The sequence below is a fragment of the Struthio camelus genome, chromosome 5 (genome assembly GCF_040807025.1).
Source record: "Struthio camelus isolate bStrCam1 chromosome 5, bStrCam1.hap1, whole genome shotgun sequence".
In the NCBI taxonomy this organism is placed as follows: Eukaryota; Metazoa; Chordata; class Aves; order Struthioniformes; family Struthionidae; genus Struthio; species Struthio camelus.
In genome coordinates this window covers 4,472,814-4,615,866 of record NC_090946.1, presented here as the reverse complement: position 1 = coordinate 4,615,866, position 143,053 = coordinate 4,472,814, and the positions used below count along the sequence as shown (strand labels likewise).

At 45.1% G+C, this 143,053-nt stretch overlaps 4 protein-coding genes and 1 pseudogene across 16 annotated transcripts; 3 read left to right on the top strand and 2 right to left on the bottom strand.

Annotated features, from left to right (window-relative positions):
* The first annotated feature begins 34,633 nt into the window (after positions 1–34,633).
* Positions 34,634–36,526, top strand: LOC104148731 (cytochrome P450 1B1 pseudogene; annotated as a pseudogene).
* Positions 36,527–43,884: 7,358 nt separating this feature from the next.
* RMDN3 (regulator of microtubule dynamics 3) lies at positions 43,885–101,009 on the bottom strand. 4 transcript variants are annotated; one of them, XR_011141226.1, is made up of 13 exons: positions 87,510–87,729; positions 85,204–85,399; positions 84,391–84,537; positions 79,555–79,822; positions 77,857–77,959; positions 76,764–76,824; positions 57,504–57,579; positions 56,597–56,674; positions 54,224–54,322; positions 52,264–52,317; positions 50,946–51,026; positions 48,853–48,982; positions 46,318–47,112 (listed from the first exon to the last, which is right to left on the bottom strand). XR_011141226.1 is itself a non-coding variant. In XM_068944277.1 (12 exons), the coding sequence occupies exons 1-12, from the start codon at positions 100,985–100,987 to the stop codon at positions 47,059–47,061; spliced, it is 1,314 nt and encodes a 437-aa protein (XP_068800378.1). In that variant the 5' UTR covers positions 100,988–101,009; the 3' UTR covers positions 43,885–47,058. The 4 variants fall into 4 exon arrangements, 3 of the variants coding, with proteins under 3 accessions (XP_068800378.1, XP_068800377.1, XP_068800379.1); XM_068944277.1 differs by lacking the exons at positions 48,853–48,982; positions 87,510–87,729 and adding an exon at positions 100,891–101,009 and having other exon boundaries at positions 43,885–47,112; XM_068944276.1 differs by lacking the exon at positions 48,853–48,982 and having other exon boundaries at positions 43,885–47,112.
* Positions 96,729–107,264, top strand: GCHFR (GTP cyclohydrolase I feedback regulator). The gene is made up of 3 exons (XM_068944286.1): positions 96,729–96,883; positions 100,971–101,065; positions 106,334–107,264. The coding sequence occupies exons 1-3, from the start codon at positions 96,848–96,850 to the stop codon at positions 106,455–106,457; spliced, it is 255 nt and encodes an 84-aa protein (XP_068800387.1). The 5' UTR covers positions 96,729–96,847; the 3' UTR covers positions 106,458–107,264.
* On the bottom strand, positions 102,784–125,574 carry DNAJC17 (DnaJ heat shock protein family (Hsp40) member C17). 10 transcript variants are annotated; one of them, XM_068944279.1, is made up of 12 exons: positions 125,268–125,511; positions 123,018–123,087; positions 121,780–121,838; positions 120,029–120,116; positions 119,572–119,654; positions 118,986–119,082; positions 117,285–117,334; positions 116,670–116,747; positions 115,897–115,977; positions 114,980–115,108; positions 107,606–107,737; positions 102,784–102,997 (listed from the first exon to the last, which is right to left on the bottom strand). In XM_068944279.1, exons 1-11 carry the CDS (start codon positions 125,343–125,345, stop codon positions 107,615–107,617), a joined length of 936 nt encoding a protein of 311 aa, XP_068800380.1. In that variant the 5' UTR covers positions 125,346–125,511; the 3' UTR covers positions 102,784–102,997; positions 107,606–107,614. The 10 variants fall into 10 exon arrangements, 9 of the variants coding, with proteins under 9 accessions (XP_068800380.1, XP_009680329.1, XP_068800381.1 ...); XR_695185.2 differs by lacking the exon at positions 102,784–102,997 and adding an exon at positions 108,449–108,531 and having other exon boundaries at positions 107,522–107,737; XM_009682034.2 differs by lacking the exon at positions 102,784–102,997 and adding an exon at positions 123,235–123,302 and having other exon boundaries at positions 107,522–107,737; positions 125,268–125,406.
* On the top strand, positions 109,994–110,788 carry C5H15orf62 (chromosome 5 C15orf62 homolog). The gene has a single exon (XM_009682038.2). The coding sequence runs from the start codon at positions 110,121–110,123 to the stop codon at positions 110,649–110,651; it is 531 nt and encodes a 176-aa protein (XP_009680333.1). The 5' UTR covers positions 109,994–110,120; the 3' UTR covers positions 110,652–110,788.
* Positions 125,575–143,053: the final 17,479 nt, after the last annotated feature.

The following is a 143,053-nucleotide window of genomic DNA, read 5'->3' as shown; positions in this document are numbered from 1 at the left end:
AGTTGATTAAGTGATAGAGGGGCAAATTAATTCTCTTGCAACTTTCTGGTTGCTGCAGGAAAGATGACTTCCACTCAGTCTTGTGGGAGACATGCAGACCCCCTCAGGACTGGACTGTAATCGAGGGCTGCTTCAACACAGTTCCCAGAGTCTGAACTCAGATGTTGTAAAGGTCTGGATCTAAAAGATGAGCAATCTCCAGCCTTGCACAGTTGCCCTTGTAACACAGCCTTTCCAGGGCCAAGCCCAAGCTTCGAGAGCTTCTGAAGAACTCTTTCTCATCCCAGACAAGGCCTTCGTTTCAGCACAGCCAGATAAACTTGAATTCCTGCTAGAGTCAAGTAAGACTGAGGCTTAACCTTCCTGATTATAAATCCAGCATTTAAGAGGTGTTACCATTTAGATAACTGCTGTATAAACCTGAAAGAGTTGAAAAGTTGCTGCCTTCAGTCTCTCTTTCTACCTTTGGTGAGCATGTACAGAGCCATGTGCACCTTGATAAGAAGACTTAGCACTTGTGTCATGCCTAAATTACAGCTCCATGAAACATTTAGATGTTTAGGCTCTACCTATATGATGTATTGAGCATGGGCAGGCCTACAGAATTATCACCTAGGAGACTGGGCCCTCTGAATTCAGCAGTCCCACTGTTTACCAGGGCTGTGAGGGACCCATGTTAAATCCAGAGAAGAAAGTGGAGAGATTTGATCATGATATTCAGTAGACACTCCATTGGACAGGGTAATATCTTGTCCACTAAAGTGGCCTCTTTCTTTCTCAGAGGCACAGAATGCCTTTTTCTCCACTGCCTCAAACGACCATGTGATATACCCAGCCCCACAGTGCCAGCTGACAGCTGAGCAACAGGTTGCATCAGAAAGTTGTTCAAGGGCTCTGTTCTGGAGTGAGTCCCCCCTGCTGCATGACCAATTGCTCTCCTCCGACATGATTGAAACCTTGGTCCTGTGAGTAGCTCTGCAAGTGACAACATGCACACAAGGGCATGTTCTTGCTCCCAGGGATGCTCTCATTCGCATTTAGTGCTAATCAAGTCCAGGAGCCCTCACCCTTTCTTAGGTCGCCTTTTAAGCTGTTGCATGCTACCAACTCAGAGAAAATGTCCCTTAAAACAAATAGTATGGAGAGTTATCTTGGATCCCTGGCCTAGAGATGTTAGTCCATAAGATGTCTTCAGCGTTGCTTTACAAAGCCCCTGTTGTGTGTCCCTCTCAGATTGTTTCTGGCTGACTGAATGGAATCAGAAATCAATAGCAAGAATTCCTAGAATGAGAAACACCTCTACATTTTCTCCACAAACTCTTGAGAAGGATCAGATCTCACAGATCTCACATGAGGCCCACAGTCCATGACAAGTCACCTGGAGGAACTATTCCTACTCAAAAGTCCCCCTATATAAGAAAGATATGGACATACTGGAACCAGTGCAGGGCTGTGAAGATGATTAAGGGACTGGAGCATCTCTCATATGAAGAGAGGCTGACAGAGATGGGATTGTTTAGCCTGGAGAAGAGCAGGCCTGAGGGAGATGTTATTAGTGTACATAAAGTATTAGTGTACATAGCCTCCCTTATCTGAAGGGAGAGTGCAGAGAGGATGGGGCCAGACGGCTCAGTGGTGCCCAGAGAGAGGACAAGGGGCAATGGGCATAAACTGAAACACCAAAAATTCTGTTTGAACATCAGAAAATACTTTTTCCATAGTGAGAGTGATTGAATGCTGGAACAGATTGCCCAGAGAGGTTGTAGAGTCTCCATACTTGGAAATATTCAAAACCCAACTGGACATGGTCCTGGGCAACCTGCTCTATCTCACCCCTGCTTGAGAGCAGCAGGGGGGTTGGACTGGATGATCTCCAGAGGTCCTGTCCAACCTCAACCTAACTATCCGTAATTCTGTAAAACAGGCTAAAAGCAAACCTGCCACAATGTTTCCTTGACAGAGGACAAAGCCACAGCTTGCAGTGGCAAAGTTTAGCACTGCCAACATCCACCGTTTCTTGCTGCATGGCGTCTGGGCATTAGCTCAGCAACCCAAACATGATATTACCCAGAGGAACTACTGTAAAGGCACTCACATGCTGGAGCCTCAACTCTACTCTTGGCTCTGGGCTCTTTTCTGCAGGGGTAGGTTTCGTGGAGCCTGGCCATGAAGCACTAATGTAGCTGCTAATTTATAGCTAAACCACAGACAGATTAAACAACTTAGATTAAACAGCTTATGTGTGTGGGATCATTTACCCACAGTCTACTCAATTTTAAGTTTAGTCAAGTCCCATTTCTAGGGAGCTCTTAACCAAATTCCAGAAACCAGTTTTCTACCATTTCTTTCTCCAAGTCAGATACATGGTCATTTATGGAAGTGGCCTTCCTCTCCAGTCTAGATCACTGTCTCCATACACATCCCCCAGTGTCATTTCAAGAGACCGTGGGGGCCAAGTCAATCACCAAGGAGCTTTCAAATGTTCACAGTTCCCCAGATCAGCATCATGCTTTTGCACTCAGTCTCCCTGCTGCTCTTCTGTTTTATTGCCTGCTCCACCAAAGTCCCGTTCACCTTGCTTCATTTTCTTTGGCTACATTTGATTAACTGACATGATCACTTCTTGCAGAACACCACAGTGCCTAGGGGGAACAGTGCCCACAGTGTCATGAATCCAGTTACACTATAGCAGTCACTGTGGCTGGACGGCTGTAGACAACAGGAAGTATGATACACATGGGATCAACTGTATGCTCCACTGCCCTAAAACCCTACAAAAGCCAAAGCCAGTTCTGAATGCGGCTGCAATCAATGTTGTAGCATTTGGCAAGGTTACAATACATTTCTCATTAAGTATGTTTACCCAGCTACAGCTCTTCAGATTGAGTTTAAATAGATTTTCCAAGTTATGAGTTCCATGGAATAATTATCTGCGGTGTGAAATATCCCTTCCTTTTCCTCATTTCATACCCACTGTCTGATGACTTCACTGTCTGTCCTTCTGCAAGTGTGACCATCACGAGCTGTTCATGCACCTGGTCTCAACAAATCTAAGCACACCAATCTCACTAGCAGCAGCCTACTAAGCCTCACATGAACTGAATTCATGAGGCCCCTGAAAAAAACTCAAAGATGCCCAAAAGAAAACTCCAAGAAAACTAAATAAATCTTGATTTCCTTAGCACAATTTTATTACAGATTTCACAGAATGGTTGAGGTTGGAAGGGCCCTCTGCAGCTCATCTAGTCCAATCCCCCTGCTCAAGCAGGGTCCTCTACAGGCTATTTCCCAGGATCGCCTCCAGGTGGGTTTTGAATAGCTCCAGCGAAGGAGACTCCACTACCTCTCTGGGCAACCTGGTCCAGTGCTCAGTCACCCTCTCCGGAAAGAAGTTTGTCCTCAGGTCCAGATGGAACTTCCTGGCTTCCAGTTTCTGCCCGTTGCCTCTTGTCCTGTCACTGGCCACCACGGAGACGAGCCTGGCCCCCCATCCTCGCGACAGCCTCCCTCCAGATACTTGGACACGCTGATGAGATCGCCGCTCAGTCATCTCTTCTCCAGGCTCATCAGGCCCAGCTCTCGCAGCCTTTCTGCAGAGGAGAGATGCTCCAGTCCCCCCCTCCCCCCATCCTCTTTGTAGCCCTCCACTGAACTCGCTCCAGTAGTGTCATGTCTCTCTCTCTCTCTCTCTCTCGTACTGGGGAGCCCAGAATTGGAGCCATTACTCCACATGTGGCCACACCAGGGCTGAGGAGATGGGGAGGAGCACCGCCCTCCACCTGCTGGCAACACTCTTCCTCAGGCACCCCAGGATCCCCTTGGCCTTCTCGGCCACAAGGCCACATTGCTGCCTCATGCTTCACTTGTTGTCCTCCAGCACTCCCAGCTCCTTCTCTGCAGAGCTGTTTTCCAGCAGGTCAGCCCCCCACTCTCCCTCCCTCCCTCCCTCAAGCCTGTCCTGCTGCTTGTGGGGGGGGGGGTGTCTTCCTCCCTAGGTGCAGCACCTTACCCTTGCCTTTGTTGAACTGCAGCAGGTTCCTCTCCGCCCAGCTCGCCAGCCTGCCCAGGTGCCTCGGCATGGCAGCGCAGCCTCCTGGTGTGTCAGCCACTCTGCTCACCTTTGGAGCATCAGCAAACTTGCTGAGGGGGCACTCTGTGCCTTCCTCCAGCTCCTCGAGGAAGACATTGAACAAGACTGGAGCCAGCACTGACCCCTGCGGCACACCGCCAGCTACAGGCCTCCAACTAGACTCTGCGCCACTCACCACCACCCTCCGAGCTCTGCCAGCCAGCCAGTTCTCCATCCACCTCACTGCACACTCATCTCAGCCACACTTCCTCAGTTCACCTGGGAGGATGTGATGGCAGGCAGCGTCCAAAGCCTCGCTGAAGTCCAGGGAGACAACAGCCACTGCTCTGCCCTCACCTACCCAGCCAGTCCTTCCAGCACAGAAGGCTAGCACATTGCTCAAGCATCACTTCCCTTTGCTGAAGCCATGCTCACTACTCCTGCTCACCTTCTTGTCCTCCTCATGCTTGGCGAGGACCTCCAGCAGGAGTTGTTCCATCACCTTTCCAGCGATGCAGGTGAGGCTGACAGGCCTGGCGGTTCCTGCCTCCTCCTTCTTGCCCTTTGGGAAGACTGGCGTGACGCTGGCTTTCTTCCAGGCCTCAGGCACCGCTCCTGTTCTCCAGGACCTTGCCACGATGATGGAGAGCGGCCTAGCAATAACATCCGCCAGCTCCCGCAGCACTCGGGGGTGTGTGTGTTGGGGGGGGGGGCGGGGTGCATCCCAGTGGGGCCCATGGATTTGTGGCTGTCAGGTTTGCACAAGCGAGCTCTAACCCCATCCTCCTGCACCAAGGGAGAGTCTTCCTTTCTCCAGACGTTCTCTCTTGTCCCCAGGCTCTGGAATTCCCCAGGGCTGGCCTTAGCAGCAAAGACCCAGGCAAAGGCGGCATTCAGCAACTCTGCCTTCTCTAGCGCCTTCGTTACCAGGGCACCCGCCCCATTCAGCGGCGGGCCCACTTTTTCCCTAGGCTTCCTTTTGCCAGCGAGGTAGTTGAAGAACCCCTTCTTCGTCTCCTTGACATCCCTTGCCAGATTTAATTCCAAAGGGGCCTTAGCCTTCCTTGTCGCATCCCTGCACATGCTGACAACGCCCCTAAGTTCCTCCCAAGTGGCCTGTCCCCTTTGCCACATTCTCTAGACTTCCTTCTTTCTGTGTGACTTTTGCCCGCAGTTCCTTGCTCAGCCACGCAGCTCTCCGGCCCACTTTGCTCGACTTCTTACTCAGCGGGATGCACCCGTCTTGAGCCTGCTGGAAGTGATACTTGAATGTTAACCAGCTCTCCTGGACTCACCCCCCCACCACCACCACGCCCCCCCGGCCCCCGCCCCTTCCTTCTAGGGCCCTACCCCATGACAGTCCCCTAGGTAGGTCCCTGAAGAGGCCAACGTTAGCTCTCCTCAAGTCCAGCGTTGCCGTCCTACTTATTGCCCTGCTTCCTCCTCCTAGGATACTGAACGCTACCATCGCACGGTCACTGCAGCCAAGGCTGCCCCCAACCTGCACATCTCCAACCAGACCTTCTTGGTTTGTTAGAACCAGGTGCAGCAGCACACCTCTCCTTGTTGGCGTCGCCACCCCCTGGGTCAAGAAGTTCTCCTCAATGCTCTGCAGGAACCTCCTCGACTCTTTGTGTCTAGCTGGGCTCTCTTCCCAGCAGATGTCAGGGTGCTTGAAGTCCCCCATGAGAACCAGGGCCTGTGAGCGTGAGGCTACTTCCAGCTGTCTGTAGAAGGCCTCCTCGACTGCCTCTTCCTGATCGGGTGGCCTGCAGTAAACCCCCCACCACCACCGTGTCACCCACGTTAGCCTGCCCTTTAAGCCTTACCCATAGGCTCGCAACTTGCTCTTCATCCACCCCACCCCACCCCACCCCACCCCAGGCAGAGCGCCATACATTCTAGTTGCTCCCTCACATAAAGGGCAACTCCACCACCTCACCTTCCTGGCCTGTCTTGCCTAAAAAGCACAGAGCCAGCCACGACAGCATTCCAGTCGTGTGAGCTAGCCCACCGCGTCTCTGGCACTGCAACGAGATCATGGCCCTGCAACTGCACACAGCCCTCTAAGCCTTCCTGCTTGTTCCCTATGCTGCGTGCATTGGTGTACAGGCGGTTCAGAGAGCCAATCGAGCACGTAAGCTTCTCAGGAGAGGTGCAAGAGGAGCCTCCATAGCCACGTGCCATGCCGTCTCCCCTGGCTGCATGCACCCGCTAGAGGCGTCCTGACTTGAGTGCTGTTTTACTGACTACCATGTCACTCTACCGTTCCCCTCCCGCCGTCTTTCCTACTTTAAAGGCCTCCTTACCAGGCTGGCCAACCTTGCGTCTTGGCAAAGACACGTGTGCCCCGCTTCGTGAGGTGGATCCCAGCTCTTGCCATCAGCGGTCGAGCTTCACACGGGGTTCCATGCTCATCGAAACCAAAAGCCTGCTGCCAACAGCAGTGGCGCAGCCAGCTGTTAAAACTCGTCTGCTCCTCCTGCCGTCCTTCCCCCTCAGAGGCAGCATGCAGGAGAAAACGACCTGGCCTCCCAGACCCTTGACCACCACTCGCAGCGCTCTGAAGCCCCGTTGGATGGTCTGCGGGGTGCCTTTTGTGCCATTACCGCCCACATGGCAGAGCGGCAGAGGCCAGTAGTCTGCTGCATGGACAAGCCTTGGCACTCTTTCCACGACCTCACTTCTTCGAGCCCCTGGCAGGCAGCAAACCTCTCTGGACAGCAGGTCAGGGCGGCAGAGAGGTGCCTCTGTCCCCTGCCGCAGGCAGGCACGCACAGCAATCACTCGCTGCTTCTTCCGGCTCTTCCTGCATGGTACAGGGTCTGTCAGGACAGTTGCCTCCCTTGGAGCCGTGCCCAGCTCCTCCTCAGCTTGGAGGGCGTGAAACATGTTCTTCACAGGCACATCTTGAGCAGGAGCAAGAGCCTTTCTCCTTCTACGAGAGGTGACCCGTTTCCAGCCTTCTTCAACGCTGTTAGGCTCTACCTGTGTTACACACGCTGCAGAGCCCTCCAGCAACTGTGCTGCAGTGGCGCTGGGGACTCCTGGAGCTGCACAGGCTCTGAGAATACCCTGCCAGTCTCCTGCTCATCTTCGCGGATGCTACGCAGCCCACTGACTTCCGCCCAGAACTCCTTCACCTGGCGACACAACTGAGCAACCACAGCACAGCAGAGCTGACTTTCAGCTGATCAGCCCAGGCCCCACAGAGAGGCCCCAGGCACTCCCTGCAGCCTGACACCTGTAGAGCTGCAGCTGCTGTCAGAGGGCCTCTCGGGCTTGAAGCCTCAAGCCCAGCTGATGCAGCAACTCCGAGAGCCACTGGGCCCTGTGCTCTGCAGCATGTCATGACCGTGTCTGGGGAAGGACACGCCACTGTGGAAAAGGAAGGTGCCTCCTGGCGTCCTGCTGCACCAACTGCTGCATGTGTTCGCTGCGCTCAAGGCCTGGCTCTTATGTAGGCCTCTACCTAGCAGTGACTCACAGGGTGCTTGACCCACCCCATCAAGAGCCACCTGAAGCCAAAGCCCCAGCTCCCTCGGACCAGGGCAACCCACAGAGCTCATCAGCAGCAGCCACACCTAGCTAGAACTCCCCAGCGCAAGTTAAGTTCAGGCCTCCTGCAGTTGTCCTTGCCTAGCTCGCCTTTCCTGCTGGCAGCAAGCACCGTCTAGGTCTTCGGCGGGCAGGCCGCCCTCCCCACCCAACCCCTGGAAAGCCTCCACAGCTTTCACAGAATCACAGAATCGTTTAGGTTCAAAGGGACCTCTGGAGATCATCTAGTCCAACCTCCCTGCTCAAGCAGGGTCACCTAGAGCATGTTGCCCAGGATCACATCCAGACGGGTTTTGAATATCTCCAGGGAAGGAGACTCCACTACCTCTCTGGGCAACCTGGTCCAATGCTCTGTCACCCTCACAGTGAAGAAGTTTTTTCTCAGGTTCAGATGGAACTTCCTGTGGTTCAGTTTCTGCCCGTTGCCCGTTGTCCTGTTGCTGGGCACCACGGAGAAGAGGCTGGCCTCATCCTCTTGACACTCCCCCTTCAGATACTGGTACACGTTGATGAGATCGCCTCTCAATCTTCTCTTCTCCAGGCTGAACAGGCCCAGCTCTTGCAGCCTTTCTTCAGAGGAGAGGTGCTCCAGCCCTCTAATCATCTTGGTAGCCCTCCGCTGGACTCTCTCCAGGAGTGCCATGTCTCTCTTGTACTGGGGAGCCCAGAACTGGACACAGTACTCCAGGTGAGGCCTCCCCAGGGCTGAGGAGAGGGGCAGGATCACTTCCCTCGACCTGCTGGCAACACTCTGCCTAAAGCACCCCAGGATCCCCTTGGCCTTTTTGGCGACAAGGGCACACTGCTGGCTCATGTTTAACGTGTTGTCCACCAGGACTCCCAGGTCCTTCTCGGCAGAGCTACTTTCCAACAGGTCAGTCCCCAGCCTGTACTGGTGCATGGGATTATTCCTGCCTAGGTGCAGGACCTTGCACTTGCCTTTGTTGAACTTCAGGAGGTTCCTCTCCACCCACCTCTCCAGCCTGTCCAGGTTCCTCTGAATGGCAGCACAGTCTTCTGGTGTGTTAGCCTCTCCCCCCAGTTTAGTATCATCAGCAAACTTGCTGAGGGTGCACTCTGTCCCTTCCTCCAGGTCATTGATGAATATATTGAACAAGACTGGACCCAGGACTGAGCCCTGGGGGACACCACTAGCCACAGGCCTCCAACTTGACTCTGCGCCATTCACCACAACCCTCTGAGCTCGGCCATCCAGCCAGTTCTCAATCCACCTCACTGTCCACTCGTCTAGCCCACACTTCCTGAGCTTACCTAGGAGGATGTGATGGGAGACAGTGTCAAAAGCCTTGCTGAAGTCCAGGTAGACAACATCCACTGCTCTGCCCTCATCTACCCAGCCAGTCATTCCGTCATAGAAGGCTATCATCAGATTGGTCAAGCATGATTTCCCTTTGGTGAATCCATGCTGACTACTCCTGATCACCTTCTTGTCCTCCAGATGCTTAGTGATGACCTCCAGGAGGAGGACTTGTGGAATAGGAGTTACCCATTTACACAGTTCAGTTACGATGCTGGCTGGGTAATGGAGGGCTGGAAGCAGTAGGAGAGGAGGTGAGAGGGAAGAGGAGAACATCTACAGGAAAAGAAAAATTAAAAAAGGTCAAAGTGAGAGACTTTAGGCACTGCGGGAATAGGACTGTGCTACAGTGGCTCCTCTGGGGCTCTGGAGGAGCTGGACAAAGCTCTCAGAGGCCAAGGACCTTTTCTCCTGACCAGGACAGAAGTATTTCATGAGCTTTTTGGGATATAACTGTTATATAAACAATGGAGCTTTCAGTACCTCCTCAGGGAGATTTCACTTGGGATATGTAAATCTCCTGCAGGTCCCTTGTTCCCAGCCTCTTTCATGTGCAGTCTATTCCCAGGGACTGGTTTTAAAGGAGCTACATAAATGGAGCCACAACATCTGTCCATGGACCATGAAATAAGGTCACCTCGCTACTATGCCATGCTGCTCAGAAAAAGTTTAATCTACTGCTGATCGGCCCAGCAGTTGATGTGACAAGTAGAATTTCTTCCAACCTGGGGAAGAGCACAACTGGGTTAAGGGTGTCCTCAGTGGGACAAGATTGCCAGTGCAGCTTTAAAAGGCTTGCAGAATATACCTCTTAAAAGAACTGTTTTAAACTGTTCCATTTACAATTTGAACTGGAAACTTGGACCATGATCAAAGATTTCACTTATTGCATTTCCTACTGGACAGCCAATCTGAATCTAATTTCACCAACCTTTTCCTGGATTGCTGTTTACAAGCTGTCAACAGCCCTGGAATGCTGCTAAAGTATAACCTTCATTTTATGCACTTCATCCCAATAAAACTACTTTTTTTTTCATCAAACCCATCTCCCAGCCTTCAGCAACTTCTTCCTACAGTTCTTTGCCTGATCTTGTCAGTCATGCTGTTTCCTGAAGAAGAAATAGAGGCAACATTGCCTAACCTACTCATCCGGCTCATTCTCATCGTCCCAGCCAGGTGAGCATCCCCGCTACCCAGTGCCTGGGCAGAAGCCATGTGCCCACAGACACTCCTCCACTGGATCAGGTGTCTAGAGTAAGCATTGTATTTTTGTCAGATGGCATCTTCAATGCAGCAGATGCCAACCCATCTTCAGCAGCAGCTGAAGTGACAATGGCCTCAGATGGGGCTGTATCATTTTTTGCTATTCTTTGGAGCAGGTCATGCTCCTAAGGTGATGCCTTGAGGCAGAGCCTCTACTGCGGCAAACCAAGCTGCAGTTCCGCCAGCCCAGCCACTGCCCTTCTACTCATCTGATGCCATCTGCTCCGTTGACAGTTTTTGCTCAAAATATTATGAGGTTTAATACATTATGTACAATAAACAACATCTGAGATGCCCCCTCAAAGCAAATATTTATAAATATGCAATGACTTATTATTTGCTAGCCATGTGATTTTTAACAATTTAAATGCATCTAAAAGCCAAGACCAAGGCTGTTAGAGACCAGTGCTTGGCTTTGCTGTCCAGGGATGAATTGGAGGAATACATGTTCAGGCTGAGTTATAACCACATTTTTTCACTCTTGATAGCACAAGCTACCCAAGCAGAGTTCATCAGGGTGTGCGCTGTATGTCCTTTTAGCCATTCAAGTGCCATGCTTAGAGTATACCTTGAAATGTTAGAGCGTGCACAGACTACTACAAGTATTTCTACTGTACAAACTAACTCTTCAGCTTTCCTTTTTATTGTCTAAAGTTAGGTTTGCACAGATTGGTGATTTGTATACAAGATGATACATCAAAGTAGTGTTAACATTACAGGAGTCTCTCAGAAGTCAGGAGGCACTAAGCCTGCCGTGGCTCCCTCGTCCATTAACTGAAAGATCACCTCATGTATTGCACAGGTGTCCGTGCTATGTCCAAAAGAGATGGTAGTCCCCAAACAGGTACCTGGACCTTCTGCATTTTATCCTTGGCATTTGTTCACCAGACCCATGTGGCATGCACCATAAGGGACTAATCTTGTGCTGACTGAGGAGTCATTAACTCTCAGTGGCCTTTGCTATAACGTTTATTTGAAGTCCTTCTCTGATTTCACTACTACCTGGTGGTGATGAACAGTTCTGCAGATCAGAAGGGTCAGTTTCAACTCTCAAAAAATGGGGAGTGCAGTGAGTGACTGCAAAAAAGTGACAGCAGGGACTCTCTGGCAAAGGTAGGGACATATTTCTGCTGTTCAGGGCAGTGTTTAAATGTCTTAGTCACAGAATTGTCAATTCTCCTTCTCAATTACTGTATAGAAAATGTGCAAAATAGCAGGCAGAAATACAGGGACTATTCTTTATCCAGATGACTCTCAACCATTCCATAGTGTATCTATCTACCCTGTGTATTGAGCAAGGCAGGATTTGGTGAAGAAAAGACAGTGCGTGGTCTTTTGTTTCATGACAATTTCAATGAAATCAAGGAGATGAATCAGTTCCAAAATTTCCTACATTTTTAGTGATTCACCTCACAACCTTCACATTCTTTTAACTTTGAGAGGGAGCACTGGGGATGGAGAGGAGCACACAATATTGCATAATTCCTAAGCAAAGGCATAGACAAAGTTATTCAAAAAAACATTCTCCCCCAAAGAAATCTCATACTGAAAGTAAGATCAGCAGGACCGGACTTTTGGATCCTTGCTATAGACCTCTGACACTTCAGCGAATAAAATAGCTGCTATCAGTAATCAGCTCTTACTCTCCTTGTCAACCAGCCACAAGAGGAAGGTAAGGCACATTTTGCTGGTGTGTTTTGTAGCTATTTGTTGACTGAAGAAGGGAATAATATCCTTTAATGGTTATATCCTACATATATCCCTTTGCCACCCTCCCATCAAGCCTAATCCTTTTTGTTCACCTTTGGCTTCGTCTTTGTTCATCTTTGTTCATCTTTGGCATGAGAGCGCAGCCAACAGAGGCAGCGAACAGACGCAGCAGTTTGCGCAGCAGTGTCTGGGCTCTGCCTGGGCCTTTTGTGGGCCTTGTTGGAAGTTTTGGAGACTTTCTGGGGACCCCCGAGGAACTAGACGGTGCTTGCTGCTAGCAGGAAGGGAGAGCTGGGCAAGGACTCCTGCAGGGGACCTTGACTGAACTTCTCCTGGGAAGTTCTAGCTAGGTGGGGCTGCTGCTAACGAGCTCTCTGGGCTGCCCTGGTCAGAGGGAGTTGGGGCTTTTGTTTCAGGTGGCTCCTGATTGGGTGGGTCAAGCACCCTTGTGAGTCACTGCTAGGCAGAGGCCTATATAAGAGCCAGGCCTAGAGCACAGCCAACAGAGGCAGCAGTTTGTGCAGAAGGCATCTCTCCATTTTGCACATTTTGCACAGTGGTGTGTCCTTCCCCGGGGCATGGTCATGACACGCTGCAGAGCACGTTCCCCAGTGGCTGCGGGAGGTGCTGCATTGGCTGTGTCTGAGGCCTCAACCCAGACAGACCCTCAGACAGCAGATGCAGCTCTGCAGGTGTCAGGCTGCAGGGAGTGCCTGGGGCCTCTCCGTGAGGCCTGGGCTGACAGACGGCTCTCCTGTGTGAGGTGTGCTGTGGTTGACCAGTTGCGTCACCAGATAAAGGAGTTACAGGAGGAGGTTAGTAGGCTGCGTAGCATCCGAGAGGATGAGCGGGAGATTGACAGGGTGTTCTCGGAGACTGTTCAGCTCTGGGAGTCCCCTGCCCCCACTGCAGCGGAGGTGTCAGAGGGCTCAGCACCGTGTGTAAAGGTGCATCATAACGCTGTTGAAGAGGGCTGGAAGCTGGTGACCTCTCGTAGAAGGAGAAAGGCTCTTGCTCCTCCTCAAGACTTACCCTTGAAGAACAAGTTGAGCACCCTCCAAGCTGAGGAGGAGCTGGGCATGGCTCCAAGAGAGGCAACTGGCCTGGCAGACCCTGTGCCGTGCAGGAACCCCCGGAAGAAGTGGCGAGTGATTGTTGTGGGTGACTGCCTGCTGCAGGGGACAGAGGCACCTATCTGCCGACCTGATCTCTTGTCCAGAGAGGTTTGCTGCCTGCCAGGGGCTCGAATAAGAGATGTCGTGGAAAGACTGTCAAGGCTTGTCCACACGTCGGACTACTACCCTCTGCTGCTCTGCCATGTGGGTGCTAATGACACGAAAGGCAAACTGGAAACCATCAAACGGGACTTCAGAGCTCTGGGAATGGTGTTCAAGGGTCTGGGAGCCCAGGTGGTTTTCTCCTCAATCTTGCCTGTGAGGGGAAAGGACAGGAGGAGGAGTAGATGAGTTTTCCAAGTTAACAGCTGGCTGCGCCGCTGGTGTTGGCAACAGGGCTTTGGTTTCTATGACCATGGGACCCTGTTTGAAGATCAACAGCTGATGGGGAGTGATGGGATCCACCTTACCAAGCGGGGCACGCGTGTCTTTGCCAACAGATTGGCCAGCCTGGTAAGGAGGGCTTTAAACTAGGTGAGATGGGGGAAGGGGAGTGGTATAGTGGCAGGGGAGTCAGTAAAACACCGCTCGAGTCAGGATGCCTCCAGCGGGTGCATACAACCAGGGGAGACAGCATGGGACATGGCTATGGAGGATCCTCTTGCACCTCTTCTGGGAAGCCTGCGTGCTTGACTGGCTCTCTGAAATGCCTGTATACCAATGCACGCAGCATGGGGAATAAGCAGGAAGAGTTAGAGATCTGTGTGCGGTCGCAGGGCCATGATCTCATTGCAGTGACAGAGACATGGTGGGATAGTTCACATGACTGGGATGCTGTCATGGATGGCTATGTGCTTTTTAGGAAAGACAGGCCAGGAAGGCGAGGTGGTGGAGTTGCTCTTTATGTGAGGGAGCAACTAGAATGTATGGAGCTCTGCCTCAGGGTGGATGAAGAGCAAGTTGAGAGCCTATGGGTAAGGATTAAAGGGCAGGGTAACATGGGTGACACTGTTGTGGGGGTCTACTACAGGCCACCTGATCAGGAGGAAGTCATCGATGAGGCCTTCTACAGACAGCTGGAAGAAGCCTCACGATCACAGGCCCTGGTTCTCATGGGAGACTTCAAGCACCCTGACATCTGTTGGCAAGACAGCACAGCTAGGCACAAACAGTCAAAGAGGTTCCTGCAGAGCATTGAGGAGAACTTCTTGACCCAGGTGGTGGAGACGCCAACGAGGAGAGGTGCAATGCTAGACCTTGTACTAACGAACAAAGAAGGTCTAGTTGGAGATATGAAGGTTGGGGGAAGCCTTGGCTGCAGTGACCATGAGATGGTGGAGTTCAGGATCCTGCGAGGAGGGAGCAGGGCAATGAGTAGGATTGCAACGCTGGACTTGAGGAGAGCTAACTTTGGCCTCTTCAGGGACCTACTTAGGGGAATCTCCTGGGGTAGGGCCCTAGAAGGAAGAGGGGTCCAAGAAAGCTGGTTAATATTCAAGCATCACTTCCTCCAGGCTCAAGATCAGTGCATCCCTCTGAGGAAGAAGTCCAGCAAAGCGGGCAGGAGACCTGCATGGATGAGCAAGGAACTCCTGGCAAAACTCCAGCAGAAGAAGGAAGTGTACAGAATGTGGCAAAGGGGACAGGCCACTTGGGAGGACTATAGGGACGTTGTCAGAGTGTGCAGGGATGCGAGAAGGAAGGCTAAGGCCCAGTTGGAATTAAATCTGGCAAGAGATGTCAAGGACAACAAGAAGGCCTTCTTCAAATACATCAATAGCAAAAGGAAGCCTAGGGAAAACGTGGGCCCGCTGCTGAATGGGGCAGGTGCCCTGGTGACAAAGGATACAGAGAAGGCAGAGTTATTGAATGCCTTCTTTGCTTCCGTCTTCACTGCTAAGGCCAGTCCTGAGGAATTCCAGACCTTGGAGACAAGAGAAGAAGGCTGGAGAAAGGAAGACTCTCCCTTGGTGGAGGAGGATCGGGTTAGAGATCTTTTGTCCAAACTTGACATCCACAAATCCATGGGCCCCGATGGGATGCACCCACGAGTGCTGAGGGAGCTGGCGGATGTTATCGCTAAGCCACTCTCCATCATCTTGGCAAAGTGCTGGAGATCAGGAGAGGTGCCTGAGGCCTGGAAGAAAGCCAGCGTCACGCCAGTCTTCCCAAAGGGCAAGAAGGAGGAGGCAGGAACCGCCAGGCCTGTCAGCCTCACCTGCATCGCTGGAAAGGTGATGGAACAGCTCCTCCTGGAGGTCATCACTAAGCATCTGGAGGACAAGAAGGTGATCAGGAGTAGTCAGCATGGATTCACCAAAGGGAAATCATGCTTGACCAATCTGATGATAGCCTTCTATGACGGAATGACTGGCTGGGTAGATGAGGGCAGAGCAGTGGATGTTGTCTACCTGGACTTCAGCAAGGCTTTTGACACTGTCTCCCATCACATCCTCCTAGGTAAGCTCAGGAAGTGTGGGCTAGACGAGTGGACAGTGAGGTGGATTGAGAACTGGCTGGATGGCCGAGCTCAGAGGGTTGTGGTGAATGGCGCAGAGTCAAGTTGGAGGCCTGTGGCTAGTGGTGTCCCCCAGGGCTCAGTCCTGGGTCCAGTCTTGTTCAATATATTCATCAATGACCTGGAGGAAGGGACAGAGTGCACCCTCAGCAAGTTTGCTGATGATACTAAACTGGGGGGAGAGGCTAACACACCAGAAGACTGTGCTGCCATTCAGAGGAACCTGGACAGGCTGGAGAGGTGGGCGGAGAGGAACCTCCTGAAGTTCAACAAAGGCAAGTGCAAGGTCCTGCACCTAGGCAGGAATAATCCCATGCACCAGTACAGGCTGGGGACTGACCTGTTGGAAAGTAGCTCTGCCGAGAAGGACCTGGGAGTCCTGGTGGACAACACGTTAAACATGAGCCAGCAGTGTGCCCTTGTCGCCAAGAAGGCCAAGGGGATCCTGGGGTGCATTAGGCAGAGTGTTGCCAGCAGGTCGAGGGAAGTGATCCTGCCCCTCTCCTCAGCCCTGGGGAGGCCTCACCTGGAGTACTGTGTCCAGTTCTGGGCTCCCCAGTACAAGAGAGACATGGCACTCCTGGAGAGAGTCCAGCGGAGGGCTACCAAGATGATTAGAGGGCTGGAGCACCTCTCCTATGAAGAAAGGCTGCAAGAGCTGGGCCTGTTCAGCCTGGAGAAGAGAAGATTGAGAGGCGATCTCATCAACGTGTACAAGTATCTGAAGGGGGAGTGTCAAGAGGATGAGGCCAGCCTCTTCTCCGTGGTGCCCAGCCACAGGACAAGAGGCAACGGGCAGAAACTGAACCACAGGAAGTTCCATCTGAACCTGAGAAAAAAATTCTTCACTGTGAGGGTGACAGAGCATTGGACCAGGTTGCCCAGAGAAGTGGTGGAGTCTCCTTCGCTAGAGATATTCAAAACCCGTCTGGATGTGATCCTGGGCAATATGCTCTAGGTGACCCTGCTTGAACAGGGAGGTTGGACGAGATGATCTCCAGAGGTCCCTTCCAACCTAAATGATTCTGTGATTCTGTGATTCCATTTAAGGTAGTCAGGAGACAGGTTCAAAACAAGCCAAAAGAGATGCTTCATTACACAGTGCATAAACTGGGGAATGTGCTGTCACAGGTTGGCAAAGCTCTAGCCCAAAATAGCAAGGTTTCTTGGTGCCCAATTTAGTTTATATGCAAGTCTGAGGCACATGCAGCCTTTGGGATTGGGGATGCAGTTCCTCACTGCGAGGACTGTGTGTCCAAGGCACTGACTTGTGCTTGGACACGTATCTGGGTGCGATCATCAGCTCCTCTCCTCAGAGAGAAAGAAATCCTCATACATGTAACAGCATGGCTGAGAGCAGGGGAAGAAGAGGTCTTGAGCTCCCCTTCATACCTGGGGGAAGATATCCAAAAGCTTGAGAGGGACAGGCAGCGGGAGAGACACATATCTTGGCTGAAAAATCTGTAGAACTGTTGACCTTTTCCTCCTACTCTTCATTTTTAAGAAAATCCTATCCAAATAAGCTGACCAGGCTCCAACTATGTGGAGACATTGCTAGGGACTTTTGGCAGCTAATAAATGATCCAAAATTTCCTTGGATATATAGTTTCTTTTGAGATTGATTTATGGGCAGCAGCAACCAGCCAAATAACAATTACATTCAGGTTCCTTAATTCAGGTTCCTGTAGGAAGCAGACACTGGTTTAAAAATTCAAACCAGCTATTAAACATCCCAGAACATGGAACATCTCAGAAAAGACCATATTTCCCTCTTGACGGATGCCAGCCTGGGACCCAAGGGTGAAACAAGCACACATGCTGTGGGAGCCAGGATGAAACAAGCTCCATGTCCAAGATTTTCCTGTTCTACTCCTCAGCCCCATCCGATATTGCAGGCATTGGTGCTGATCTTCAGCTAAATGACCTGGAGGGAAGTGACGGTGATAGCTGCAATTCTGCTGTGACTCCGCACTCACATATGTCCTAGGAGACAGTGTCTTCCACACTCCAGTCTTTAACTTCCCTTGGAAAGCATATGGTCAAGAGAAATACCATATGTTCAAACACAGGTATTAATCTGTACCACTAGCAGGAAGAGATTCAATTATTTAAATCAAAGCCACTCACCACCTATGCAATTGGTTCAAACATCCCTTCTCTTGGGCAGTGTGAGCTGCCCCAGAAGACTGGATTGGCTTCAGCTTCCAGAAATGGCTTGTTTCACACCTGGCTTCATAAGCCACTTTTTCATCTCTCCTCTGTTTAGGTTTTCAGTGCTGCACAGGACTATTTCTTAAATGATTGCTTTCATTAAGATTTGCACTAAGGTGAACAACATTTCTATCCTCACTGGGTTAGTAAACTCCAAGTCCAATTTGTTACTGAGAATTATGCTGGTGAAACACAAGCATGAATTGCGCCTAAGGCTTGCATTTTGGGGGTAAACAATTAGAAAAAAGTGGCTTCTAATCTGTTTTACAGCGAGGCTGAGAAAAAAACTCCTTAAACAAGATGACTACTAGTGAGCAATGTGTCACATAGATTGAAATATGTATCTTAAATTTGATACTTTCATTTTCTGTGTATAGGCTAAATCAAATCCCACAGTTTTTGAGAGAGGTATGTTAAATCTCCTCCGGGGAGTGAAGGCTGAGCCAAAATTATGCTTTGTTATGTATAGTTCAGCAGCGTGGGCCTGGCACGCAGCTGGGGTTTGCACAGGGTACACTAGATCATCACCAGCATTATTCCCAACCAAATTAAGGCCATCTGGACAACCCTGGAAAGATGTGATGTTGACAGGCTAATTTCTGGACATGGCCTAGCACTGTCCCATCACTCAGCACACCTCCTTCATGAAGACCAGCCAGCTCAGCCTCAGGGTCCCCACCACCCTCCCTCACAAACTCTGCTTCACCAGGGGCTGAACAGGGTCCAGCAGCTCACACCCATCACAGGAACAAGCACCAACCTTCGGCGATTTCTGTCCCCTGCCACATTTAAGCCAAGGTTTCTTAGAGACCCAGCTCCCAGAGGCTTGTGGTTATAAGATCTCAGCTTCTACCTGTTGCAAGTCCTCATAGCTACAAAGTTTGGATAATTGCAAACCTTTAGTGTTTGTCTTTAAATTCAAAACTCCCAACTTTCTAAATCTACATTTCTCTTCTTCGCAGGGAATGACCACTACTGCAGTATGACTGTTCCTGAGAAGAATGAGACCTGCCATGTCCAGATAGATCTGACAGATAAAACCAACCACTCGCCTTCCCCTGCCTCCCTACGGTTTGAGAAGAAAAAGAGACAGAACTTTTAGCACCATTTAACAACCCACACCTTGCCTATGCCTGTCAATAATCCCTGTATCAACAAACAGCTAAGCATGTTTTGGAAGGGTCAACCCATGAAAAAATGCAGGTATTGAAAGGTAAGAGGTAGTTCAATTAGATGTGGGCAAAAAAGGGGTTGACTAGAAAAGAAGCAGTAGGAGCTAGGTCCTTTGTGTTGGGATCCCTTGTTGAGAAAGGCGATCCAGGTAGCTGACTTCCCTGTAATTATTAACTGCGCAAATCACTCCATCCACAGGCAGTTGAAGACCTTCCTCCACACACTTACAGCCTCTCCGCAGCTCCCTGCTTCACCTTTCCCCTGTGGTGGCCTCTCCATCCAAGCTCTTGCTGTGGAGACAAGCGTTGCCATGCTACATGCACACAGTCCCATGGGTGCATGCACATGTCCCGACACCCACGCTTGGCTCCTGTGCAGCATCGGTTGGTGATACCTAGTTGCCTCCCGAGGGCAATGAGAAAAACATGCAACAAGGCTCCCTTTGCTCTCCAAAATCCTCACCATGCCTCTCACTCCCTCACCCCCACCCCCAGCTCTGCCACCCCAGGAGTGCGTGACAGAAGCTGAGAAGAAAGGGAAATGAAAGCAGTAAACAGCAATCAGATCCAGCATTTACTGCCCAGCCCGCGTGACTGAGGCCCCCAGCTCCTCGACGGCCAAGTTTTTCCACACGCAAACTCCAGCTGGAGGTGCCCCTGGGTCAAGTCCCCTTTTCACAGCCAACTCGGCGGGTAACGGCCGTGCAGGGAGGGGGGGAACTCCCTGACCACCGCTGCTGAACCCGCAGCTGCAGGAGGCCATGCTCCAGCACACATCCTCGCTCCCAGGCGCCTGCCCCTCTGCACACGAGCGGAGCTGGGAATAATTATGAGCAACACCGCTTTGTGGCCTGGGAGGGCTTGAATTACACATGCAGACAGACAGACTCCCGTGGCCCAGCCAAGCTGCTGACTCACGAGTGAAACCTCGCAGCCTCATCCGACTTCCCGCTTGTGCCACAGGCTGGGAGCATCCCCAGCAAGCAGGTCACGCAGAGAGGCTAAGTCAGAGCCACAGGCAGTTTCCCACTGTCCCAAAGGAACTTTCTCTCCCAAGAGTCCTAGGCTTAGACGGACAGAGAAGTTTTGGACTCAAAATCTTCTCGTTTGAAAAGAGGGCTATGCAGAGAAAAAAAGCGGTCACATGCATCAGTGTTCCTGAAGCTTTTGCCAGGAAGTTTCAAGGTCCAGGAGAGAGCTTTTGGTTAACAGCTGTGGGAAGGCATGGAGAAAAATGTATTCACTGGAGAGGCAGTATTTTAATAGTTAGAACGCTTACCTGCAGTGCAGCTAATTCGGACCTTCAGACTATACTTTTTTGTGGGGGGGAAAAAAATGCCTACACATTGATAAGATCCTCCCCACTCCAGCCTTCTCCAGGCTGAATAGGCCCTGCCCTCTCAGCCTTTCCTCATATGAGAGATGCTCCTGTCCCTTCATCATCTTAGTAGCCTCCATGTTTCTCCTCTACTGGACAGCCCAGAACTGGACACTGGACTCCAGAGGTGGCCTCCCCGAGGCTGAGTAGAAGGGAATGATCACCTCCCTCGACCTGCTGGCAGCACTCTGCCTAATGCACCCCAGGATACCATTGGCCTTCTATGCCACAAGGGCACATTGCTGGCTCATAATCAACTTCTTGTCCCTCACAACACCCACATCCTAAAGGAGAGAAGACCTAAAGGAGCTCCCAAGAGAGGTTGGCACTTGAACCAAGCCAGCGCCTCATGGGTGTGCCAAAATTGCTGGGCCTAAAGCAAAAGAGACTACATACCTTGTTGCTCCAGGACCCCCAGCAGGACCAGTGAGCCAGCAAATCTGGCCGAGTGAGGACACCATACCCAGCACCAGTGCTACTTGCCGTAGGCCCGTTCCCAAAATAGGTTGAGGGGACAGCTGCCCAAGGAGTATGGATGAAAACAGGCTGCAATGCCCTGCTCACCCAGGGGTACTGGGGTGATCCCTTTGGGGCCACATGCACTGCAGCCTCGTCTGGCTGGCTAACAGCTAATTCTGATCTATGCTGTAGCTCAGGGGAAGGCAAAAACCAATTAGACATTCAGCTAGCCTTGCAGCAACCCCTCCTTCTTCAAGGAGGAAGAAGCCCTAGGAGCACTTGGGGTATCCTACTAAATTCAGTCATGCTATCAACCAGCATCAGAAAGATCACAGCATGCCTGCTCTGGGGAGATGATATGTTCTCCCAAGCATGAGTACAGAAGTAGAGGAGAGGTATGCATCCCGTGGGGGCTTTAACAACATTTACTATGAATCACTGCAGGAAAAAAAGGAAAAAAATAATTAAAAAAAAGATTTAGCATTGCTATAATGAAAGAAAGACGAGAATCAGACCAGCCTATAATAAGAGCTTGGTGAGAAGGGAAGAGAAGAGACTCTCAGGGAGACGGACGGGAGACGGACGGATGGGAAACATCCCATTTGGTTGTGGCATGGACTAGACTCGCACAGAAAGAAACAAATGCCCTTTTGGCAGTCAGCTCTGGGAAGAACATGTCAGCCTGGAAATAACCTTTTAGCACCATGCCACACTGCGGAGAGCTGCTCTGACATGACAGTTTGAATAGGAAGCCTGCTGCTGCTGAAAAGATTTGGACTCAAGGCTTTGGCTTTGATCAGCTTTCCTGAAGTTGGCCAAAGCCAGCTTGCTCAGGTAGCTCTGGACAGCAGACCCCAGAGCCTTTCTGTCCACAGGCAGCGATTTAGTTAGCTTCTCCATAACCCCAGCTTTCCTCCCATCCCCTCCATTGTACCGTCTTAGCTCTTAACAAGTGTTTAAAGCCAATACTTCTGTTTTCACCCTAAGGCTCATAGAGTAACAGTCTTTCTTACACTTCCCTACCCTTGCTTATTTTCTCTCACTTTCCTCTGGATGATTGTACAGAGCAAAAGCTAAACACAAAACCTGAGAATCAGAATCCAATGTACAAGCTTTGGTAGCAGGGAACACCTTTTAGCAAATGTGGGTGTCCCCCTTTTGCTTGGACTTTCAAATGTTTCCAGGAGTTCAGGATTTAAAGGACCGCTTAGTGCTTCCAAGACAAAGAAATATTCCCGGTGCGGCGGTTTGCACTTATCTGCTTGTGTTTCTCAGTGACCCTTGCAATCTGGCTCTCAAAGGGCCTGGGATAGCTGCGCTGCTGGGAATGATAGCACCATGCAGGAATATCCACCTGTGTATGTAGATACAGGCCAATCAAGGAGAGGAAATGATATGTTGTAAAACATTGATTTTTTCCAAATGTGTTTTCAATTAAAAATAAAAATGCTCACCTTCCATCTGCTATTTGTTTCTTTTTTTTTAAGGCATTTAACTCATGTGCATTTGCTTTTTTGATAACATTTTGTAGGTAGCCATTAACTCGAGAGGTTCAGTTTGGTTTGATATGTGGGGATTTTTTTGTTTGCTTGATTGATTTCCTAATCTTCTTCCATATTCCTTTTTCTATTTGTATTGCACTTGATCCAAAGCTCACTGCCGGCAGTGGGAATCCACAACATCTAACCTCAACTGGCTTTGACTCAAGCTTTTCCTACATCAGACATAGCCTTTCTCTGTTATGTCGAACTGTTTCAAACTAACTTTGAAAAAGCTCTCATAAAACAACATTAAATAACTCTCTGTCCTGTAGATTTACATCTCAAAATACAAGTATGTGCAATTAAGTTTTTATTTTATTTATATTAATCATTTTACAATCTCCAAATCCGTATGATCTTTGAAAACAATCACTCTATAACTTGTGTAATAATTCTTAGTTTAAGGCATGTACAAATAACTATGCCTTCCTTTGTAGGCTGGGCACTGTAGGAAGGACCACTGGAAAAGAGAAAGAGGGACAGCTTGCTGTGTGTGTGTTTTTTTTAATATATTAAAGAAATGCTTATGTTAACTCCATAACCTCCAATGGGATGGCACCAAAAAGGCAGCAATCAGGTTATTGCATCCATAAACTTGTGGGCAAACCAGGCTTGTACTTGTGGTGGAAAATACAAACTTTTCAAAAGTGTAATATAGATACATGTTGCTTAAGTAAACAGTAATGGTTCAATTACAACAGCACCTCTAAACTCCCATATGGCATCTCATTACACCAGGCACTGATTGTGCTGAGCAAATGCAAAACAAGCAACTATGCCAGCGTGGGAACCATGAAGAGCTTCAGGAACTCTTCTCTGGCCCCAGAAGACCTCTGCAACCAATCCAAGTGCAGACTCCCCATCTCCTGAATCGCAGTCCAGCGCGCTATCTGTTCAGCCATCCTGCCACCACAGAACTGCCACCCACTGCTCTGCCATCTGCTCTTAGAAAGTCTTTTTGCTTACGGACAAACACTAAAGTTCTCCAACCATGTAAAGGGTGGGTGGTTCTTCACCACCAGAAGCTAACGAACAGTATGCCTGGTATTTCAGACTGTTGGGACTGGCATGCTGTGAAAGCTGTCGGGTGTCTGGGGAATAGAGGTCTGCCACAGTCACTGAAAAGGTGTCCACATTAACAGTGGATTTTGGCTCCAGCTCTGGATGCAGCAGTCAGAGGCGCCTGCTGAATGTCACTTAATATTTATTTAAAATAAATAGCGTCCTTGTATATAGCTTATGCCACAGCTGTGCCAAGCTAATGTTTTCAGCACATAAGTTAGTGCCCCCGGATCTCTCAGCAGTCCTTCAGCTAGTACCTCCAAGGCCTTGTTTGTAGCTGAACTATTTTACAGTGCTTTAGGGGACCATTTGACAGGCACTTTCCCACATGGGGTTACTAGCATTAACCAATATTATTCTTGGACAACAGAAGAGAAAGGGAATGGGGACTCTAGGGCTTGTTCCCAGCCCTGTCACCAATTTTTGGAGACCTCTGTCCCACTGGTAAGTAAATATAGACTTTTTTTTTTTTGCAGTCGGTGTTAGAAAAGCAATGGGGCAGGGTCCTAGGGGCAACAGCTAATGAAACATCAAAAGTAGATATCACGCTCATCTGTGTCTGCTGTAGTTAAACTACTCAAGAAATAGCCCCATCCCTGACTTGGCATGCACTGAGTTAACATGTTTTCCCAGCTATTGTCTTTCTGCATTGTCTTACAGCTCTTATGCAGACAAATGCCTTTTAATTTGGAGGGAGGGAGGGTGCCTGGGTTAAAGGCTGAAAGATTTGCCCTCTGCCGCTACATTCCAGGAAAGGACTTAAAGCCTGCATTTGGCAAGGGGCTGGAGGCCGCAGCATAGCTGGCAAACATTCCCACCAGCCAAGCTCCAGATGTTTGTGTTGGTCGGGAATCTTCATTTTTCTTGACATAGTCGATGAGCACATAGCAAGACTTCTGACATGAATATCTTCAGCAAAAGGGAAAAGGCGATTGCATAGCAACTGCTCAACAAATCTCACTTCAAAACAGAGACTACAAATACCCCTTACAAAATTGCTACTGACACCGCTCTGGGTTCATATATTAGGTATTGTCAAGTGTACAAGGAAGGTTCACTGGATGTCTGACATCAGAGAAAGATTTGTTGTGCCTCTCAATTGCTCACCTCAACACATTCGATTCAAAGCTCACCAAGGCTAATGCAAATCTTTCTGCTGATTTCCATGGCTTTTTGATTATGCCTTCACAGACAAAAAGTAGGAAGGAATACGGGAGATGTGTGATGCCTATGTATTACAAACAATATGCTTTTTGGACAAATGCTTTTTCAGGAACTTTTCCGGGGAAATTTAGAGAAGAAGGGGGAAAAATACTCTTACCTTGGAGAAAAAGCTCCAGGACATCCTCAGAAATCTAATTTGATGGACTGCCATAACAAGAAACTAGAGTAATGTTCCTGTGATTTCAGATTTAAACAATACCTCACAGCAAGATTTGCACTTTGCTTTTGCTGTCGTACAAAAAAAACTGGCTGGGTTAGACCTCAGACTTAAGATGCAATTAATTGCAGTACTTCATTTTTAAGAACTGGGTCAGATCCAAGCATACCAAACACTAAAAGAGGTGGTCAAAACCTAATCTGACATTCAAAATCTGCATCTGTCTGAAGCACCACAGCTGATGCCTTTCAGCACAGAGCTCACTTCCAAATGTCCCATCTAGCAGACCCTTTTCTTTTAGTTGAAATTATCTCAGAGGTCTGTTCCAAAATACTCGAGTGACCTGCTACCATATTCACCCATTTCCTGTCATCGCAACCTGAAAAAATCCCACCTCGTTTCCATATATACACAAACAGCCAAATGTCTGGCTAAACATGTAAATACCGTGCTCTGAAGGCGGCCAAGATTCAGCGAACTATCAACAGCAACAAAGTCGCTAGAAAAGGGCCCCGGTTGAGCAAGCTGGGCCTTCAGTCCCTGAATGCTCTTCTGATATTTCTAGTAATCACCAGATGGGGCTCGGCCAACTTGTCTTTACATCCCAAAGCAGCCATCGCTAAGCCCACTATCGGACTGCTGCTTCCAGAGTGTGACTAATCCCTTTTTTGAACCCGTTTGACACTCTTGGCCTCCACAATATCCTGCCTGAAGATTTGGAAACGGCTGGTTAAAGTAAGACAGTAACACAATCCAGCCCAGACAGGACACAGGCAACAACTCTGACTTCCTCAGGATCTTGAATGCTTTCTTTCTCCAAGTAAGATTTTCAAGTAGTAGGAGCCCAAATTTAGTCTCCTTAAAACCATTTAAAACACTTATGCAGGCCTGGGCTAGCTTTCAGAATTCACAGTACCCTGAAGCTTTTAACATCGGTGATCGATCCTTCTGAAAAAAGTCTGATGAGTTAACGTTTTCATTTAAATTTCATGTTTTAGTTTTCTTAAAAAAAACTCTGAACATGCAGGAATGAAAATTTCTAATATTTCCAGAGTGACATTAGACTCTTTGTAATTTCAGAGAAATTTGTGATTTGGAGTCACTTCTAAAAAAGATATCTATCGAGACTGTTGAAAATTTTAACCGTGACATTGAAATTATTAAAAGGACAGACAAAAACAATCCTTATTCTCTTGCTTATAACCCCACAGCTCATTCAAAGTGAAAAAATGGTTTTGATTCAATTTCTGCCTTTTTGGTTCCTTGTTTTCCTTTTCAATTTCCTCCCAGCTGTGATAGAACTGAGACTAGTTTCTTTTCATTCTCACTCCCTATAGATTTAGTACAATTTCTTTGTGTTTGACTTTGTTTCAATGAAAATACTGCACTTCCACAGCTTGCTTTGAGTTTCAGAGCAACAGGCATGTGCTGCCATGCTGAACCCCCAGGCTCCCCTCTGCCACTCTGGTTTTAATTTTGCATTACCCAAAGTTTAGCCTTTTGACTACTTTTTACAAACCACAGCTAACTGGTGTGGAACAAAAGAAAAACTTAGGCTCACCTAGACATTACACAAAAGATAAATATTTTTTTCAGCAAACACACACTGCACAACAGACCTTTTCCAATGGAGCAGCAGCCCTACTTATCAATATTTTTGGCTCCTCCCTATCAAAGTACCTCCAGATTGCTTTTTAATCACAAACCCCCCTGTGGTCACTGAAAAAAATAATGCCACAAGACCATCCCTGAAAATAAAAGACTATCTGATGTGGATAGGTTGAAAACTGCATTTACAGGAGGCTTGGAGAAGAGGATTTGCATGGTGTTCAGAGCACGAGCTCAGCTGGTAAAAAGACACTAAAGACCCAGAGGACAGTTTTTCTCCCTCTTCCTCAGAACAGCTGTTTAGTTCAAACCTGATAGGGCCACTGTGGGTTCCTTCACTTTAATGGCTTCAAGAGAGGAAGAGCAGGAGAAGAAAGTATTGATATAAATGAGCCTCTCTCTGTCCTTTAAGATCTCTGTCATTTGTCTCACTTTGACAGCAAGGCTACAAATGGTGCAAAAATCACTCTGGATGTGATCCTGGGCAATATGCTCTAGGTGACCCTGCTTGAACAGGGAGGTTGGACTAGATGATCTCCAGAGGTCCCATCCAACCTAAACGATTCTGTGATTCTGTGATTCTGTGAAAAATGAAATGCATTTATTTTTGATAGTGGCGCGACATTTCTGCCTGGCTAGTGGCTCACGTAGCCCTGACTCACCAAGGCTGCCTTGACGTGTCCAGCTCCTTTCTACCGCCTGGGTTTCACAGGGGGCTAGTGGTTTTTGGCTGTTCCTGGGAAGACTGCAAAGGCTGCAGGAGGGTTCGTGGGTGCTTGGTGCTTCTCTCCCAGATGTGTGGGCTCATGTCCTGCAGTGCCAACCCACACCCGCAAACTGGATGATAAACAGCAATCCAGGGTACCCCAGCCCCCAATCTGCTTGGCTAGGAGGAGATTATGCCCTTGCAAAACCCTCTCTTACCTCCTATCTCAAAAAAGATCTACCTTTCTCCCCTATTTCTCACTTAAGTTTTCCCTGTTTGTCCCTCTTGCTTGTTTGTCTTCCAGCACTTGCATTTAACTCTCTTTCACAGGCTTTGGTGACTCTCTCCTCCTCCCCAGAAAGCAAGCAACAAAGAGGCACTGGGAGACAGAGCAGCACATGCCTCCATCTGTCCACATGCCTGTCCATCCACCCTCTGTGCATCCAGCTAGCCAGTCAGCCTCAGGGCTGAGCCCGCCTGGTGCCTGTTCCCCAGCACTAGCCCCTGCCCTGCCAGCACAGCCTGCCCCAGCCTGAACAGACCTGCTGAGTGATGTTTCTCAGTGGGATCACAAGATAGGTTTCACCTGCTGGGCATAGTCTTGACTAAAAGCCAAATGGGAAAAATAACTTATCTCAAAAGGAGGAGGAGCACTCTGCTTTTCTGGTTGGGTACAGTGCAAATCCTGCAGGGCCTTTCCAGCATGGCCTGGGTGCCGAGGCTTCCTCCTACACTGATGCCAGGTGGTGGTCACGACTGTCATTTACTAACATGCTTTGAGATCCCCAAAGCCCCAGTCTCCATCCCCAACCTTCCCCAAAACCCACTTTCCGCAACCTTTCATCATACTGTGTTCAGCACAGGTTCAGTCCTCAGGTTCAGTCTTTCTAAGTCTATTATTTTCCATGTTATGTTGGATGTCTGTGTGCATTTTCTTCTTCAAACTACATCTAGGAAAACCTACTGAATGGCATAGATTTCAAGGAGCATGGAAAAGCATACAGGTTCAGTCTGGATCTATCCACCCCAAATCTTGATTCGGCAGCATGGATGCTTACTTTAAATGTACCTTACCTGAGATGTGTGGACTTAATAAAATACTATCTAGAATTTTTTGTCTTTTCATAACAGCTCAATTATATATTTAATTTCTAAAGATTAGATGCTTATCAAAATCCGAAGTTTGGAAACTTGAACTTACCTCAACCTCTAGACAATCTTAAAAAAGTCTGGAAATCCTGTTGGGAAAGGTTTTCTTATGCTGTTTCTAGCCCTTCATACTTGCATTGAATTGGAAATTCCCAACTCCTTCCCCTCCCTTCTGTGCTCCTAAAACAAAAACAAGAAGAAGTGAAGAACATACCAGTTGCATTAAGAGGAGGAGCAATTTATCCATATTTTTAGGATGCACACTTCCATACAAACTTTGTTACTGTTTTTTGTTCCTGAAATTTTCACCATTCTCTTCTACATGTCCACTCAGGGCTACCCTACTGTTGAACTTTCTGATTCCAGAAAACAGGTGAAGATTCATAAAGTGAATACGGGATCCGAGGAACATCTCCGCTTTAAAAAAATTAATTCTGGAACCAATGATTGATCCTAGCCAAACTTTACAGTACCTAAATACAAACTTCCACTTAACTCACTGAGAAATTATCTTCACTAAGGATTAGACGTGTTGGGTTACTGCTACGAAATATAAGATTTCTTATCAACAATCATATGTAACTATTTTAGAATTCAGCCTTCACTCAAGTCCTGAAATTCAGGGCAATTCTGCATGGGGCTCCTACCAGCTCCCACAACAGCCAGGTCTTTGAAAGCTAAAAGCAGGGTGGAAGCTGAGACCAAAGAGCCATGAGGACTGGAGAGAGCAAGAAGGGTACTTAGGCTCGTGTTAATGTCAGAGGGCTAACTGCAAAAGCTGCAGTGGTGAGGCTGATTCCCTGGAAAACCACCAGCAAAGCTGGTAGTCAGCATCCCTGGCAGCAAGCCCGAAAAAGGATACGAATACGCAGGGAACAAGACGAAAAGCCTTCATCCTCCACCTTCGTGCTGGTGAGAGTGCAGCTGTTTGAGTTGGTTCCTTTAACGGCAGGGCACAGCATGTGTTTCGCAGTGTTCATTCAAACAACATCTTAGCCATGAAGGTTGCGGTTTCCGAATGGTGGTGTGGCTTCACCTTGCTGGCTGCAGGGTGGTTACTGCTGCTGGTGCCTGGACTCACTGCAAGTCCTAGTGCAGAGATGTCCCTGAGGATCCCAGGGGATCCCTGGGACAGAGATGGCCCTGAGGATCCCAGCCTTTAAAGGCTGAAAACTCCCACAGTCAAAGGAAAGGCCTCACAACTCCATTTGAGAAGGTCTCCAGAATCCTGTTTCAGAAAGGCAGCAAGAGCAAGCTCAGCTTGCCAACACTGTGCAACAGGGCTACATGGCAATCATTCAGGAATTAGCCACCCTCCCTCTTCATATGGCGCAGAGGGACAGTAGGGTACAGAGGGAACCAAGAACCCACTGTCGGATGTACTGAGTGGATAAGCATTTCATCCATGTTTCTCCGAACCTTAAAAATCTCCTCTCTGATCATTAAGAGAGAATGTAGCAGTCATATTAATACTGTTCTTGTGCAATGGTGCTGGCAGATGCATGCTGCTATGTCTGCTTTCTCAAAGGATGAATGATGTGGATTTCCCCAGTTTTGGGTGCCCCTTTGAGGCGGAACGTCAGTTTGAATCTCCAGACATAAACATCTCAAATAGTCTTGCTCTAAACGCTTTGCAGTCTTTCCAGTTTCTTTGTTTACGTAATAAACACATTGCATCAATCTTTTAACATGCTTTAACTTACTAAAGCTCCTCCATGGCAAAACAGGTAACTAATAAACTTGCCTGATACCTTGGCATCACACTCTTCAGTCTCCTTGAAACCCTAAAATAACGAACACACGTCCTCTTTCAGCAAAACTTTCTCTGAAGTTTGCAAGTGTCCTGCCAAGCATCACCCAGAATTTGGGCCACCGTGACTACTTTTCTCAAAAACTCTTAGAAAAATAAAGAATCAAAGAAACTGCTGAATTCTCCTGAACAAGGTTGTCTGTGGAAATGTAACATGGACGAGAATCATCACTGATGTTATTCTGAAAAGGATTATGGTGTAACTCTATAAACCCCATAAGCAGCAGTGAATACATAATAAAAAGCCTCAGTCCTTCTGCCTTCATCTTCATATTTCGCCCAGCACTGCTTATTGATTTGAAAACCTGTCCAAAAAGGGTACTTGGCAAATACTATATAAACAGTGAAACTCCAGAGTAGCTCAGCGCATGTTCCCTCCCCAGAATATCCTCGCTCGTACCAAAGGTTTGCTATTACGGCTTCGTTTCCCTGCTTTGAGGCAATGGAAGAATTCAGGACTGTCTAGTCCACTATAAACAGAGTATCACTGTTTATATGCAGAATCTGCTTTATTAAATTGTTCACTGAAGACAGGTAACAGACTATGAAACCAGCCCCAAAAGAGCCATATGGGAGCAATTCCCTGCCTAGACCATCTCCCTTCCCAAACATACCCACACCCCATGCCTGGCTTTAGAAACAAGAGCTCTCCTTTTTAAGGATATGTTTATACTAAAGCTTACATACATAGATAGCCCCCAACACGCTCTATGTCCTGACAATGGCCTCCCGAAGACCTGAGAGCAAGCAGTGGCTGGTGCCTGGCAAAGCACAAGGTAGCACAAGCATCCAAGTAAGGCAGCAGAATGCGCCATCTAGTATGAGGATAGGAAGGTATGGGATTTCCACTTAAACTTATCTGTCAACCCCAAATTACTTAAAGTTTCATACTAATTTTGGATCAGGCACTGCTTTTCACTCTACTGCCCTGCTAACCTTGGCTGCAGTGAGCCAGGCTCAATCACCCCCAAGCTGGGGTGAGTTGGAGATGTGCGGGGTGCTGCTCCCCAGGGGCAAGCAGGGCATGGGGATGCTCCTTCTCCACTTACACCCCGCACCTGACTCTCCGAGCCGGTCGTGGCTACGCTCTGCACCTGAGGATAGGTGAAGAAAATACAGCACTTATTGGATCTTTCCAGGCACAGCTGGGATGAACACAGCCTCAGGGCCTACTGATTGGGGAAAGAGGAGGTTTCAGCGACAGCTTGGTTTCTCTGCTGTCCTTGTGTGGTTACAAACTATCTATCTATTTGAAGCAACGTGGTGCACATTAATATGGAAGCACACTTTGCTGCCCAAAAGGTTGAGCCAAATTTTTTAGTAAGAAGAGGGACTTAAATGCTCCACGGCAAAGAATAGAACATACCCCATTTCATCCTACAGCACTTGTTCAGAATTAATTTTCTATAGCCCCGGCAAATAGCAGTTGCTACACCACTTTAACCAACATAACTTTAAACTGGACCCTTTGCAACACCAACACCCAGCAGCCTTACTTAAGACAAAACAATGGAAAAAGCATTGAGCTAGAGCTACTAAGAAACAACTCAAAAGTTACCACACATGTGCAACAGGCAGTTCTCAAAAATTAGTAACTTCAGTGTTTTTAATTAAAATAAATGCCAACAGGAATTACAGACTAAATTCATGCAACATTGTATGCTGGAGAACAAAACTAGCTTTATATTATAGGAGCCTAAAAATGCAGCTTAATCTAATAAAGCATTATTGTTTTGCACTCATATAAATATGAGGAAATAAATGATGTTTTTCCTTGAGAAGGTTTTTCCTAAGCATGTGTACAAACTGGCACTGGGCTCTGTTAGCCCAGCAGAAACCTTATGTGAAATGAAGTTTAATTCCTGAAAAATTAGGATTGATAATACAAGTACCATCAGTTGTAACATTATAACGTGTAAAACTGCACATGATTTCCAAGGCAGAGCCATAAATCTCGGGGCTGTGTAAAGGCTGCCAGAGCTAAGAACAGTGCATAGGTCTTTCACTCTGCTTGCCTCCAACCTGCTGTTTGGAGCAGTCCACTCATCAGCTCTATTAAATGCAGGGATCACATTTGGTAAAAGATATGCCTCAACCAAGCACCTACACATTTCCATGTCTTCGCGTGGGGGAGCTGAGCACTAGAGAGAGCTACACAGCAAGAACCACCGACCACCAGCTTCAAGCTGCGGCTAGCACTGATGTTTGAAATGCACACGTACATGATTTTTTTTGGCTGTGAACACAGTCTCGCCTCAAATAATTTGTTGCTCACAGTAAGAGGCATATTGAAGCAAACATTTGACATACATAGATCATCCCGGCCACCTGCGAAATGCATTAATTCCCAGCCTTTCTTCTGCGGTGGGGAAGACCTGCCCCAAGAGCTCTGACAAATGTCAGGTTTTCCTAGAGCTGCTGTAAGAGTCATTTATTTCTAAGTCCTATCTTCAGCAATTTGAACAGCCACTGAGCATATCCATTGCCTGTGATGATATGATACCGTTTCTTCAGCTGTCAAAGTCATTAGCAGAAATGACTGCCCGTTCTTCCCTCGCCATCATTATGTTACCAATCAGTTCATAGCACTGTGACCTGTGATTTTCTGTCAATACATTCTCTGGCCTCTCCAGTATATGAGACTGTCAGCGCACAAGAATGTTTAACTTGCACACATGTGAGATTTGATTTTGCATTAGCACATCCCTGGGATCTGCCAGGGAAAAACACCTCCTTTATGCAATGCGCACAGTGCCCTATTCCCCAGCACAGCGAAGTTCTCACGCAACTTACTGAATATCTCAGTTTTCCCAGGGTAACCTGGCTTGTGAGCTAATTACAAAATGCCCATTGGGAACTGTAAGTGTGCTACTACATAATGTTGCAACAATAAATCATTACTCTGTAGGAAGGATACAATCACAAGAAGACCCAAGCATCATGAGTTGGGTTTGCTTGGCACGGGTGGGCATTCGTTCTTTATTCTCTGCACATCCCTGAACACAACAAGGTCCTGGTTTATGGTTTCACAGGTGCCCTGGTAAAATAATCACATAATGATAAGGCTTACACCACCACAGTCACACTCCAAATTAATGTATGATCACCGAGACCGAAAAAAGCATACCCATCTATGACGCTGACCTACTGCTGCAGCAGGACTTCCTTTTTTCTTCACCAGCTTGTATAATTCAGTACCAAAGTCCTTGCGGTGTCTCTTTTTTTTTAGAGGAAATCCTCTTTTTCTTTTGGGGGTATCATTAACACTCAGTTTCACATCATCCTATGCAGCTGAGCAGGTCGGAGCAGAGGCAGCAGGACATTGTGCCCGGAATTGCTCTTCCCGGACAGTAAATAACTCAGTAGGAGCCAGAACAACTTCTGGAGGTGGGAGGCAAGAAACAGATATTTTGCAGGAAAAAGAAGGCAATTTGTCCCTGGTTTAATAGCCATCAAGCACAGAAATCCCAGTGCTACCCTGTTTATTCCCCTATTTGGCTATTGCACCCTAGGCACCCTCTTATTTAGCACCCTGGGTGAATCACTTAGTAGACCACACGAACCATGATGCCCTAGAAAAAAAAAATCCCAGTCACTCTTTATAAATAAATAACTGTATTTAACACTTCTCAGGCATTTATATCGAAGCGTTTTAACGCAGCAAGCTGGTCTGACTGTTTCACAGCTGGGTGACAGGAGCCAAGGGGGCAGAGAATGGTGCCGGGGCAGGAGACAAGCCCGTGAGCTGTTGTCTTTTGGACTGCCCTGCACCCCAGCAAACCTGAGGCACAGCCACGCGACCTTTCCCACCCACGCGCAGCGTCACGCTGCCTCCCATCCCGCGCTGCATGCACAGCCTCACCTGCAGCTCCCTGAAAGCGCCTGGAGACCCGGTTCCTCCGAAAATCCCCAGCCAAGCTCCCAAAACTGCAAGTGGCGTGGGGCCCCCTGCATTCCTTTAGGGAAAAAAAAAAGAAAGGACAGAGCTCGTTGCAGGGAGAGGAAAGCTTGGAAGCAGCTCCCCCCCCCCACCCTGCTGGCTCCTTTTTGTGGAGACGACCACAGGTGGCCCAGGCGTGCGGAGCAGGTAGCTCTTGGGGCACCCGCAGCCCACGGGGGCTGCACCAGTTCATGCTAACCGCGCTCCCCCCAGGCTCCGGCAATTTCAGCTCTATTAACGCTTCACGTTTCACACAGGTTTCCTGAGCAGAGTGGAAAGCCCAGGACTCCTCTGGCACCCTACCTCTTTTAAAGGCCATCTGCGGGGCTTCCTGGCGGTGGGGCTGGCACAGAGCCCCCCCCCCCACCCAGCCCCGCGGCCGCAGCCCGTCGAGGCTTGGGCGGGGGGGGACAGCGAGCTGCCGGCCCTGCGGCCGCCCAGCTCCACGCGCTCCCTCAGCGGGGTCCGACGGCTGGCGCCCCCGGGCCAGGCGGGCTCGTGGCCGCGCGGCCTCCCTCCCTCCATCCCTGCCTTGCCAGGGTGAGTGTGCGTAGCGGCTCAGCGCGGGGCTGTCGGGGGACTGCGGTCCACCACGGGGGAGGAGAGAGGCTCAGCCCCTTCCGAGGCGGCTATAAAGCCAGCGTACGCGCTTTCCCCCTGCGGCAGAGCAGTGCGCAGCGCAAGCCATGAGCACCTCGGGGGCCCCCGATGGCCCTGGGGTGGCGGCGGCGCTGCGGGCAGCCGTTCAGCCAGTGCTGCTGGCGTCATGCGCCGTGCTGCTGTGTGTCGAGGCCTGCCGCCGGGCCCGGGCTGCCCGAGGGGCCTCGGCGGGCAGCCGCAGCCCCCCGGGCCCCTTCGCCTGGCCCCTGGTGGGCAACGTGCTGCAGCTGGGCCGCCTGCCCCACCTGGCCTTTTGCCGCATGGCTCACCGCTACGGCAACATCTTCCAGCTCCGCCTGGGCCGCCGACGCGTGGTGGTGCTCAACGGCGAGGGGGCGATCCGCCGGGCGCTGGTGGGGCAGGGTGCTCGCTTCGCCGGCAGGCCGGACTTCCCCTCCTTCGAGCTGGTGTCAGGCGGGCGCAGCGTGGCCTTTGGGCAGCTCACGGCCCGCTGGCGGGCCCGCCGGCGCCTGGCCCATGCCGCCCTGCGGGCGTGCTCCACGGCAGACGCCCAGGGCCGGCGGGCCGTGGAGCAGCACGTGGCCAGCGAGGCACAGGACCTCGTCCAGCTCTTCCTGCGGCTCAGCCGGGGTGGCGCCTACTTTGAGCCCTGCCCCCTCTTCGTGGTGGCCAATGCCAATGTGATCTGTGCGCTGTGCTTTGGCCGCCGCTACAGCCACGACGACGGCGAGTTCCTGGCACTGCTGGGCCGCAACGACCGCTTTGGGCAGACAGTGGGTGCAGGCAGCCTGGTGGACGTGTTGCCCTGGCTCCAGCACTTCCCCAACCCCGTGCGCAGCGTCTTCCGCGACTTCCAGGCCCTCAACCAGGAACTGCACAGCTTCGTGTGCAAAAAGGTGGTGCAGCACCGCCACACCTTCAAGCCCGGCGTCATCCGTGACATCAGCGATGCCATGATTGCTGCAGTGGAGCATGGAGATGGGCCCCCCAACAGGCTCAGCCCTGACGATGTGGACGGTGCCATGACCGACATCTTCGGTGCGGGGCAGGACACCACATCCACAGCACTCTCCTGGGTCCTCCTGCTCCTGCTGAAGCACCCGCAGCTCCAGCGTGACCTCCAGGATGAGCTGGACCATGTGGTGGGGCGCACCCGGCTGCCCATGGCTGAGGATCGGCCCAGCCTGCCCCACCTGGAGGCCTTCATCTATGAGACACTGCGCTACAGCAGCTTCGTGCCCATCACCATCCCGCACGCCACCACAGCTGATGTGGAGCTGGATGGCTTCCACATCCCCAAGGACACCGTGGTCTTTGTCAACCAGTGGTCAGTCAACCATGACTGTCACAAGTGGCACGACCCCCAGCGCTTCGACCCCTCACGCTTCCTGGATGCGCAGCAGCACCTGGACCATGACCGCGCCCGCAGTGTTATGATCTTCTCAGCTGGCCAACGGCGCTGCATCGGTGACCAGCTCTCCAAGCTCCAGATCTTCCTCTTCACTGCCATCCTCCTCCACCAGTGCTCCTTCCATGCCAACCCGGCCGAGCACCTCACGATGGACTGCATCCATGGGCTCGCACTGAAACCGCTGCCCTTCACCATCACCGTGACGCAGAGACACCCCTCGCTGACCAACCCATGAACTGCCCATGCCTGCTGCCTGCAGAGCTCAGCCAAGCGGTCACTCTGCCTGCTGCAAGCAGGGTGCCCCTGCTGTAGGGTGCCCTGGGGAAGGTGAGGGCAGGGGGTGGTGGGTGCCTACTCCCTTGGCTCTGAGAGGGCGTCCCCTCAGCAGTGGGCAGCCCCGGAGGTCTGTGCTGGAGCCTGCTTTGCACGCAGGTGCGTTTTTCCATGATGCTTCCCCACACCTATTTGTAAGGCAAGTGGCAACGGCAGCGACTCCCCATAGTCCTTCAGCAATAAAAGCCTTTGACACAGCAACTGGCTCTGCTCCTTTTCTTTGGGGGGAGGCTGGAAGCATCATTCACACAGGGCCCAGGGCTTCCCTCCTTCCACGGGGGCAAGTGCAGCTCTCCTGGTACTCCCCAGTGCTGCGGCAGCCCTGGAGATCAGTAGTGATCACGCTGTGCTGCCACTATCTCTGCTGGAACAAGTGCCAGTTCCAGCGGGCCAGGACTTCCAGCTGAATCAGTATCATGGTGCAAAACTAAACCACATCCCACTCAGGGCGCACTAACAGGAGCGCTGCCTGCAGAGCAGAGGAGGGGGGTTTTTGGCTCAGGACTGAGCCCTGCTTTGACCAGGGCACCCAGGGAGACAGGCCAGCCAATCTCAGGAGAGCAGGGGGTTGGGAAACGGGAGCTCTGGGGAAAGGACCTGGCTGGGGATGGGGAACATGACAGGAGCACTCCCAGGACACACGGGAAGGTTATTAAATGGCTTTTCCTGTTGCCCCAGGCTGGAGCAAGGGGTAATTTGCTTCATCTGTTGCTGCAGAAGGCTGGAGTAAGAGATGCAGAGGAAATGCATTTGCCAACATCCAGAGAAGTCAAGCAAAAGCTAAGGGAGGCTGGGGGCGGGGGGAAGGGAGGAGTTGTCTTCTCACTGGAGTTTAAGAGTTTAAAGAACAGCTACCAGGGACAGTCTAGATAGACTTAATCCCACCTCAGGGTGGGGAGGCAGCCCCCTGGCCTCTCAAAATCCCTTCCAGACCTGCAGTTCTGCCCCAGTAATTTTAACCCATGAGCAGGCAGTGCCCAGATCTCCCTTTTCTGGTTTAGGTGCCCCAGGAGGCTCAGGTGGGTATTCAGGGTCCTTGCACAGCGTCGCATCCCTTCTCTGGGATAGAGAAACGGCTACATCTGCAGTCAGGAAAGCTCATCTCACCTGCCTAAAAGCCACATGCTGCAGAAGAATGAGTCTGTGTCATTTTCCATCTAAAGACATCCCTTGACAATCTGGCACTGGTTTTATCACTGTGCTCATGTACACCTGCCTTGGCCTGTCCTGGCAAATGTAAGGCACATAAAGATGGGCCCTATCCAGACTCTACAACTAATGCCTTCAGCATCTGTTCCCCAAACCCCTGGCTGGGGTGCAGCTGCCCTTTGAGGGCCCTCTTTTCCATGTCCAATACCATTTCCCCCAGGGCAATGCAGGGGACAACCAACAGACAAAGGTACTTCTCATTCTATAAGCCTCAGCCCAAAGTGAGAAAAGGTTTTGGAAAGCCAAAAGCTTACATAGGACTGCTTTCCTGAAATGGGACACGATACGTCTCCAAAGTCATGTTATTGCCCCAAAATTTAATTCTTGAATTACATCTGGCAGCACAACCTGCAATTGTAAAGAAATCCTCCTTTATTTGGCACAAAGAACTGAAGTCCCTCGTGTATCCACGAAGTAAATAATCACTCCTAGGTAACTATTACTACCTTGTATGCAGCTGACTTTATCGCACTTTCTTACCACGACTTTAAAATGCATCACTGAATTGCTAGTGCAGATAAACACATCCAACCTAAGTTAATAGAGGTGGCTTTACCTCAGGTTATCTTCATATTTATATGGTTTCCAAAAGGGAGGACAGAAACAGCCACAGAAAGCTACAACCGGGGAGATCTCAGCGCACCCAGCAGAAGTTTCAGAGGATGGTACAAATAACTTCCTAATGGCAGTAATTTACCAATAGTGAAAACTTCCTGCAGAGACCTTCACAATCAGTAAAGCTAGGCTTTCTTTTTATTTTATTTTATTTTATTTTATTTTATTTTATTTTAATTTATTTTATTTTATTTTTTTTTTTGTGGGAAGGGGAAGGAAACAATTTTCTTTCTGTTAAAATTATGCACAGAGGTAGGTGGGAAGGGACGTCTGGAGGTCTCTAGCTCATCCTCCGGCTGAAAGTAGGGCCAGCTAAAGCAGGTTGCCCAGCTTTGACTGTCTCTGAAGATGGAGACTCCACGACCTCTCTTGCCTTTCTCACAGCAATCTCCATGGGCTGCTAAAACCTGTGAGCACAAACAAGACAGTGTTCAACAAGAGTTTCATAAGACTAAGTTTTAAAAGGAAATGCAAGCTTTTGACTCCTCTCCATCTAGGTTTTGATACATATCTGCGTCCTGGTAGATAAAACCATTACTTGAGATGTCATAAAACAAACAAAAAAATTCCATCTTTCAGCATTATTTACTGCCCCATCAGAGTTTTGCCTATAATTTTCCACAGCACCATGGACAGTCATCTACAGCTTTTATAGTCCAGCTAGGGGCTCTTTGCATGAAACCTAACTCTGTCCTCCGGAGATGCTATTACAGACTTCTGTGCTCCTTTACTGGTAGCCAGTCTTTCCAATGAGGACAGCAGGCTAGTTATTTATTCAAGCTTATTTTACAGTTAAACTAAACTGGAGGAATGAATTTCAGAAGAGTTGCAAGGTCTTAGCCCACCTCTTTGAGTCATCTCAGAGAACGAGGATGCTTTCAAGTCCATCTTGCACTGCAATGCTTCCAGTGCCCCTATGGTTAACAGAGCCAACATGGCTACCATAACCTAATGGGAACTGTTATAAAGTAAAGGCATCAGCAGTAATTTGAGTCCAGCCCACCACATGAGATTCATGTCATGACACTGTGTAAACCCACAGTTCATCTGCATGTTGAACACCGTGTGCAGTTTTACTCCCCCTTTTTCTCCCCTGCAAAAAAGTGAAGATGACCCAAGGTGTGGAATTGCTCCTTTACAAGCAATGCCTACATAGACTAGTGCTCAGCAGGCTGGAAGAGAGAGTGCTAAAGAGATCCTGCTCTGTAAAATCCTGAGTGGCATGGAAAACACAAATAGGCAATTGTCTCTTCCAGTACAAGAATTAGGGGCACCAAAAACCCCGAGCACTTTGAAAGGTCAACGCAAAGGAGATGATGCTTCCTCACACAGCGTATGATGCGGATGGTGAAACTTCTTGCCACAGGATGCTCTGGTTGCCAAAAAAATGTGTTTAAACTAATTCTTGGAAGAAAATCCATATAGGGCTATTAAACACAAAGACACCACCACTCATCGAGAATACTAAAACCATAAGAAACTGGAGACTGTGAGAAGACGCTGAAGTATCGCTCTATGTGCCTCGTATTATACTTTTCCTTACACATGTGCAGCTGGCTGACACAGTAAGGCCACTCTTACATTCAGCCCCTTGTGCAGGCCCTCCCATTATTAAAATTAAACATTCTCGTGCTCTTTACATAACGAATACCAACAAGGAGGAAAAGGCTCTCGGCTGAAGTTGAGCGCGCTATTATTCACTTTCATGCTTCACCCTGAACTACTGCAGAGACCGCCGTGCCATCTATGGACGTAGCAAATGTAAATCGAGGCCACATGCACAGCGCAGTTCAACGGCCATGGGGTTATCCCTCCCTTGCTTGCAAAGCTGTGTTTCGGCATCTGGGTTTCCTTTTTAGCTCAAGAGTCTAGCCTGAATGAGGAGTGAAGAAAATCACTCAGCACCCGCCCTATGTATAAGCCATTTAAAGTTGGGGCTCTCCAAATCTTTATCTTGAAGATTTAGATGTACACATTTTATATGGAACAGAAATTGTTCCACTGCGCTAGCTTACAGCAATGCCTTGCAAAGGGTAGGACTGTAGCTCTTATTTCCGCAGGGGGAAATCTGCTTACGGTAACTACTCGGACGATTTTGCAATGCTTTGACCACCTCATTTTTCAAGTTTAGGGAAAGAGACGCTGCCAGGAAATATGATTTTTTTTTCTCTCTCTCCAATAGAAGCACAATGCTGGGAAATACGTTGTGTATTTACAGTCCCCTGTGTCCAAACCTCATTCCCGCTCCTCATCTAAGATTACAGCCGTCTTTGCAAATAGGCAGGTATTGCACAGCTTCCACTGTAGTTTAGCTACTGAAACTCTGGAGCATGCTCTCTGTTGCTCAGCAAAAGGCACACAAGCGAAATAACTGGCTGTAAAGCTAGACTTTTACTAAAAAGAAAAGCAACTAATCTAATCTTTTCCTCTGAAAAATTCACTGTAGATATGCAGACAAGCCAAGCAGGAATTCTGCAGAAATCTAGGAGCCTTTTGCTTCCCGTAAGCAATTCAATTATTAAAGCTTCATCCAAAAGGCATGCAGCTTTTACACAGGCAAGTTGACATGAGCCCAGTAAAGAAGAAACTGACTTTTGTTGTGGTATACATTTTAATGATGAGAACTCTCCCTAAATAGAGAAGGATCCTATATTATTTCATCCTCCTTCAGGGTCTTGAGCCACTCCAATTTTCACTTTTGGGAAGCAAAAAATTAAATACATCTTGTTAAGAGAACTAAATTTCTAGCTACATAAGCTGTTAAGGTCATGTTTTCATGTGTAACTGATGCTGCAATGTCTGCCTATGTGTGCAAAATCTGAAATTAATTCATATGTCAGGACCAACTCAGGTCTATAGCAAACTGATTTTGTCACAACTTGTTCCTTCATCTCTTTCTTCTCCCAATTTTGGCATCAATTTCCCCCCGTGATGAAAGTGTTTCCCTTAAGGTCAGCTTTATCTCTGATTTTAAAATGTGCTTTGCATACAGGACAATAGAAACAAAGTCAGATTATGTACATTTTATTTCTAGCGGTGTTTCAGTTGGAAAAAAACAGTTTATTGTAATATTCAGGAGATTTTGAAGTAGGCTTATGCTAAAGTAACTCAGAATAAAACAGTGACTGTTCACTCACATCAGCATAAAAGAAAAGTTAGTCAAAAATTACCGTAAAAACATGAGAGTATGCATATTGCATGCAAGCCTCCTACTTCAGGTTCTCTCTCCAACCAAGCAGGATCTGATCAGGTCAGTTTTTGCTAGGGAATTTCCAAGGCACATCAGGAAACTGCAAGTGTCATTGAACCAAAGAAATCTTGATTTAGAAGAAACCTCAAAGCCCGGGTGGGAGTGAGAATGATGACTGTCCCATTTCTTAGTAGAAAGTGATGTTGACGTTTCTATTCCAATACTGAGTAAGAACTTTCCCAGCACATCAGATGCATGGTCACAGCTCTGGCATGCTCTTTTTATTGGAAACCAACTACTTTACTGAACTTGTCTGCTTTTAAATCCCTTTCTCTGAATAGGCTATACTGTCCTAAGCCACAGGGCCAATACTCCTGTCCTCTCTTTTCTCTAAGACGTCCAAGTTGCTTAAGAACACTTTCTCAAACTTACTATCTTGTGCATGCTCTAAGCTGTTATTCACTTGATCATTAAGTTCTTAACACTCAAGCATTACAAAATTACATCTGAAAGTCCTTCACCAGTCAAAAACTTCTGATGGTCCAAGAGACAAACGAATCTATGCTAAACAATAGGACAGGATGAGGATAGGTACCTCATGTCCTTTCCTGACTCAGTTGCCTCAGTAGGTCACACCTTCCTTGGGGCTAAACCACACTGCCTGTGCCATAAGGCTCATCTCATAGAGCCCTGTTTTCTGCTTCCAGGGTCCTCTTTCTCTCTCCAAAGTAGGTGAGAAGAAGCCCTCCCTTATAAGTTACAGGTCCTGTTGTTAGGCTAATTACAATTCTCTATAGGGTGATCCAGTACAACTGGCACCCAGGCTGGCCAGCCTCTTCCCTCTGAGATAGCTGTCATGGTTTAACCATGCTCAACAGCTAGCCCTACATCTGCTTACTAGAATTTCACCTCAACAAGGAAATAAAAGGAAAGAGATTGCAAACAAGCTGACCACTACATATAGCCCTATTTCTACACCATAGAAAGTTGAAGCTGTCAAAGGGGTACTTACTAATGCTCAGAGGGCCATCTTCTGAGTGAGAACTTCCCCTGTTGTGTCTTCTGTGTGGGGGAGAAAGGCCAAATATGGCCTTTTGGATAATGAAGGCAGAACACACTACTCACACCTGGTCACAACTGATTATACACATTTATTTAAAAATAACTTCCCTTGGAGTACATCATTTACCACCATGTGTGGCTAGATTACTTTGGTGCCTTTAAAAAAAATGTAAGTACCAGTCAATATATTTACATACAAAATCTGCTACAGGTGTAACCCACATTATTTTATATAAAACATTGATACATAAACAATAATGTTATATGTTATTTCCCCATACTTTCCTATTGTATTTGTCATACTGTACATGCATATAAATACAATGACATTGTATAGACAAATTTTCTCCTGGTGGTTGGATTTCTTCACCTACAAATGTATTGACATAAAGAGCAAGATATCAACACAAACAGACCTTAAAACTTAACCAGTAACTTAAAACAGACCCACTTTCTCCCTGGATTATGAATACTTTATTTCAAACAGAACAGCACTGTGAGGATAAATTGGTTAGGCAGCTTCAATTATTCTTTAATATAGTAACTTAACCACAGGTAGGTATGCTTTAAAAATAAGACAAGACTAGCTCCAGATAACTATCATCTCTCACCCTGTGATAATACTTGAAGAACGGCTTCTAAAGTAAGCAGGGCAAAGAGCCTTTTTACCAAAGTTGTACTATACAAATCTGTAACTTCTTGTGGTCCTGGAATGTACACAGTGCAGGCATCTTCAGGAAATTCACATTATACGCTAGGAGCGGTCAGTAAAGTATGTGCAAATTTAAAAAAAAAGTATTGATTTCTGTGTTGTCTCAAAGCTATTCAAGTGCATTCCCCTTGTGAACAGGAGTGGCTTCCCTCGTTGCCATCCTTCCTAACATGCATTAAAAGAGCCTAAGGAAAGGAGGCTTCATATTTTATTGCTTACAAAAAAAAAATTAACATTAAAAAAAAATTCCAAGCATTGTTGATCAGGAAGTGTTGAATTACACAGCCTTGCCTTACCTCCACATCAACTGGAAAACTATACTATCAGAATTATGTTCACTAATCACATTCTTATTCATAGCAAGCAAGAAAAAAGAAAACTAAAAAGGTTCATTTGATCATTATGTCATAACTTCCTGGAGATCAGAACGGAAACAGCAAAATATAGCTTTATCTGTACTTGAAAGGGTCTGCAGGTTCTGGCACCTCCTTTCATCAGGTTTCTAGAGATGCATTAAATAGGTTCCTGCAGATACATCAGACTAGAAAAATATCTGTTAAATGCAAATCTCCACCCTAGCCATTTAAGCAGATGCTGTGCCTCCACAGGAAGTCTTTCCGGTATGAACACCAGAATAACAGACCTCGAAACTTCAGATTCCCTAAGGAAGGGACAAGACCACACACATAAAGGACAAATGGAAGTGGAATGCCAGACCTTATTCTTCTAACCCAAAATTGAAGTCTTTTTTTTTTTTTTTTTTAAATACAAAGTGAAGTAGGCAATCAAATGGCATAGACCTTTAAGTATTCACAGAAGTTTGTGCCCTTGCAAAATAATCTAAGAAGTAACATCAACTGAAAAGAATTAACACAATTTAATTATCACCCTATCCTCTATGGAAGCACATACTTTTACTCAAAGATAGAAAGGATTCTGGTCACAGTCCCATATGCCTTACATAAATCTTTTGAGGTGTTTCATCAAACACTTTCTCTCCCCATGAAGAAACTTACTTAATTGTCTGTCAGCAAGAAAAACAAAATTTGGGTCTAATTCCAGAATATGCTTTGTTTAGCTGGTAACTCAAAGCATTTTTCTTGTGTGAACTTTTACCAAAGGCTCCTTGTTTGGAGAGGTGCTTCAGACTGATAAGTCACCTTGGCAAGAGATCAATTAATAACATTGTTTCCTCATTCACACCCCTTCTAAAGTTAACGGGAGTAGTGCCTTCATCCTAAACAACATAAGCGGGATGCACCCACATGAAAAATTCTAACCTAACCCAATACAAAATCCAAAGCAGTAAGTAAAAGGAAGAACAAATCAGCAACTCTTCTCAAACCTACTTCGTCTACGCTGACTGGCAGTCTCTAATTTTAATTAGAGACATTAAAAAAATAAATAGACATTAAAAAAAAAACCTGAAAGTCAAACTAAAATATAAGTTGTTGGAAACAGAGAGAGAAAACTACTACCAGAAAATACATAACTGAAAGACTCCTCAGAACAGTTTAATGTTTTGACAAGTTAAAGAACGGCTGAAGGCTTGCACTTGTTTGCAAATAAGTAAAGCTACTATCCCTTGGTATTGTAAATATTTCTTTTCCCACTCCGCCTATTACATATGCTGAAACCTTTTACTTTTAGAAGAAGGCAATGTTTAAACAACACATAGTAGCAAACATGATTTATTAATATCACCCTAGAAGTTGCTGGTAGGGAAGGGTACCTGAGTACCCTGCTACTTTTAAGCGTATCACAAGAACCCCTCATTCAGCAACTGTTTTGTTTTGTGAGCTGTTATCAGTTCTCTCCAGGTAAACACCTGCAAACCTTCTGTGAAAGGATCAAGTAGCTGATCGTCCTCTTTTGGAAATCAGTGCTGAGAATGTGGATTTCACATCTGGATTTTTTTTGGTTTAAGCAACCAAAAAGAAAAATTAAAATCTTGTGCAAATATTTAAAGACCAGGTGTTCAGAAAACCCATATGGCCATCCACTGGGAAATACTCAAAACAAGAGATTCATATAATGTTCTCATATCAAGCAAGACAGACAGCCTGATCATTCCATTGAATGAACTAAAAAGAGCAGCATACATTAAGTATTGAAGAGTTCTGCAGTTAAGATCTAGTGTCCACTGATCAGGAAGGGAGCTTTGCCCCCCAAAATTGTGATCATTAAGCCTGTTGGAATTCAGCACTCCATTTAAGGCATCAATTTTTAATAGTTTCAGACAAATAAAGCTAATTCTGCATTTGCTTGGATCTCACAAGACAGTTCAGCCTCAAAATTTTCAAGGGGTTATTTTGGACAAAAACCTAACTAAAAAGTGCCAATTCTAGAAAATGAGAAGTTTCTGAGCTTGACTTTGGTGCGCATTTGCCCTTCAATTTTATTTGCATGAAGTAGAAGAGCTATAATCCTAATACATACATATAACCAACTTAAAAGGCAATTGAGAAATGTTTTACTCTCACGCTTTACTCTTTTACTTCATAGCAAAATTAAACATGATACAATATTACAAAATGCAACAAATCATAAAAAATAAGCATCAAGTTGCCTGCTCGCTGCAGCTTAGGGAAATTACTGAATGCAGTTTTTGTTTCAACATATTTTTCAGTGGACAGCACAGCTGACCTTTGTTTTGATACCTAGAACCTGTCAGAACAAACATCAATTGTCAGCTTTATTTTTTCCAGTGTCATCGTGTTAGTCAGCAAGAACATTACATTGAACTGTCAGTTCTACCACAAAATATTTCTTTTCCTGTAACAAACATGTCATTGATAAATAACTGCTTTTCAAACTAAGCTAGTACATCTAAACCATAGCAGCATAGTTCAGAGGAACACACAGAGCTTCCACGCTCATTTGAGTGAAAAGAGTAACATCACTGGGAGGAAGTCCTCAAGTTTAAAATCTTATTACTTATTTCTCCAATGAAAGTAATGTTTCTCTTAAAAATAGATTTCATATTGTGAAGGAACTCTCATTGTTGCCTTGACAGTAACTCATTACAGCGAGCAGCACTGGTTTCTGCTCAATGGAAAACCAGCAGGCAATTAGGTATGCTTGGAAATGAACAACAGGAGCGCGTTTTCAATACCATCATCAATATTGTCATAGTAAGGAAGAAAGGGCTGACAACTCACTTTTCTAAGGCATTGTAGTCTTTTTTTTTTTTTTTGGTAGTTATCTTTATCAGAGTGTCCCTACTCATTCGAGTCAATATGCTGAGGGAGGTAAGAACATCCCACTGCCTTCAGTGCATCAGGCTGATTTAAAAAAAAAAAACAACAAAAAAACAAAAAAATCCCACAATGGTAGACAGACCACTGATCACAATGGCTCTAAACTTTATCTCGCTGAAACATTCTATGCAAATGACATGTAATCAGTTATTTCAATTGATTACATTAATATAGTATATTAAGGAAAAGACAAAATAGTTAATCAGAAAAAATCTTCGCTGAAGACTCCCTCAGGAATCAGATAAGAGAGCTCACCATCAAGTTCAGGTTGGCATGTAAAAAGCAATTGCATTTCCCAAATGGCATCCTTGTGACAGCTTGTTACGTGTGCAGAATTTGTGCAATAAATTTTTTTCAAAGTTTACATTAAATGAATGTGAAAAACAGAATCATGTAGAAGATAATCAGAAGCTAATGAATACAATTAGCTAATCTAATTCTTAAATCAAAAATATCCAGTGCTGTAAGAAGGGAATCAGACAATCAAAAATTTTATCTGATTAAATTCTATCAAGATCTTTTCCTGGAACTGCTGATGAGACTGCCATGCATTTTTCCCTCTTGTAAACTCTTGTGGCTTATCCATGAAGTGCAATCAAATTGGTCAGGATCGTGAAATCCCTTTAACTGGAATTTTACTGTCTGTGTAGTATCAAATGTAATGAGCTCTTAAATACTTATTCTTCCCAGATTAACTGCATCTCCTCAAGTTCTCTCTTGCTTTCGGCATCCTGGAAATGCAATAAAATAACTGATAAATATGCAGCCTAACTTAAAGAATTAGAAAAGACAGCTGAATTTCCTTTTTCTTCTCCAACCCCATAACAGGCTTTAAATACCTCTTCCACCCCTCCATCTCTTCTGAACGGTTCTTTTTATGTACATTACTGAACACTATTGTACATTCTGAATATGACCGTCTTTGATGTCTATTTATGTTTTCCCCAAGAATTAAAGAGAGTTTTCCTTATGTTTCCTTTTAAGAAAAGAAATGAGAATTAGAGTAGCAAAATTCTATCCTTTGCTCTGTCACTGACTTTCTTATGCTGGTGAAGTTCCTTATTTCTTGCTTCTCTATATGATGGAAGTTATTAGACTCCCTCTTTGAGATGAAGAGAACTAATGTTTGCAAATACTTAAGCTGTTAAAGTCACTTAAATATTGGCTTCCTTACTAGACTCCCATTTTTTGAAAAAAAGAGAATGGAGTGTTCATGCCTTTCTGCCCCTAGCTTTCTCCCAGTCTTTCCTGAAAATCTCAGTGCTTTTCTGATTAAGTTCTTATGCTTCTAGGTATAGGTGTATCTATAGGTATATATAGGCATTTCTTGCTCTTTTGGAAAAAGGTTCTGTTTCTATTTATCAAATATACCATTCTAACTCTGTTTAGAGAGATTTCCAATCAGTCTACGGTGAGGAAGCTACTTATTTGGCAGAGCTAGGATATTTCCTTCTGGAAGAAGGAAATTCTGCTTGATACCTTGGCTTCCCTAGATTTGCCAGGATACAGTAGCCAAGTAATTTATGTAGTACTGGGTAGTGCCCTGCAGGTGGTAGCACAGGCAAATCAGCATGCCACCAGATGGTTGGCTGAGACTCGCATACTTGTGAGGCTCAACAGAAAACTTTCAGTGTAGCAACACAAAGACTAATTATGGCCTTAAAAACTGAGTATCATGAAAATGCTGCACATGTTTATAATGCAGCTTTACATCCAAAATGTTTATTCTGTCTGACTAAGGATGAAGGAGTAAATTCTGGAGGACCGGTTTACATTACTTCACTTGCATTTTTCATGATAATGCAAAGAGCATCTGATTAAAACCAAAAGCTGCGGTGTTTTTAATCAGTTTCTAACTGGCAGTGATTTGCTGGCACCTTCTGTACAGTTTTGGCTTAACAGGAAATAAAAAGTGCAAAAAAGAACTCCCAGTTGGGAAATACTGTCACACAGCGCTTTCTAAAACACAATACAGTCTATTTTTCATAACCTTGGGAAAGTAATGGAACAGCTGGAATATCCTAGGTAAAAAACAAACAAACAATAAACCCACAGATGCTGGGCAGCACACAGCAGAAACATCCAATCAGTTCCAGCCTACAGGAGCCTAGAAGCTGATTTGGCACCAGTGCAGTCAAATCTAGGCTGCTCCTCCAAAGCCACACAGGTAATCAGAGCAAGTAACACAGCACTGCAGCCCGAAGACAACCACTTAGCTTAAGTACGCCCGACTGAATTAAGCGGGCTACATACAACAGTGCCTAAACTAAAAAACCTTCCTCAAAAATGGCACACTGGGCAGCATGCTGCAGGTGCTCAGCAGTTTTGCAGAAATGCCATTTTGTGTGTTGCAGTTAAGACCTGCTGATTTTGTGCAGGGCATTCAGATGCATCTATAACCTGACCCTAGAAGCAGCACCAGAGTATTTGCATGGTGTTGTGCTGGACTTCTAAGCCCTGTTAGAGTCTACCTGGTTTGAAGGAAGTCAGTCTGGGTCTGTCTACGTGTCTGGAATGGTTGATAGGAAGTCCAGATAAACCACTCCACTCATCAACCCTCTGCCATCAGTTAAGTATGTTTCTTGGAAATTCCAGGAGCTGCTGAGTGAAAGCAATATGATTCTTTACACATTTTAATCACTGTCCATTTGGAACAGCAACAGTGAACTGGCTTCACTGTTGCCATTCAATCAGAAACAGTGACATAGTTTAGAATCACATCAAATTTAACTGCCAGCTGTGAGGACAGACAACATTGGTGCCTCCTTTTAAGGGAATCCTAAAGACTACTGCAGCCTCAGTTAACTTGCATTTGCAGCCACGTCACTCACAGGACGACTGATTTATGAATCCAGAAGCCCAGGGAACCCTGTGCCAGGACAGACTAACAGCAGGCTATCTGTGAGCTCTGTAAAATTAGGAATTTAGATTTTGAGTCTCAGCGCAAGTCAGCACTTCCAAATTCACAGCAGTGCCCCATTTCTACTTCAAGGCTTTCAAGTTTCCTGTTGTAATATCAGGATCCGATATAGGTGTGACAGCAAGGAACCTGGGATTCTAAAGTAGAGCAGATCACATCTTGGAGTGCTCTAGGCTCAAGGACTTGAAAAGCAGAGCTTTCCAACAGCTTATATTGACAAGGATACCAGGGGAGTTTCAACATAACAGAAGTTCAAACTCCCCATATTTCCATATAGCTATTTTTGCTTGGAAAAGTTCTGACCGGCTATAACGTTAATACAAGACAAAGAGTTCGTGACTTGCCTTTGGATTCCAAGCTGAATTTGAAATACTGGCAAAATCATGTAGAGGACAGATGAGGTCATTTAAGCCTACTAAGTAAACTAAGTAAAGTCACGAAAAATGGTGAAACTTCTACCTTTTACCTTCTACTTCTACCTTTTAAGCATTCATACTACATATAGTTTCAAGGCTTCTGGCATTTCCTGCAGTATCTTTCATTCACAAAGAATTAGAAACACTATCATATGATGGAATAGTAGATTTTCCTTTTTTCTTTTCGCTGGTTTTCTTTGGGGTGAGGGGGTTGCTTTTTTGATGGGAGATTTTAAGGTCTCCCTCTGATTTTCACCATGCCATTCTTGCATAGCTACTTTTTAGAGTGTTGCGACACTTTAAACAGGAGAGCGAGAAATAACCATACAGAAAGGGAAAAATATGTCTTTCTAAGTTTGAGAGAAAACGTTTTCTAAATTTCATAATGCTAGTAAATAACATGTTACATAGAATGACTACACTGTATTTTAGTATTTTTTTGGCCAACTTTCTGCCTTTTTGTTTGCAATAGCTGCTACATTATCCACAGTGGATATATTCTCAATTACTTAATATTTTTCATTATTTTGCTGACTGGCTTTAGGCACTCTGATAGTAGGTCCAAAGGAAAGGGAAGTCCATGCTAAGGAACAAATTCCAATAAAGCTTGGGCTTGCAACCTGGAACTTCTTTTAGAAGACTACTTTATCTCTGAAACCAAAAGTAGCTCACCATCAACCTGTGGTTACTGCACTTTTTTCAAAAGAAGTATCTTAAATTTCTGGACCTGTTCTACTTTTGGTGAAATAGACTCGTAACACTCATCAATATAATTTGGCTTTTAAACTTGTAAGGGAATTGTCTTTCCATTTTCTAAGAGCAGAGTGGAAGTATACACAGAGGAAATTTTAGCTTCAGCTCAAAGTGACAGATATGAACCACTGAAAGACTGGAGTATGGAGAAGTCTACATCTTTAATTGTTTACACCTAATTCAGAGTATCTAAAGTAGCCTGATAAGGTTTTAAAGTGACTATCATTCAACTTAATTTTATTAATTAACACATTATTTTAATGCAAATTGACCCTCAACCTTAAATTATCCGACTGGGATTTCCAAATTTTCTCCATGATCATTTTTGCCACTTTAGCACATATATGGAAGATTTTACATAATCTCATTTGATGCGATGGGTCAAAAGTATACAACATAAAATTAATTTTGGCTTATTTTCTTGGAAAATAATCATATTCCACTGTCAGTAAAACAAAACAGCAGTGATTGCTACCTCCTTAGTATTAACTGGCAGCTCTGAAGCAAGATTCATCCAGAGAAGAGCTGCAGAGTTATTCCCCAGGTCCCTGTAACACTGTAAAGAAAAAAATGACAACATGAGAGGAGTTAAAGAAGAGATAGCAGACAGGAAAAAGTAACTGAGCAATTACAGAAGGCACCTAGCAACTGACAAAAAGCACTACTACTACCTTTTAAGCATTCATACCACATAGTTTCAAGGCTTCTGGCATTTCCTGCAGTATCTTTCATTCACAAAGAATTATAAACACTATCACATGATGGAACAGTAGATTTTCCTTTTTTCTTTTCGTTGGTTTTCTTTGGGGCAAGGGGGTTGCTTTTTTGATGGGAGATTTTAAGGTCTCCCTCTGATTTTCACCATTTCCCCTGGTCCATTTTTATTCCACTTACACGGTCATTATTCCTTGTATCATTTTCATCACGAAACCTCAATACAGTCAGCACATCATTTAATGAAGCTCTTTGCTTCCCTAGGCCTTTGAAAACGAGGTCCAATTGCAAGCACTGTATAATATATCATTTACAGGTCTCTGAGGTTTCACAATAGGCATGAAACATTCTTTTTTGGCTTGAAGTCTTCTCCAACACGACAGATACAGTTATCCCTCTAGCACAGGAAAGCCTCATGGTTTTTTGATGCCTAGCGAGTCATGGAAGCATTTTGGAACTGTGAAATAAGCATGTTAACAGGAAATTGCTGCTAAAAAAGATCAGCAGAAAAGGTTAAGCACGCTTGTAATTACCATAAAAATATTATATATTCCTTCAACGCAAACAAAAAGATCTTCAGAGCTCCAGCTTCAGACCAGTACATTCACTGTTAATTTAATCACCTCTTAAGGCTGCCATCTGTGCTGGCAAAACAGAAACATACAGTATACTTTACTTTTTCCCCCCATGATCCTCTTCCTGCACATAGCTTAGAAATTCAAGATGGTGGTGAGATTAAACCTCTAGCCTGTTGCTTACAAGTCACCATTGCCACTTTATATAAAATTTTATCTGTTAAAAACAAAGGACACTCCACAGGACTACTTAAAGGCAAAATCCTGCCAAAAAGTGATTTTTTAATACATCTGCACTAGATAATTTGCCCTTTCTTAAAAAAGGCATGTTGTTAACTTATAAAATGTTGCTTCTGGATGGAGTAATTTAAGATAGTTGGATGAGTGCTATGTACATGTAAAATGTTATGTATATAAAAATTTTAATAGAAATATTTCTTATCCTAGAAGCATATGACTGAAGTAAATAAAGCAACAACTCTAGTGAGAGAGGTGAGTGGTTACCTTGGCAATGTATACTCTTCCTGCTTTGGAAAATCCCGGGCTCAGCTCCTCAACCTACAAAGAACAGAGAGGAGGGTGGGTCAGGGCAGAGGAAAGCAGACATGAGGCTATACAAAGGACACAGTTTAAACATTTAATGCCTATATCAAGTTTGTTACATCTCTTTAGAAAAAATTACTTAAATTAGACCAGTAAACCCCACTCTAAGTATACAAATCTGTTTAAGAATTTTACATAGGTGAGCTTGACTTGGTTAGTAAAGTCCTCAGATTCTCATAAAGTGCCTGTGATTCACTGAACAACATTCATAACAGAAAGTCAAGGTTATGAAGCCAAGCATTCAGAAGCTAAGAGAAACTCAGAACCATGATCGCCTGTGCAACTACTCTATTTTTCATCTCCTTGCCAAATCGGTCTCATCCATTTTGCCTTCTCCTGAACATATGGTGCCAAAGCTCAGGAATCTTTCCCAAATTTTCTATTTTCCACTTCCTACTTACTATTTCCCAGTTTCTAATGACTAATGCCCTTCTGCTTTCTCCCCTTCATCTCAGTTCTAGTCATCACTCTCCAAGCACCTTTGTTCAGCATGTTAACTACTATCACCCTTTGGTTTGACCTTATCCCATCTGCATTCAAATTAAATGTCCTCTACCGAGACGCCTGAGCCCATTAAGGGAAGCACTGAGAACATATGAGAGATAATGTCCCTGTCTTGAGGGCTGTTTTCTGGACTTAGACCTAGTTCAGCCTGTGACCACCCCAGAGCTGCAATTTTCAGGAAGACCTCCATTCCTCTGAAGCACACTAACTGTGGCTGAAAGCTGAGATGAACTCTGCTGAGCACATGCGAACTGCACTTTTCAAGGGTATAACTAGCTTCCAGAGGGATGCTTTTGTATCCTTTTAAAATTCTCTCCATATTTGACCAAAGCTAAATGGCAGAAAAGTTCAAGTTCCTGTTTCAAATCACAGGGCCACTACAATTTATCAACAAAAATTACGATTTTTTTTTATTCCTATGGACAGAAACAGAACACTTTGCCTCAAACCTACTCTGAAATGATTTAATGCTTTTTGGCTGAAATTTTCAAAAGGATATAGCCTCAGGCAGACACCTATCACAAGCTTTCATCTCAATTACATTTTGGCAAATTATATGCAACTGAGAATAGTGTGATATTCTCTGACACTTAGAAAAACTGCTGGCCCAATCAACAATTTCTGAAGTGACAGGGTAATTTATTTCTGTAACACTTCATCAGCAGCATTCAAGAGTAGTTCTCACAAACACAGCCAAAACCCATCTGTTCACATCGTGTAGACTCTAGCAACGAGCAAGAGCTATATGCTCCCAAATGTGTTTCAGGTCATGTCTTAAATACTTTTTCATCAACGGGAAGGAAAAGAAAAAAGGATATCTAGAGGGTAGGATTCCTACATCTTAGCAAGTACTGCATAGAAGTACATAAGCAATGCGTCTCTGAAAGCTTAAAGAAGTCAGGTTTAAAAGTTCCAGTTGAGAACCTTGACCTAATAAGACAGCCTTCTTATAACAAAAACCTCCGAGAGAAATAAAAAAGGGAGAATGTTAGGCATATCTATGCAAGTTTTGCCACGGATGAGTTCAAACAGCTCTCGCAGACCACAGAAGGAGTACAGACCATAGGCATTTAAATATCAAGCACTGTATCATTCCTTTTGGCAGTTTATAAATGGAAAGACAAAATCCTCAGAACATTTCAGATCTAGTTCTGAGGTCTTCAGAATGCTTTTTTATGTCAGTTTATTCTGAAATTTTTGCTTTCACCAGCTTTTCCTCCTCAGATTCTAGTCAATGGAGATATATCATAGGGTATTTGGAGACCGTTGAGTTTAAGTAGAACATAGGTACTCAAATTCCACACTTGTGATCATATTCGTCAGTTGAGTGATTCCCTTGCTTATCAGATTTCAGTACCCTTAAAAAGTTTTGCAGTGCATCTTGTACAGTGGCTGTAGGAGGGGCTTCAAACAAAGCAGCAGCAGTCTTTTTTTCAAGCCATCCCAGATGGGAAACCTGCCAAAAAAAAAAAAAGATGAAGCTATCAAACCTACCATACACAGAAAGCATATGCAAAAGCATACAAAGACAATGAACTATCCAGTTTTATGTAGCTATCTCACAGAACTGAGAGAAAGCCAAAAGTCATGATAGTGTCAGCAGATTCTGATCAAGTATACAAGTCCAGCTATAGAATTAAACCTGATTTGCTTGTTCTTGTCCCTAGCTCATACTACAAGTCACATTTTGCATACATCAGCAGCCACATGCAGAACACTGCAAATAAGATTTGTCTTTACAATTGGATATTGCCACAGTGCAACAGTGTGGGTGGTCTAAAATCCAAAACTACCTTATTGCAATCCTACCAGTTCCTGGCAGTTCTCACCTATGCATCAGAGCAAACTCACACACATAGCCATCCTGTCTCCCAGATTAAATCTTTCACAAGAACATGTCCTCACCATACAAAGACCCCTTAAAAGAGACAGGCTAAAGCCTTCCCCCTAACACATATTCATACTTTGAGTAGGTACCTATTATAACCATTCCATGAAATCTTACTGTCCTGCTCCCAGCTCCTCTCTAATAAAAAGCTCTGAGATTCCAGCAAAGGAAAGAAAGCATACAACTGTAACTTCTGATAATACCTTCTTCACTTAGCACTGTATAACTCACAATATGCAGAATACCAGGAGTACTAACATATTTCTACGTATATCTGCCTTTGTCTTGTAGCTTCTGCAGCTATAAGAGTAGTAAGGCTGAGCAGGAAGTAAACAACAGAATAAGGAGCTAAGAGCTTCCACTAGATTAACTAGTAATTACTTATGTCAATTATCTCAGCCACAATCTCTGCAATGTGATTTCATTTTTGACAGCAGCAAAGAACTTTCAAATTGTATAAACTGAAAAGTAGATAGTTACTGCAAACTCTTATTTCTTTTTATAGGCACTAAATCTGACTTATGGTATTTGACTCCAAGCCTTTCCTTGACAAGAATGCCAAGAATTAGAAGGCAGCTGGCACGATTCTTCCAATACCTCCGATTCCTCTGCTCTTGCTGCAGAAAGTAACGCATGCAAAGGATTAGACAGATACACTTTATTATGCAGAAGCTCTCACCAGCCCTGATATATGCTTGATCACATCCATATGTGCTTAAAGGATTGAAGGTAGTTTGTTTTTACTGAGTAAAGCATGGGAAACAGTAAAAAGCATGAGCTAGTTTGCAGCTAGTGCTTTTCCTGTACCATTCTTTGCCATTCCACCTCTCTTGCTCCCTGCAATGAATAAGAAGCTAAGTCTGGAGTTCTAGAGGGTTTGGGTCTCCTCTTTTTGGCAGTTCAGAAATAATACTTTTAGCAAACCGCTGCCATCTGGTAAAGAGACAAAAAAAGGAGAAGATGGAGGAGCAGAATGGTGGAAATAAATAAATGAAACAGCAAAAAAGTCAGTAACTCTTAATCTGTTCAACTGAGGTACAGGAAATACTTTAAAAGACTTTTGTTGATTCAAGGACAAAAGTACTATAACAGCAATGACCTTGCCAATATGAAGCAGCACTCTTCGTGCCAGAGCTTTAAAAAGCTTCAGCAGGGTTTCAGTACCACAGACCTTTCTTTACCTTCTAAGCTTTTGATCATTAGTACAGAGCAACACATGGAAAACGCACTCAGCAAGCATTTGTCCTGATTACCAACTAAGCATTTCAATAGTATTCTCTCTCACTAATGTGGAACCTGAGCTCACATAAACGGTCATTAAAATCCTCTACCAGTCTAGGACTTCAAGTGGTAACACAGTATGAAGGTAATAATTTTAGGTTTAGCAGGAGGAAGATAAGAAGGAGATGGACTGCCTAAAACTTCTCAATTACAATTAAGAAAAAAAACTTAGATGGAAAGATGAGACAAATTCTGAATGAGACACTGTCCTGGCATACGTTTCATAGTACTTTTAAAACAGTGAACATTAGCCTTTACAGTATTAGAGGTTTCTGAATGCAGTATACTTACAGTATTCCTATCATCAATGGGCTGTTCTTGGCATTGTTTCAGGACTGAAATGAAGAATTTCTAGACCCCACACAAGTATAACTTTTAAGCTATTTCTTTAAGTTATCAAGACATTTCCATACAATTCTACCCATTCTTTCTTGCTGAATTCAGCAATTGCACAGAACGTTCTCAAGGCTTGTGGCTGGTGGTTTGAATCCACATATCTTTTACCCAAACGTCAAATTCCAAGAAAGAAAACAGTAAGAAAACAGTAATAAGCTATTTTACCTGGTAACACCACCTGCCCAAAAGATAGTAAGACTTTGGATCATCCGGTTTCAATGAAATTGCCTTATCAATGTGTTCCTATGGAAAATCATCACCAACATACATCACATACTTGTTATAAGCAAGCACAAAGTCCACAAGAGCAGATAAACTTATGTGAAAGGAGGAAAGGAAGGAGAAAGCCCACAATTTAAGTGCCAGTGATCAATAAAGTTACAGCTATAAAGAGATTACAAATTTCTTAAAGTGGTTTCAGTAATCATAGAAAAACCAGCATTATCAGCCTTAGAAACAAGAATTACTACGCAAAAAAAAAGAACCTGCCCTTCATTTTACTCTACTACCTTTTCAGAGCTTTGATACAATCAGATTACTGGTTATGTGAATAGCTGAGCAGGTAATAATTATACATGGCCTGTTCTGTAGTAACTGCTTCAGGTGAAACCCTTCATCCTGTAATATCCTTGCTGAGGATGAAAGGTAAATAAAGGAATCTGACACAGCTAAGCACTCCAAGAAAGATTAACTACTTTGCATTTACTGAAGGCTACAAACACACTCACAGGCAATTATTGAGGAAAAGTTGGTGCAGTATCTAATTACCACATGGTAACTTCATGTTTAAAGGTCTCAGTTTTCCTATGGGTATACATATATTTTATTTGCAAGAATTTTATTCCTCCTCTTTTTCCAAGATTATAGTGTGCACAGGGCACACAGTCAGATCCAGTTACCCCCAACACAGTTGCTGACTACATCATTGGCATCACCTTCCCCAGCCCGCATTACCCACCAAGCATTCTCTGAGACCTATCGCTTCTCTAATAAGAGCTTGAGCCAATTTTCCTAGCTTACCATAAGCACTGTTAAACACTCGCACAAGAACAGCATGTCCTTTTTTACTCACCTTAAAAACATACCCAACTTGAATGCGCTTCTGAATGCTCTCATGTTCTGATAACTGTCCACAAAGAATGGCATACCTAACATAAGACACATTTGTAAGAAATCACATGGTGTCAACTGTTTCAAAAAAAAAAAAAAAAAAAAAAAAAACACGTTTTACATTCTGTAGGTATCTTCCTTCTGAAGATATCAAAGTGCATATAAGTTTCATAACTTCCTGGGGAAAAGAGGGAATACCATACATCTTTTATGGGGAAAGAGACATACACAGGAAGAATTCAGTGCACAAAAAGGTATCAGCTCAAAGGAGGTGAGCAAGTCAAAAAGCAGTGGTTTGACGTGACACGAAAGCCCAGTGCATTAATCACTAGAAAGCCTTCTTTCTATATAAAACAGTAACAGCACAGCATACTTCTACACTGATTTTTTTTTTTACTCAACAATGAAACTGTCAAAATACAGAGCACTGAAGAGTAAATTCTACTACAGTAACTGCCATAACTACTAAGAGCTCTAATCAACTATAAGGCACACAACAATCATCCACTCCCAATACCAAATCTATAGCACACTGGATGTCTACTTTGAGGGAAAATATCAGTAAAACCTACCTATATCCTGCAGCCCAAAACTGCAACCACACTTGGGAAACAAAATAATACGTTTTTTCAGTGCTGCAAGTCAAACCAATTTAGTTTTTTCTAGTAAGAGGCCACAAGAGAAGCACAGTACCTAGTAAAACTAGTTATTTCATGAGCAGCAAAAATAATGAAGCTTAGTTACCGGTGGATTTACACTCATCTCACCTCCCTGCACCACATCCATTCCAACCCGCTCTGACCCTGCAGCGCGGCTGCATTGCTTCCCAATAAAAAAATGAAACTGTAGAGCTGTGCAAATGGACAGCTGCCAAATGGAATATGTAAAGTGACATTTTGGCTGCACTAATTCAGTTTTGGCACTCCACCCAGCCCACTAACGTGAGAGCGGAAGGAAAGCAAGAGGCTTTTACCACTCTTACCTAATATCTTTTTGCACTACTGACCAATTTCAGATAAAGCTCATGGATGGACAAACGAACAGCAGAAGTACAGAAGCCTCGTTATTTCACAAATTAAAGGCAAAAAGGAAAAAGATCCAAGTAAAACCTCCTTGACATTTCCTTTACAACATTCATAGCTCTAATGTCCAGCTGTGTTGATGGATACCCTGGCTCATCTTGTCATGTGATATGCCAACGCTTCCTTGAGATGGTTAACTACAACAGATGTTCAGCAAGGCATTTCATAAAAATTATTCAGAAATTCTGCTTGCTGGCATGAAAAAAAAAACAAACAAAAAAAACCACAAAGCATTTCACACCTTATTATTCCTGCCTTTCAAAATGCCTGAATTAACTTTTCAAGGTGTAAGTTACAGTACAAAAAGTTTTCTTTCTCAAACTCTCTCCTGCAACAGTAAACCCAGAACATAGCAGTGATGTTGCTACTAGGTTAGTAAAGCACACTATTGCAGGGACACCAGCAGAACGAGCAGAGAGGAAGACTGCACATTTCGCATTACCTTCTACCTCCTACAGCAGGTAATGTACTACACAAAGGTTCCTTTACAAGCTCCAGTTTTATTTCCTGAATATTACTGTTATCTCATTCTTTTTTTTTCTAAAAGATGTTGATTTTTTTTTAAACTTTGGTTCAATTCTAGAAGTCTTATTTTCACAACAATGGAAAAATATGAACAGATCAATGCCTTAATTGCAGAGATCCCTTTCCCCAAACTGAAAAAAATTCATATCTGCACAGCCACTTCCAGATGATACATAATTGTTTTTATGCTCTCCCCAAGTTCATTTCACAACAAACATCAGCCTATGCTAAATATACTTAAATAGAACGTGACTGAGATTTATAAATACAAGACAAATATAAAGGGCCTGTTTTCTAAAGCCACAAGATTTATTTATTTATTTTTATAAAATAAACACATAGTCTGCAGCCCTGGCTTTTGCATAGTAAATTGTCAGAATATGGCTCTTCTAATCATACTGTTTAGACTCCTGAATATGTGGGCAGGGATTAAATGCATTTAGATCAGGTTTAAGGTCCGACTACAAAATGTAAAACCTGGAAACAACATTCCTTTTTTTAAAACGGAAGCTAAAATTGTGGCTAGCCTCCCTTTATATTACCTGTCCTCCTTCAAGGAAAGTCTCACAAACCCCTTCAAACAAATGACTGATCCCATGGCACACCGAGCTAGCTCAGTCTGATCCCTCCATTTCACAGAATCACAGAAAGGTTGAGGTTGGCCGGGACCTCTGGAGATCATCTAGTCCAATCCTCCTGCTCAAGCAGAGTCATCTAGAGCATATTTCCCAGGATCACATGCAGACGGGTTTTGAATATCTCCAGGGAAGGAGACTCCACAACCTCCCCGGGTAACCTGTTCCAGTTCTCTGTCACCCTCAAATGACCTGCCTACGGCTACAGCAGCCATACAAATATCAAATGGGGTAACATTCAGCTGTTAAGATTATTATCATATCTTATGTGTTACATACTTTGTTTTTAAAAACATCCCCGTAAAATGTTTAGTAGTAAATAGTGGCCCTATGATATTTTCGTGACATAATTTAAAAATAAACAAAAGAACAGTATGAGATTCCCGAACAGTTTTTTCACTGTAGTCCCAGAGTAAAAGACAGTAACTCAAATCAGATCTGCTGGTCTCAGCCCTTTGCAGGAACCTTCTTTTTCAACGTGTGCCTTGTGGCCCCGAGCCCCTGGCCTGTCGGTTGTTCTTACAGGCAAGACCCTGCAGCTCGGAGCTTTCTGGCTGTTGAGGTCTTCAGACCCTGGATTCCCTTCCTCACTCTACTTGCAATGCCACCATGGTGTCTGCTTTTATCTCTCCTACTTGTTTAACTTGGCTTGTTCTTCAATATTTGAGCTATTAATCCCCATTCATTTTGTGAAACGCCTTGGGATGAATTTCATGAGAGGCACTATTGAGTTGCTGGAAGATTAACTAATAATAATAAGATGGACTAAAAATAATGAAAAGGGGGACTTTCTTCTTCTGCAAAGATTATAACCTCTGAAACACTGTTCAGATCGATATCTAAGCAATTACCAAAACTTTATATTATGCTATTTGCTGGATTAATTATTAACCAGAACTATTCATTAAGCTGCTGCCCTTGAGCAAACCACAAGTTCCCATTGGAATCTCAGCTCAGTAAAGATTTCCCTGTTTATTAGAAAATGAACTCTGCAGAACAGGAGTACAGATACTAGCAGATGAGAGACTGTTTGTTCTTTCTGCTTAAACCCCAGAGCTCAGTATACGCAGCGCTGAAGAAGCTTCATTTTCAAGACTGCCCTCTGGCTGACGCCCATTTGAGCAAAACATTTGGCCTCCAAACACAAAATAAACAACTCTCCCTGGTCCAGCACCTCCAATTTCACGATTAGGGTGGCTTCACAACCCAAATACACTACTCATCTCTTTCAGTTAGTGAGTCTTTGAAACAGTAAGTCTGCTGATGTTCCTTTCTGCATAGGATAAACGTTAAATTAAAAAGAAATGATCAGGTAAATGGGGGGGAAGAGAAGGGGAAAGAAATGGTTAGAATTAGCTATTTTCCAGCACATTGGTAAAGCGAAAGTGTGTGTTTTATATTGCCAAAGACAAATCAAATATTAATGTCAGACCACTGACAACAGCATGAAGACATGAAAGTCCTTTCATTTTACTGGGATAAAAATTTGCTTCACACATATTAAAATTAGCTGATTTTAATGTCACACAAGTTAATCAGCTAGATCATATTTGTATTCAATCACCATGATCTGTAAACTGAAAATATCAATGTTAGCCTGTAAAATTGTTGAATGCTATTCAGGCAGCATTGGTAGTGAGAGTGGTGTAAATCAAGAGAGAAGTTTTATCATATACAGGTAAAGAAAAAAAAATTCTAGTCTTAACTCAATTTTCAGTCACCAGAGTCAGAGGAAAGCTAGAAAGGAAAAATACCTTTCAAATCAAGTAACTAATTCCAAGAAGCAATACCTTGGGAGAGACAACAAAAGTCCCAATGGCTTAACATGAAATTAATGAGCAGTTGGTCATAAAGAGCTTGGAAAAAAGTGGTCAAGCCTTAACTTTTCTATGCTTGAAAGAAGGGGAGACAAGATCCAAGGAAAAAAATTAATCTGAATAATTGCCATGTATTGCCATAAACTTGTCTGTACAGAGAAGTCAGTGAGGACATCAGGGCATAAATTCACAAATCACCAGCTGCTCTATATTAATTCCCCATTTGGCTATACTTAACAGCAGTGCACTCCAAGTGGAAGTTAAAGACCATTAAAGACCAAAAACATCAATATGGGATAGCTTCTGTATTCCAGTTTTACAACCTAGTATTTTATACTAACTTCCTGGCATAGATGAGCTGCAAGTCAAGGTTTAGTTTTGCCATACTAGTGTAAGAAGTCTATGGGCTACAGGCCAGTTGAATAATAAATGTTAGTTTACTTTGAATAACACCATCTCACTTTGCTGTATTCACCGCTGCTCATACCACTTCTCACATAAGGGTAAGATTTCATCAAGAGCCGTGCTAGTATGATATGGGAAATAAAAAGCCCAGTTTCAGGCCTGAAAGAGCAAGCATTTATGCCCATTTAGTGAATCTACATGTATGGCCTAGTTTAAAATGGGACTTGGAAGATGATGGCATACATGCTAGAAATTTAAGTAGTACAAATCATATTCTGGAATAGAAAAACACTGTAATTTACCATTACTGTGGCAACTTTCCATGGAGATTAAAATTTCTGCATTTATCTTCACACTAACAGATTGCATCGAAAACTGAATTGCTAAACAATGGCTTCATCCTTGCTCTCACTTACAAAAACACCTAAATCTGCTCTTAAACTGTAAGAAAATCAAGTTTGTGGATAGGAACATTTTTCAGGATTCTTCCCACCACTCCTAAAAACATTTCATTTACTAAATTCTGAAAACTGGCTACTGCCCAAAGTCACAAACTTATTTCCATAGGAAGTAGGTATTTAAATGCTGCAGTCTGCCTTAAGGGATACTTGCAAAACACTTCATAAATACTTTAAGTTATGAAATTATGTGTAAGATTCACTTGATACCATCTCCGCAAGTTAATATAACAAAAGCTTGTAACTGCTTTTTTAAGAGAATGCACTAGGTAAACAAAATATATCTACCTGGATCATTTATAAATTCATGATAGCAGTCCTGTTTCTGATGCCTTTGAAATATTCTAGTAGTGATTTTAATTTCTTTAACAAGCTCTCAGAATTCCCTTTCAATTTAAGTGAGTAGCATATATTTACTCTGAACCTCTAAAATACAGCCTTTACACAAACTTTGAATAATTTGCAGGCACTTTATTCCTATGGCGCTTCCTTTATTCAAGCTTCCTCATTGTTATTTAATTTTTTTTGAAGTTATCATTACTTACTGAAATTTTTTCCATACTCTGATAAGGATGTTCAATATCAGCACATTTTGATAAAAATTATAAAGTGATTCTGCCGTCATAATACGTTGGACCACACCCTATTCATTGCTCCATATCAAATCAAGACTTATTTCTCTTATAACGCTCTAGGACATTATCATTTATGACGCTTTAAAAAAAGACATCGGTTTCTGCATTACATTCTAACATGCCACATATTGAGTCTTGAGAGAGAGCAGGAGGAGAAATGGTCTCTTAACATCATTGTGGATTCTGCTCTTCTAAGCTCCGCAATTTTCTTTAGTATATGTGTTACTATCCTAGCCAACTAATATTATGTACATTTTATTTCAGCATGGAATTTAAATTCATGGGGATTTTCTGTTAATCCGTTGATATGGTTAACTTATTTACCTTATTTAGTGTCAGCTTTCTTTATCACACAACACTCCTCCACTGGAGCAACAGTTCTGTCATATCAATAGAATTTCTATTCTGGTATTGAAATGAATGCAGCAATCTGGGTTTTACTGCCTTAATGCGACTATTTCTTAGCACTGTTCTGCACTGTTTACTACCTCAACTTTTTTTAGTTCTGTCCTTTTAGTCTAAAAATAATAATAATAATAAAAAACACAAAAGTAGTTATGATTTCCTCCCTAGGAAACGCACCTTCCTGAGTTCTGTGCTTTTCCACATCTCTCAGCTCCTTCCTATTTTCAGTATACAAGCTCCTCCATAATCTTTTAAAGTTTCTAGTGTCAAGTGTTTCATCCTATGTTGGTTAGTGTCCATCATTCCTTATAAGCTTAATTAATTCCCAAGATTTCCCCGAACAGACTTAAGCCCTTCTCTCCTACACCCTCTTCTCCAACACTATTGGTTGCCCTCCCTGTCTGCTCCCATAGAAAGCCAAGAATATTGCAGAGAAAGTTGGCATGGCTCTCTTATCCCTTAAGCCCATATGTAGGAGCTTCCTGCCTACTGCTGCTCCCTCTGTTGCTGCTACACATCTGCAATACAACCACTGGCCCTTCCCAAGTACTCCAAAAGCTGCAGTATGAGCCATATATTTGATTTTGGAGGATGCCAGAATAGCCACCGATATATCACACAATCCCAAATCCCACAGATTTTTGCTGCACAGTCTGCTCTTGGGAAAAACAAAAAGATCCATCCAGCTATTATGAAGTGGTTCAAGTCCGAATCGTTTTTATTCTTAAGAAATTCTTTTTCTTTGTTATAACAGTAGAGCATTATTACTACTTGTTACCCACATTCATGCTTGCTGTCGACAGTCCATCCCGCTTTGCTCCCACCTGAGTCTTGGCCAAGTTTTCAACCTTCACACTAGACAGCTGCTCTTAGTTCCACGGCTGAAAATTCTCCTGGATATTTACTATACTACTGTATCACCATCAAATAGAAATTTTTTCCCCAAGTTTTCAACTGAATGTATGTTAATATCTAAAACTGTCAAATAACAGTACTGTAAACTGTTAGAGCTCTTGCATTTCATGTCAGATGATTATTTATCAGTAACCAGTTCAAGGAGACCTATCTATTTTTCAATTTAATTCAAGGGAACAGGACCTCTGAGACTTAACCAGAATACACAGTTATTTGGAAATGCAAGTTTTATTTCTTTGTGATGATTTCTCTCCTCACCCCTGACATTTCCCAGGCAGATTAGTTCAAGAATACTGAGGAGGCAAGACTTCTAGTCTTAGATAAGGAAAATAAAGGAAATATACACTTTGCACATCTTGGGTTTGAGCCATAAGAATTACCTCAGGGGAAAAAAAAAAGCCCTTCAAAAAATAAAGCACAAACCCCCCCACCCCCCGAAAACTAAACCCCCAAACTACCCAGCAACACTAATAGGATAGGTGAATACAAAATTCAGAAGGGAAGCCCAAGGTCTATAAGAGAACTCATCATATTCAGAACGTGGTCAGCCAAGCCTAATTATATAAAACTGAAAAATCATCACCTAGTATGGAACTATAACACTGGTAGTAACAGACTATCTTACAAATCCTCCTTGAAATCCAATGGACCTTTAAATAAAAGGGCTTTCAGCTATTCATATTTGTCCTGAAGCCAGCCATTAGAAAGGAAAGAAACCCTAAAAGAACGTTCTGTTACTCAGCATGACCAAATGTAAATCCTAAAACACTTGAGACAGCACTTCCCGTTCTTGGGACTGGTTAAACAAAAAATTTAAATAGCTAGTAATTAGTGGTGACATTTGCTGTTGGCTCCAGTTAAGAGAATATCCTTTCTTTCCTTCTCTAGCTGCTGCACTGGCCAGGTAAAACAAGGCTTAGAATAGGAACAGTGCCAACTTAGTGGGAGTTCACACGCTCCTCTAGGCACAGCGAGGATTGTTAAAGGCAGGAAAATGAATTGGCCAAGTGAGGGGTGAGAAATGGAATACAGAAAAATCTATCCCCTCAGGTCAACGGGTCTTCCCTCTTGCAAACTAGACATGTTAGAGATGGTATCTATTCACTCTGACTGCTTCCTGCTGCCAGAACAGATTATACAGCTGTGTTACAAGATGAAGGCTGTAGAGAATGACAGCTCAAATCCCATAGCAAGGGTGCTGCTTTGAAATAAAGGATTATACTCAGCCTTGACCTGCGAAGATGTCAATGAATTTCAGATTTGTTGCCAGTTTACAGAAATTGCATCCAGAAACAATATAGTTGAAATCTCTTCCTTATATTGGACTTTTACTGAACATTGACATTCAGAGCTTTCCTGTTCACTTCTCCAGAAAAGGAGGCATAAAGGGTTACCAAGAATCTTCCTGCATAGAATTATCTCATAGAGTTAAAAAGAACCATGAAAAAACTTCATATGAAACGGAAAAATTTAAAACAACACTGTAGCAATTCTGTAATTCTTAATTTAAAGAAAATAACTGTTTCTTCTATTCTAACCAAAAGGTACTCAACGTTTTTCTTTACAAGTAAATTCAGGGTGTCTGGCAGAAGTTGCACAGTGTAAGACCTTGGCTTCCAGGCTGACAGTCATCAACACAGTTTGATCTAGTCACGCAACTTTCCTCAAACTACTCTATTAATCTACCTCAATCATAACTGGTTATCCCAGGTAAGGTATGCACACAGGCAGAAAGGCGTTTGGAGAAGTGGAAGCAATCGGAAACACAGCATAAGTTTTGGCTCATAGCTAAATCCCTTAAGGGCCAGACAGTTAAAAGAATCTACATTTCACCAAAACAATCTACTAGTGCTCATCCTATCTGAAAGGTTTTTTCTGGAGCCAGCTTCATAACTGTCAGTTACGTACTTCATCCTCAATGGTAGGAATTTCACTAGTGGCAATTAAGCTTGTTCTAATCCTTGAGATTTAAAAAAAAAAAAAAAAAAAAAAAAAGAACCCCCCCCCCACACACACACACACAAACCCACAATCTTCTGCTCATCCACCAAAATGGATTAGTACTTTTACCAAGACATCAGCAGAAAAGCAGAAAAGCAAGAAAAAGCATCACTGAAGCAACACAGCTGCACCTGGGTAGTTAGATCAGAGATGCAAACACAGTAATAGGAACAGTTGTCTGTAGGCCCAAGCAAATTCCACGGTCCAGCAACAATCTAGTTGGAAGTATAAAATATGGGAAGTCTTTTTAGGTTTGCCATACTAATTTCCTCATAACAAGCATACCAAAGAACTACTACCACAAAACCACTAGAACTACTACCAAAACCACCACTAGTGCTTTTCGTATTTCTGAAGGTGGCACACTGCAAATGAAAGGAACATGGCTTTCTCTCCCTGGCCACCATCCTCCAAAAACAGTGTTAACACAAGGAAACGTGTCTCCTTTAGTCTTGACCTGTAGTTCCTTAAGTCTACTCAAGCAATGTAGTTATATCAGGTCAAAATAACTTAAAAAAAAATTTATGATGACAATTCTTACTCACTGCAGTTATATGCTGCAAGATTAATTTAGGATGATGAGTGTCAGAAGATGATAGATTTTGAACAAGATATTGCATATCCTATCTTGGTTTGAGCATGATGCCTAACAGCTTTATTTGATGCTGTCTAATTCTTGCTTTGGAAGACAGCACTCCCACTTTGCCTTCCCCATGCTACTCAATGCATAGATAATGTTATATTCCTCTCAATCATCTTTCTTCCCATCTGACAAGTCTTAATCTATTCAGTACTTCCAAGAACTGTTCTCAACTTTTGATCTTCCTTGTCACACATCTCTGAATATGCTGCAGTTTTACTTTTTAGAGAAGGTGAAAATAGATCTACATACAGTTTTCAAGAGAGAAGTACTTCATATTCCCCTTTCACATGAGTATTAACTCTCTTCTGTTTTCAAATGAAAAAAAAAATGTTCATCCCATTCTACCCTAAGCTTTAGATGCAAAGGCTAAACAGCCCACCAACGCTTACCTAAATAAGTTTTTAACCACTTGGCCATGATGCTGAGACTATTTAAACACTAATTTTAGTTGTTGGCCATTAGCTTTTGTGAGTAACTAATTTCACAGCTGTTTTGTGCATGTTAATTCTTCTTATCAAGTTTTAAAACTGCACAACATTAAATAAGTTAACTAATATATTACTTTAAAAAAAGACATATGCACATACACTTTCCTAAGCAACAAACCTGTTTGTACAATGTTTTTACTAATAAGATTATTTCATTTGGATGGGTGTATTTTTCTCCTCAAGATACCATAATTAAACTGTATATTCATACTAGAGACTAGCATATTTATTTTAACTACATAAGAGGCATTGCCACACCCAAGTATATACCTGTATAACCTAAGTGTATGTACACACAAACATATAACTGAACATTTACTTTAACATAAAATGTACTCACACTAGAGGGCACAGCAGGCTATTCTGTGTTATACCATTAAAGCAGAACAACTTGGTGATTTAAGTACTACAGTAGCATTTTGTTAATAGGAAAAGCATGTATGTAGGTATGTATGTATGCGTGTGTGTTGGAGAAGTGGAAAAGAAATCTCATTTCTCAACTTCCCATAGACCACCTCCGAATCTTTTATCTTCAGGTTTCCTCTATCATACAGTTCCACAACTTGGTGGAAAAAGTAACAGAATATGTTATTTTGGCTGAAGTGATATAGCAACTGGGAGCAAAGCTCTGCCAACAGCTCTCTGTAGGATTATGACTGTTCTGGATGATAGCTTGGGAACTAATTTGGTATTTACACAACTGCAGGAGACCTCATGGTAGTTTGACTCATTAGTACTGTCATGGTAGTACTGTCATATCACAGTTGTTGTAGTTAGAGCAATACTAACTTTACACCATTGCCAAATCATAAAATTCCTAAATGCCTAGACTTTTGTATGAAGGTCTTCGCTATTTTGTATGAAAACAACTTTGATTTTTTTTTTTTTTAATCAAAAGATAATACTTTTTTTTCTTATTGTACATTCAAGGCAGATTATGTTTCTTCTCTGCTAAATAACAAGCTTTTTAGCTTTGTTCTAATGAACCAGCAAGAACTCAACTAAAGCAGTTCAAAATGCCTTGAAAGCAACTCTTGTCCCTGCTCACAAGCAGCAAAAGCCAGCTGTATAAGCAAAGCCTCATCCTTTCCAAAGGCTACGATCTGCACAAAGAATATCTCATCAAGATCTACTAAAATTAAAGCAACAACCCAACCCACACAAATGAATGACTCTTATACCACATTAAAGGCTTACGGCAGGAGATCACTTAAAATAATAACTATCTCAAGCTGGCAGACAAAAGTGCAATGCTAAGAATCTCAGGATGAATTCAGACGATCACTCAAAACAACTTCCACTCACAGATATCAAATCTGCTTGAAAGATTGTGGTGGTCTTTAATTTTATGCTTCACAGCAGTCACTATCAGAGAATTGCTCATGGTTAATCCAGTTTCAATGTCTTTGCAATAAGCTCTCAGAAAATAGCTTCATTACAGATGAAATGAATGCAGAAGTGTTGAGCAACTTGAACTCCCAGTCTTGCCAGTAACAGACCCAAGAACCAAATATTGAACTAATCTAAATGTCCTGCTTTGAGAAGAGTGAATGAGGAAGCAGAGATAGATTGATATAGATTAAATTTTAGGATTTTAGCACACTTTTCATGGTATTTTTAAAAGTAAACTAAGGAAACATAGTATAGCTGCAACTGGTATAAAGCTGATATGCAATTCATAGAGGGGTGAATGTGGGAGCTCTGTCACCGGGGGTCTGCGTCACCTGTTTTGAAAAATATCCACCAGAAAGAATACAACTTTGTTTTGGGGTAAATAAATCACCCGAGTCTTTTACCCAAATTTTCCATGATTGACTGTTGTTTGAGAGTGACTGTGAATGAACCATTGAAGGCACATTGAATGGAGAGACAAAAAATTCCTTTAAAAAGGCTGTGAACTATCCGATGCTGGAAGATTCAAGTAGTTGGAGGGCAGCAGGGGAGAATCAGATTTTAAATTCAATCTAGAGGTTACAGTAAGTCATAAGGAGCATAAGGCAACAATATGATGCTATTGCCATAAAGAAAAAAAGGAAGTCTTGTTAACTTGTGTCATATGTACTCTTGTTAAGACACTAAGTTAACTATCTGCAAAGTTAGGCAAGCCTCAGCTAAGGTACTGTATTTTTGAATAATAAATTTAAAAAAAGATCAATTAAAGACTAAAATAACATGTTCTTGAGTACTACTGGTAGCTGAATTTTGCATGGGAAACACATACAGCATAAAACTTCATAAATATTATTCCCACACTGAAGGCTTCCCTCCACGCCATTTTCTTCCCCTAAGAAATGAATGAAAACGGACCATGTTGGGGCCAATTAGTAGCTAGTAGCCTGCCTTTCAGAGATTACAATTTTATAAGACACCTCTTTTCTTTGTGTCTAACAAATAGAAGGCAACTAACAGACTGCAAGCATCACCGTACTTCACTGTTCTTGAAGAAAGGAATTACAGGGAGAGAAGGAACAGAAATACTTAAGGGAAGGAGAAAGGAAAGCAAGGCAGGGAAAGGCTGGAGCAACTGGTTAATGGTCAGGGCAGAGAAAGTCCAATCTCACAGCCTGTAAAAACATTCTAAGCATTGGCACACACTGATCCCTGCTGAGATGTCTTTTGTGCCACTGCATACTTGACAATAGTTTCTCTCACTTAGCCCTTTTCCGGCATTCCCATTCCCAGAGCCTCCACGGCTCAAGATATGGACGCCCTGCAGGGTCCTAGCATCCCTGAGGAAGCGACGGACCCCCTGCACTATTCCAAGCGTGCTGGGTCCTATCAGGTGGCTCCAGCTGCCTATTTTTCCTCCTCTCAGGGCGGAAATATCTTCTGTTGCTATGGCTGTTTCTGCCCCTAATTTATATTGTCAGCAACTCCCCTGTTTAATCCACCTGGGGAACAAGAAACACTCAGCTCATAAATCTAAGTCATAGCTCAAAATTGGTGAGTTCTGGGCAGTATTCCATGAAGAGCTAAATACTGAAGTACTGACAATTGTTAAAATTTAAGCTACCTGCAAGTTGTTTTCAGAATGCCGTCACATTTCAAGAACATGATATCTGCCTGCAGGACATCCAGATGCACCAACGGGATTTGAAAGAGCTGGTACACAACTCAGTGTTTACCAAGTGTGCAAATGGTTCTCTTGTAAAGTTTTCTTGATGCTCTACCAAAGAGACAGACTCTTCTGAGAGAGGGTACATTTCAAAGGCTCATTCAGTCCAAGAGAGCATTCCTCCCGCTTCTCATTAACACATATCTCTCCAAGATGGGGCAAGACGTATTACTTCTTCTGCAGTGACAGCTCTCAGCAAATGACATTTAATTTTGTGTGAAATATTCAACTCAAAACAAAGGCTGGTAACGTAGCACCTGCAAAATTTTTCCCAGGTGGACCTTTGAAACCCCTCAGTGTTGTGGTTGTACTTTCAAGATTTCTTTTAAAAAGGAGTTGAAGCCAAGACAAACACACAGCGCTCTCCTTTCCTGATCCTTGAAGTTGGTGTTATGTACTTGCAGTTACACTGCAGACAGACACACTGAAATGGACAAGGAATTCTAACAGGGAATCAAGCATTTCTTTCACTTGATTCCTGAGGGAATCAATTAAATATATTCATGTTTAATATGCATAATGCACAGGCTCGTACAACAATCAATGTCCTTTCCATCCACCTCCAAAAGAAGAGCAAACTTACAAGCTTTCTCTGTTCTCCTATCCATGAGCTGGAACAAGCTAAGGGAGCAACAGATATTATGTCCGACCAAATAATATTATCTGTTCAGAGATCTTTAACAATTAAGGCAAAGAATTACTTTTATATATGTGCCGGAGATAAGAATCAGATAATTGTAAGACAGGAGCAGATAGGCATTAAGAACACTTAGAACACTTTGTATAAAATCAGTCAGCCTAAGATGTACAAATGTAGTCCAAAGGCTAAATACCTCAAAAACCTTCATTTCTATGTTCCTAAATAGTGCATTCCTACAAGGAATGCACAGACACAGAGATCAATCCCATTGTACAAAGGTTGACTTGTCTTTATAGCCCTGACCAACTCTCAGTTCTGTTTCTACCAGTTCTGTGGAGATGCCTCTCTTGGGACCAGATGATTTCAAAGAGCAAATGACTACAATAGTAGCTTTGTACTAATCTAATGTCAAGGAGACCCAAGAGATCCATGAAAAGCCTCTGCTTCATATTTGGGCAGATCTCAAGGCCGGTCCAGACAGAGTCCCAGACGCACTGCTTTCCATATCATTCTTGAGAAACCACTTACTATCATGCTGCCAAAGCCTTCAAACAATCCAGTCATAAAATGTTCCAAAGCTGCAGTCAGTCCTGTTCCACTCAGTGTCACCTAAGCCAGTATACAGGAAAACCGCAGCCCTAACAATACACATGCAATCATAGGCTAGTCATTATCACACAGACTAGACATTGAAATCGCTGGGAATATTCCGTTAAAAATGTCTACTAAATACGTTGCAGAACAGAGAAAGAGAACGTTAACTGCTGTACATAGAAGCAAGAATTAGAAGAAGCCCCACAATAGTACTATATGAACCCATGCTGCTCTGGCAACTCGCGTTCCGCATTGAATTCTGGTTCTCTCATCTGAAAAAAAGTTGTAGTAGCAAGATAAAAAATACAGCGCAAGACAAAAGCGACGACGGATAATAAAATGATTTCCTATGAGAAGAGACCATAAAAGATTAGGATTCTGCAAGGGAAAACACATACTGAAGGAGAAATGACAGAGAGATGATAAAACCATAGAGTTAACAAAGAAAGTGTGAACAGTCATTTCCTATTCATTTCATAAACTAACAGTTAGGGCATCATATCAAAACAAGTTTCAAGTCTTTCAAAAGAAACAGCTTTTCTATATAAAGCATGCTAAACTATGGAAATGAGGAGTGCCCAGTGGTTAAAACAGGATTACATGAACTCATGGAGGACAGGTCCATCAAGGACTATTATCAAATGCAGACTCATCTCCAAATTTCTGACTGCTGAAGTTAAGGACGCCATGACGAAGGAAAGCAATCCACTCTATAATTCACCTGTTTTTTATATTATCCTCAGCATTGCTACTAGCTATGGTTAGAGACAGTATAGTGAATTAAGCAGAATTCTGATCAATGTGTCCAATCGTTGCGTAGACAATCTATAATGTCTTTTGGAACAATGCATTATTCAACAGCTTTGAGTTTTCATATATTGGGTATCATCATTTCATATACTGAGTATCATCTTATTAACTGCAATTTTTTTCTCAGCGGAAGGTTAATTAGTGTAAAAACAGACTGTAATTAAAACAGCCTGTGACCATCCCATGACCCAGACAGAGCAGGAAAGGGAACAGTTTCTTGTTCTATTTATGATAGAAAATAATTATTTCTGTTACTGATAAAGGCAGTTACATATTCCTTTCCAATAAATCCCATGCCTCCCACATGCTGCTCTGCTATTCCTTTTATGCAGCTGTCCCTCCTGCAGCTGTTCTCTAGAATTAAAAGCAAGATGTAGATGCGTGCAAAGACAGGAAGCCTTGCCTCTGCTCAGGGGAAGGACAGGTCCAAAGGGACAAGAGCTTGTGCACTCTTTCAGCAAAACTGTTCCGGAAAGAGGTGGGCACAGGTTGTAACAGAAGCACTGAGACATAGCAGAGCACTCAGCAAAAATGGCTCAAGATTTGCTGTTGGAAACAAATGACTAAATTTCACATTACAGCCAATACAACCAAGATATAATTTAAAAAAAAAAAAAAAAAGCATGTATTTAAAGGAACCATACTGAGGTACTAACACAAAACACAGGTGAAAGAAATAAAAAAGCAACATCAGCTTTACTAATATGCAGCCACAGTACTGAAAGGTTCATGCAAGTAATCTGAACCTACTGAGATTTCAGCCCGATCTCAGAACCCAGGGCTCTTCAGAAATCCTTGGGTCAGCTAGCTCTTTACACAATAAAACTCTGGATTATAAAGTTAATCCACCAATATTACACCCTGAAGTGGAACTTCGCTCTGTAAAATATCAAAAGCTCAAGTACCAAAGTGGCTTAAAACTTTTAACAGTCAACATGGTGACTTTTAGAAAACATTCCTTCAAGAAGTTAAAGCAGCAGAAAGAGTCCAACACCTGAATCTGCTAAAGAGATTAGTCACACTGTCTCCCCAAGTATTCTTGCTTCATATGAATATTTAAATTGACAAGTGCTACTCATTACTAAGAGCTAAAACGCACAGCCTTTTCAAGACCGTAAATGCATTTATCTAGAAGTCAATAGTTCAAACAAATCCTCCAAGTACAACCGTTCATCTCTGAAGAGCACAGATCTCCTTTGGTAAAAACATTCAGCACCCTGTTTTTTCTGATAAATTCAACAAATAAAAATAAATTTGCACTGCAAATCCTTTTCTCTTTTATTCTATTCTACAGATGATGTCTCAGTCACTGTAACTGCTGATCAACACTTTTACCAAGCAATTAATCCAAATACCAGAAAAGCATATTCCCTATTGCTGCTGTCTGTACTACTGTAAAAACTTTCTTGTAGTGTAGTGTATTTTTACAGCAAGACAAACAATCTGTTCAACTGTTTACACACAAGTTTCAACAAAAGCCTGTTCATACAGGCTACTGAAGACACCAAGGTACCTGCCCTCTTGCCTACACCTGTACCAAAATCTAACCAATTGCAGCATTTACACAAACGCAGTACCCCTTGGTCGTTTAAATTACACATCATTTTGCCTTCCATTGGGCAGAAAAACAAGTCTTTGTACACAGAAAGCCATATACTGTCACTGCTATTGTCTCAATCCATTTCCAAGTCATGGCGCTTTGCAGAATGACAAGTGGCATACATGATCAAATTACAGCAGTGCCAGGTTAGAAGAGACTCTCCAAAGACTGTCAAAGGCTACCTGGTAAGAATAGTGTTTATACTTATTCCAAAACTGAGATACACTTAAGAATATCAGCACAGTACTAAGCCTGAGCTAACAGGCCTAACTGAATGAGGCAAATACACTGCCTCTTGACATAAAGCAAGCATCCCTGCACAGCACTGCGGTGTACAGATTTACATCCTGGAAACAGTTCCACTGCACTCTGTTGCACAATACAGACAAACCTTAAGTCACCTGAGGACCATAAAAGAAACATTTAATTGTATTTATCTAGACACGCACTTGATGAAAGGAAAAGTGGTAAGACTAAAGGGAGAGGAAAAAGCATATTCTTATTCTGTGTGTTGAGCAGTTTTACTGCTTCTGTGTAAACAGCTGTTTTACTCCTCCTAAAGATTCTTTGGTGTAAAAAAAAAAAAAAAAAAAAAAAAAAAAAACACAAACCAACCAACCAAAAATCACACACACACACAAAACAAACAAACAAACAAACAAAACAATTAGCTACATAAAATGGGAGTGTGATGAAGTGATCCAAAATACCAAAAACAACTCTAAGTATAACTTTGGCAGATTAGTTTAAAAATAATCTCTTTTTGATGATCTGAAGATACCACAAAGACAAGCATGTGTAGCACCAGGACAAATTATACTATATTGTATCATTTGAGCAACAGCCCATTATAAAATACAAGTTAAATGCAGTAGACAAAGTTCAATATTCAATGTTAAAATTAGCATTTTCTGCTACTTAAGTCCAAAGTTGCAACTCCTAGCAAAGTTTTGACACCGCTGAGAGTTTAGACAATATTTATGCAAGAAGAAATCCTAGCAACCTTTTTGAAACTGTAGAACTGTAGCGGTAACAAAACTTGTACTCTCCACTAATACAAAATGATCTATCCAGCTTTCCTATGGAGAAGGTTAAATGGAATACGAACATAAAAATTCAAAGACCTGTATCTTTTAGCATCAAGTTATGAGTTTCTGTTTATAAATTCCAGGGTTCAGTGACAGACATCACAGTTGCACAAATCTCATAATTCAAGAAGCATCTTATCCTCACAAGGAAGGAGGGATTATCCAATATCCTCCTGCTGGTGCATCCCCTCACACTTCCCTAGACGTTCCTTTTAACCCATTTTAAAACAGTTTGTACTTTGACATCGTACAAGCCTTTGAAATGTCAGTAATAAAAACCAACAATTAACCCAAGAACGTAAGAGAAATACAAAAGAAAAAACTTCATACATATTTAATATGTAACTCGCAAGTCTTTGCCCCAATGGCTGTGCAGCTGGCTGTTAGTTTGGTTTTTAGGATATAAACACTACTCTATAGCAGGCTGAAAAAGCATCAAAGGAAACAGAATACTTGTGAAAGAAAATAGAGAGAGCCTCACCACAGTGAGCTCTCAAACTCAGGAACTAGCTTTCTGCAAGTCATCTGTGTGAAACATAACCTCTGGCAGCCAGTCTACACCCAGCACAGAATAACAGGATGCTCAGACATGCATTTTCCCAGGGTCTGCACAATTAAAGGCAATGCTGATGGAGTTGAGTTCATTTCTGCGCCAAAAGGCTTGCAGCATCCCGCCTAGGCACATGTACGGCCCCAAAAATCAGCTGCTGAGCACGTTGTTTTCTGTCTTCTGAAAGAAAAAAAGCTGCAAAATTCCAAGAAAAGCTTCTGCTGCAAGCTTTCCTTCATTTCACCTTCTTTTCAAAATATTCGCACCTAGGCTATGACCAGCCCAAAGAACAAGCAGTTTAGTCCCCAAATTGAGACTGCCGAAATCCAAATGGAGCTTATTGTACTCATCCATCTCAAACCCATTTTGTCAATAGCTTATTTCTCCAAGATTCTTCCGGAAGCTGATCTTTCACTGCCATCAGCAAGGTGCATTGAGTTGTTATGTACAGACTCACAAAAACCTTGACACAATCTACCCTCAGAACCCACAAAAATTCATTATTCTAGCTGTTAGCTTCTGTTCGAGAAGCTTCTGGCCATCTTCTCTCAGTGGGAAGTTCATAACTAAGTTGTCATGAGCAAAGCAAATCAAAGTTTATCTCTGTAACTGTAACCAAACCTACTGTCTGTCAAGCTATTACTTATGCCAATTAAACAAAAGCTGTTAAAAATGGCTTTTTCAGGAAAAGAGCATCAGTGTAGTATACTCCAAGCAGGAGCAAATAATCTTTAATTTTTATTGCAGATAAGCTCACAACAATCTGTTATTCCTTTTCCTACGCTTCTTAAGAGCAAGAAGTAAAAAGTTACATACCACTGATGACACTCAGCACATTGATCCCATTTCTGTAAGGCAGCTTCTATTTCTTGTTTCCCTGCAGATAAGTTGTCAGACGTAAGAAATTCAGTCACCATCTCTCCTAACTCCTTTCTCTAGGGTGTTAGAGTTCGTTAATTTTTTAATACGTTTGGCTCAAAGATGTTCTGTAAACAATTTCATATTCTTGCAATTACATGCAGCATCTAAGACCACTCAAGATATCATGCAAATTTAAGCACAGTAGCAAATTGTCTTGACTGACAACACATTTTCACCACCTTTGGAAGAAGAGTCATGCATAACAAAAACATCTTCACAAACATGCCAAAAGTTGAAGAGAATTCGCAATGGTTTTGTTCTGATAAATTTCACAGCCTTATATCTAGGACTTTCTCCACTTCCCCTCTTTCCTCCAAGAACCTGAAATCTCAAAGAGCTGATACTCAGTGTGTATTAAAGGCAAGGACTATCAAAATAAAACTTACATTTCATGTATTAAATATTGGTTTCCAGAAAAGGACAATTTACATAATTATATTTAGTTATTTGGATAATAAAAAGGGCAACCAATAATTCAGAATAGTCTTTGTTGTGTATGTTAAGTGTAACAAAGTTGATTCTTTTTATTCTGCGCCACCTACAGTGCTGCAAACAAACACATTTGAGACAGTGAAGGAGAATCAGAAAATGAAACTGAGCAGATTTCACTAAGTAAACAGACACATTTAAAAACTTAGTTCTTTTTTACTTTTGAGTGTGTTGATAATACAAAAAATTAAATCTGTTACAGCAAAAATTTATTTGTCTTAATACCACACAGGATACAGATGTGATAAGCGTGAGAAAACAAACCTTTACAGCTTTAATTAGCCTTGGGTCTACTTACACTGTCTTTCAAAAAGACAAATTTCAACACATACCATAACACTACTGCTAGTCATTCTCATAAAAAAAAAGAAAAGAAAAGAAAAAAATTACAGGAAAAAAAAAATCTACAACACTGCTTACAATGTAGGGTTATAAATTTGAAGTGTAAAGTCAGCTTCAAATATCGCCAGCCCCCCTCCCCAAATACACATTTCCTTACCATCAGATGCATATGATTTCTTCTCCTCTATGTCTTCTGTGATTTCGTACATATCACTATGTGCTCGGGCCAGGCGCCAAAGAAAATCTTTCTGGTCTGCATACTGCAGTAAAAACACGAATGTGATACATCAACTGTCTGGGAGACCCATTCTGCCATTAACAAAGGACATAAGAAAAAACAAGCATGGGCATATACAACAGAAGTCACACAGAAATATTCCAAATCTATAAAAACTGAAGCAGAACCACAAAAGAACAAACAGGAAAGCTACAATGCTACATTATCATTATAGATCTAACCACTCACAACTTATAAAAGGGTACCCAGACCTTCACTTCAAAGGTCACACTGGGGCCAGTTTTTCAGCAGTCTCCACTAACCCTAAAACACTAACTAAACAAAACAACTCTACCTCATTAAAATTCACAAAATGAATTTTACATTTTTCATGCTTCAGTAAGCATTCAGATAGTTTCATATCCTGGCTATTAAACAAGAGACACTACTATAGCTGTACTGCTTATGCTGGAGAGTACATGTTCTGACGAAATCAACAATTTTTTTCTTTTTTTTCTTTTTTTTTTTTTAAAGTAAAAACATAAAACCAAACCACTTAACAGTATCTTACATCTGTTTATTTTACAACAAATTTCAGAAGATGACAAGCCTGCCATTCTTTCCTGATGGGGAGAAAGAAGAGTTCTCTTTAGAATTAGAACTGATCAAATAATCTATTATTTCCTTCCTTTTATTGCTGCTGAAAATACAGGAGCCAAGCAGTTTTTGCTTTTTAGAAGGCAAACTAAAAAGTTTTCTTTACTGGCTATGCAGTACTTAGCTAAACACTAACTGAGGCTGACAATGGAATGTAGTACCCCTGGAGCAGACACATGCATGCCTGAACTAGCTCCTGTAGATAAGAGCAGCAGCAAAGACACAGCAAGACAAATTTTAGTGCTGGGTGCACCTGCTGTTCTTGGCCATAGGTATAACCTAGCTATCTGCAATAGCTAGGTTAAAACTATCGCTGACCCTTGTTAAGTTCAAGCATTCACTGAATCAGGGGATCAAGTCACACAGCATACATGATATAATAAAACACATTCTTTAAGGTGATAAAAACCTTGCATCATCCAGGTTTTTAATCTCAGTAATATACACGGATGTATACCCTTCTGTTTGGGTATTCAACTCATTGATTTCAGTGTAGTCATAATACTGCATAGCAAGGCACTATCACCCGTGTGAACCTATGACACATGTGCAGTGGACAACCTTTGGAAAGAATGTTGCCTGAATGTAAATAAATATATAAACTTCCTGAATAATAATTGAAACAATTGTATTGTGCATATGCAATGAGGTGAACACGCTCTCAAAAGGTTTGCCGACTTTACTGCAGGGGCATAGTACTGTTATACCGCATATGTGCAGTGTATACACTCTAGGAAAGTGATGACACAGTAAGACACAGAGCTCCAAGACAAAGAGCGGTCAGGAACTGGTTGCTGCTGTAGCCTAAATAACTCTGGCCTGCAGCCCACTCCCAAGCTGATCCTGAGAAAGGGGGCCACTGGAAGCAGGCCGAGTTGTTGTGCAGGATCTAGACCCTGCTAAGATATGCAATTTCCTCCCTCCTAGCCATTTAGTTGAAAGCACAAATAATTGCTGGAAATATAAAAAGTCAACTTTTACCACCAGTTTGTTATTAAGTAGCAGCTGGAATCCTTCTCTCTTTTCTTGATCATCTCCATTATGCAACTGGTCAGCCTGCTGCAGTAGCTGACCCATTCCTTCCTCTACCGAAGAATCTAAGATTAAATGCGTTTCATCCTCATTGACTAGGTCCAGGGAATCCCTTCGTGCAGTCCTCACTGTTTCACAGCTCACTTCATCTTCCCCTTCCTCACTCTCTCGCTCTGACTCCCGGTCATAGTCAGATTCAGCATTGGCTGTGGTGTACCTTTCAGGAACAAAAATAATGCAAAATCAGCCTCAGTGAATACTGGGCTGTCAATGACACAGTTTATACATTTGGTACACAAAGACCAACTCCTCCTAATAGAGGAGGAGGAGCATACCTCGGAGTTTATCCTAGAGAATGGTATACAGTCTAAGTCTCTCAAATGACACACCTTGCATTATTTCTCACGCAGCATACACAACCACAAAAAGTTGAAGAAAGGAAGCCCCCAAAAAGTTAAGTAGCACTCAGTCACAAGTGCCCATATCTTGCTTATACGCTATACAGTTACATATAACAGCTTCTCTTAAGTCTTTTAATTTTAATGTAAAGAATTAAAGAATTAAGCATATTAAGAACAGACCTAGGATAGGTCACTTAAAATGCATGGATGATAGAAGAGAATTTCAACAGAAGATCTAACACACACTCACTGATGTGGAAGATATAACTTGAGAGTTTTAACCTGATCCAGGAAATTTCAGACACAACAGCTGTTCTGGCAAAATCTCTGTCATATTGCCTGAGCACCAAATATGAAAGAGTTTGTTTATGCTGACATGTGAAAAGATGTAAAACAGTAGGAGAGTGATCAAAACTATTTCATATGAACAAGAAGTCAAGCAGGGAGACAGCAGATAAGCCACACAAAGACACCACAGGCACAAAACTCAAGCAATGACTAGCTGCTAAATTAGTCAAATGAAACAGAATAAAGCCTAGATCAAACTTTCTGAAAATGACTAAAATTGAGCTCTCTCAAATCATATACAGGCACTTAAATGGGAAATTTGAAAAAGCCTTCTATATTGACTGACACTGCTACAGTGAAGTGTGTGTTTATGGAATTAGATCTGGGTTTAAGAACATAAGCTTCAAACAACTTTTTTTTTAAAAAAAAAAAAACAGAAGATCCTTGATCTATTTTACCCCCTCACATTTATCTGCGAGCCCTTAACTAAAGAATAAGCCAAAGTTAGCCAATAATATGCAAATCTATAGTCAGTTTTTGTTGGACTACCTAAATAGAAGGCTCTCTTCCTGAAGCAGGCTACCTCAAACCTCATCACTGTTTAATTCTAGATGCTATTTGTAGTTGCTTTCTCAGTAAACGGTGCCCGAGCCACGTGCCGAACTTTAAAAGTTCTGTGCTACAATTAGACGTCATTGCAGTCCAGGGGGAGGGGAGGGCATTTGGTGCTGTACTCCCCACATTCAGCTCAAGGAAATTACAAATGAGATGATCTAGCACTGTTTGAATTTCTCACTGTTCTCCAAGGGAAATTCTAATGCTCTGCATGTGAAGTTACCCTTGTCTGGAGACAAAGATAACGTGACCAAGGTCCATATCTAAGGAAAGCAGTTAGAGTAGTTTGGCCACACATAGATAACAAGACACGTTTGGCTATCAAAGTGTTAACTTTCCAAGAACCATTAATTATGATCAAACATTTCCCCTCTCTGCTAGAGGGTAAACAAATATCCTCCCTCACCACAGCCTCCAGCCCTCATCTGTAATTTAAAACATGCACCGTTTTGTGGTGTAAAATTCTAAGACAAGAAATAAAGCAACAGTCAGCCCTATCACTGCAAAGACAGGAAACTAATCACTACAAGAAGATACGCTGAAGATTAAGTAAGCAGCACTGCATTTAATGGCTAATGTAGCCACACAGCGCTAAATGACATTGGCGTTAGTTCCCTTGGCTATTTCATTTTCTGTACTTAAACACCATCTCTTCAAATTCCCTCTGCAGTTCAAATTAAGCATGATTTATTCTTTACTGCTGTGCAGTGTAGCTGTGGGCTACACAGCTGCGATACTGTTCCACTGCAACCATTTTAGTGGTGGCTGCAAAGATTTCAGTACTTCAGTTGAAAAACACCTTCCACGTTAAATGATCCTGAAGCACAATGTGGTCTTTTAAAAGATAAGCAGCAATGGATGACTCCTGTACGTTTTTTTCCTCTACCACAAAACTGCATTTTCTCCAAGATAGCTTATACAAGATGCTGCCAGTTTAAGAAGAGAAGTAATAGTGAACATAACTTCATAAACACAAAATTTCCAGAAAGATTAAGGGATTTGGTTGTTATCAGCCTGTTTTCTCAAGTTTACTAAAACGTTTAAGAACTTTCCATTATCATACGTTAAGGCTTCTGGCTAGCACACATCCTGAATGAAAATGAAAACACGCTATCTGGAACTAAAAAGCACATGGCAAGAAGCTCAGAAGACCAATGCAATGCCATAACTTCCATACAGTAGCCCGAGACCTTTGGCTCCTTAAAGCTCGTGATTATTTTGATCAATTGTGTATGAAATCAGAGAAGATATTTACGTCTATGTGGTTTATAAAATAAAGCTGAAACAAGACTTCATTTTCCTAAATTTAATTAAAAGAAGGCAACTGCCAGAAATGAATCCACTGCTGAAATGTATCTAGTGAGGATAGTTTTATTCTTCCTCCCAGCTGCTGCTAAGAAACTTAAGTAGTCTTTTCCAGAAAGTGCATTTCCTACCCTGATTTTCTATAAAGACGTTTAGTATTTAATCTCTGAAGGGCAATGTTGCATGCTAAAGGCAGCTGTTCCTGAACAGACCAATGCTATACCTATTTGTATAGGATGAATACTAGAGTCAGAATGTTACTATTCAAACATTTTTTAAAATTAGATGCGAGCTGCTTATTCACTAATTTTCCACACTAGTTCTTAAAGCTATTCACAGATGTTAAACAAAATGTGAGAACTCTACCAACTGTTACCAGGTTCACAATAAAGTAATACGGTTTTGCAGTAAAATATATCTCTGCTCCACAGTTCACTGAGGTCTTCTGAGGAGACAGTCTGAGTAAACATTAGGATACTTGCTGGCCTCTATCATGACTTAAAATTAATTATTTTCTAATGATCAGATTATACTTGGGTCTCTTATCTGTTGTGAAGCGTGCCAAAAAGGTGGTATTTTTCAAAATATCTGTTGGCACCCTGACAAGTCAATGCATCTGTTATTATCTAGATAGCACAGGTCTTGTCTTCAGAACCAACTACAGATTACAGATTTAAAATATACCTTCACTCTGCACCTTGCTTTTCTGACAATCTTGTATATTGCTCCATCGTGAAACATTTGCTCTCTAAATTTCCTTTCGTAGGAACACGTCTAAAGCCTATGCACTTCAGATCAGTGAAGTAGCTATATAACCTAGATGGGATCATTATCAACTCTTTCCTGCTCCTATTCCAGTTACTGGAGATAGAATACTAAAACGACATGTTTTTATGGAACTGACAAAGATTGCATTCTGGCAGATCTGTGTCCTTTGTTCTGGAAGCCTGCTACAGTAACTGCAGCTTTGTCCTGTGATTGCTAACCCTGCAACAAAGTGCCAGTTTGCACCAGCTGACTGGTCATCTAGCTGCTGTCAAACAGAATATTACATCAGAATTCTGCCTGCCTTGCTCTCAGTGATATCATTTATTTCTTTCTTTAAATCACATTTCATTTCAACTTATTTGGAAAAAAAATGCTTATTGCCAGCACTGCATGCTTTGGAGGACATTTACAGACTTCAGAAGGTATAGAACACATCCAGATTAAAGCACAGAGGAGAAGCCTTTCATCAGGAAGAAGGCAGGCACATGTATGTACCCAGGAGATCTCTTGTTTTCCATCAAATACCACAAGATACTTGCTTCTGTTTTCACCTGGATAGTTTATTTAACTCATGCAAACTCTACAAATAATCTAAGGAACACACAATTATTGGTGTGACACACTGAAAAAAATCCACAAGAAATACCCTAAGGAAAGACATTTTTGTTTGACTGGAATATACTTTAACTTTCTCAAATTTTCCAGATGCTCTAAAACATATCACTGTATGTACCTTTTATTTATATTGCAATCGCTCTCCCAAGCTGGACTTCTACTTCGCTTTTTCCTGCAAGGTGCCCTAATCAAATTAATGTTTAAAGAGTCTTTTTTTCCCCCCTCTCTCTAAAAGCCATTTTTGGAACATAACATTTATTTCTGCACATCTATCCTCAGCAAAAAAATCCATTAGCAATTGATTTCTCAGGCTCCCAACTCTTAAAGCTTGTTTTGGTCCTAACCTTTGGAGGCTTTTTGTGTGTTTGTTTTGAACTATGCCCTGTTGCTAAGATTCTCAGGAAACTGTATCTACCTTCAAAACCTATCTCCAAGGTGTAATTCAAGAGAACATCTGTATCCCATGACTATAAGTTAGATCAACTGAAGTATTTCTGATTTCCCTCTACTGAACTGTTAACTTTCTTGCCAGGCTGCATACAGTAGCAGAAACTGCCACGTGCCATCCTGACTGCTGATGAACTGCCACTGGAAGGCTTCAGTTTTCTTTTTAAATAGCAGCCACTATCACAAGGACCTCAGAGAGAAAACAGATTTTTCCTTACAAAACACACCAAGTAGACTTACTGTAAGAAAAGCAAACAAACCTTCCTTTATGTTATATGTTGTTCATATGTAAGTAATTGGGTATCGGAGCCCATAAAAGCAACTTCTAACCTGATGCTCTGCTTACCCTCCTTCACTTTCACCATCATCTGTATTGGCTGCTCCTGAGCTGGCTGTGAAATAAATTGAACTGGACCCTGTTGAATCACTCCTTTCTCTGGGAGGTGGGAACCGCCTTCGCCGAGTTAGTCTCTGGGTTTCTTCCAGATGGGACCTTCAAGAAAGGCAAAGAAAGAAACTAACATTTGATAGTGAAATGTCTGCTATTGCCCTTCAGTACATTCCCCTCTAGTACATTCTATCCAATTTACTCAATATCTGAGGAATTCACAAGGTTAGTTGCTCTTGATTACAGAAACATCTCATTATCAGACAACAAGTGTTTTACACTACAGTTAAAACAAGACTGACTGCAGCAATCTGTATACAAAGAGACAATCACATTACATGTATTCCTATGATTTCCTCAACAAAGACAGACAAAGGAACCCTGAAAAATCTTGCAGCATGCAGAACCTTTTATTCTATATCAAAAGTTGTTTACGGTTGGCAGCAATGTGAAAGAAAATAACAGTAAAAAGAGACAAAGATTTACAGAATAAATAACCTTTCTGGTCTATAATATATCTGAACCAAGCGTCAGTACTTAATATTCCAGAAAAAAAACTCAAGCCTGGCTAAACATACAATTTTTATATTAATCTCACTGGGGACCAAGATGTAATGCCAGTGGAAATTAAAGAAGTATTTTTCTACTTTTCAGTCCAGATTCAACATACTCTTAATCAGTAGTGGTCATATTTCTGTGCATATTAACATTTTCTGTGTGTAAAAATATGCAACGGTAGAAAAATACTCAAAGGGGAAGAATGGTACTAACTTGACTTCACCAACAATTTCTGCAGCTAAGTGCTGCAAGCTTTTTCGTAGCTCTTCCACTTCTTGTCGCAGCTCTGTAATGTTTCTCAACACAAAGTCAAGGCGATCCAGCACATCCACCTGCTCTTCATGCATTAGAGAAGGTGTGTACACAGCACTGTCTCCTGCCTCTACAAGGACGTGCCTTCTGGGAAGGACTTAAGAAAAGAGAAAAAAAGTTACTTAGATACAAATAGGAAAGGATTCAAAATAGGAAACCCTAGTAAACTTTTGTTTCCAGGAAATGAAGGAGAACATGAGGCTCGCTCTTAGGTACTAACTCCTGACCTCTCCCAAGGCTTTTGTTTCTTCAACTGTTTTATCACCCTCTTCTCTGACACCAACATATAGCCCACTTAACATATTTTCAGTGTTAATTAGGGGTAAAAAGAGTTATTTTAACAACATTACTATAAAAATCCCTTTGTTAAAAAATTCAAAAAATCTTACCGACTATCATAAAGACCATTGAAGACGAGGAAATTGCTGCTTTTTTTGAAGTCTACATTGTACATTAATTCTATTTATATTCTACATGCTTCTGTATTAACAACACACTTAATACTACAGTCTACTTTTCTTCTGAGTTACAATTAACTCTGGAGGCCATTAGCCAGGCAAGTAATTAGTTTATAAGATAGCGTGTGACAATGAACCACAGCAACGCAAGCTAATTTTGGCCAAGAAAGACCAGAAAAAAAGTTCTATCTTTTTTTTTTTTTTTTTGGGGGGGGGGGGGGGTAGAAATAGCAGTTCATTCATCAAAATATGTCATTGCTTTGTATTGAACATCCAGGGACCTTTATTGATCTCTCCAATCCTTATATCTTCTTACGTATTTGGCATCATCAGCCAACATAAAAGAACAGCTTTAGAACTGTGGACTTCAACTATGTTTTCTTAAAAGCTCATACTAAACATCATTAATAGAGGCACACAAATTACCACCACTTAAGTGAAAGTCAATTATTTACGAGCACTCAAGTATTTTTTAACACCATTACATCACACTCATACAAGCTGTCAGATTCTCAGAAGCAAAAGGATGATTTAACACAATGCACTCAGGAAAATAATCTAAACTCAGTTCTAAAATCTAAATTTTGTTAAATAAGAAATTACATACTATAATCTTTTCCCCACTCTCCCTTTGCTTTGCCTAATTTATGCTGTTGTCTTTGCTGTTTACCCAAGAAGGGGCTGCAGACCATCTCAATGTGATATTTTAAAGCAGACAGCCTCTAAGCATCTGCCCTGCTCTAGTGCCAGTCATCACCATTCCCATTACCACATCAGCAGAGGCAAATACTCCTTTCTTAACCATTTCAGTTCACAGATCGGTGTTTCAGGGTGAAGGCACACGAAACTGGATGAACTGATTTCATCTAAGAAACTGGATGAACTGACTTCATCTAAGATGTACGGTCAGTAACCAGAGGCAGATGAACCAGGCAGATAGTTTTTGCAGCAATATTTCCCATCCAATAAAGCCATTTAGAATTATACTGGTAAGTTTCCACTCTCTTGTTTTCACTAAACATAGCTTTTGTACAGGATATGCTACATGCAGTGCAGTGGGAACATATGGAGCAGTATGTATCCAAAACCTGCTTCTGGAACACGGCAAATTAAAAGATTCTATTTACAAACCACAACTTGACACAGTAACAATGACATACCTTCAGCTATCTCTATAAACATGTTCAAGTAAAAGCTTACCACTGGAAACCACTCTTTAATTAGTATGGATGATACAGTAGCCCAAGTAAAGTGAAACACTTAGGACTCCTGCTTGCTTGCCTATCTGTGCTACTGGCTTCATTTCAAAATCGGGATTAATCACTATTAACAAATGTAGTTTCACTTTCCGAATCCTCAGTTTTGAATAGGCTCGGAAACAAGGGGATAAACGTGCTTCTACTTGCTTAACTTTTCCTAATGTGTTAGAATACTTTTTTTTTTTTTGGGGGGGGGGGGGGGGGAAGGGAAACGAGCATCGGTGAGATGGCCAGCACAAGGGCAAGAAAATGTACATAACCAGCTGATAAACATGGATAAACATAAGCACACACACACATAGGGCGGACTGTAAGGTAACGGCACCGTGGCTATTAAACCCAGGCACGCAACCCCCGGCAGAGAGCGGCTGCTCCTAGAGCCGCTGCTCCCCAACGCCGGTCGCCCCGCACTGGCCCCGCCAAGGGCCACACGGACAAGGGCCCGGCCCGGCGGGCTGCGTGGCAGAGCCCAGCCGCCGCGGTACTCTACCCTGGCTCCGGTGTCGCGGGGCCTCCGCCTCCGCCACCGCCGCGGCGCTGTGGGCGCGCTCGCCCGCCGAGTCGCGGCCGCTCCCCCGCCGCCAGGGCCGCCTGCCTCGCCGCCGCAGCACCCAGAGCAGGCCGACGCCCGCCGCCGCCGCCGCCGCTCCTAGCGCCAGCCCGAGCGCTAAGCGCCCGGCGCCCAGCCGCGCCATGGAGGCCTGAAACGAGGCAAGCGTCAGCGCCCTCCGCGGCCCGGTTGCCGGGGCAACCGCGCCCCTGCCCCGCGGCGCGCCGCTCCCTGCGGCCGCTGGCGCCGGGGCGGGGGGGGCCGGGAGGAGCGAGCCCGCCTCGGGGCAGCGCCCGCGGCGGCAGGAAGAGAGCCGCGCGCTACTCGCGCCGCGGACCCAGCACTTCCTGCTCGGTCTGTCCCTGTGCGGCCACCGTCCAGGTGCTGCGCCACACCCACTTCGCTCCCCTTCCGGCTGGCGCCGGAAGATGACGAAAGGCGCACGCGTTTCTTCCCCCCTCCGCCTTCTCGCCCGAGGCCGTGAAATGACGTCATCAAAAGCCCCCGCGCAGCGGGAGCGGGCTCAGCACAGTGGGGCACGTGACCAGGAGGTCCTCCTCCTCCTCCTCCTCCTCCTCCTCCCCCCCCCAGTGGGCGGGGCAGCAACCGCCACAACCGCCACAACCAGAGCATGTACCACTGCCATAACTGCTACGGGTGCACCGCCAGCGCACTGTCACAACCACCACACCGCCACAGCCAGTGCAGCTGTATGCCACTGCCACACCGCCACAGCCAGTGCAGCTGTACCACTGCCACAACTGCCACAGCTGCCACAACCCTCACAACCAGTGCATGTACCGCTGCCACAACCACCACGGCTGCACTGCCACCACACTGCCACAACTGGTGCAGCTGTACCCCAGCCACACCACCACAAACCCTATACCACTACGAGCAGCAGAGCTGCACCACCACACCAGCATAACGGCCACAAACACCACAGCCACTACAGTTGCACCACTGCTACACCACAACTGCTACGGCACATCACAACTGCTACAGCTGCACCACCACAACCATCATAGCACCACAGCCAATGCTGCGACACCCCTAGCACACCACAGTCACTACAGCCACACCACCACCATCACATAATCCATCACAACTGTTAAGCCACACCACCACTGCTACAGCTGCACCACTGCTACACCACAGCCACTACAGCTACACCACCACCACACCACCAGCATGACCACTATAGCTGCACTACTACTGCCACATCAGCACAACTGCTACCACTACACTACCACCACATGGCTGCAACTGCAACATCTACACTGCTGCATACCAGTACCACTGCTACACCTGTTACACCACTGTCACAACACAACAGCTACAGCTGCATTACCACCACCACCTTATTACAACCACTACAACTGTACCACACCAGCATGGTTCCTACAGCTATGTCAGCACCAGAACCACTGGAGCTACACCCTCTCAACATCAGCACAGCTACTACCGCTACACCACCACACACAATTGCTACAGCTCCACCAGCACCACACCAGCACACTCTTGCAGTTGCACAACCACCTCACCAACACAACCACTACAGCTACAGCACCACCACCCCAGCACAACCCCTGCAGCTATACCACTGCCACACTGCTACAGCCACTGCCTCCACACAGCTGCACCAACACAGCTGCTGTGCCAGCACAACCTCTTCATCAGCACACCCCAGGGGTGAGGAATCTCAGGGCTTTTGTCTCATGTTGCTGAAAACCTTGTTGGGTGGTAAGCTTTATTCTGGTGGTATTGGGAGAAAAGACACAGCTGCCTCTGCCTGTTGGCCTCCCATTATCTTGTGCTAGGAATCTGCTCCTGGCCTTTCAGACTGTTCTGCTGACGTAGATGCTTTGAGTGAAAGCCTTTGGAACATATTTACTGCGATAAAACCTTGACACAGAAATGGAAAGAGACAGCTGAATTTTTCTTCTGTGGTTCAATTATTGCTTCCAACCCTACTGCCCTCAGCAGAATGATGACAGCGGCTCAAGGCAGCAAGAATTCATAGTCCCCTGGATATTAAAGATGATATCTGAGTAATAGCACAGCAAAGCCTTATTGCAGTTCTTCCTTGTCTCGCATTGCAGATAGCACTCTTGTGAAAGTAATAAAAGCAATCTTTTTGAAAGAAATCATTTCAAAAAATGGTAGGTGCTGTTTCAGCCCCTTTGTTCTTTCCCGTTAAGTCCCTTATACTAACAGAAAACAACTGTATTTTGGTAAGTGGGGGTAGCATCTGAAAATCTAAACATCCCATTGTGTTTTATGTTCCTTCTTTTTTGTCATTGCAGAATGTGCTCTGTTTTATGCTGTGGCTGTTGTCTGTCAAAGCTGTTTTAAAGGTCTTAGTAGATAAACCTCCACCATTTTTCTTGCAACTTTATTATGCATTTCAGCAGCTTTTACTCTTGGCAATTTTCCTGACATTAAGCTTAAACTGGTTTTGGGGGTTTTTGTTTTGGCTTTATTATTCCTTCTTACATACCTGTGACTGATAAAGGCATGGATAATTTGGGTGTCTCTTAGTTACTGTAAAGTGGCTAGAAAGAAGGAACATTTAGGAGATGGCAAATACTTGAAAGCAGAAGTGTGGTTTGGTGGGAAACATACATACATTCCTTCTTTCAATCTTCCCAGATAAATTAGTTCCTTTTGGTTTTTGCTAGCTCCTTCCAGTTTATCAACTTACTCTTTGGTGTTTCAGATGCTCACCTAATCTTCCATATGCTACCTTGCCAGAGCCCTGTTAGACATGGTCATAATCTCTTTGCTCTGTAACATGCCGACCTCAGAAGTGAACTCCAAAATCCCACTGACTTGTTTGTTATTGTCATCAAACTGCTCTGAAACATTGTGTCTGGAAGACAGCACAGCTAGGCACAAACAGTCAAAGAGGTTCCTGCAAAGCATTGATGATAATTTCTTGACTCAGGTGGTGGAGACGCCAACGAGGAGAGGTGCAATGCTAGACCTTGTACTAACGAACAAAGAAGGTCTAGTTGGAGATATGAAGGTTGGGGGCAGCCTTGGCTGACCATGAGATGGTGGAGTTCAGGATCCTACAAGGAGGGAGCAGGGCAATGAGTAGGATTGCAACGCTGGACTTGAGGAGAGCTAACTTTGGCCTCTTCAGGGACCTACTTAGGGGAATCTCATGGGGTAGGGCCCTAGAAGGAAGAGGGGTCCAAGAAAGCTGGTTAATATTCAAGCATCACTTCCTCCAGGCTCAAGATCAGTGCATCCCTCTGAGGAAGAAGTCCAGCAAAGCGGGCAGGAGACCTGCATGGATGAGCAAGGAACTCCTGGCAAAACTCCAACAGAAGAAGGCAGTCTAGAGAATGTGGCAAAGGGGACAGGCCACTTGGGAGGAACATAGGGGCATTGTCAGCGTGTGCAGGGATGCGACAAGGAAGGCTAAGGCCCCTTTGGAATTAAATCGAATCTGGCAAGGGATGTCAAGGAGACGAAGAAGGGGTTCTTCAACTACCTCGCTGGCAAAAGGAAGCCTAGGGAAAAAGTGGGCCCGCCGCTGAATGGGGCGGGGGCCCTGGTAACGAAGGCGCTAGAGAAGGCAGAGTTGCTGAATGCCGCCTTTGTTTCAGTCTTCAATGCTAAGGCCAGCCCTTGGGAATTCCAGAGCCTGGGGACAAGAGAGAACTTCTGGAGAAAGGAAGACTCTCCCTTGGTGGAGGAGGATCGGGTTAGAGATCTTTTGTCCAAACTTGACATCCACAAATCCATGGGCCCCGATGGGATGCACCCACGAGTGCTGAGGGAGCTGGCGGATGTTATCGCTAAGCCACTCTCCATCATCTTGGCAAAGTGCTGGAGATCAGGAGAGGTGCCTGAGGCCTGGAAGAAAGCCAGCGTCACGCCAGTCTTCCCAAAGGGCAAGAAGGAGGAGGCAGGAACCGCCAGGCCTGTCAGCCTCACCTGCATCGCTGGAAAGGTGATGGAACAGCTCCTCCTGGAGGTCCTCACTAAGCATCTGGAGGACAAGAAGGTGATCAGGAGTAGTCAGCATGGATTCACCAAAGGGAAATCATGCTTGACCAATCTGATGATAGCCTTCTATGACGGAATGACTGGCTGGGTAGATGAGGGCAGAGCAGTGGATGTTGTCTACCTGGACTTCAGCAAGGCTTTTGACACTGTCTCCCATCACATCCTCCTAGGTAAGCTCAGGAAGTGTGGGCTAGACGAGTGGACAGTGAGGTGGCTTGAGAACTGGCTGGATGGCCGAGCTCAGAGGGTTGTGGTGAATGGCGCAGAGTCAAGTTGGAGGCCTGTGGCTAGTGGTGTCCCCCAGGGCTCAGTCCTGGGTCCAGTCTTGTTCAACATATTCATCAATGACCTGGAGGAAGGGACAGAGTGCACCCTCAGCAAGTTTGCTGATGATACTAAACTGGGGGGAGAGGCTAACACACCAGAAGACTGTGCTGCCATTCAGAGGGACCTGGACAGGCTGGAGAGGTGGGCGGAGAGGAACCTCCTGAAGTTCAACAAAGGCAAGTGCAAGGTCCTGCACCTAGGCAGGAATAATCCCATGCACCAGTACAGGCTGGGGGTTGACCTGCTGGAAAGCAGCTCTGCAGAGAAGGACCTGGGAGTCCTGGTGGACAACACGTTAAACATGAGCCAGCAGTGTGCCCTTGTCGCCAAGAAGGCCAAGGGGATCCTGGGGTGCATTAGGCAGAGTGTTGCCAGCAGGTCGAGGGAAGTGATCCTGCCCCTCTCCTCAGCCCTGGGGAGGCCTCACCTGGAGTACTGTGTCCAGTTCTGGGCTCCCCAGTACAAGAGAGACATGGCACTCCTGGAGAGAGTCCAGCGGAGGGCTACCAAGATGATTAGAGGGCTGGAGCATCTCTCCTATGAAGAAAGGCTGCAAGAGCTGGGCCTGTTCAGCCTGGAGAAGAGAAGATTGAGAGGCGATCTCATCAACGTGTACCAGTATCTGAAGGGGGAGTGTCAAGAGGATGAGGCCAGCCTCTTCTCTGTGGTGCCCAGCCACAGGACAAGAGGCAACGGGCAGAAACTGAACCACAGGAAGTTCCATCTGAACCTGAGAAAAAAATTCTTCACTGTGAGGGTGACAGAGCATTGGACCAGGTTGCCCAGAGAGGTAGTGGAGTCTCCTTCCCTGCAGATATTCAAAAGCTGTCTGGATGTGATCCTGGGCAATATGCTCTAGGTGACCCTGCTTGAGCAGGGAGGTTGGACTAGATAATCTCCAGAGGTCCCTTCCAACCTAAACGATTCTGTGATTCTGTGAATTACTACAGGGGATAAAGAGATAACAATGTCCATGCCCATTTAATCATGAATTCTTCTTCTAAGATTGTAAGTGAGGATTTAAATTGTAAACCATAGATGAAATTACAGGTTGGGGTAAGGACTAGGCTGTTTAGACACTTAGCGAGTGTTCCTGTTTGGACTTTCAGGAGCAGCCGTCATTCAAACAAGAAACATTTACATCTTCTTTCATTTCCCGTCCTCAAAAAACGGGTCAGTGCTCCATTTCTCTGCACTCACTGACCAGCTATCAAATACTGACACTTTAAAGTTACAGCCTCTCTTTCTGTATATTAAGCAGAATCTTTAAGGGTTCTGCAACCAGCTTTTTGATCCGTTTGGAGTGGCTGTGCAAATTACTAATTCTGGCGTTTATACTTCTTGGAGCGTTTGCAATCAGGCCTACCTATATATTATTGGAGCATGGTGGGGCTCTAGGTAAAATAAACAGGCCTGTAGACCAATTTAAGATTTTTTTTCTCTCTAAGCACTTTACTTTTAAAATAATATTGTAATTTGGTTTTTGCAAAGACTCTTTGGGCCTGCTTACTGCTGAAAATCGACTCGCTTGGGTAAGAAGGCTGGTAGCGAGAGCAGTGACGTGTGGCATGACATCTGATGCACTCATCAAAGCTAATCAACAAGCAAAAGGGGAGCAGCAGCCGCTAACTCTGTACCGCTGGCAAACAGCACCAAGGCCACTTATGTCGCTGTTCTCTTTTGGGTTCTTCCTGCAGAGTCATCACAGCCTGATGGTATCACAGCTTGATGGATGCACATTTGTCCTTTCCTCTGGACTGAGACATAAGGAACTCAGATTCCAGGAAAAAAAAATCACCTTCCTGCTAACTCGCCATGTAGTTTTAGGCAAATAATTTTAGCTTTGTGTAGTTCAACTTTCCTGCCTGTGAAAATAGGGATAATAATATCTGATTCTCAAAAGTACTACAAAGACAACTATATTATTGTTTATAAATGCTGTCTACAATGCAAGTATTATTAATGCAAACTTAGCTCCCCAGACAGTTTCCATTTCAGAGTGTTTTATCTTCAGCTCCACAGAGCAGTCTTTCATTTCTCACATGTGACATCAAAATGTGTATGTTTGAAAATCACTGCTTCATCATAAAAACAAGTCCATGACTTCGTTGCCTGGAGCAGGATCAAAGATGATAGGCTGCAAAGACCTAACGTTGTGGATGAAAGACATCTTTAGTAATTAGGGACACTATTAAAAGGAAATGTAATTGCTTTAATATTCATCAAGTTTTCATTAAGTGTGATGCTTTTGAAATATAAAACCTTCTAATGTGGCCAAGGCAACTTATCCCCCAAGCAGAGGTGCTTACAGATGGCTTGCTACAGATGGCTTGGCCTGCTGGCCCAAGGAAATTATCTGCATCACCCAGCTACCTCTGCTGAAACCTCTAGGACCAGAAACATGCCCTGTGGCATGGTACAGTGCTCAAGGGGCAGCAACAGGACAGCACTAAAACAGGGCCTGTCTCAGAGCCTGCCCAGTAGATGCAGACTTCCCTGCTGACTACAGGCCACCACATCTCTCCCATCCCACCGACTAACCTTCTAGCCTGAGAAGGCACCGGTTATTTTAGAGAGCCTACCATTCATAAGATTTGTTCGAGGGCCACGTGTAGCGAATGGGAAGAGCAGCTGGTTATTGGGTTTGGATTGTGGTATTTTGAGTGCAAACTGACTCTGTGTCAGGCAAAAAGTGATTAATGGAAAAATAATGAGCCTGAGTTTTTTTGGTTTGCAGCTCTCCATTCTACAGTAAATGTGGTGAACTTGTGGGCCAGCTTAATTTCTGGTGAGATCCCAAAAACCAGTGGTCTATAATCAATTGCGTATGCCAAGCTTGAAACTAGAAATGTATTTTCCCAGGACAGCAAAAGGAAAACTGCTGTTTCTTTTAATACCTTACAGAGTGTGTTGATTACTAGCTAAAAAGATGGATTAAACACATTCTTTTTTTACTGTGTTCCAAGTACCTGGCCTCTCAATACCAGCCTCAGTTTGATGATCCAGAGAGTGAACATTACTCTTATCTGGTAGAGAAATAAAGAAACCTGCATTACCGCTAACTTACAGACTCCTTAACTAGAATATGAACTCTTTCCTGTTTCCCATGCAATTGGAGACCTGAGCTTCCGATGTACCTCCAGCGTCTCCACAGTTGGTGGTTTACTGTTTTGCTAAGTTATCTTTTATTTACATATATGCTATTTAATAAGTTTTACTACACAAGCTTTTTGTGACTGCGCTGTGCAATCAGACCCTGTGATTAGAGTTTTGGTCTGGGCAGTTTGCCTTAAGAAGCAAAAACACAGCCTACATTCAGGGGATGCTTATTGTAAGGTGCTGCCTTCCTTCCAGTTCGTGATATTCTGGGCAAGAAATGTAATTGGGCGCTACAGAAAGAAGAAAGCATTAATTAGAAAAAGCTGCTACTGTTGGAAGAAGAAAAACAAAGCTATTCATATACCACTTGCCTCTTGTACTGCGAGTAATAAGGCCATGATCTACGATGGAGCCAGATAACCCTTCACCATTTTTTATGTGAATTACATGGACAGATTCAAAGCAAGCAGCCCCCACTGGTCCCTGTTGCTATCCTAAGCAGGCGAGGCCACGTCTGACAATGACTTTTAAGTAGACTTGTTGGAGCCAGTGCCAAATGGTAATAAGTTGCTTTCTGATGATGAATGGTACCTCTGAGATATATTGCACTGAATTTTATAGCTCGCTCTCACGCCACTTCTGTGCAGATAGCTTGAGCTGTCTCAAGCTGGTATCTGAACAGGAAATTCAATACCAAAATATTAGGTGCAGGCTCTGTTTTTGTTTTTCCTCTCTCTTCCCCCCTCGCCCCCTGCCACGAAAGAGCATTATATGAGCCAAACCAACTAGTGAGAGCTTGGCAGGCTGCCACACAGTGAGAAACCCTGCTTTTTTTTATTTGCAAAAGGATCTAAGGTTGGAGGCTGGATTTCATGTCTGCATTACTGTGACTGAGAGCTGATATCAGAAAGACATACGCATCTTTTTCTTTTCACTTGTAAATATTTTTATTTCTGTTTTCAGCAGTGGAAAAAGTGTGGGTATGGTTGGAACCTGGCAAAGTCCTAGGAAAGCTGGCAGCTCTGCTCAGTGGAGAAATGGAGAAACTAGCTCAGTTGTGAAGTTCCAGGTAGTTTTCTAAGGAGAGGGGGAAGAAAATGCCTCCTTGCCGTCATGTTGTACGGCAGTAGTTTGTGGGCACTCCTGGGAGCTCTGCTGAGATTCGTTCCTTTGCATTACTGTGGGGAGACAGATTAACTCTGGTCTCAACCGAAGTTACAAAAAGCCTCATGGAAGCTGCAATGAAATGAGACAAAAGTGGTTCCTCTCTTTCAGCTTTCAAGTTCCTTGTGTAAGTGGCCAATGAAGCAGTAATCAGTACCAAGCAAAGAAAATAATTTGTAATCGGGACATTTGGCCAAATAAAATATGCCGTGTCTTTACTTAGAATTTCTTGATTTTGATCGTCCAGCTCTTCCAGGTTTTTACCTGGGTCTCAAAGGACAGTCTTCTATTGCTAGTAATGGCTTGGCTTGATGCCTGTTTGATATATATATATATATATTTTTTTCCCTTTTGACAGATACTTTGTATGCTGCTTTCAAAAAGAACCCCACTTGCCGCTACACTGGGAAGAGAGATTAAACCCCCGCCGCGCAGGGTAAAAGCCCACAGAAAAGGACACTTCCTCCTGCTGTGCCGCTGAGTCCGCACCACCTAACGCAAGGCGGGCCGGGCGGGGAGGGGGGGCAGAGCCCGCCCCGCCCCGGGGCGGACGCGCCGCCGGAGGGGAACCCGCGACGCCCCCGCAGACGGGGCGGGCGGGACGCGGGGCCGCCCCCGGGCGCTGCCCCCGCGGCGGCAGCGGGCGAGCGGCCGACGGCGGCGACACCATGCCTTACCTGCTCATCAGCACGCAGATCCGCATGGTGAGTCCGCCTCGCCGGTCCCCTCGGGGCTGCCCCGCTGCCCAGGGCCGGGGAGCGGCCGGGGGGGGGGGGGAGTCCGCCGCGAGCAGTGCTGGCCGCGGGGCTGCGGCGCCCACCCGACTGTGCCCCGGGCAGGGCACCGGCAGCAGGGCAGGGGGGATGTCGGGCGCTGCGGTCCCGTGTGGGCTGCCCGCAGTGTCCCCTGCCTCCGCTGCCTGGGCGTGCGGGGGCTGGCGGGGCTGCCCCCCCCCCCCCCCCCCCCGGATCGGAGCCCAACCTCGGGGGGGACGCGTGCCAGCTCCAGCCCCGGCATGGCCGGGCAACACTTCTGCGGGCTGCGGTCAGCCGTAGGCCGCTGGCGCCAAAAGCGGACAAGCCGCGTGGGAATGACAAATGGGGCTTCGCGCCACAGCGGTCACAGCCTTCCTTCACCCTGTCCCTTTAGCACTGTCCAGTGCAACAGCAGTTTGGGAGGAGGAGAGGGCTCTGGTGCCCAGAGCTGCTGCTCCATCCACCCAGTAAAACCTGCTGGTCTCAAATAACGAGTAACGTAACCCACAGAAAGTAGTCTTAGGATCCTGGGAATGTCAGAGAAATGAATGTGTGGCCATGTGTCCTCACTGTCAGTTGTCCCTCTTCCCTGAACAGCCCTGCTTGTGCCTCTGCAGGCTGTGCTGTGCTGGTTGAAAACTGAGCTGCTATTAAAGGGAAGAAAATTATTGGTGACAAGGTTATCACGCAGCCCAGCCCCTGGTCGGTGGCAGGGATCTCTCAGCGAACCAGGCTGAGAACTGTAGCCTCTTATTCTGGTATCATGACAGAGAGGAAATGTTAACGCAAACTGACTAGGGAATGTGCAGCCCACAGTATTTCAGTGCTAAACCAGTTTGAGCTGGCATGCACTGCTGGAACTTCAGGGGCAAACAGATATGTATTTGTGCCCCCTCCTCACCCCCCGCCAAGGGGAACTATATATATTGTCTGAAGGCCAAAATATGAAGATGTGGTTTTGCAATAGGAAGGATGTGATGGGGAGAAAAACAAATCAGCAAGCTGGCAGGACCCCAGTGAAAGATGCAGTCTGCCATAGTTGGAGAACATCTTCCATTACACGTCTGAAACCAAGTGGGGACACATGGGGAATTGAAATATCCTAGTTTAATATCTCCATGGTGCTACTTGAAAATATTATTTGGAATTAGGTGTCTGTGGGCAAACCACTGCACTGATGTGGGGAACAAGCACTGAACAGCTTGAGATCCAATGTCAGGATGAGCAGGCAGCTCAGGTTAGCTTTTTTTTGGCTAGCAGAGCTAACAACACAGGGAGACCGTGGTGGCGTGGGCTGTACAAAAGCATTTCATTAAATAGCTAGTAAGGCTGAAGTATATAATGTTGCCACTGTTGCTGGATCAAAGCTAGCTGGCTTTGCCATGCTGCAGGTGTGTTTTCAGCATGTCTCTCTGTGGGATCCTGTTGGAGATGAGCCCTGGAGGGGCAGGGATGTTCCCAGTACGTTCTTCCCCTGATTGTGCCTGAGGCCTGTGCGTGGCTTTAGGACTGGGGCTTTTGAGAGATGCAGAAGTCCCTCATATGGGCAGGAAGCCCAGGTGGGAACATGAGTGCTCTGCAGGTCCCTGAAGACTTTGGAGTCTCTCCTCTTTAATGGGACAGAGCAAACACTTCTGACCTTAAACCTGGTGTTGAGTCACAGCTGAGAACAGCCCATCCTGGCAGGGAATGATTGAAATTCCTGCTTTTTCCTGGCAACAGCCAGGGCAGAGGAAGGTTGCAAGTTGGACAGATTGTTTTCACTTGCATAGCATGTCTCTAGCTGGAGTGAGTGGCTCCGATTGGAGACAGGCTGCAGGTGTAAATACTGCAGGGGGAGCAACTCTAACGGAAAAGGTTTTTCCTCTATGCCAGTTTATATCTTTTCCAGCTCTCCAGTTAGCTAACTGTAGGAGTGTGCCTGCTTGTTACACAGCTAACTAAAATACATTTGATTAGTTGAGCTGCTTCAACACTTTCTAGTTGGGCTTTGATCTGGGCTCTTCCTGAGACCTTGATTTACCTGCAGTTTGTCCGAGTCTGTTGGCTAGTAGATCAAGGCTGTGAGAAAAGGATTTTACCCTCTCTGCTAAACTCAGTTCTTGCTCTTCTGCCTTCCTAAAAACATATGTACCTTGGCTTTTCTAGGCCACTGCAAACTCCCTGCTTTCTGTGCTATGCACAGTCACAGAGCCGAGTCATGCTGCTGTCCCTCCCTCAACCAACTGTCCGCTTCATTGCTAAACTAATTGTGAGGTCAAAGTGCACAACTTCCCATTCTCCTGTGTTTGCTTCTGGGACCGAAAGGTCCAACTCGTTGCATAATGGTGGACCACTGCATGGAGCACGCAGACCACAAACGACTTGGGTTTTGCAACCACTGCTCAAGGCTGCAGGGCCCTTATCCTGTTCGCCGACTTTAGTTTCTTCAAGGGGCGATAAAGAAGAGAGGAGTCATAAAGGATCTGTGGTATGTATGCCATGACTTAGGGTCGAGCAGCTTTTGCACGTTGTCAAGTGTTGTTAATAGTGTGCAGTAGGTTTGCTGGTGTCAGTGGATAGGTGACATCCACTGGAGAAGCGATTTTCACCTGCAAACTTTCTTAGTGTAGCATAAATAGGTCTCAAAAGGAAGCAATTGCTCCACCTATTAAAATCAATTAGAAACTTGCCATTGTCTTCAGCAGAGGAATAATCTGGAGCCTGCAGGGGTGGGTTTTGGAGGGCTGAGGATCCTAGCACCCACATTAGCACCAATGAAGGAAGAGCGAGTTGTAGGTCCCATGATGCAGGTGTGTGTGATCTTACGTGCTCATCTCCATCCTGCTCACCACTGCAGCCAGCAATTGCGTTCTTGGCTCATGTTCAGAGACCCTGGAATTATTCCTCCCACCCCTGAGGTGAGGCACCTGCGTCAACGCTATAGCATCTTCTTTCCCTGTTCTCTCTGTCCTGACTTACGTGGTATTTTGGGGCTGCAGTGTTGCTCTTGTAAAAACTAGCAGTCAAATCGTGTATTTTCTTTATCTTTCAGCTTTACTGCTCCAGGGAGGCCGGGTGCTGCCTGTCAATGGGGTCAGGAACAGTCCTGCGGGTTGTTGTTGTGGCTCAGCTGAGAGGAGATCACATTTGAGTTACAATTATTTGATGAGCCCTGATTCTTAGTTTTGGAATTCCTCCAGACCAGGAATATCTCCCAAAATAGCACTTTTGGAGCACTGTGCAAAACTGTTTTTGCACACCGCACCTCCCCATATGACATGTGGGAAGTCCATCTGATAGTTTAGAAGGCAAAATGATTCATGTTTCTGGTTATTTACCCCCAGCTCCTCTGCTGTCCTTTTGGTTTCCAGGGAGAGTGACAGTCTCTTGTCATCCCACTGGTGTTCCTCTGCCCTAATTGCTCCCTGGTGTCTTCTCTCTCCTCCTTTCCCATCTTTCCCTGCCAGTGCAGCCATTCCCAAAGCTGGGCTCTGCCAGGCCAAGGTGAACCTTGTTACACAGTAAAACTTACAGACTCGCTAGTTTTGTGCAAGGAGGCTGTGACTTCCTCAGTGCTGTCCTGCAGAGGTCCCCGGCGTGGAACCAGAGCCAGCGTGAGCTCAGCCAGCAGGTGGCTCTCTGGGAGCAAACCACCAAGGTCCTCTCTGGGGACCGTGCAGGTGGCTCTGTCCTGAGCTGGGACACATCAACACTGCTCCCCAGTGCCAAGCAAGGGAACCTGCATCAAATACCAGTGAGATCTGAGGTATGGCACTGGAAACCTTATTCTTCTTGCTTGCCTCTGAAACACTTCCCTTTCCAGTGCAATTTTCCCTCGTGCCTGAGGCCGGTGGTGGCTTTAGGACTGGGATTTTTGAGAGCTGCAAATGTCCCTCATGCTCCACTGTTTGTTTCCTGCACAGAGGTAGGCACGAAGCAAACCTGGTCCCTACAGTGCAGGGACAACCTCTTACCTGAGTCATCCTGGAGAACGGGGAGGGGGTGGCCATGCTGCGGCACATCGCTCAGCTGCTCTGGTGTGTTTTTTCTGCAGGAAGTCGGCCCAACCATGGTGGGAGATGAACATTCAGATCCCAACCTGATGAACTACCTGGGGGCCATGAAGAGGAACATGTTGGGTAACCACTTGTAAGTGTTCCTGTACTATGTCTCATGCTCTTGCCTCTCCTCATTGTCTCCTCATTGAGCTTCCCTCCATCCACCATAGCAAATTCTAACTGCATGTCCACTTTTAAGCTCAAGATTAGGTTGCTGGTGAAAAAAACCTAGGTAACACCTTGGCAGACCTGAAATACCTGGCTACTTTCCTTAGGTCTGTCTTGCATCCCTGCGACACAGAGTTGGAGAACAGCCTATTGCCCACATTCCTCCTCTGGGAATGGGTTATGTTGATGATCCTTTTAATAGACTTTGTTTGCAATTTTCAAAGCATTTCATATAATCTGAGTTGAAATGTTCTTCACAGAGAGGAAAATGTATGGAGAAGTGGTCCTTTTAAGGTGTCTGTACAGATCAGTCTCAAACTGTAGACTTATCCTCATACCCTGGAATTGCAGGAAGCTGGTACACCAGCAGTGCCCTTAAAAAGCGACATGGGTTTTGTACATTCGGCAGCTGCTCCTTCAATTGAACATTCAGTGAATGTTCAGTTTGCATTAAAAAAAATGAAAAACAACAAACCATGGTCCAAAGTGCTTTCTGAAAGCCACCACGTTTCACTAGGTGGTGGAAATCAAGGCACTGAAGCACATGTCTTTACCCTGCCTGCCAATGCTCACCTGCAGAAAACATTTACTGATATTTCAGTTCTTTCTTTTTCTTGCTGTGACCCCATTTTAGCACCTGACCTTCCTCCTTCCCCATCCTTACCCTTTACATGTTTGGGATACTTCCTGGCTGTTACCTGATGCATGCCCTACCTGAACTAAAACAGGCACTGTGAGTATTTTAATCTTTCTGCATCACTTGCTGCCTTTACCCTGTCCTTAGTCCTTGTAGCCAAACTGCCTCCCTCTTGTTACCACTTCAGCCCTGAGACAGTCAGAAGCCAATGCTTCTGGCCAAGGGCATGCATCCCTCCTCACACAGCCTTGGTGTGGCTGTGGCCTCTTTTGCTGCTGCGCCACCCGACAAGCCGATCCCCAGCCTGTCTGATCACATCATACTCTCTGCTGTGGTTTGTCTGAGGTTTCTCCCTTTTACTGAGTGTCTGAGCCAGCCCCACTCAAAGGCTGCTGCGAGCCTCTCCTTGGGCTGCAGAATCAGAGCTACTCCAGGTTCCCCTTTCTGACTCCAACCCTTTAGTCTGTTTGTTTCCAAGCTGTATATATTTTACACTTCTCCATGTCCCTGTGTATCTCTCTGCCCACATTGAGTTTGACACCATCCTTCATCAGAGCGCAACTTGTAAATGTTACTGACATGTTCTTTACATCTTGTCCCACTTTTTTTTCCCCACTTGATATTTCAAATTCTTTTTTTTCTGTAGGAAAAACAAAGCAAAACAAAACCCCAAATGCAAATTGAAACAACAGAGGGGAGCAGACAGATTTCTGCTGAATCTTGCCCACTCACCCTGCGGTATAGAGGAGGAGTAGGAGGAAAACCAGGCGTTAAACAGAATGGGACCTCTCCTTCCCATTCTGTTCTGAAACTTCTATCAGCTGGGCTGGGAAAACCCACCTATGCAGTACTAGTCTGGCAAACATCAAGGTCTAAGTCCTCAATTCCTGCTGCATTAAAAAACTAAATAGGGTAGGAGAGCAAGGGAAGAGGAGAAAAAAAAGTTTAAGGCCCTTGATGAAGAGAAAGCCTTCCAAATGCAAACCCAGGCCATCACCGCCTACCTGCATCTGCAGGAAGACTGATCTTGTAGCCCTTCTGTCACTCAGCTCTCTGCCTGGCAGCACTAGGGCGGATTTGCCAGCAGAGCGATCTCCATGCTGCTATTCCAAACCCTGTGGGTGGCAATGAGATTGGCAGGAGTGTCAGCTTCACGTGGCTGCCTGCAAAGCCAAGCCCAGAAGCAGGCAGGGAGTTATGCAATGAAAGAAAGGAGACCTGAGAGGGGGAAACAAAAAAGAGGAGGCTTGAGGAATGAAAAAGTGCTGCTGGCTCCTGAGATAGGAACAACTCTCTAGGATTCAGGGGGAAGAGAAGGCAAGGACAAGATAAATAAAATGCCTCCATATTTTCTGTCCTGACAGTCAGGGAGGAGGTACAGAATTGTAAAGTACTAAAGCCCCAGATTTCACTTCTGTTTGGAAGAAGGGATCTGAGCTTTCTCTACAATCTGCTGGCTGATGGAGTCACCACCTTTCTGCCCACCCTTCCTCCCCAGTCTGTGGCTAGCAAGAGCCCAATAAATATTTTCAGCTCAGTTGGGCTCCACCTGAGTATGGCTTGTATTATATCTAGGGTAATTCTCCTACATCCCTGTGGCACGTCTTCTGCATTTGCACTTGAGCAACAGGAGGCGGAGAAAATAACTTCAGAGGGATGTGGCCACTCACACCCTGAGAGGCACTGTTGCATGCCAGCGGGTGAGCCCTGAGCTGCCTTTCCTGGCAGACCACAGCCTCACCGCCCGAAACCCAAAGCTCCTCCCCAAGAGAGATGAATAGTCCTCTGTTTGCACCACTGCCTAGCAGGGTTTCCCTCCACCTAACTGGAAGTGAGGCTTTAAACTCGTCTATGTCATCCACAAGTCTTGTCCCTCCCATAGCATTATGGGCCTGAAAACTTTAAACCTGACCTGATGAGCTCTGAAGGAGCCTGAAAGAAAAGGCCTAAGTAGCTAGGACACTATAATATACAAATGAACTACTTAATCACCTGTAATACAGGAGAGAACCAGTCCTGTTATGCAGCTCTGCACTAGCTACTGCAAATGTCACATCATTAAGTTCAATCAAATGCCAGTGTGCAGGAATGCATTGTTGCCCCCTTCTCTGACATACAGGGGCAGAACCCCAGGGGCATATGGGGTTTAAGAAGGGAAGAGCTAGGCTCTGCACCAGCCTGCTCTTTTCCAGGAGCTAGCGTGAGGCCAAAGATCACAAACCCAACTCTTGACTGCTGCTCTGCTGCAGAAGAGGGAACTCTTCTGGGGACAGCCAGTACACTTGAGTAGACATACATGGATGGATGGATTACTGTTGGGCCCTGTCCCAGGCACCTCTTGTTATTATAAAGTCTATCAACACTGCTTGGTCCTAAATGAAAACAGATGCTGCCTCTTTTGTCTCATTCTGGGAGTTGAGGTCCAAGGCACCTGCTGATATTTTAATTTAGCTGGTCCCCAAAGCAGAGCCAAACCCCATCACTAAGGAAGCTGAAAGAACAGCTGTGCATATTACTAGGAGACTGACTGATCACTAAAAATAGCTGCGTTTGGAGGATACTCCTATTCCAGTTCAATACCCTTCCTATGCACAGCATGAGCTCGCTTATTTGGGCCCTCTGATTCTGGCTATCTGAAAGGCAGGGCAGCTGGGGTCACATCCTTACGATGTGCAGGTGCACAAATCCTGTCTAGTCTCGTGACTTTTATGTTTCCTGCTGGCTTTTAGCTGGGAGGAAAGATTTTGCAAATTTTCAGGGCCACCTCATATTGTTTCAGACCAGTTGCAAACAGATGGTGGCATATTTGATAGGCATTGTGTAGGCATTTTTTGTTTCACTGAATATGGAGTTGTGTTTAAGGCTCTGAGCAACCCAACCTTCCTTCTGATTTTAGCTCTGAGTTTTTTACGTTCCTCCAAGTAACAAACAATCCTCACCTCAGTTCCTTCCTCTGCATAATGGGAATAATATCTACCAATTTCAACATGTGAATCTGAAGTGCATGTGAAGCCTCTTAAAGAAAGCATTAAGTTTAAAGCCACTTGTAATAATACATATTATCTTTACATCACATCCATAATTATAGCAAAGTATAGTCTGTCTTAAGAAAAAAAAAACAACTTTCACATCTTAGCATTATTTCATGCTTTAAAAGTACTCACCGCTCCATTAATATTTTGCAATCTTAGCAAGAGCAACTTTGTCTGGAAATGTTTTGGGGGGTCTTTTTCTATTGCTATTTGTAGCAAAGTCAGAAGAGTCACTGTTACGATGCCCAAACTACATCACCAATGATCCTGTATCCCATCATTATCAGCTTATCTGGTGCTGTGAGTCATCTAAGAGCTCAACAATTATGAAGCTTACCCTATCTGTTTGAATAAATGCTGTATCCAGAAAGACTATATTAAAAGGCCATTAAGGCTGCCAAATCCAGCACTCAGGGTTATGCTTGCCATTTCAGGTCTGCTCCTCCCCAACCTAATTCAACCCATTTTGTGTCTGCATTGTGTTAGTCTTCTACTCCACAGTCACTGGCTGTTTTCTTTACAGTGGAAGCAGTCTTGCAGCCCTCAGGTCTTCAGTGGAGAAGCAGCCTCCAGGATTAGGTGTTTTTGCTCCAGCATTCACAGAGCTGTTGGAAACTTCAGAGAAGGAAGAGCTGGAGAGAGATCCCATGCGTCAATTCTTAGACATTCACAGTGTGCGACTGCTTTGAACTGTCTGGGTAGAGAGGAGTCAGTGCTCCACCTTATTTGGCAGCTGTTTGTTGAGCACACATGATTTCTGGTTTTTCAAAGGCTTAGTACTTGGCTGAAGGCAGCATTTTTTTCCAAACCCCAAATTTCAAGCACAGGCTCACAAAAACACCACCTGACTCACAGAGATGCTCTGATGTAGGCAAATATTGTTTTTTTTTTCATTCCTTAGAAACATTTGAATCTCTTCCCCCCTCCTTTTTTTTCTCCATTTCCAAAATGGTCCAGCCAGGTAAACTAGGGCCTGGGTGTAAGCAGCAACAAACATGGTCTGATAACAGGAAGCTCTCAGGCCCTGTGAGCTCTCAGATCTGCAATTTCCCAGTAACAGAGAAACTCAAGGAAAAGCTCAGGCTGTTCCTGTGCTGCAGTTGCCTAAGATGCTGTGTTTGAAGCCTCTGCCCTGCTTTCCTCCTTGCTTTGCAGACAGTTTCCTCTTTTTCCATGAATTCCCAACCACACATACTTGTGAACTCCCTCAGCTGCAGTCCAGTTAACTAACCACCATGTGGCTTTGGACAACCAGTTCCCAAATCACCCTTAAATTTTAGCTGACCATTTCATTCTTGACAGCCTTTCTCCTTCTTGGTTTGAAAGCTGTGGGTTTGGGCCTCTGCCATCTAGTCAACCAAGACATTGCAGCACGCAGGTTGTATGCCAGGTGTGGTCATTGCAGTGTCTTATACTGGTTTATTAGTGATGCCAGAGGCCGTCATTTCCACAAGGAAGCCCTTGTCTCCTCCTGAAGCCTTTTCCACCTCATCTTACTTCTTCCCCTCTTGTCTGCTTGCAGCTGGGAGTACTATGTGAATGATGCACCTCGGATAGTCTTGGACAAGCTGGAGAACCGTGGTTACCGGGTGGTCAGCATGACAGGCGTGGGCCAGACACTGGTGTGGTGCCTCCACAAGGAATAGCAAGGAAGACTTCTGCATTCCACCTGGACAAGACCCTGCTGTGGATCATCTTGCACAGGACTGACAGCAAGCTTTTCCCCTTGAGTAATTCCTTTCTGTCCCAGACTCCAGGCACTTGTGTGGGTGGGTGGGTGGTGGTGGTGGGGAGGCAAAAATTCACCTAATGGAAGCTTACCATCCCTGCCATTGCACAAGGCCTTGGGGGAGGATGGTATGCCCAGTCCGGACTAAGGGTAAATCATACACCGAGAACAGATTGCTCTAACTATGCATTCATCCGAATGGCAGTCTGGCAAATACTATCCTTTTACATTTTAAGCATCCTCTATTTAGTGTGCATCGGAGGGAGCTCAAATAACAGACTTATCTGTCTCTTCCTTAGGACTGCCCCAGAGGGGTACGTGCTGAGCTGTGAGGGTTCAGAGCATGCCACCACCCCGTCCTTGGGGGAGGGGGCTGGGAGGGGAGGCCAAGCGCAGATGGCATACTCACTCATCTCTTGAAACCAAAGCGGTGGCTGCTAAACCTGCACACTGCTCTTTGAGAATCCCTTCACTTGGCAGCGAGGCCAGTTTCTCTCCCAAATGAAACTGGTTAGCAGACTTTCAGTCCCAAGACTGCTATTCAAGCATAACACCTGGTTGCTGAAATAGCCTTAGAGCAGCACAGGAAGGTCCAGTGAACATTTCAGGCATGGGCTGCGTAATCTTAACAGCAGCAGTTGCAATGCTGGATTGTTTGGGACTGTGTGTATTGATCCTGCTGTAGAGGTAACACTAATAAAACATTTCTCTAAAGAGACTGATATCTTTCCATGGGCTGTTCTGAACTGTTGTTGTTGAAACCTTCTGGATCTGCAGCTCCTGAACAAGCTTTCAGGAATGAAGAAGCTTCAAGCTTTGAGGAGTTTGGGGTTTGTTCTGACAGCACCTCTCAGATCCTGTGACTAAGCAGCTACTCTAAGTACACAGGCTGATGAGGTACTCAGAAGCCTGTGCAACCATTTTTTCCCTTCTGTGGGAAAGGGATAAGGGCTGCAGTCAATGGCAGTTTGCATTCCTACAACAGTTTTAAAAAAGGAGGTTTATTGACTTAATTTAAGAAAACAGCTTTTTAAATGAAGAACAATGGGTTGGGGGAATCCATACTCTCTCATCCTAAGTGTGAGACTCTTCCTCATCTTCCCGCTTGAGCTGTTCAATCAGCTGCTGTCTCTCTGCTGCTTGGCGCATCCGCATCATCACCAGGCTCTCATAGTCTCGCTCTGAGACCACTGATCTCTAGGGCAGAAAACAAATATGAACTGAAAAGGATAGTACATAGCCCAGACCCTGACTCCCTACAGTCTCCCTCTCCATAAATCACACTCACAACATGCATTTTCCATTCAAGGAGGTGGTTCACAGCAATAGGATCCCAGGGAAATCAGTAAGGTGTGAAAGCTGCCCGGCCTGCAGAAGGTAGCCAGCATCCTAATGAACTGCATTACTGACTCTTGACCATGGCAGCAGTGAGACAGAGAATGGGATAGACAGCGAGCCTGAGTTACTGTCTCGCTGCTGGAGCTACTCCCACCAGCTCTCAACGAGGCTGGATGGGGAAGCATAGCTTGCCTTGCTGTGGTTGGTAACTCTGGATAACAAGCTTGCTCTGCAAGTATAACACCAGTGCACAAATTCTAGTTTACAACGAATCCATTGTAAAGGCTAACACCATAAAAATCAAACCTTTCCCTGGTATAGTCATGGAAGTGGCTGTACAAAGAAAACTAGGTGTGTTCCCAAGCCTTGTTGAGACAAGAGTGTTTTAGCTCTCAAAAGCTCTTGCAGTGTTACCGCTGTATGCAGTAGCAACTATCACGTCAGCTAAGTGGTGACTGCAGCCTCTAACTAATAAATGTAGGCTGCAGATGACAGCTGCTCTCTCAGAGCAAAGTGGTGTTTTTGGCACTCTGCTTTCACAAGCAACTTAGCATTAGTAGGTGGCCTTACCAATTTTGAGATACTCAAAGCACTGCAATGCTTGGAAACATCCATCTCATTTGCTTGACACTTCAGGGTAGAAATAAAAGCATCTTGACAAAAGATGAACAGAAAAAAATCATGTTCATTTTTCTAGGAACTAGATTTAATGATGATTTAGAAAATGTAAGGGATGAAAAGCCACTAGAACAGCAAAATAAGATTCTGCAGGAAAGTGAGGCAAGTGCAAATTTGCTATCATATGCCAGCAAAGTGGTTCCTCCAGCTGCAGAGAGACTAGTTGTGAGGACAAAGTAGAAGCCCACAATAAATTGAAAACTCAGACTGGGAAACTAAGAGACTATTACACCATAACTGCTATCTTAGGAACTGCATGAATGAAATAACCTTTCTGCATTGTGCAGCATGGATTTTCATAGAGTCTGAGAAAGAGCCAGATTGTATCAGTCTTCAGTGGCAGAACTAGGTTTCTTCAATATTCCTGTCCATTAACCACAGATATTTACCGTCATCTGCCTGGCTGAATGAATTATTCTACATGAGACTCATGCAGATGAGTCACCCATACAAACCTGAATCACTACTTCACACTCTGAATTTAAATCTAAAACAGTGTCTTTTGTGAGCCCTGCTGATACAACAAGCCATCAGAAGTGACAGTAGGAAGAGCACCAAGGGAAGAATCTCAGTCTGTTCAAGATCGGCTACAAGTCGACATTCATGTTGGTGGTTCTCAAGCAATCCGGATGTCTCTGAGGGAGCTTGCCTTCTCCTCAGGCAGAGTGTGGGCTGATGCTTTGCTGCTCTATACACCTACTTCCTGCAATCTTGGCAATTACCAATAGTGTAAAACCCAGTTTCTGACGTGGCTGACTCAGCAAGGGCTTGGCTCAAAACAAATACATACGCACAAGGAATTGCAGCCTGGGAAGCAGTGACAGGAGGCAAATGAAGAGAAAGAGGCATTGTGGATTTTTAGTGTTCTGGGTCCAGCCTGGCCGAACTGTCCCTGGACTTGCTTCTCCCAACGTCTCATCGTATTGGTGAACGTGGTGGCCACAATTCTCTCCGAGTGCATCAGCAGTTTCTCCTCTGTTGGACTCAGGTGCTGTTCCCACACAGAGTAAGTCTTTATTTTGCATTTGATTTTCCTAACGCTAGTTACACATTCATTTTGTTGCTTTTTAAATTTCCATTCGTCTGTATTCCTTTGGTTTCCTTCAGTGTGACTGAGTCACCGGCTCCCTTTCTAACCACCTACTGAGATTTTTATACTGTGCCCTACACCATGAAAAGTGGCTGGTTACCATGGTACCAAAGTGCCCTTCTGTTCTAGATGCTAGATTAAATCTGTTCTCATGGTGACTGTGTGCTACTGCTATTCTTCATCAGCTTGTTTCTGCAACACAGATTCTGTAAACTCAAACATTGTCATTCCTTCTCTACTGAAGAGAGACTCCTTAATATATGACATGCCAATTGCTCCCTAATACAGGGATGTAGTGTGAAGAAGTTTGCACTTCCTGCAATACCAGCCTCTTTGTTTTCCTTCTAGCTACAGAAGGAAGGAAGGAAGTGGTTGTTCCTGTTCTGTGTGACTTGCTGCCGATCCTGCAACTGAAGTCCAGCATCTGACTGTTGAGCAGTCAGCAGTTCCCTTCTTTCATTGCCTTTCACCAGCATGGATACCTGGCGGAGAGGGTCCATTAAGTCTACAACGTTCTTCAGGCGTTTCTCACTCAGGAGACACAAAAAGCTGGGCAACCAAGTCATCATCTTGAATCAGAACAGCCACACACTCGACAATGACGGACAGTGCCAGAAGAGGGAATGCTTAAGGGATCTGAAGGACAAGTCTGATTACCTGTCATGTCAGAGTGAGCAAAACCTAGCCAAGGCACAAGCACCTCCCAAGCCTCCCCGGCTGTACCTGGACAGTTCTAGTTGCCCTAACATCATTGATCACACAGATTCTCACTCTGACATCTCCTTTTCTGGTGCTGCTCATCAATACCATAAAGCCACTCAAACTCACTTCCACAAGGACCAGGCTACAGACTGCGGGACCTCAGAGACAGGTTCCCAGAATGGCACACCTCTTTCTGATCTGTCTGATCCCTTCTTGTCCTTCAAAGTGGATTTGGGGCTATCACTTCTTGAGGATGTGCTGCAGACCCTCAGGAAACAGAATCCAAGAGATTATGCCATTTGAAGGTATTTACCATTTAACGTATCACATTTACCTACTGACATTGCCAGTTTCTCTAGTCCTAACAGGAGGAAGGATACTGCCGTATCCCTGTTCTGAGTGTCCTGTTTTGTTGTTCTTGCCTGACCCATCACAGACTGTTCTTGTCCTTGCTTAGAGAGTCCTCTGGAGCAGAGCTGTCAGGCTGCGTACCTAGATGAGAGCACTGTCTGCTGGAACCTCACAAGTGAGTTTCCATTCTCCACAATGGGAATTTCCCATTCTTAACTGTGCATTTTCTCCTCATGGAAGAATGGCCTTGTTTGGCAAAAGATTTATTTTGGGGATGTGGCTGTGACTGTGTGGAGCATGGACAGAAAGGGATGTAGTGTACATCGTTTGTGGATAACCAGGCAGCTTGCAAGGAGACAGCAGTGCTGCTATCTGAAAGCCACAGCTATAGCAAGAGTCAAGAGACAGAAAATTGTGTTTTTTCTCCCACTACAAAAGTCAAAGATACTCCTCCTTCCCCCCCCCCCACCTTGTGGCTTTCTCTTCCCCTAATTCAAGTGCAGCTGGCACTCCCAGCCTGGAAACAGGTAAGCATCCATAAAGGCTCAAAAAACAGCAACAGTAGTTTATTTATCCTACTACCAGGAGAAGAAATTTCTCTAGATACTGCTGCTTGAAGCATGTGCTGATCTATCAGATGTACAGATATAAAAGAATAAATGTATTTGTGACTGGAAGTGTCTTGTTGCCTCATTTCATTGGTAGCAAGCCAAAAAAATCCCCAGCATCAAGAGCACAGATCTCTTGATCTGTAATGGTCAAGGCCTGTCCTCTATGGTCCCTCAGGTTTTTATAAGCAGGGTGCAGAAACAGTATGGCTCTGGTTTTCTGGGCTGGGAAAAGGCTATTGATGCTAGCATGCTATCATCCTCCCCGAGGAGGAGAGAGCACATACAGGTAAGAATCAAGACCCAGGGCTGAAATGAACACAGTTCTTCACCTGCAAGCTGGATGGCAGGAAGAGCTCTGACAGGCTGAGAACACTTTGGGCAGTGTTGGGGTGAGCGATTAAAATGACACTGCAGAAGCTACTGGGTCTTCAAGTCTTACCTTTTCACATACCCGAATTAGATACCAGGACCCCTTCTAAAAAACAATCCCCATATTCCCCCCCCCTCAAAAGAAAACAACAACAGATAGATAAGCATAAGCTTTGGAAACAGGCAACAGCAATATGCACAGAGACATCCCAAGAAGCTACAGACAGCCCTTAACCTATTAAATTCACATTAGGCTATAAAGGCAGATAACATGAACCAAACTTGCTGCAGCCTCAAAGGAGCTTAGGAAAGATGCAAGACAGTGCCAGACCAAAAGCTTTTCTCAGCACTTCAACTTGGCTGAACAGATGGCCCAAAACGAGTGGGGAGCACTGGTAGGGAGATACCACTACTAAAGGTGCAAGGATGACCTTCCCAGAAATGAGTGCTTCACGCTGTCGTAGTAGCAAGCAACAAGTCTTCCCAGCATTATACAGCTGTGGTGTGCTCTGAACCACCCAGAGCTGCAGCATGGCAATCACACAGTCATTGCTGTCAGCTAATCTAGAGTTACAGTGGCTAATCCACAGCTCTTGTAGTTCAGGCATAACTCTCCCGCTGAGCTCTGGCAGCTCTCCAGGAGCATATCCTTGGCTGTGGGAAGAAACAAGCCAGCAAGGACTGCAGGGGCAAACATTGTCTTCTCACAGTGGGACCCTTCAGGAGTCAGCCTCAATTTCACCTGGGAACTGCTTCCAGAGCTCCTCTGGCTTGAGTGTGTGTGTGCCTCTCAGTTATTTGAGGACTGTGGTGCACAGCTCCTGGCCAGCTACCCCAGGCAGGGAGTACACGCAGCTTTGAAGTGGATGAGTAGTGAGCGTGTTGCCATGAGAACATTGTGCCTCTTCATCTGTTTTCTGAAGGAAAGTGGGGAGGCAGCTGCATTTGCACAGAGTGGGAAAGAACAGGGGGTGGAATCGGCCAGAAATATCCAGAGGAAGCAGCAAATAGGAAGTAAGGGCAGCTTAAAAGAGAATGAGATCCATGCAGAGCTGAAGGAGAGCTTGAAAGTGAGAATGTGGGCCTTGATGGATGGGAAGCCAGACTGGATATGAAAGGAGAAGGTGGGGAGTGGATCAGGGCACTGCCAAAAGGAAGATATCTGAAAGACTTCAGTTCGGATAGTCTGGAACTGAAGAGCTGAGGACAAAGGGTTAGTCAACTAGAAGTACAGCCAAGAAAGGTGATTACCAAGTTACTGATTTTGGAAACATCCTAGTGGAAGCAGGAATAAGATTTGGGAGAGGCCCTGGGGTAGGAAAGGGTAAGAAAGGAAGGAATCAGAGTAGCCTGGAGGTTTTAGGCTGGACAGCAAGACTATAATGTAATCAAAGAAACAGCAGATGCTTACACATAAAAGCAGTTGAAAGGATAGACGAGCATCAGAAGTGTGATTCTTGGGAAAGGATGTAAATCTGTGGTTGTAACTCCTCACCATTTTAAGAGCCAACATAAGAATTACAGGGCTGCGCTGGACAGAACTGACTCTCTACCTCCACACTGCATGAACACCATTGGTCACTTTTCTCTGCTTTCCCTTGTTGCTCTATCAAGCTAATCCCTCACAGCAGGCAGATGCTGCAGTTTGCTGCACACAAACAAGCTTTGGCTTCGGAAACAAGCCAAGACAAACTCAGTCACAAGCCAGGGCTTTCACAGTCAAACCTTCAGAGGCAAGAATCCACCATCAAGTTCCAGTTGTTCCACTGACCCCCTTAGATATGAATGAGCTCTTCAGAGTCAGTTCTTGGTCTCTACTAGTGAGGAATACTCAAAATCATTGGACTGGATTCTGCTTCTTTTCCAGTTGTTTTCTAACACTCCAGCTACCTCAATGAATCTGGAGTGTCTGTAGGGCTCCCAATGGTTCTACACTGTGCATGAAGATCCACTCAGCTCTGCTTCCTGTGGCTACTGGGCTATGCTGTTACAACTGTTTTTTTGCCAGGGATTTCTGGGAAACGATGCTGTTCAAGGCCAGGCTGTTCAGAGAACGTCCATCCCAAGTGAAAACATCCAGCCCCAACCAAAACTGGGACAGCAACAAGGCATTCTGATGTGTAAAGGCATCTACTGTAACTAAAGTGCTTAGCAAAAAGCTGGGACACCAAATGTGTCAAACAGCTTCACAGGCTGCCAAAAATATTTAGGTAGTGAACACATAAAAGGCTCATCTAAATGCACACACACAAATTAAGGGCACCTGCAGAGCATGAGGCAGGATTCTTCTCAGCAACAATCAGATCTGAGTTTTGACTTTTATACCACAGGGAAAGGAGGGGAGGGAAAGGAGTGTCACATTAAGTTTGAACTGGAACCAAAACAACCAACAAAGGAACTCAGGCTCCTTCACACCTTCCCTCTTAGACAGTCAAGATATCACTAAATAGCTCAGAAAATATGCAGAGCACAAAATGTATTACACTTTGCTCTATAGCACTGAATTTAACATGCTTCAAAGAAATGAACATAATTTCCACTCCAAAGGGCCAATGGGAGCAGACAGTAACTGACAGCCAGCAATTTGTTGCAGCACGCCTCAGAGCCTGAAGAAACCTGCTTTCTATGTTTTAACCTCTAGATATTATTGCCTTTCATCTATGTTGCATTTGGAATACATTTGCTACCTGACAGCAACAGCTCCAGATGGATTAACAATCACCTTGCACTCAAAGTGTCTACCAAAGCCATTAATAACACTGTCAAAGATGACCTAAAACAGACAATAAGGTCTCTTTACTAGGACGTTTAGTTTTGATACTGCTTTCTTTTCCCTTCCACAGACCCTAAGAACATACATTTGCTCTCAGCGTTGAAATCTCATCCTCAGTGAGTAAACCAACTTCTCTAAACAAGCCTTCTAGGAGACCCATTCCAACCAGCTATCAGCCACAGGATTCCGAGAGTCAAAGTGTATTAGAGCAAACACACAGAAGAGATGCATTAGAGGCTTCAGGCTGAGCAAGGAACATCTTTTTCACTTGGAAGAGAGACTGTGGAAAGAACCACTCATCCAGGTAGCTTGCATCTCGGTGTGCTGCTACTCAAGTAAAAGGTCACTAAAAAAAAGGCCACTGGTTCATCATAAAAAGGCTCATTAGAAAGTCAGGCCCTTCACTAACAGCTTCTCTTCCAGCTCTGCTGGGAATCAATGTATTTTACGCTAAGTATGGAGCACACTGTTAAATTTAGGTTGCTATAGAAACAGATTTAAGTAACAGCAGCCTGTGTTCGCCTTACCTGTGAAGTCCTTGGCTGACTAGCACTGTCAGAAGGGACAGCGCTGGGATTATTCTGGGGCTGGCCCTCTAGCCAGGAAATCTTTAGAGGATTATTTATCAGGCCAACTTCATTCTTCACAGCCATCTCCTACCAATGAAAATATTCTTTTATCATCATCTGAATTTTGGAACACACTACGTTGCAGCTCACTACCAATCCTAAGAGTTTTTCCATCTCAGCCCTGAATCAAGGCCAAGTAGGGCACAAATAATACAGGTTTCAAAGCTGCCCTACATAGGAAGCACCCTTTTTAAAGGCCCATACCTGATTCAAGCACAGAACGGATATAGCACTGCCAGTACTTTTAATAAAAAGAGCACAGATACTTATTTTGATATATTTTGATTATTTGGATATATGAGTGAAAGAACAGATGACAAGGACTCTTGCATAGTATAATTTTAAGTTGATGGAACTAGTAAAATTAAGAGTAACTGATGATTTTTGTTTCCACTGCCACATGAGTGATTATAACGCATAGTGAGTCAAGATATTTGGGAGTTTGTTTGCCCCCACCCCAATCTCCAGATGCCTGATATAGCCTCTAAAACTCATGAAGCCCACCCCCACAATAGGTAATTAACGCTCAGTCAGAGCTGGTTCAATAGCTCAGTGCCTGCTCTTCAAAGCAGCAGCTCTTCCCTCAGCCATTTACATGTGCAGCCTGCTTGTTTACTGGCATGATCTGCTCTGGGTTTATGCTCTGGGTTTGCCACTCCCTTCATGCATCCGTACCTTTGGACTCTCATTACCCTTCTCCACTGCCTTAATGACAAAACAGTGGCTCTATCTAGGCTGCCAGTCTGCTAACCACTCCCTCATGCAACACTTCTCCACTCTCCACCGAGTATATCTGTGCTCTCCACCAGACTTACAGCAGCCTTAACCGTAGCAAATTCCACAACTGCACTTCCTGTCTTCCTACTTGAGATCAACAAATTGAGAACCTCGCCATACTGTAAGAACAAAAAAAGAAAGCAAAGTCTATGACACGCTCAGATGAGAAGCAAAGTGCATCTACAGAACACATGGAGAAAACATACATCTCCACAGACCTAAGGCTTGAGCTGTAACCCTTTCTGTATTACATGACGTTTACACGGATCCTGACCTGTCATAATTTCTGCCCCTCCGGGAAATGAATTTGGGGAGGTATGTGGCTTCACACCTGACTTCCAGCAGGCTACAGTGCAGGATGGCTGCTCAGCTCAAAGTCTGAGCTACAGCAGATACTCTCATGAAGGGAAAATAAAAAAAACACATGCTGGGATTAATCAGACCATAGGCTCTCATCTATTCCTGTCTCCTATCTCCTCACAATAGCTAATGTACTTTAAGTGAAGGTGAAAATACATCATAATCACACAGCCAGTCTAATCTTTATGCAGAGCATGAACCATTCATGGAAAAGAGTTTGATAACTCTGCTTCAAGCAGGAATTGCTGCTGGGAGTGAGATAGGGACGTCAACTGGGGAACAATTCATAGCTGATGCTGGCAATCTCTGAAAACGGCATGAGTGAGGAAGCTGGACCACGGCAAAGAAAATGAGCTACTCTGGTTTCTATATAACTTCCAGACTTACTATCTTTTCTTATAGCATGAGAGCAGGGAAAGATCAAGTAATAAAGACGACTGTCAGACAGGACCTTTTGCAGGATCCGCAACAGAACATCTTTTGAGTATCCCCCTTTTGTCTCATCTTCTTTCCTGCATTTCCATTTCAGCTGGGAAATAAACGTGACAAGTTAATTTTGTCTACTTCAACACACATTGCCATGCTGAATGCAGTTCCTGTCACCCGCAGAATAATCAAGTTGGCTATTTACAGCTTACAATCCCAACACCACCAAGACAGTAATTTTAACAACAGAACATGCAAAGGGAATAAACTGTTCGGGCAACAAGGAGAAACACTGTTCATTGGAATAAAAAAAGCCCATACCTGAAAGCATATTAATGGCTATATTAAGGTAAAAAGCAGATGGTCTCCAGTGCCTAAAGCAGAGACAATTCAAATTCAGGCTCAAAAGTCTAGATTAAATAGTAAATGAGGAAAAGAAAGGGGAGGGAGGAAGGATATTTTATAGGCAGTGACAGGAACTGTTTGCATCCACGATGAGTGCTAGCTAGAGGAACTTCACCTCCACTGTACAAAGGGCCACGCCAGCTCAGCAACAGAGTTGAGGTGCCCCTTCTGGTTTCCAAAGCTGCAAAGGTTCTGTCAGTTTTCACCAAAACCCAGCTTTATAGGAATATCTTACTTTGAGTTTGGGGGTTATTTTGCTTTCTGCTCCATTCCCTTCGTGTTTGCCTAAAGAGAGTAAAAGAAAAAAAAGATAGAAATGACACAAGTGAAAATTTTTCTCAGTTAAGAGAGCATTAGCAAAAAATTTGCCCTGAGAACGTACATACGGCAACAGTAAACGCACCTCTGAACTTCTTCTGCACTAGACTATTTCAGCCTCAAGAGTCTGGCACAATACACCAGAAGCCTCAATATAGAGAGAATACTGGGTGCCAACATTCTTCCTTTCTTTGATGCCCAGACTTGCCACAATTAAGCACAGAAAGTGCATAAGTAAAAATACAGGTGGGAGCCCTGTGCATGTTAGATTCTATATCACTTCTCCCTGCAAGGGGGGTTGCACTGCTAGGAACAAACGTGGAAAAATTAAGCAAAGACAAAAATAAGACCAGCATAGCCTGAGAATTTACTCTGGCCCTATAACATAAATACATTATAGTGATTTGCTCTTCATCCAAAGATCTCAGAGTTTTACAATAAGTAAATGCTCAACACCCTCCTCAGTTCTTCATATGAGGAATTAAGTTAAGAAAGGCTAGGGTGGGCTGAATAACTTATGTACAATCTCACAGGAAAATCCACGGTCACCCCAAAAGAGAGGTTCTACGTCTTGACCTCTGGTGTTATTTTTTTTACCCATTAGATCAACATTCTCCCCGTGGGAAAGCGGGAGATTTTATGGTGTGACCTCTGCCAGAATGAAAGGGTTAGGAAGCAAGAGACAGTTAAGTCTTCCCATTAAACTGAACTCCTGAACAAGGAAAATTCTAACTTGTTTTGAAAAGGAGAACAGAATTTTTCTGAAGCATACAGCTATTTTAAGCCCACAGAGACACAGAGTATTAAAAAAGGCAGGTCACTACAGAAAGCCGTGGGTGGGAGTGAGGTGCAGGAATACCAAAGGATGAAGTGCAGGGATTTTGGAAAAGCTCATCCCCTCCTTTATGAGGGGGACTAACTACAGCTCCCAAAGAACCTATGAGAATTCGAGGGAGACAACCTCAAACACAGTAACTTTCTATTTGCGTACTGCAGCACAGAATGCAAATGTTTTCCAGCTCAACATATTGTTCACTTCCTGAACGATTTGGTGTTGGTCTCTGTACAATGGAATGTTAACTATGGAATGATAACTATGCATGCCCAAAAAACATGAGAAACAAGTTCCAGGAAGTAAAACTCAGCAAGCATAGATTGTACAAGACTTTATTCTCCTCACTGCGTCTCCTTTGGATGATAGAGACTAATGACTTTCAAAGGATGTGGAAGTAGTGACTGTCACTGTTTGCAAACTTGAACTGGTCCCTATTCTTAAGTATGCAAGGCTGATTGCTTTGATTGTGACAGTCAGATGAGTGTGACATTAGCCTCCTTTCCCAACAGAGCTGCAGGGCTCCACACGAGGCCATCTAGGTTCAATGCTTTAGGAGATGACCACCCATATTCATTGCAGAGGAGCAGCCACAGACAATATGTGAAAGAGCAAAATGCCACACAAAGGAATAAATTTCCCAGAAATATTAGCCTTTTGACTTGTCCCTGAAAATAAGGTGCTAATTAGGAGTCTTATATGTGGCAATGCAAAGTCTGCCTGAAGGTGAGTTGAGTCCTAGGGGCATGCAGTTTGGCTAAGGACTTCAGTCTCATCTGTCCTCACCTTGGATGCGCTGCTCTCTCTCAAGTCGGATCTGTTCTTGAATGAGTCTCTGCTGCTCCTCAAGCTGACGGGAGCCTTCTTCACGCAGGCGTATTATCTACAGGACAGGTAAGACAGCATGAATATCTCAGGGTATGGTTTAATGGTTGGCTCAGAACAGCCGAAGACTGTGCTACTGACAAGGAGAACTCATCCTACACTCGTCTCTTGAGGCAAACTCCTTCCTCTGTGCCAGCCCCACTGCTCATACAGTGATTGGACCACCCATGTTCCCTATGGACACAGTCCGTATCGGTTAGCATACAGGCAATTAGCTGTTGCTATTTCTGCTCTGCAAAAGGAAAAAGGCAGACTTAAAAACAAAAAATTAAAAAAATTATCTGAGACTGACACATTTGCCAGACTGCTACAAGACCCCTCCACAGACAAGCCTCTCTCTCTGGCTCATAGAACTCATGTTCCAAAAGGCTGAAGAACTGCTACACTCAGGTTTGCTGCATCTCATCACATCATTCTCACAATGAACGTAAAGACTTCTAACAATTCTTCTCAAAAGCAACATAAACATCCAAGAATTCATCATTACTTCCTGTTCTAGTGTTCTTGTTATCCGGATCTCCTCCTCTTCATTCTCACGGGTCTGGGCTTCTCGTTCCCTGGCTTCAAGATCTGCAGAGAAAGGAATAAAATTAAAATCATTCAAAGAGAATTTTCCCTGTTGCCATTGTTGTCTAAAGAGCTCGACTGAAATTCAAAATAGAGTCCTGATAGCTATGCCACCTCTCTCCTGCCCAGGTACAGCGAGGTACTAGCAGTCCTGGTGGCCATCAAACATCTCAATACCTTCCCAGAGTAGGATCATCCCCAGGTATGATTGTGGGAAAAGATTTCAGATAGCTACTACATTGTACTAGGCATAAAAGAACATAGCCATTTCAGAGGGACAGCAGTTTAATGATTAGTGGTGAATTCCAGTGGTAGAAGAAATGCAAATACCCAGCTAAGGAACACTTCAAGACAAAATGAAGTTTTGATTTCATTACCAAGCTTTACTTTCTTTCGCCTCTCATCAAGCTTTTGTGTCCTTTCTGCTGCTTGCTTCTTGGCTTTTCTCACCTTGTCATATGCCACCTGTCAAAGAACCAGCAGAATAGTGTGAAAGGGATAAAATGCAAAGTGATGAATAAAGGAGAGATCAGATATTGAAACACTTTAATCAGAGGAGAAGCATTTTCTGTCTCTTTTTAGTATCCCTCCTAAAAATGTTAGGAGTTAACACAAATACCCTGAAAACATTAGAAGAGGTCCAAGGCTCTCCAGACTGGGCCTGAAAGGAAAGGTCAAAAAGTCCAGGAATAACTGCAAAGTATATTTGAGAGAAAGTCTAACCCATTTTTACAGGTAGGAAGAATATTTTGGGTTCCTGAATAGGCCAAAAGTGGTTTTGGGGGCACTGGTAACATTGGCAAAGAAACGTCATATTCTGAAAGGAATGGAAAAATTATTTATTTTATACCTGGCGATGCGTATACCTTGGTGATGGGTCAGGTCTGGCTTAGAGTAAAGTTTTAAAATAAACAAGGTTTACTTTACATGAAAGGTTTATTCACAAGCTGGATGTGTAGTCTGACTGCGGGAAAAGTATCAGATCAAAGAACATTAGAATTCTTCAGTAGTAATAGCACATCATTGTTTGTTTAGCAGACTGTTTAGCATACAGACTTTAGAGCTGGAGTATACTGTCAATTTTACTGACATTTGTTTAAAGCAGTTGATAATCTGTTTACCAACCTCCACAGAATCCTTCTATAGTAGGTAAAGCATAGACCTACACAAATGCTTAAAAATTACTTTTAAATAGTCATACATTCAAGCACTGCTCTTGTTTTATAAACTAGAGAAGTTGATGTTTTTTCTTCCTGCATGTGAAAGGTTTGCTAAACACTTTTTCCCTTTTAAATATAGAAGCCAAACTGTTCTTGGAAGCAAAAAGCTTCATCGTCCCTTGGAAGGAAGATTACAATTTTTGTCAATGTTTGAAAAGAGAAGAGTTGTATCATGTTATTAAGTCTTATCATCTGAAATTTTAATATGCCTTCTCTCATGAGTTTATCTGGATAAAATTATTTGCTCATGCTGAACTTCTTGTTTTTATTCTTTCCCTTCACACATCCAGACTACTTTCAGGGCTTGAGCAGCAGGCACTCAACCACTACTTCAGCAAGAAGAGAGTCCAAGCTACATCTGGCAGCCTGTAAAGTTCTTGTAGCAAAAGGATAGTGATCAAGACTATGATCTGGTTTTTCTGTTTGTAAGTCTGTGCCTCATGGAAAGAAAGGCTTTGAGCCCTAAAGATCGCAAGCCTAGATATTATTTGTTTGTCCGACTGACTTCAAGGGAACTGCAAATGCAACGAGGTCACAGGAATTTAATACATCTCTGAATCAATCAGTGGTGATTATTTATTTCTTTATTTTAGAAGTGGTACACATCCCAGTTTAACATACTATTAAACACAGCATCTCACTCCGTAAATGGACAGAACCATGCAGAGAACATCAGATCGGACTAAGAACATTTGTCTTAAGTTTTTATCTGGCACATACTATTTGATCTCACAGTGAACTACAGGGCAGAACAGATGAGACAGATGAGCCTTCCTTGAGGAAGGCTCAATCAGAGAAAAGAGCAGGGAACATGACAGACAGGAGGAGAGTTTTCACTACTTCCCTGTCAGGCTTGCAGAGATTAACACCACACACTCCTACCAGGATCAAAAAATAGGCCTCCTTACCCTTGCTGCTGCATCAGTGAGCACTGCTAAGGCCTGAGACAGTTGGTGGAAGACTTCCGCTGGGAATTAGAAGAAAAAAGGGTAAGATGCAGAAAACCATGCTAGTGGTCTGGAGATGAACCAGAAAAGACAATTCCTTATGGAAGAGACCTGCAGAACATCAGAAAGAAGAATAACCTTTCCAAAGCATTTGCAAGTGAACATATAGCCAGGATCTCCATAATTCAAAGCACAGCCTTGTTATCTAAACTTCAGTGTAAATTAAGAAACAAAAATTGGGACCACTGCATTACAAGAAACATCCGAAAAACCTGAATTCAACAGAATCCATATAGAAATGCACTCCTGAACCTGCAGTCACTCTGAAACAGTGTGTTCAAAATAAACTCTCCTTTTCATATGAATAACCTTTCAGCCCAAGATCCAAACATTCCATTTTACGTAAACATTGCTGACCCTTTTCCTGAAAGGATATGCTTATTAGCTGAAGGCCTCCCCACACACTTCAAACCACCTCCAGACTTTCTGCAGATAATCAAAACTTCCAGCTTTCCTCTCATTACTGCAAAATCTTAGGTTTCCTGATGGCAGTTTCCACACTACAGTTATCAGTCTATAAATCTGCGGTCTACCAAACTGGAAAATGCAAGACGCAGGACAATGTGGTTATTTTGAAGTGTCTTAATGAACGGCATCCTTCCAAATACCGCCGCTGTTCATTTTCACCTGCCGGTAGTTGCAAAACAAATGGAGAAGCTGTAGAATCCACAGACCTTGCTAACAGTTGAGGTGTACTCAGCTGCACAGAGTCAGGGCCTACTCTCTAACAGACAATAATGGGCATTGCCCATATATAACAATGATTTATAAGCTTGCTATTAAAGTTTCGATTCTCAGAAGAATGACTAGCCAGCTAACATCAGTGACAATATGGCCAAAGGTCCAGGATTCAAGTACCAGATGGAAGGATTTTGAGAAGTGCAAATAAAATTTCAGCATTCACTTAACACTTACGCTTTTGAAAGCCAACATGCATGCATTTAATCTTAAAACCCAGAGGAAACGAGCAAGAAATATAACTCTTAATCCTGCATGTGTATACATCACATGACACAAAATCAGGTATTCCCTTAACTGCATGCAAAGACAGACCTGAGGTTAAATAGAGCCACTTCCAGGAATCTGCACATGTGGATCAGACAAGAACACTGGTTTGTGTTCATATGTTCCAGTCTTACCTGCTTTGGGATTGTCCGGGTTCTTATCTGGGTGACAAGTCAGGGCCTTCTGGCGGTATGCTTTCTTAACCTGTAAGAGCCAGAACAGAGATTTGTCAGTTGGTACTGTTTGGTCTGCTCTGAGAAACACAACTTGGAAAAATGCACCACAGAAACATAAAAAAAAAATCCTACTCAGAGGTTTTGTTTGTTTGCTTTTGCTCAATTTAAAACATACCTCTCTATCATAAGCAGAAGACTGTAGTTGAGCCAACATTCATTTGCATGGCTAGAAGTCTCCCGGGCCTGATAGAAAATAAAAACCATTTTTGGAGTGCCATTAGTCCCTCAAACACAAAAAATGAAGGCGCCTACTGTAATAGCAAGAGAATACTGAAACTCAATTTTCAACTTCAGTGCAGTGACCTGCCCTTTTTATCACACAGTACTGAAAGGATAACCATTTGAGTCCAGGACATTTAGTAGAGAGACAGCTACATTTTCAATCAATTTAAACTTTTTAAGGTCAGAAGTTTTACTTTTAGGTGCATTGTGCCACAGCAGTCATGATCATCAAGACCAAATCTAATACACTGAGGCAGAGTTTTCTACCCAGTCAGAGGCATACAGTGTTCTTAGCAGCTATAGCTATTTGGGACAGAGTATGTGCAATTCACTGCACAAAAATTGAGTTTGGCAGGTGAAGAAATTTTGACCAAAGACTACTTAATCTCTTCTACACTTCAAAGTTAAATTGACAACTTTATGGGCTAAGTCACTACAGAGGCTTTTAACAATTTGAGTTCTCTTTATCAGGGGGAACATATGCATGCAAAAAAAGCTGCTCTGTTCAACTGCCAAGCAGCCTTAATTCGACTGAAAGAAATAAGTGGTGGCTGGGCACCACCTGGTGGACAACACTAAGGGAAGGTAAATGTGTAGCTGAAACATCATAGGCCTAATTCTATATCCTCCACAGGTAAGACTTCAGCAAAGAGAGGGAAGTCTTCTCATATGCATCATTCACAACTATCTGAATAACTGTTCTATACAGTAAGTTTAGCTAAGGCTTCTCTAAACAGAGAAGTTAGATTTCTTTAGGCAAAGATTAAGTAAGCTTTGCTCCCCTTTGTTCAGCTCTTTTGGGGATGCTTCTCTGAACATAGTTCTCTGAGTTGTTTCAAGTATTTTATACCAAGGAGTAGAACTCCAAATTACACTTGTCAATTTTTAAGTTGTACTGTAACACTCAAATTGTAACTTTTTTTTTTCCTCCCTCATTGAGCAGCTCAGCAGCAAAGCTGAGGTCAACTGAAGTCTTTCATCTCACTCAATCCTGTGTTTTATATTTGGCTTATTTCCCGATTTCATGCTTATGGTACCTGGAATTTCCAGGCAGCCTCTGATACAATTGCTGGACAGACCCAGACTTCCAAGTTTTACTCAACTGTTCTTCTAATGCTCTTTACTGCTTAAAAAAAAAAAAAAAAGAGAGAAAGAGAGAGGGAACTTAACAGGGGAAAATAAAGTTTTTCTTTTAAGTTAAACTTTGTTCAGGTAGTAATAGTTTTACTTAGCAAGTCTTACTGCCCTTGAATAGGTCAGCCAGTTTCCCCATTTAATCGTGTAGGCCCTTCAGGTATTTATAGCATTGACTTAGCTCTTTAATTAGAGAAAAAATAGGAACTTGTAATTTTTAAAAGAGCACAAAATTAGTAAGATATCTGATGAGGACCTACAGTAGCTAAAAACGATCTCTAATAACTGAGTTTTTTTTTCTTTTGTAAACACCAGAGAGGAGCCTTCCTTCTGAAGGCACATAAACAAACAACATAGAATAAATATTGGCTGAGGCTAACTGGAAGTTTGCAACTCATTTCAACTGATTTCATCCTCTTCCAAAACCAAGTCTCCCTCCACAGACTTAAGACCAGAAAACAGAAGCGTCAGTTGAGCACAGCCAGGCCAACATTAAAAAAAAGGAGTTCTTTGTCCTGTTAACAAGTGCAGCAGCCAGCAGCTAACGGGCGACAACGCAGCACCACGCCAACTACAAACGCAGCAGCGCCCATAGCAGCAACACCGCGTTAAAACGGCGCTCGGGATCATCGCTGCACTGACGATGCAGGGAGCAGCGCAAGCACACAACCCCAAAGCCCAGCCTTCTCCTCCCCTTATGAAGCGGCGGGAACTTCCGTTACTGCGTGAAAAGCAGAAAAGCTGAAGCCGCCGAGCAGAGGGGTCCCGCACCACGGAAGCCCCGGTCCTGACCTCCTTCTCCGACGCCTTCTCCCCGACTCCCAGCAGGCCGTACAGGTCCAGCTGCAACACATCCTTATCGACCGCCATCTCCTCACCGACCGGCTTCTCCTCCAGCTGCTGCCGAGCACCTCGGGCCCGCTCCGCGCGCTGCCTGCCGGGAAATGGAGTCTTTCCGCGCCCCCTCCCCCTGCTGCCGCAGTACCGGCGTGACGGAATGGGAGGGGGGCGACAGCTCGACTACAAGTCCCACAACGCACCGCGAGGCCCGCGGCAGGCCGGGAAGCCGTCCGTGCCTCGGCGCGCACTGGTCGCTCCCAGCAGGCATGGCGCGGATAGTGGGGCGTTGGCGCGGTGCGCTGGGCGGTGTAGTTCGCTCATGGAAGAGCGCGCGGCGCCTGGAAGTGGGGTCTACCGGCCGAGGGACTACAACTCCCGCCGGGCCTTGCGCCACCGGTGGGTGAGGCCAGACGTAAAGTCAGGCTGCAGAGAGGTGTGTGACTGGTACAGCAAGCTATGCCGGAAAGCACTAGAGCTGCATGCGCTGCGTGGTTGGACTGCTCAGTGTGCTGGGGCCAAGGCGCGGTTTTCACATCTTTGGGCAGAATCCTGTTAATTATTCCAGTAAAGGAAGTGCAGAGAGCTTAAGTGGGCAGCCTGAGATTGCAAAAGAAGGAGTTGGGTCTGTGCCTTCGAGGCTATGGTGAATGACCTTCCCCCTGAGAAATTCTTACCTCATTCTCCTTTTCCCGCAGTGCTGCACACCCAGCTGTTCCCGGAAACGTTAGTGGGAACTGCTGGCTGGCACTGCTGAAAATGACGATTTATTCACATTGGAGGCAGTGACAGAGCTGTCGTTGGGACTCAGCAGCACCCAATCCTCCACTTTCAGTATCTCTTTCCCTACCTGTGCAACTGCAGTTGGAGGAGTTGGCATTCAACACCTCTGAGAATTGAATCCTGAAAGTCTCATACTAAATACTCGGAAGCCAAGACTTCCAAGATCAGTAGATGCATCTTTATATGTTAGCCTCCATTAAGCCAGTCTTGGTTACCCATATTTTGCTTTGAGTTAATTTTCCCCCTTTCCTCTCATTGCCTTCTTCCCATGCCCTCTTCCTTGTTTCTTAGGTACACCAATCCCCTGATACTAGAAGCCTAGCCCAGCAGATGGGTGTCCTGCTAACTGAGCTGGCTGAGGGCTTTGCCACTGAAGGACTGTTACTGTTTTGGCTTCCAAAGATCTATTTTTATCATCTGGTGGGTGGGTGTGATAGTAGGAAGGGAGCATGTACTTCCCTATCTAGCTTATAGAAGGAGTAGGTGTCCTGTTGGTCCTTCTCCTCACCTTAGGGCTCCCAAATGAACCAAGAGCAGCCACTGAGCTCCAGAGTGGTTCTTGCTATCTCTGCCTGGGAGGTGTTTCCTTCCTTTCAAGGTTATATTGTTTGGATTGCTCCTCTCTAGTTCTGTAAGGTGATCCTTCCCCAGGGAGGACCTTTTGCTACTCCTCACCATTCTGTGCTCTGTTATTACACATTAGGACCTGGGATACCTTTGCATTGCTATCTCACTGTAAACTACAGAATAGTGAACTTGCTGCTGTCTATGTACAGTCTAGATCCTGCTGTGGCATGCCTTCTCTTGTTATTACCCCAATTAAAAGAGAGCCACAAGCTGCTTTTATACCATTGCATTATTGATGTTGGCTGTGCCCTGGGAAGGCTGACATCAAGTCACCAGCATGTTCTGTTTGGGTGTTGGCGGATCTTGAATGATCTCAATCAGAAAAGCGAAGCTAAGGTTTGCCCCATGAGTCTGAACTCAAAACAACTAGAGGAAGAGAAGAAAAAACTTCTGGCAGGGGCTGCTGCTGAATTGCAAAAAAAGAACATGAGGAAGGAAAAGGTCCTAGAAGTTGCAAAGAGATGGCAGCACTCAGAGGCTAGCACCCAGAGAAAGGTGAGTAGCAGAGGAGAATACGGCACCAACAGAGGGACTGGCTTTTTGTGATGGGACACTGTCTTCCCTCCTCAGAGAATTTGTTCGTGTAATTCTTTCATGTTTTCCAAGAAACAGATTGGGATTTGGGTTTCATCTGTAAAGCGGTACAGGGTGGTCCAGCATGGAGTCAAACTGAAAGATCTTAGTTGATGCTCAGGACTGGAGCTGTAAGGGCAAACTTCCTGGTCTTACGTGTTCACTTCAGGTAATTCTACTGTGCTCTCACAGTGCTAATGAGGCTTTTAAAATGCATAGCTCTTTTCTAAGAGTTCCAATGCGAAAAGGGGCTCTCTGCGTGCATTTCATCCAGTCTGTGCCAGAGCCAGCACAGGGGAAGTAAAACTGCTTGGATCACTTTCCTTTGCAATATGGATTGCCTACCACTGAACATTCCTGTGCTGTCTGCCAGAAGGAGAGATTGTGCCTCCAGAATCACGGAATCACAGAATGGTTGAGGTTGGAAGGGCCCTCTGCAGCTCATCTAGTCCAATCCCCCTGCTCAAGCAGGGTCCTCTACAGGCTATTTCCCAGGATCGCCTCCAGGTGGGTTTTGAATAGCTCCAGCGAAGGAGACTCCACTACCTCTCTGGGCAACCTGGTCCAGTGCTCAGTCACCCTCTCCGGAAAGAAGTTTGTCCTCAGGTCCAGATGGAACTTCCTGGCTTCCAGTTTCTGCCCGTTGCCTCTTGTCCTGTCACTGGCCACCACGGAGACGAGCCTGGCCCCCCATCCTCGCGACAGCCTCCCTCCAGATACTTGGACACGTTGATGAGATCGCCGCTCAGTCGTCTCTTCTCCAGGCTCATCAGGCCCAGCTCTCGCAGCCTTTCTGCAGAGGAGAGATGCTCCAGTCCCCCTCTCCCCCCATCCTCTTTGTAGCCCTCCACTGAACTCGCTCCAGTAGTGTCATGTCTCTCTCTCTCTCTCTCTCGTACTGGGGAGCCCAGAATTGGAGCCACTACTCCACATGTGGCCACACCAGGGCTGAGGAGACGGGGAGAAGCACTGCCCTCCACCTGCTGGCAACACTCTTCCTCAGGCACCCCAGGATGCCACACCCCACAAGGCCACATTGCTGCCTCATGCTTCACTTGTTGTCCTCCAGCACTCCCAGCTCCTTCTCTGCAGAGCTGCTTTCCAGCAGGTCAGCCCCCTACTCTCTCTCCCTCCCTCCCTCCCCCAAGCCTGTCCTGCTGCTTGTGTGTGTGTAGGGGTGTCTTCCTCCCTAGGTGCAGCACCTTACCCTTGCCTTTGTTGAACTGCAGCAGGTTCCTCTCCGCCCAGCTCGCCAGCCTGCCCAGGTGCCTCGGCATGGCAGCGCAGCCTCCTGGTGTGTCAGCCACTCTGCTCACCTTTGGAGCATCAGCAAACTTGCTGAGGGGGCACTCTGTGCCTTCCTCCAGCTCCTCGAGGAAGACATTGAACAAGACTGGAGCCAGCACTGACCCCTGCGGCACACTGCCAGCTACAGGCCTCCAACTAGACTCTGCGCCACTCACCACCACCCTCCGAGCTCTGCCAGCCAGCCAGTTCTCCATCCACCTCACTGCACACTCATCTCAGCCACACTTCCTCAGTTCACCTGGGAGGATGTGATGGCAGGCAGCGTCCAAAGCCTCGCTGAAGTCCAGGGAGACAACAGCCACTGCTCTGCCCTCACCTACCCAGCCAGTCCTTCCAACACAGAAGGCTAGCACATTGCTCAAGCATCACTTCCCTTTGCTGAAGCCATGCTCACTACTCCTGCTCACCTTCTTGTCCTCCTCGTGCTTGGCAAGGACCTCCAGCAGGAGTTGTTCCATCACCTTTCCAGCGATGCAGGTGAGGCTGACAGGCCTGGCGGTTCCTGCCTCCTCCTTCTTGCCCTTTGGGAAGACTGGCGTGACGCTGGCTTTCTTCCAGGCCTCAGGCACCGCTCCTGTTCTCCAGGACCTTGCCACGATGATGGAGAGCGGCCTAGCAATAACATCCGCCAGCTCCCGCAGCACTCGGGGGTGTGTGTGTTGGGGGGGGGGGGCGGGGTGCATCCCAGTGGGGCCCATGGGTTTGTGGCTGTCAGGTTTGCACAAGCGAGCTCTAACCCCATCCTCCTGCACCAAGGGAGAGTCTTCCTTTCTCCAGACGTTCTCTCTTGTCCCCAGGCTCTGGAATTCCCCAGGGCTGGCCTTAGCAGCAAAGGCGGCATTCAGCAACTCTGCCTTCTCTAGCGCCTTCGTTACCAGGGCCCCCGCCCCATTCAGCGGCGGGCCCACTTTTTCCCTAGGCTTCCTTTTGCCAGCGAGGTAGTTGAAGAACCCCTTCTTCGTCTCCTTGACATCCCTTGCCAGATTTAATTCCAAAGGGGCCTTAGCCTTCCTTGTCGCATCCCTGCACACGCTGACAACGCCCCTACGTTCCTCCCAAGTGGCCTGTCCCCTTTGCCACATTCTCTAGACTTCCTTCTTTCTGTGTGACTTTTGCCCGCAGTTCCTTGCTCAGCCACGCAGCTCTCCGGCCCACTTTGCTCGACTTCTTACTCAGCGGGATGCACCCGTCTTGAGCCTGCTGGAAGTGATACTTGAATGTTAACCAGCTCTCCTGGACTCACCCCCCACCACCACCACGCCCCTTCCTTCTAGGGCCCTACCCCATGACAGTCCCCTAGGTAGGTCCCTGAAGAGGCCAACGTTAGCTCTCCTCAAGTCCAGCGTTGCCGTCCTACTTATTGCCCTGCTTCCTCCTCCTAGGATACTGAACGCTACCATCGCACGGTCACTGCAGCCAAGGCTGCCCCCAACCTGCACATCTCCAACCAGACCTTCTTGGTTTGTTAGAACCAGGTGCAGCAGCACACCTCTCCTTGTTGGCGTCGCCACCCCCTGGGTCAAGAAGTTCTCCTCAATGCTCCGCAGGAACCTCCTCGACTCTTTGTGTCTAGCTGGGCTCTCTTCCCAGCAGATGTCAGGGTGCTTGAAGTCCCCCATGAGAACCAGGGCCTGTGAGCGTGAGGCTACTTCCAGCTGTCTGTAGAAGGCCTCCTCGACTGCCTCTTCCTGATCGGGTGGCCTGCAGTAAACCCCCCACCACCACCGTGTCACCCACGTTAGCCTGCCCTTTAAGCCTTACCCATAGGCTCGCAACTTGCTCTTCATCCACCCCACCCCACCCCACCCCACCCCAGGCAGAGCGCCATACATTCTAGTTGCTCCCTCACATAAAGGGCAACTCCACCACCTCGCCTTCCTGGCCTGTCTTGCCTAAAAAGCACAGAGCCATCCACGACAGCATTCCAGTCGTGTGAGCTAGCCCACCACGTCTCTGGCACTGCAACGAGATCATGGCCCTACAACTGCACACACCCCTCTAAGTCTTCCTGCTTGTTCCCTATGCTGCGTGCATTGGTGTACAGGCGGTTCAGAGAGCCAAGCGAGCACGTAAGCTTCTCAGGAGAGGTGCAAGAGGAGCCTCCATAGCCACGTGCCATGCCGTCTCCCCTGGCTGCATGCACCCGCTAGAGGCATCCTGACTTGAGTGCTGTTTTACTGACTACCCTGTCTCTACACCACTCCTCCTTCCCCCATTCCAGCCTTTGTCAGAATACGCACAATTTTGATGGATATTGCTGAAGAGACTGAACAAGTATGGATAGCTGTTTACCTTCCAGACAGTATGGGTTCATGAGCAAATATAAGCAGATGCCTTTGGTTCTTATTTAACAATGTAGATACACAAATATGCAACCTACCATTGGGCTCCAGGCAAGTTCATCACACAGACTGTAGAACCAACAAAGTGAATACCCTTGGACAGTGTGCTGTTGCTGGTGTGAGCATGCACACAGTAGAAGTGCTCTGTATCTCTGCTCTGGACTGAACCGTACATCTCTGTTTTCTTCTTTAATTATAGCCAGATTTCAACCACCAGAGCTATTGCCAAAGCATAGGACAATGATGAGGAGTTACCTTGGTGCTGTATCTGCAGTGAAGATGCCAATTTGCACCACCATGGCTACGACAGGGACCTCTACTGCCAGCACTGCATTTGGTGTCTCCCACAATCCCTCTTCATCTGAGAGGTGAAGCACAAGGAAGGTTGGTTGCCAGGGGTGAGGAGAGGATGTTCTTCCTGTTGTGCAGAAGAATAGACAGCAGGAGGAAAGACTGAGGAAACTGAGGAACTCAAAAATGAACAGCCATCAGTATTTACCCTAGGCTTCAGGGACTGAACTAGTGCTAGGCAGAAACATTTGGATCAAATATTTCTGTGCTGCTCCGGTGCATATGTGGGCACACTGAATGTTCTCTGGAGCAGCTGAAGGGCTGTTGCGTGGGCTGGGATGAGTGAGACCATTGTTCAGCAATTCCTGTAGCTTGTTAAGGACATTGATGAATGATAATTCTCACAGGAGGAGAGATCAAAATTTATACATTCCTCAGGCTTTTTTAAGGATGAAACCCTGCAGTCTTAAACAAGATAAGAATGTCTGGTTGCTGCAATGTGTACAAAAGAGTCTTGTCCCCTCAGTCAGGCCTTTTACTGGCTACAGTCCTAGTTCTTAAACACCTGAAACCTGATTTCTGACAAAAAGTTGTATGTATCTGGTTTGGGAGATTAATTTCTTTGGATACAAAGCTATGTTGTCACAGGTTCTAAGGTGGCTCCCTTTTGTCATGCTTCTTATAAAAGCATTGGAGTTGGCTGGTTTGTCAGGTTAGTGTTGGGTGCCATTTAGACAGCAAGGTGCTACAGATCTGGTTAGGAGAGCAAGAGATGCCTGTCAGTATATTCTCTCACTTCCTGTCTGCAGAGAAATGTGAATGCAGTGAGTGAGAACATATTAAAATGATAAGGAAACAAATGACTGCCAATGCCACATGTTTTTTCTTTAAAAAAACAGAAAGCAACCAGCACAGCCAAAAAGCATTAGTAAAAGCAGAAGCTGTAGTTTGGCAGGTGAGTGAGTAGCTCAGTTGTATGCTACAGCCAGAGCTGATTTCTTATTCAACCCTGTCCCCTTCTGAACATGGATAAGACAACTTCCAATACACTGCGTTCTAGCCACATGTTAGTCCCTGCACACAGCTCTCAGAGATGTATGGAGCATGCTGTAATTCTAGCTGCTGTAACAGGAGTTGCTAATGGGCCTGGGAATTGCAGGCATGGTGCTGAAAATTCACCAGTTGCATGAATCTCTCTTAAGACAGAAAGAGACAGATACTGGCCTATTGCCATTTCCCAAATCGAGAAGTCAACGATGAGCAGAGCTTTCTAATGGAGCAAAAACATTTTGCAAGCTTCTAATACAAGCAGATATCTCAAGTGGTAAGTCCACGTGGTAGCCAGCAAGGTCCTTGCAAGATAGCCCTTGGGGTGGCTTTCTGGTAGAAGGTGCTGAGGGGTTGTTAAGGGTGGGTGCACTTGAGTATTTACCATTGACTGTAGTACTTGTTTCCTTTTCAGGGAAAGCCATGATGTGTTCAAGCTGAAGGAGTACCATACCTTACATTATCATCCTTCTTGCAAGTAGAAATAATCTCATCCCTGACAGGCAGCAAAGCAAATGGAAAAAGAGAGGGATTTGGCTAGGTGGGAAGAATCCTAGTGGATTCTCAGCCAAAACGGGTGGTGTCTTGGACAATTAGAGCGTAATTTGAGAGATTTGGAGGGCATGTGACCCTCACAGCCAGAGCAGTGCTGGGCTTGCAGTGCATGCTTGGCATAAATGAGGACTTGATTTGAAGAGATAGCTATGAGCCTTTAAATGTAGGTAGCAGGGCAAAGTGAGTAGCAGTAAGGATGTATATTTAAGGTGGTGCTGACTGGCTGATAAATAACTTCCTGCTTTTGCTAACAACTCACATGGTGGCTCAACAGGCAATAAAGCACCTTGCACTAAGGAAACTGTCTACAACTTCATCACATGTGTAATGAGAACTTCTAAAGCATAATAAAATGTATTTGCAGGGGCCTGTGGTTAAAGTCTTCCCTGGGGATGCCTGATGACCCTTTGCAAGGTGTCAGCCTCTTGTAATGAGAGCTCAGCCTTAGTGCCAAGTGGCTCAGGGAATAAAAGCTGCGAAACAACCTAAAATGTTTCTGTGGAATGGCTGGAAAGGTGCAGGGGAGGCATTGCATTCTACTCCAGTGATGACTACCCTGCTTTGACAGGCAGCATTGCTCATGTACTTGGACAGGAAGGAGACTTTGTAAAGATAACATGCTACAGATATATTGAGTTGAGAGCTGGGGTGTCTGTCCAAAAGTTCCATGCAGTCTGTAAAAGCTGCATGTTTGCCTGAAGCAGAATTTGGCTCAGTTTATTGTCAAGTCCTTTGGTAGATTAAAAATTCATCCCTCTTATGTTCTTTGTCCTGCTGAGAGGAGCTCAGTTTAATATGCTGATGTGCCTGGAGACAGTCTTCATGCAAGTGACACATCCCAGTGGTCAAAACCCCTGACTTTGTTCCAGATACTTGATTCAGGAATCATCTCTGAATATCCCATCAAGGTGGGCTCTTCCCAGGAGAATAATGTGACTTATGAAGCACTTAAGATTGCCAAATTCAAGAGTTGGCAAAAAATCAAGGATTTGTCGTTGACAGATATCATCTGATGACTCCAGTCTGCCTGGTTTGAGGTGTCCACTCTCAGGTGTGTTCCCTGTCCCTGTGCTGAAGGTCGCTGCTTCTGTAGATGAGTTGTCAAAACAAAGCAGTTGCTGGCATATTAGCCACCCTGGTCACAAGTGACTTAATCTGTGTTATGAGTGGGCAAATTACTTAAAGTACTGCTGGAGCTGGGTTTGTGCTAACATGGTAAACTGGATCGTGGTAAACTGCTCCCTTCGGCAGTAGTAACTTCTATCACAGACTATGAGGAGTAAAATATTGTAAGTTACCCCAACAAGAGCTGCTGGAGTATCTGGCAGTGCCCTCAGAACCCTTTGTTAGAAAGGGGTGGCAAAACCTGATTCCTGTGGAGGACGTTTTTTCTCCAGACAGTCATTGCTCCATCCATGTGTGCCTTTTTTGGGAAAGGTAGGTAGGAAAGCCACTGGGCTGTTCTGATGCATCCGCTGACATCCTGAGGAGCTTGCAGTCTTAAAAAGTGAAAATAAAATACAGATCTGGCCCTTGCCGTTTTAGGATTGTTGCTATTTCATAGCTATTTGACAAGAAAAATTAGTCTGGTGGTTAAGCAGTCCACCAAAAATTCTGTCTTAGGTTAAATCCTTTGTGTTTTGTATGTACAGGAGGAGATGCAAATATTTGCTCTTATATCTCTTCTCAGCCTAGGACTGATCCACTCTGTTCTCTGTGAAGCCTTCTGGGTTTCAATTTGAACACTTTCAAAGCACTTAAGAGACATTTCAATCCTTGGCTTTACAACTGCTTCTCTTAAACACCTCAGTATGAGCTAGAGAGTTACTCAATACATTTTGAATGTTTTTACTTCATCAGCCGTAGGCAAACTCAGAGCTTCTTACACAGGCAGCCTGCATCCTGTGAACCTTACCATGCATGCCTTAAGAGTAAAGCAGTAGGTTATAGCCTGAAGCAGCTTATTTAGGTTCCCAGACTGGGTTCTCTGGGCTGATCCCAAAGAATCCAGAAATGCATCCAACCCAGGACCTGAAATAGAGCTTAGTCATATGTGGAAGAGTCTCATCAGTAATAAACACACTCTTTCCCCTTTTCCACTATTGGTGTTCTTCTGGCTGCTGAACTTTCTGCAGGGAATTTGGTCATTTCAGAGTCAGCCAAGCCACTTTTTCCTGGAAAAGTCATTAACACTGTAGCTTTTGCCTTAGTGACTTCCCTCCTTCCCCTCTGACTTGGTTATCCAGATCAGACTTTAGTCATAGCCAAACAAGGAGTGGAGAGAGTTTGGTATCTATAAGAGAGAGGATCAGCTGAGTGCCTTTGCATCTTTCTTTATAGCATGCAATGAGAGCCCAAGAGGATTTTCTTTCCCTCTCAAGATGTTTTGTGTACAACTTATCAAATGAGGACTCCTCTTCCAACAATAATTTAAAATAACGTTAACAATACATGAGATAAAAAATGGGTTTTAAGTACTTCATCCCTTTATTCTGGTGCATTTAGAACTACCTTAGGCAAATAATTTAGCATATATGCTTTCCAGCATAGGAAAGGCATTTCGAGTCTCCTTTGCTGGAGATTATATTCAAAACCTGCCTGGACGCAATCCTGGGAAATATGCTCTAGAGGACCCTGGTTGAGCAGGGGGATTGGACTAGATGATCTCCAGAGGGCCCTTCCAACCTCAATCATTCTGTGATTCTGTAACTGATTTCATAATCTGCTGGACATGACTGAAACAGCACAAGGATGTTATGATGGTGGGATGTTATCATGGTGGGAACTATAATTTGCATTGCTGCTTTGCACCCTCTTGGTGACATAAAGCAGTCCTATATCAAACCCATGTGGAACCAATGAGGCCATATTTACATTTTCTCTGTAGTACATGGCAACCACAACATGTTGGTGGATCTTCCCTTTATATCTAGTCAGATTCAGCATTAACGTTATGTATAGGGTCTGCTGCATAATATTTGATTATTGAATATAGATTATGGAAAACATAGAATCATAGAATAGTTGAGCTTGGAAGGGACCTTTAGAGATCATCTAGTCCAGCTCCTCTACTCAAAAGCAGTATCAGTTAAAGCAGGTTGCCCAGCTGGATTTTAAGTATCTCCAAAGATGGAGACTTCACAAAATGCCTGGTCCAGAGCTGGATCACCCTCACAGTAAAAAGTTTTTCCTTCTGTTCAAAAAGCAGTTCTTGAATTTCAATTTGGGCCTGTTGCCTCTTGTCCTGTCACTGGGCACCACTGAAAAGAGTCTGTCTCCATCTTCTTTCACCCTCCTGTTTGTTAGATATTTACATACACTGATGAGATCCCCCTTGAGCCTTCTGTTCTTGAAGCTGAACAATCTCACCTCTTTCAACCTCTCCTCATATGAGAGATGCTCTAATCCCTTAGTTATCCTTCACTGGACTCACTTCAGTATGTCCATGTCTTTCTTGTACTGGGAAGACCAGAACTGAACAACATCATAATGATAAAGCTCTGAATATCTGAAAATGCTACACCAAGTCAAGAATTACTAATGAGAGTCTTTTTGTAACCTGCACTGGTAAAATGCTTATGTGGGACCTGAACTTTTCTTTAGGATTGTGAATTTTGCTGTCTATTTTAGGTTATAATAGTAGGCCTAATCTTTAAATGAAAAATGGAGAGATGCAGTGATACTGGAGTGATTCTGCCCTGCACTGTGCTGGAGGAGTACCCCGAATGCAGCCCTGTGGGGCTGAGGTGTTTTCTCGAGGCCTTACCAACATGATCTGGGTAAGAGTGACAGGGCCTGGGCTCCTGACTCCATGGGCCCTTGGGGGTCCCGGCTTTGTCTCAGAAAGAGGCAAGTGCCTTGGGGTGAGCAGCCAGGGCAGTGGTGGCACTGGGGCTGAGCCCTCAGCACCCATGGCCAGCCCCAGCCCCAGCCCAGCCTGGCGGGGGAGACAAAATGTGCTAGAAGTGGCCAGGGACCCCCTGCCAGCAGCGCTGGGGTGACGCCAGCAGGAAACCCAGGTTGAGGCACTGGAGAGCTGGCCCCAGGGCCCAGCTCAGCTGTGGTGGGCAGTGTAATGCCAGCACTGCCTGCCAGCACTCTCCAACAGCAGGGTTTTCACATATTTTCCTTCAAAACTATCCTGGCAAAACATTTGGGAGTTTTCCAAATGAAAACCTTTGTTTGCAGAAGGCACAGCCATCTGCTCTGATTTCTTCAGTGTGATTCTTTGTGGAGTCCAGCTGGATGTTGTGAACGTTTCTAGACTGCCCCAAAACTGCCATTTCCAAGGGTTTTTCTGCTCATGGGAAAACCACTGCCCACGTTTGATCCCCTGTGTCACTGCACAGGCTGCCTGAGCCCCGCTTCCTCTTTGCTCTGGCAACGCAGAAATGGGGCCAGGCCTGGCTGCGGGCTCCTCCATCCCTGAGGATGGCGAGAGAGTGCCCAGCTACTCCAGGGTGGCCTGAGAGGAGAATGATGGAGCCTCCTGGGAGTGCATCTCCCAGATGGAGCCCTACAAAGTGTGTGTGCCCCAACCACGACAGAGAGATGAGTGGGCACTGCTGGCCAGGGCCAGGAGCTGGGAGTGCATCCTGCTCTGCCCCGGGCTCTGTCCCCAGAGCAGGCTGGAGTTGGGGTTCCCCGGGGGCCTGGTAGCACAGTGGTATCTGAATGCCTGGGCCTGCTCCGTGCTTGGGAGCCAGCCTCAGCACAGCATTGCCCCAGTGGAGACAGGAGCAAAGGGGACCCAGCTCCTGCTCCATGGGATGGGCGGGGAGAGGCAGCTCAGCTGGAACAAGGCAGTGATGCTGTGGGGCAGGCATCTTTCCTGCTTGACTGTGAGCAGGTTCTTACCCTGGATGCACTTGCAGCTTTCCCCTGCCACTCTGTGCTCCAGTGTTGAGCTCTGCCTGCTAGGTATCTCCCAGCCCTGAGGGGTAGAGGGGAGACAGGATTTAAGTGTCCCATCCCAGTCCCCTGACATGGAGCTTGCAGAGTCCAAGGCAGCAGACACGTGGTTGGGCAGAAGGCTCAGGTGTTTCCTCTAATCTGTCCTGTCAGCCCCAAAAGCCCTGCCTGTTCTCTTTCTTTATCAGATCCAGGCTCTTTTGTCCCAACTACTTCATTCTGCCAAGGGAAGAGGAAGAAGGCCTGAAAAGTATTTATGCCTTTCTCAGGAGCAGAGGAAAGGCAATTGTAGACATTTTTGTCTGCGCTGGGCCTGCTCCTCCTGGAAGGTCCCTCCATGTCTGGTCCATGCTGCAGAAAAAGGAGACGTTGGAGGGCTGCTGGCTGCACAGAGCAGGTGTCCCACACATCACTGCATGCCTTGCAATACTCTGGTCCTGCTGGCCATGCCTCTGCCCCTCTTACACTATCCATCTGTCTCTCTCGCTGCTGGTGTCAGGAACAGGCACAGAAGCTGAGATTTCTGGCCTCCATCTGGGCCCTCTGCAGAGCCACCAGTGCTGATTCCATGGTGTGGGAGCTGGCTTTTTTTCTGCAGATGTGAACTGGCAGAGATAATTGAGGTGAGAAGACACCCAGTAGGCTTGAGGGAGGAGGCAAGGTGAACTGCACACTGACACATAGATTAGGTCGGGCCTGAGAGTGAGGGAGAGGCCTTGCCCAATGGCAGACCATGACTGTAGTTTGCAGGGAAGGGGGTAGAGCTTCCTGGGTGCAGACTGTGTAGGAGGAAATTCAGAGAGAAGGCCTCAGATCCCACATGGCCCTCAACAGCACAGGAAGAAGAGCTCTTGAGACAAGCTATGGCTGCTGTACTTAGGAGGCTGCCTTCCTGGGCTGTTGAAGCCAGGGGCTCTTGGCAGCCTTTCTGACCCTGTCGGCTTTCCTGGACTGTGCAGTCAAGTGCCTTGCAACCACCTCAGTTGCCCCCCTTGGCATACTCCAGGCTCCTTGGTGCCCCCTCAGATCCCTTCTCCAAGCATGCTCTGGTGCTCTTCTCCTCTGCCTGTCCTCACAGCCCCTCTCTTCCCCTCACGCATGATGAAGTCTCTGCTGGTCCTCTCCCTGCAGCCTCCACCGCCCTTCCAGTTCCCCCTGTGAAGCACCCTGAGCCCCCTGATTTCCCCACCCTCAGCACGCTCCTCCCTTCCATTTCCCCCTAGGCATCCGCTCATCCCCACCGTTGCTCGCCACGCGCACTCTCAGCCCCTCCAGTCCCTTCCCTCTGTGCTCCGCTCCCCTCCATTCCCCTCCCAACACACTCACATCCCCTCCCTTTTCCCCCCACTCACACTCACTTCCCCTCTGCAGCTTCTCGCTTGGGCAGCCGGTGCTGCTGTGGAAGGGACAGCGCCCCTCCGACAGACCTCTGCAGCTGTACAGTCGGGGCAGGGGGGGTGTCAGCAGGAGCTCGCCTCTGCTCCCACGGGCTCGCTCACTCCAGTCCTTCCTTTGAGGCCCCCGCAGAGTCCCTGGGAGGAAAGCAACCTGCAGGCGATGGCATGCAGGCCCTCGGTGTAAAGCCACTCTGCTTTCCCTGGGCAGGCATCATTTCCGTGCCTCATTCGGGTGTGTGACGCTGCGTTGGCACGCTACAGGTGGGAAGCTCCTCTGAACCGCCTCCACTGGCAACCCAGCCAGCGTGAGGGTGCCGCGAGTGTTGTAGGCTGCGTGTGCGCGTCGCATTTTTTTCTTCTACAAAACGAGTGCCTTTAGAATGAAAATGGGGATTTGGGCTCCCGTGATTATCTCAGCCTGGGCCTACCCTTCATTTGTTTTCCCCTGTGAGCATCCCGTTTCTAAACCTCCCCAAATTAGAACCCACCCCAAGCCCAGTACTCCCAGGGGTTGTCTCGAATGCAGAGGCATTTTAGCGCCGAGGGAAAGCAATGACCATGCCCATAAAGGTTTGGGGGGAGCTTTTGGTTTTGGTTTTGGTTTTATTTTCCCAGGCTTTGACAGCGTTGGGACACATTCGCGGCGCATTTGCCTGAAAGCAGTTCTCAGGGTGAGCGAGCACACTCCTCTGCTGCTTCACTAGGCTCGGCCCGCTCCATGCTTGTGGCCTAGTGAAGCAACAGCTAGGACTCGGCCCTTCCTCCCCAGAAGATGACTGAGTCTTCCTCTGTATTCGTTGGGTTGCTCGCTTAGGCCTGCCTTCCTCAGCAGAGCCTCTCCTTGCCAGCAGGTGTAGCCCAGCAACCCCGAGGTGGGGACATGGCAGCACTGGAAGGCCTGAGGGGAGCCCCAGCCTGGGGAAGCCCTCCTGTGGCTGCCCCTGCCCCCTGGCGGCCTTGGGGAGTGGGCAGGGAGCTGGGGGCAGCTCCCTAAAGTGCCCCAGGCAGCTCCCCTTCCCCTTGCAGGGCCCACCTTGGCAGGGCCTGGCCGGTCAATGCGTCCCTGCAGCCCCTCTGTGACATGAGCTGAGCCCAGGCGCTTGGGGCTGCTCTCGCTACTGCTCTGCTCTGCTCTGCTCTGGAGGAGCTGCTGGGCCGTGAGCAGCAGAAGGCGAGAGGAGGTGGTGGGACAGCGCGAGACGCTGTTTGGTGAGGTTCCCAGGAGGATGCTGGAGAGCAGCGGTTTCTCCTGGCCGCAAGACCTATTTGGACTAACCCGGGAGGCCGCGAATTCCCTCTGGGCCCCTAGGGAAGTCCTCTGGCCTGCTGGAAATTGCTGGCTGCGGGAGCCCTCCATTATAGGGCGCTGTCGGGGCGGCACAACCTCCACGTTTTGACTCTTAGCTCCCCAGCAACACGTCCACCCCCGTGTTACTCGTGCCTTGCCAGCTGCGGTGAGAGGACCTTTGGCCCTTGCTCCAATAACTGCCTCCTGCTTTGCCGCTGCCAACACAGGTTTCTCCTGTGACGAGGGTTCATGTAGCTGTGGGTTTCTGAGTTACGCTTGTGCTCCTTGGTATGGTGGAGCCAACCTGGTTTGGCAGGAGCGTCTTGTAGGTAGGCAGTCATGGCTACTCAAGTCTTTCTTTGAGGACTGAGAAGGTGCATGAGAGGAGGAATCGTAAAGGTGCGTCATGTCGGAAGACGTTGCAGACAGCTCCTGCGTAATTCCCTGCTGCTGGCTGAGGTTTTTGCATTAGCATTCCAAGTAGACCTTCCGACTACTGACTCTCGTGTCTACGGGCTCAGCAATTTCTCCAGTGTCTTGTGAACCAAACGCTTGCTTGCCTTCCAGGAGATTTCCCGTGTCCTCTTCAGCAACTTTTGTTGCCTGAGAAACTGCCTCAGGAGTAAAGAGCTTTTCTTGCATGCTTCCAAAAGTTGACATGTGCTTCGTATGCTCTTTGAGTTCAGGTTCGGAGGAAGCATGGACCTCAGGCAGACTGCAGGAGTCCTTGCAGCAGAAGTCAAAATGTCTTTACCTTCCTCTTTCTCAGTAAGTAATGCCTTCCACCCAGCACTCTGATGCCCTTGCACTTTTCACGCAGCTGAACGAACGCCTTCCAAAGTGCACTGCACTCTAAAAGAACCTGTATCTTTGCTCCCTGTAGGCGTGCTATAGCCTGAGAGACAGGAAACCTGTTATATGCGATCAAGCTCCACTGGAAAGTACGTCAGAGGCAGCGCTTCTCGGAAGGGCTAATTTCTCGCCTCTAAGCGGGGGACAGGCGATGCGACGTGAAAACGTCCGTACGCTCAGCGCAGTCCCAAATTAGAGCTAGCTTCTGTCATTGTAGGCCCATCAAAGGCAGGTGAACGCCACGCAGGGGAAGATGGCCGCGCCTCTCACAAGGAGTATAACCTTCGACCCAGGAACGCTGTCGTCCAGGATCAAGAGCCATCGGAACGTGGGTTATCGGCACCGTTGGTCTGAAGGGCTGATTGCTTGTGTTTAAGGGCGGGGGAGTACAGCTTTCCTGAATGAGACGGTACATATGCAGTGGCAAACCAGATCCGATGCCCGGGCACTGTAATTACAGGGTCCTCAGAAGACGAGCAAGAGCAGGAAGAGGATGATGGTGAAGGCACCGCCCGGGCACCTCACCTCAGGCAAACTGCTGAAGACGCTGCCGCTCCCCGGGAAGGTAGGCTAGATGCAGAGCCTCTCTGAAGGGCTCGTTTCTTGTGTGTAAGTGGGATACAGGCTGGGCAATGCAAGCGTATACACGCACAGACAAATCAGAAGCTCTCTCTCTAGGCTCTGTGATTACAGGGGCAACACGGGAAGGTGAAGGCCGGGAAGGGGGAGATGGCAAAGGTCCCTGGAAGCAGTATAGCCTTCGAGCCAGGAAGACTGTTGCCTACTCCCAGGATGCATTGGAAAGTAGGTTCCATGCACAGTTTCTCGGAAGAGCTGATTTCTTGTGTAGAGTGGGCTACAAGGGGCTAAAGGAAAACACAACTTTCATTGACGTTCCCTGCCTTCGTTCTGCAGGTCAGGCTCTCCCTTTGGGATTGAGATGCCTGTAACCTGTGCACGTTGCACTTCTTGGCCAGTGTGCAGGCTCATTGCTGCTTTTTGTTTCTTCAGGCCCATCTTCTGCTGCCAGACCAAGAGCTGCGTCGAGCCGTGCTCGGTCGCGAAGCCCGTGCTGCAGAAGAACAAGCAGGTCGCTGTACGGCTAGTGATAGTTCTCAGGGATCCGTAGCGGTGCAACTCCCATCACCGAGTAACGCATGTAAAGCTTTTCCAAGGGATGCTCAGGAGGGGGAAAAATCTCAGCATTGTAGCTGTGGCAGTCAGAGGGTCTAGAGGGAGCAAGGCTTTTCCTTTGGGACAGGAGAGAACTTTCATTCGCCAACAGCTTGTAAAAAGGCAGGATTTTGCCATGGGGTAGCCAGCCATGAGATGATGGTGGCGGAGGTCCTGGCTGAGACTGGGTAACGGAAATCCTTCTGTTCTACACTTGAAGCCAGAATCCCCTGCCACAAACTGACGTTAGACGATGTCATGGTGAAGTAGAACAATGATTTTCTTAACCCAGGCAGGCAATTCAGTCAGACCTAGAGGGAGAGCGTCTTGCTAAGTTTGAGTAAAACTTCAGTCTCTTCTGTCTCATGGTTGAAAATGGGTCCATTTAAATTGGACATGTGGCTCGAGCAGAATTCTTCTTTCCTCCGAGAGATGGGCCTAGCTTCACAACATCCACGTTTACGCCAGCGTATAAGCGTTTCTCCACTCGCTTGCCAACATGAAAGCCACAGCTATCCCTCTACCTGCAGCTTCATTATAAAGCCCCTTTCCCTTTCTCCTTCTTGCACAACAGGGGTCTTCCCCTAAACTCTG

What these genes read in the sequence shown, in the direction of transcription:
- C5H15orf62 (XM_009682038.2), top strand. Translation starts at nt 110,121, where the DNA reads ATGGATACCTGGCGGAGAGGGTCCATTAAGTCTACAACGTTCTTCAGG.
- DNAJC17 (XM_009682033.2), bottom strand. Translation starts at nt 125,345, where the DNA reads ATGGCGGTCGATAAGGATGTGTTGCAGCTGGACCTGTACGGCCTGCTG. An exon ending in GCGAAAGAAAGTAAAGCTTG is followed by an intron (nt 119,655 to 120,028) that starts GTAATGAAATCA and finishes CTTTCTCTGCAG; the next exon opens with ATCTTGAAGCCAGGGAACGA. An exon ending in TGTTGCGGATCCTGCAAAAG is followed by an intron (nt 115,978 to 116,669) that starts GTCCTGTCTGAC and finishes TTGTTCTTACAG; the next exon opens with TATGGCGAGGTTCTCAATTT.
- GCHFR (XM_068944286.1), top strand. Translation starts at nt 96,848, where the DNA reads ATGCCTTACCTGCTCATCAGCACGCAGATCCGCATG. An exon ending in TCAGCACGCAGATCCGCATG is followed by an intron (nt 96,884 to 100,970) that starts GTGAGTCCGCCT and finishes TTTTTTCTGCAG; the next exon opens with GAAGTCGGCCCAACCATGGT. An exon ending in AACATGTTGGGTAACCACTT is followed by an intron (nt 101,066 to 106,333) that starts GTAAGTGTTCCT and finishes GTCTGCTTGCAG; the next exon opens with CTGGGAGTACTATGTGAATG.
- RMDN3 (XM_068944276.1), bottom strand. Translation starts at nt 87,714, where the DNA reads ATGGCGCGGCTGGGCGCCGGGCGCTTAGCGCTCGGGCTGGCGCTAGGA. An exon ending in TGTGCTGAGTGTCATCAGTG is followed by an intron (nt 57,580 to 76,763) that starts GTATGTAACTTT and finishes GTCTTATGTTAG; the next exon opens with GTATGCCATTCTTTGTGGAC. An exon ending in TGGGCAGGTGGTGTTACCAG is followed by an intron (nt 54,323 to 56,596) that starts GTAAAATAGCTT and finishes TTTTTTTGGCAG; the next exon opens with GTTTCCCATCTGGGATGGCT.